The sequence below is a fragment of the Gossypium arboreum genome, chromosome 1 (assembly GCF_025698485.1).
Source record: "Gossypium arboreum isolate Shixiya-1 chromosome 1, ASM2569848v2, whole genome shotgun sequence".
In the NCBI taxonomy this organism is placed as follows: domain Eukaryota; kingdom Viridiplantae; phylum Streptophyta; class Magnoliopsida; order Malvales; family Malvaceae; genus Gossypium; species Gossypium arboreum.
In genome coordinates this window covers 120,625,521-120,746,646 of record NC_069070.1, presented here as the reverse complement: position 1 = coordinate 120,746,646, position 121,126 = coordinate 120,625,521, and the positions used below count along the sequence as shown (strand labels likewise).

At 33.8% G+C, this 121,126-nt stretch overlaps 7 protein-coding genes, 1 long non-coding RNA gene and 1 pseudogene across 12 annotated transcripts; 8 read left to right on the top strand and 1 right to left on the bottom strand.

The window, feature by feature from the left end:
- Window positions 1-8,319: 8,319 nt before the first annotated feature.
- On the bottom strand, window positions 8,320-11,777 carry LOC108483189 (pentatricopeptide repeat-containing protein At1g71490). Its single transcript, XM_017786454.2, has 2 exons — window positions 11,605-11,777; window positions 8,320-11,037 (listed from the first exon to the last, which is right to left on the bottom strand). Exon 2 carries the CDS (start codon window positions 10,861-10,863, stop codon window positions 8,662-8,664), a length of 2,202 nt encoding a protein of 733 aa, XP_017641943.1. The 5' UTR covers window positions 10,864-11,037; window positions 11,605-11,777; the 3' UTR covers window positions 8,320-8,661.
- Window positions 11,778-16,842: 5,065 nt separating this feature from the next.
- On the top strand, window positions 16,843-21,849 carry LOC108481758 (G-type lectin S-receptor-like serine/threonine-protein kinase At1g11330). 4 transcript variants are annotated; one of them, XM_053031390.1, is made up of 7 exons: window positions 16,843-18,193; window positions 18,289-18,396; window positions 18,547-18,728; window positions 18,824-19,034; window positions 20,286-20,523; window positions 20,778-20,903; window positions 21,478-21,654. In XM_053031390.1, exons 1-7 carry the CDS (start codon window positions 16,909-16,911, stop codon window positions 21,515-21,517), a joined length of 2,190 nt encoding a protein of 729 aa, XP_052887350.1. In that variant the 5' UTR covers window positions 16,843-16,908; the 3' UTR covers window positions 21,518-21,654. The 4 variants fall into 4 exon arrangements, with proteins under 4 accessions (XP_052887350.1, XP_052887357.1, XP_052887348.1 ...); XM_053031388.1 differs by having other exon boundaries at window positions 16,845-18,193; window positions 20,454-20,523; window positions 20,778-20,928; window positions 21,478-21,849; XM_017784841.2 differs by having other exon boundaries at window positions 16,845-18,193; window positions 20,778-20,928; window positions 21,478-21,849.
- A 2,040-nt stretch (window positions 21,850-23,889) lies between these two features.
- Window positions 23,890-24,705, top strand: LOC128296262 (uncharacterized). The gene is made up of 2 exons (XR_008286808.1): window positions 23,890-24,121; window positions 24,402-24,705. It is a non-coding gene; the product is annotated as an uncharacterized LOC128296262 (long non-coding RNA).
- Window positions 24,706-29,139: 4,434 nt separating this feature from the next.
- On the top strand, window positions 29,140-33,038 carry LOC108481760 (G-type lectin S-receptor-like serine/threonine-protein kinase At1g11330). Its single transcript, XM_017784843.1, has 7 exons — window positions 29,140-30,421; window positions 30,523-30,630; window positions 30,808-30,971; window positions 31,064-31,274; window positions 31,560-31,797; window positions 32,023-32,173; window positions 32,733-33,038. Exons 1-7 carry the CDS (start codon window positions 29,140-29,142, stop codon window positions 33,036-33,038), a joined length of 2,460 nt encoding a protein of 819 aa, XP_017640332.1.
- A 20,675-nt stretch (window positions 33,039-53,713) lies between these two features.
- On the top strand, window positions 53,714-59,580 carry LOC108481761 (G-type lectin S-receptor-like serine/threonine-protein kinase At1g11330). Of its 2 annotated transcripts, XM_017784844.2 has the most exons (7): window positions 53,714-55,284; window positions 55,381-55,488; window positions 55,628-55,809; window positions 55,902-56,112; window positions 57,932-58,169; window positions 58,465-58,615; window positions 59,078-59,580. In XM_017784844.2, exons 1-7 carry the CDS (start codon window positions 53,994-53,996, stop codon window positions 59,387-59,389), a joined length of 2,493 nt encoding a protein of 830 aa, XP_017640333.1. In that variant the 5' UTR covers window positions 53,714-53,993; the 3' UTR covers window positions 59,390-59,580. The 2 variants fall into 2 exon arrangements, with proteins under 2 accessions (XP_017640333.1, XP_052887338.1); XM_053031378.1 differs by lacking the exon at window positions 58,465-58,615 and having other exon boundaries at window positions 53,717-55,284; window positions 59,078-59,212.
- Window positions 59,581-60,269: 689 nt separating this feature from the next.
- LOC128280931 (G-type lectin S-receptor-like serine/threonine-protein kinase SD1-13) lies at window positions 60,270-63,925 on the top strand. Its single transcript, XM_053019585.1, has 4 exons — window positions 60,270-60,590; window positions 62,865-62,931; window positions 63,399-63,526; window positions 63,785-63,925. The coding sequence occupies exons 1-4, from the start codon at window positions 60,270-60,272 to the stop codon at window positions 63,923-63,925; spliced, it is 657 nt and encodes a 218-aa protein (XP_052875545.1).
- A 13,700-nt stretch (window positions 63,926-77,625) lies between these two features.
- On the top strand, window positions 77,626-87,958 carry LOC108481762 (G-type lectin S-receptor-like serine/threonine-protein kinase At1g11330). The gene is made up of 7 exons (XM_017784845.2): window positions 77,626-79,074; window positions 79,164-79,271; window positions 79,486-79,667; window positions 79,764-79,974; window positions 86,376-86,613; window positions 86,906-87,056; window positions 87,539-87,958. Exons 1-7 carry the CDS (start codon window positions 77,799-77,801, stop codon window positions 87,848-87,850), a joined length of 2,478 nt encoding a protein of 825 aa, XP_017640334.1. The 5' UTR covers window positions 77,626-77,798; the 3' UTR covers window positions 87,851-87,958.
- A 717-nt stretch (window positions 87,959-88,675) lies between these two features.
- On the top strand, window positions 88,676-90,349 carry LOC128296253 (G-type lectin S-receptor-like serine/threonine-protein kinase At1g11330). Its single transcript, XM_053031379.1, has 2 exons — window positions 88,676-90,033; window positions 90,128-90,349. Exon 1 carries the CDS (start codon window positions 88,742-88,744, stop codon window positions 89,927-89,929), a length of 1,188 nt encoding a protein of 395 aa, XP_052887339.1. The 5' UTR covers window positions 88,676-88,741; the 3' UTR covers window positions 89,930-90,033; window positions 90,128-90,349.
- Window positions 90,350-97,901: 7,552 nt separating this feature from the next.
- On the top strand, window positions 97,902-107,303 carry LOC128280925 (G-type lectin S-receptor-like serine/threonine-protein kinase At1g11330; annotated as a pseudogene).
- The last annotated feature ends 13,823 nt before the right edge of the window (window positions 107,304-121,126 follow it).

The following is a 121,126-nucleotide window of genomic DNA, read 5'->3' as shown; positions in this document are numbered from 1 at the left end:
TAATTTCTTAGTTGTGTTATGACATATACATCGAATTTGTTGAGGTAAAGGCGTGTCATCAAATGGTCCAAATCTATTGAGAATTGTTATGGGAGGATTTTTTTCATGCCGGAGCATTGTGGTGATGTTCACGACACTGGGCTCTAGGATGAAAAGGAGTGGTTATTTGAGAATTTACATTTTATGCATCATTGATGTGATAAGTCTTTTAGGCTTTTAGTAGTTATTTATTGGTTGATCAGAGTTTATCATTAAGTTGATCTGATAATGAAGAAATTAGGATGCAATTGTTGGCGGTTGATTAAGGTGATTCACTCTTTGATTTGTTTCTGAACATTTTAGTGATGCGGTTGCTGTCAGTTTGTCTCTCCTCTATTTAGAGGCATCGAGAGAGGGCATGTAGGGCCCTTACCCCCTAAAATTGAAAAATTGTATTTTTATTCTTTAAAATATATAAAAATAAAAATTAATAATAGTAAAATTGTACTTTAACCCCTCAAATGATAAGATTTTAATGTAGTCTTTTAAAAAATTATAAAGATATTAACTAATACAATGGTGAAATTGCATTGTTATCTTTAACTTTTATTAAAATTTGTAACTTATTTCCGCCCCCAAAATATATTTTTCCTAGTTTCGCCCTTGCCTCTATTAGCTTTTTTTTTAATAATGGTATTTGTGCAACAGTTTGTAGTGTTTTATTCGTCTTTTGCACTATGTATCATGTTTATGGGTTACTATTATTGATGGTTCCTATTAATTACAATATTTTTCTTCAAAAATAAATTTGATCTAATTAAATCTTCAAAATAATATTATCTTATCAATCGAGTTCTTTCATTTATTAACATCAATTTATATATTAAATGTCAATTTGAATATGATGTAGAACATATTTAAAATACATAAATGAAATTTTAAATATGTTTATACTTCCTATATAAACAACTTTGGATCTTGACGTGCTAAAAAGGAAAAAAAAGGATGTGTCATTACAAATTAATAGATTATTTATATTTTTCTCATAGGTTAGATTCACATTACACACGCAAGAGATGGAGACACGTTTAAAATTTGATCAATATGTTTAAATATGTTAAACTTTATATCTAAACTAACATTTAGTGTCTAGAAAAATCATTAAAATAATTAGTATATAAATAATTTGAAGACTTAATTAAAATATTTTAAAATTTAATACCGATTTAAAGTTTTAACCACAACAAATTAACCAAGAATAAAAGGTGACATCTTTTATCATTTGTTTGAAGTTTTGGAATTCTTTTACTATTACTTATATATATAAAATCTATTTATATGATATATGCATGGGGTCAAATATATATATATATATTTTTTTTTGGGGGTGGGGAGGTGGGGTTATTTCAAATTCTATAGAAGAAGAAATATCTGAATAAGATCTTGATATATTTTACTTTCATAGTTTGAAAAATATCAAACCTTTTTTTTAGGGAAATATTTTGATAAAAATATAAAAGGCACACCAGATGAATACGTGCAAGTCTTACAGTATGAAGTTAACAGGTGGTGCTCGCGGACTCAACTCGCAGGCAGCCTAGAACAGTATACGTGTTCAGGATTGAGAATCCAGATTTTATATGACACAACATGATTTGCTCTTTTTGAGATAATGCCTAGAACTATCTATAACCACTCTCAACCAATAAATAAGACGATAATGCGCTTCAGCGTACTCGAACCCACGTTCTCCTACATTGATAATAATATACATACCAATTAAGCTAAGATTAAATCCATGATATATAAATTTGTTTATTATTCTAAAAACTTGTGATTGGAATATAAGAAATCATACATATACAAAACTTCTCCGATTAACCTAAATTATCTTTTTTTTAATAAACTAACATATAATAAATGAGAAAAATTGGCCATTGGATTTGAGAAATAGGCAGGTTTATATAGGGCATATAGCATGGAATCATTTTCTTTAGGAGGGTTGTGGCATCCATGGCTATTTTCTATTTAATCCACCCTACTTGCTTGAGCCCTTTGGAGCCATTGCTATATTTTATGTTTTTATATAAAGCAAATGGTGTTTGTTTGAGTTGTAAATTATATTAAATTAATATTATTAAAGTTAATTATTTTATTAAAATATTCGATTATATACAATACATTTTTTTTAAAAGAAACTACTATAGATTAGTCTTTGAATAAATTAGGAACTACCACGTAATACTATCTAATTAGTGAAATATCATGTTTTAATTTATATTTAAGGGTATTAATAATTTAATTCTAGTCTTAAATGAAACATTTTATTTTAACCCTAAAATTTTATAATTTTATCTCGATTCTTTGTACAAAGATCTTGACTTCATCCCCAAAGGTACCATATTGATAAATTTAATAAACCATTATCTCAAAATTTTAGTTCTACTCTAATTAAATGCATAGGTACTTAGAACTTGAAAATCATCTCATCACCTAAGATATTTTTAGGATTCCAAAGCAAAAAGTAGGAAATTAGGGCTTAGATTTCTTAGGCTTTTCAATTTGCAAATAGATATAGGAAAAAAAAGCAAAAGTTGGGGTAAAAAAAGAAGTATGATTAAAATATGAAAACAAATTATGGGGAGAAAAAAAATGATTAAAAGATAAAAATAATTTATTGATAAGTATCGAATGTGGTGATAAAATATGTAACAGTTTAAGGGATAAAATTTAAGTTTAATTTCTAAAAATAATATTATTGAGAGGGACAACTATAAACATCGAAACGATTAACTTTTACGAACTATAAAATGAATATAGAATATATTTTGATAGTAAAAAAGAAAAAGAAAAAACTAAAAAGATGAGTGTTTTAATGGCCTTTAATATTGTTTGGCCTAAACCACAAAAGAGAACTCATCACAAAGGCATAGCAATGGTGTGCATTGTCAAATGTTGGCAAAGGTGAGGAGGTAGTAGTGGTGGGCAAAGCTATAGTTTTAGGTCTAATTTGGTGGGCTATATTCAACTTGGGAATTAATATGTATTTATTTCATATTTATATATATTTATTATAATCCTTTAAATTTTTATTATTATAACCCTATTTTCTTAGTCCTACCTTGATTAGTAAATTAATAATATTATGAATTTGAGTGTACGTAAACGCATTATATCTTCTACTTTAAAATACTTCTTACAGAAATATTTGTAATTGAATCATATTTAAAATGCCAATTTTACATATATGAGTTAATTGGAAATATTTTTTATTATATTTAGTGCACTCTATACACTTATAAACTCACTTTATTAATAAATAAATTATCTATATTTATTTGGGAAAATTTTTAATGATGTAGTATAATTTAAGCTACTAATAATACAATATATTTTATCTAAGTCCCTCTAGTATCCATTATTCAAGTTGAACTAAACTTGATGTTAAAATAAATCGAAACTTTGAACGAACATAAAACACTTCCAACATTGTTGTCTTCGTCCACAAAACTCATACGCAAAATCTTTCTTAAGAACATAAAGCTTTTTATCTAAGCCCACCTTGCGTTTTTGTGACCTCATATGTCAACGCCCTTGATTCAGAAGAATCACTTCACAAGTTAAAGCTATCCGATTTGGGTTGAGCTTGGATAATAATTTTTATATCTCGAGTTGGCCAGACCTGAATTTAAATTAAATAATAAAAAACATTCCTTAAATTTAAATATAAAATATCAATTCAAAATATATTTTTAATATTTTATTAATTATTAAGCAGTAAGATGAGTTTTTTGGGTAAGTTAGGCCGGCCTTAAAATGGGCTTGGACATGAATTTTTTTTTTGAAATCGTGTCTTGGCTCTACCGGACCTGCTCATGGATAGCTCTATCTGAAAGTCAAAAACCTCACATGCCAAAGACCTCGCAACCCCATACCATCAAAATCACACACTTGACTACATGGATAAGGTATTTATAAACTCGTATGCCATGTATATCCATTCCTTTGATATGATAGCACATACCTACATCAACAGTGTATCAATAGATAAGCTAAATACCAGAGTTCAAAACCAATACCATATGGATGATACGTGACGTGTCGAGAAATGATTAGAGACAAATCCTTAATTGCCTATCGACATTAGGATAGAAGGCCAAACATAGTCTCTCCTCTCTTCCATACTCTTTTTCTGTAAGTACCCATATTCCGATCATTCTAATTTTCCTACGACTCTCCACTCTTTCAATGAACCGTCACAAAACACCGCAACCTCATCTTCACATCAACAATAACAAATATAAATACGTTAGACCGTTAGTAGCAAAGTGTAAATATAAAAATAAAAAAGAGGAGCAGTGGGTGGCCTGGCCTGCATGCGAAGGCTGGAAGAGGGGCATCAATGAATGAAACAACGTGCTTTTCTGTGTCTATAGATTCCATAATCCTCCAATCTCTCTCTCTCTACCTGCAACATTTGTCTCTCTCTCTCTTAACATTTTATTTATTTATTTATTTATTTATTTGTTTGTTTGTTTTTCAATTCTACTTTTTAACAGCTTCAAGATGCCTTTTGCTTAAAGTTAATCGTATTTTTTTATTCAGTTTCATCCCTGAGTGCCGACTTTCTTTTTTCACTTTATTACAAGATTGGGTTAAATGGTGGTTTTGGTCCTTGTATTATGCTCACACTTGAAATGTGGTCTTTGTACTTCAACTGATTAATCCACATAGTTAACTATTTTGGGTTAAATTATTAATATAAAATTTTAAAATAAAAAACACTTATTCTAACTCGCCATGTTGATCTAAATTTTTCTTTAAATCTACATTAATATTTTAACTTGAAAAGTTAATAATATTAATTATATAGACTAAGTATTGATATTATAAGAATAGAGGGACTAAATTTTGCCAAGTAGGGTCTGCAGCAAGCCCCTAATAATAAAAATTTTACTTTACTCTCCAAAACAATAAAATTTTAATTTAGTCTTTTAAAATTATAAATATATAAGCTATTAAAATTGTGAAATTACATTTTAGCTCCCATAAAATATTCAACTTAATTCTACCCATAAATTTTTTTTTGGCTTCACCTCGATGCCAAGTACATGAGTTAAATTTCAAATAAATTTGAGTTAAATTATTTTTTAAAAATATAACATAACGAAATTAATTATTGTAATAATGAGTTTAAAAATTAAATTAATTTTATTACTTTTAAATTAAAATAAATCTTATTTGTGATAAAAATATTGAAAGTAATAACTATTTTCATATGTTAATCTCTAAATTCAAATCCATCCTTTTACGTATATGATAGAAGGGAGTAATTTTGAAAACAATTATTTTTAATTTTAAAACAGTAAAATAAATGAATAAATACTAAAATTATACATGAACTTTGATCCGATGTCCGATGTTATATATAAACTTTGATTCATGTAACTTTTGATTTGATTTAATTTTCATAAACCACTAAGAACATTATTGAATTAACACAAGTAAAAAAATTATTGAATTAATATTAATGATATATTGCATACACAAATAATTATATTAATCCAATATGAAAATAAATGTATGTATTTATTTATTTGAATATGTATAATTAAATCAAAATCAAAGTTTCATGTATACATATCAATCGCATAATTCAAGTTTCACATGTATAATTGTATAAAATTCATGTAGAAATTTGATATTTATCCGTAAAATATAATAATATACTTTTTATTTTATAATTTTTTTTAAATTTCGTTGATTAAATTGAAATTCAATATATTTTTTGAAGTGTTGTATATATAAATGAATATACTATTTCTTTCCACATGGAAAGTGACAAAGAAGATATTTAGTCATTTCAAACTTGTGTGCAAATCATATATGTACGGAAAAATTTTTGATAGAAAAAATTGTCTGGGGATATATTATTGTTATTTTTCCCACACATATAAAACTGTGTATGAGTAGCCAATTGAGTTTTAACTTGATTGTTATTAATATTATTGTCAATGCAAAAGATGTGAGTTCGAATATGCTAAAACGTGTTATTCTCTTATTTATGGATTTAATAAGAGTTATAAGTAGTTCTAAGTATTATGTCAAAATAACAAATATGACTAAAACTTATAACGAAATTGTTCAAAAAATAACAAGCTATATAATAAAATTTGACAGTTATTAATTTTAGTTAAAATTTAAAGTTGACCAAAATAAAAATTTTTAATTAACATTAATCTCGAGTTTCATAAAATAATATGTACCTTAATATTCAATAAAAGAAAAAAATGTGGTCCTTGAACATTTATTTATTTTAAATATATAGTTGAATAAATAACTATATCTTTAATAAAGTTTATATAAAAATCAGATGAAATTCAATTGAAATGGTATAAAGATTTAAAATTTATTTTATTTTAAGTTCAAATTTTATCATATGCGACTTTTACTGATTTTATATAAAAATATAAAAGATAAAATATTCTCATAATAATATAATTTATTTTGCATACTGTAAGGGTAATTTACGGTTTCCTAACTAAGTTGATGTATAATTAACTCGTGACACCAGTTCAATCGAGAATTTAAATATATTTATAGTTATAATATTATACATTAAATTTTGTTATGTTAGTAATATTTTTCTATATATTACACTTTTTTTTCATGCTTATTAAACATACCATATTCATTCATATTTTGATATATAATATGTAAAAATTATTAGGTCCACAACATGAAATCACATTGAAAGTAATCTTCTATCTCTAAACAAAGTAATATTATCCAAGAGAGCTACTGTCCCTTGCGTATTATTGTTATACAGTCGCCGAGGAGTCCGCCCACTAGATACACCTTGTCAAGCATCGACACCTCGTCGATCGACAAAACTTTTATTCTGCATGTTTAGAATTATTTCTCTTATTTTGACAATTATAATTATTCATCTCTTGAATATCATGCACATGACTTCTCATATGATCATGTCGTTGACCTAACCAGAAGATTATATGAAGATAACACTCTCCATTATCACTAAAGGCACATTCCCAAAGCCTGCCGTAACTCATCAAGCTTATTGTTTAGGGGGATAATCGGAGGCATTGGGATTCACTTGAAGATTTTATATAAACCTCCACCATTCCTGAATGTAAAAGGAAGGACCTTATTGTTACTTTCTCAATTCGCCTCTCAACTCTTCTTTTTTACCATTATTTATGGCTCTTCACACGGACATTGTATAAATTGTCACTAACCACCGCTCCGATATCTCTGTATCAACAATCACAAGCTTAGAAAGATGTTTACATGAGGGGAAAAAAAGGGGGGGGGGGATGACATTTTAGGTAGCCATGGCCATGGAGAATTTACTTACTTTTAAGGCAGGCCAAACCCTAGTGAGTAGCCTATTAATGAAATGAAAATAAGGTTTGGTAATTTAGAGGGATAGTAACTAATCTAAAAATATAGATTTGACAATTTGAATGGTTGTATTATTTTCGACTATTTTTAGTATTATCGTTTAAGTTATTATATGTATAAATAATTTCTATGTATAAACTCACACATTTATGAATGTATTTTCATAATTGTATTATCTTTTATATCATATTTTAATTATTTTATCGTATAATAATATTGTATTTAGGGTTGAACTAAAAATTTAGTGCTGAGATTGAAATAAAATTTAAGACCAAAATTAAAAACATTGTATTAAAATAATTTAAATTGAATTTTTAGATAAAATTTTCCTTTTAACAAAGAAGCTAAAAGGACTAAAATTATAATATTACCAGAGGCCCTATTGAAATTATCAAAACAACTAGAGACATTCATGGACCAAGTTTAAACTTGATTCCAAAGACTTTCCCAATCTCGAGTTTGACTTGTTTTACTGTTTAAAAATTAATAAAAATAATTTTATTTAAATTTAATTATAGAAATTATAAATCTAAATATTTAAAAAATAATTTTATTTATTTTTTAAACAATAATTTAGGTTAAGCTGGCTCACCTTTAAGTTGAAAATACTAAATCCAAACCCAACTCAAAATAGAATGAGCTGACTGGACCCAGCAGAGTGCTTGGCCCATGAACCTTCTTAAACCATTGAAAAAAATTATAAACTACAACCTATTAATAAGAAAATAATGCTTCATAACGCATTCAAACTTAAATTCTCTTACATTGACAATAATATTCATGTCAATTAAACTAATACCTAATCAATTTTTTTTGAAAAGTAAAAAGTGCAAAGGAAATACAATTACACGACACATACAAATATACGTAAAACCAACTACAGCATGCCCAGCGGCAAAAAAAGAAGAAGCATACTTTTCAGCAAAAACAAAGGTCATTCAGTTCAACTCTGTTAATAACTATTCAAGAATGGCAAAACCTTACACAAACCTACCTTTGATTGCCAAAATCATGTTTAAGGCTTAGAAGAATCAACTTATATTTGCACCATATTTGAGCTATATAACCAAGAATGGGAACATATGGAAATTAGCTTAAAATTGTTCCATTATGCTACTAATTAACCAAGTTTGAAGGACCAACTTTAATGTCTAACTCTATCCATCATGAAATCTCCTATAGGAAAAAAAATGTTTCACTTCGGGACCCTATCAAAACACTATCGGTGAACTAAAACGGATTTTCGTACTCTGGGTTTCATCCGGTTCCTTCGAGAAGTACTTCACCATCTGAAACATAACTGGCATCCTTCATCAGTTCAGTCAGTCCATCCAATGCCTGGTAAATCTCCGGTGCGTAAGGATTCGATGTGTCCCCCACAACAAATGGAGAAAAAACAGATCCCACATCCACCCATGCACAACCGGGAGACTTGGTTACACCCGAATCCCTCATCAGAGTCCTGACTTTTGCTAGTTTGTTCCAACAACCAGCGGCAGCGTACATGTTAGCAATCAACACATAGTAACCTGAATGTTCGGGTCTAAGTTCCAAAAGTTTCTCAGCTGCCCATTCTCCTATATCCGTATTTCCATGGATCCTGCAAGCACCCAAGAGAGTGCCCCACATGGCAGCGGTTGGTTTATAAGGCATCCTTGTGATTATTTCCTTTGCTTTATTCAACAATCCTGCCCTCCCGTAAAGGTCGACCATGCAAGAGAAGTGCTCCAAACGGGGAACTAAACCATAGAAACTTTGCATCTTTTCAAACCAAAATTGGCCTTCAATTACTAGACCGCTATGGCTGCAAGCCGATAGAACAGCCACCATCGTTAAATGATCCGGCTTGATCTGGAGGCTAATCATCTCTTCAAATAGCTTTATAGCAATATGTCCCTCTCCCTGCATCCCATATCCAGCAATCAAAGAAGTATACGTAACTTCATCCCTCTTTTGCATTAAATCAAATACACGCTTAGCGGCAACAAGTTTTCCTGACCTTGCATACATAGAGACAAGAGCATTCCACAGTAACAAACAATCCTCAAAAACTTTGCGCCGTGTAATGTAGCAGTGGAATTCTTTGCCATGTTGCAGATTTGCCACTCTAGCACAAAGAGGCAGGATGCTGGCAATTGTAACATAATTAGGTTCAACCCCAGAAAGCAACATCTCCTGAAATAGGAAAGATGCTTCTTCGGACTTATCCATGTAGGTGTAACCAGAAAGCATCGAGTTCCAAGTAATTATGCTCCTTTCTTTGATTGACTGAAACAAAATATAGGCATGCTCTGGATCTTTGCACCTAGAATACATAGTAATCATTGCGTTTCTGACATTCTCAAACTCATCACAACAGCTCCGAATTGCAGAACCATGAATCTCTTTCCCCAATTTCAAGGCTCCAATATGAGAACATGCCCCCAACCCAATGATCATTGACACTGGATCCAAGTGGAATCCATTACTTTTCATCTGAGAAAGCAACTCCAGTGAACGCTTGAAATTCCGTGTTCGCAAGCACCCTCCAGCTATAGTGTTCCAAGTTATAAAATTTGGCTCGATGCCTTCAGCATGCATGCAATCAAAGAGTTCAAACGCTTCTTGCCACATGCCCTTGGAGGCATAACAACCGATCATTGTATTCCAAGAGACATCATCCCTCTCCAGCATCTTGTTAAATAAATCACGAGCAACATCCACTTTACCAAATTTCCCATACATGGAAACCAAAGCATTATGCACGTACAGGTTCCAGTCATGACAACTAGCAGTAATTGAGCTATGAACCATCCTCCCAAAATTGACATCCAATTCCTCACCACAAGCCTTCAAAACAGATGGATAGGTGAAATTATCCGGTATAATCCCCCTATTCAACATTTTTGTATAGGCAGAGAGTGCCTCCTTAAAATGCTCATTCTTAACAAAGGAAGATATAAGCAAAGTCCAGGGTAATGGGTGCAAAATTTTACAATTCTCTGTAACAACTCGAGCATCATCCAAAAGATTAAATTTAGTGTAGAACGTGACGACCTTAGGAACCAGAAGAGGGTGTTGTTCCAAACCCAGTGAGATGATTTGGGCATGAAGCTGTTTACCCGGCAGAAGCAATTTAAGGTTTGTGCAGGATACGAGAAGAGAAGAGACGGGGTGTAAGATAACATCATAAGCAGTGGAAGAGACATGGAGCTGAATTAAAGAATATGATTTAAATGCTTTCAGTATATGTCCTCGGGTTACAAATTCCTTGAGAGATATAACAAGGTTTTCTAACATAGATGCATCATCAGTAATGATTGTTTTCAACTCATTCCCTCGGTAATCAGATGATTCCGACAGTGGATTGGATTGGATATCTACAGGTTTGACACTTTGTTTCCACTTTTTAGGAATGAACTTCTGGATTCGGGATATAGACAGGCCATGTAACACTACACGAGATGATGCAGATGGCATACACTACATAAGTATGTACTATGCGTCTTACAAGGAAAAACGAGAACTGGCTGCATGACTTTACCAACATCCGCCAAACGTAGCTCGGAAAGACTAGTCAAGAAAGGACAACCTTGGGGACCGAAGAATTTAAATCGAGAGCATGTGCAATCTAATAAAGTCGCTTCATTTCACCTGAAAATGAGAGAAAAATGAATGTAGATGATAAAAGGCCTTATATAGCAAACTCATGTTCCATGACCATATTAGACTATTTCTATAAAAACAGGTAATTGGTAGAACAAGTTCGATTTCTAAAACTTAAAATCCATAGCATGATTCCATAAACACTGTAGCAATCCATAATGATTATCAACTGCTAACATTAATCAAAACCCATAAATTCATTACGTAATAAAATGTGTGAAAGATATTAAAAGGATAACTTTCATAAAAAAAAAAAGCACCATCAATACGACTACAAACTAACAGTAAGATCAAAGGTAACCCATTTTGCTCAAGTACACTTTTTCACAATATAAACCACGTTCAACAAAAAAGAAAAAGAGAAAAAAAAACCAAATTTCAGCATTTCAAGAATTCATCCTTTCGAAAGAACAAAAAGGGGGAAAAAACATTAAGAACTCCCAAGAAGTATACAAACCCAAAGTTTGAAAACTCATTTCCGAAACATGTATACGTTTTATTCAACTCCTAAACCTACGCCGGCGAAGAATAAAAGAAAGAAAAAGGTGGACTAACCTGAAGCGGCGGACGCCGGTTAAGACACAGCGTGAGAGGGAAAGAAGATACTAGTAGGGAAATGGATGCCTGAAAATGTTCAAATGTGGTGGCTTTGCTGAAAGAAATGAAGATACTAGTAGGGAAGTGCAGGGAGAAATGGACTGAGCTATGGGCTTCAGCCCCAAAAATTTGCGTAAGCCCATCTTAAAGACATGGTATTTAAGCAAAAAGAAATGGAGATGATTGATTTACAATGAGATTTAGCCACGACGCGCAGCATACCGGTGGTTTACTTTGGTTTTTTAATAAAAAATTTACAATGAGATTTAATCCCTAACTCGAACCATAGTAGTTAAATTCATTAACTAATATAACATTATTTTTGTGAGTATTATGTGCAAACAACAAGCTAATATGTCATTATACATTTGATAATATATTTTTCAGATAAGATTTTGTTAATACATAATCTACATAATCTAACGGCCATCATTCGAGTCAATACTGTAATTTCAATAATTATCAAATTAAAATACATAAATTAAATCTACAACTTACAAAACTTTAACTATAAGAAAATAGCATAATTAATAATTTACTAGTTTATAAACAAAAATATGATGTCAATATTGTTAAATTTTTATTAAAATATTATGTGGTTCTATATAATTTGAATATATTAAAAGTCTTAGAGACAGACAAGTGACTTCCGTTTCTTTTCAGTTTGTTTTTATTTTATTTTATTTACATTATAAAATAATGGGCCAAATTTCAATTTTGGCTTTTATACTATCTTTGAAACTTGAGATGTAATATATATACTTTAATTTCTTTTTTATAAATTGGTCCTCTACTTTATAGTGTTTTTAGTTTGTTTAAATAGTTAATATTGCTAATTATTTCAATCAAATACTGACGCCAATTTTTCTTAAGAGCACAACAACAAAAAAATATATTTTATTATGACAAGTTCGAATGAGTATTTTTAAGAAAAAAATCCTAACTAGTATTTTCAATATTATTTTTATTGCTACATGACTACCAAGTGAATATATATTTTATTTGCAACAGCCTGTTTTCAGTAAAATAGGAATAGTGGTTTCAGGACCACAAATCTGAGATTGAAATATTTATTTTTTTATTATTTTCATGTCTACAGCATGTTAGTAGTGTCGTATAAAAATTTTGTTAAGAAATTTTATCAATTTCTTACTTAATTTGATAAAAAGGACTAAATCGCAAAAAGTATAAAACTTGAGTTCTATAAGATAAAGGGATCTAATAGCTATGAAATTAAATAGTTAAGGGATTTATGTGATAAATAGACCATTGTTTATTTGAGTGGACAAATATGGACATTAAATAGGTGAATGATAAGTTAATGAATAAGGTTAATTTGGTAAATGAATAAACATCATAAAATAAAATAAGTAAAAGAAAGATATCATCTTTCTTTCTTTCCTCTTCAACCAAATTTAGCACCTAAGGAAGCCATTAAAGACCTTCCAAGGTTCGGCCATAGTCCTTCTAAGCATATAAGTGTATTTTTGATCTGTTTTTAATGATTTCTTTTTTTTTTTAGAGTCGTTGTAGCTTAATCTAGCTAGCCCAAGGACTAATTTGTGAAACTGTTAAAAGTTTAGGGTTTTACCATTGATGAATGTGCATGTGTTTTGAAGTTTAATGGTAGAAAATGGATGGTTGTTGTTAAATAAACAACAATTGTTAAGTGATTTTTGATAAAATCATCAATTAGGGATTAAATTGAGAAATGTAAAAATTATGTGGTAAATGTGTGGGCTGCTATGAGCATAGATGAAATTCGGCTAGCATGAGTGTGGACTCAATTGCATGAATTTGCATTTTTTTGAGCTAGGGACTAAATTATAAATGTGTTAAAATGTAAAAGTGTAAAATTGAAATATATGTATTTTGGGCTGAATTGAATAGAATGAATACTAAATGGATTGAATTTTATTATTTAGATCAAGTTGAGCCTCGTACGGATCTAGATCGAGGGAGAGATAAAGTATTGGACTAGTCAATCTTATTCCGTCGTTTTTGTGATCGAGGTAAGTTCGTATGTTAATAAGCATTAATGTAATTGTGTTTTAAGTGCTTTATTATTACATTATTGATGAATATGACTTCACGAAAACATTCGACTAAGATTGGTGATGTATGAAATCCCAGTTGAACCTTAGGAATAGATAGGATACAAATGACATGTTATTAGAGGTTACCATGTTTGGGTGCTGGTCTGTACGTTCTACCGGTGGTTGAGTTTTTCGGCATGTGTTGTGGGTTCTCGTCAGCTTGTGTGAGCAGCACCGTGTAGTTACGTCTTGACTGTCAGCTTGTGTGAGCAGACCCGGTGATAGCTCGATAGTGAGCATTTATATGAGATATGAGATTGGGATGGTTTCGACCATTTATTGGCACTTAGTGTGCGAGATTCCCAAGTATCCGATATTATTCCGAATGGTTCAATGGGTATATTGATGATATGAAAAGGTAAGAGATTAGTGCAGGTATGTACGTAAATCATATAAGTATTGAATTCATGAAATTTGTAAGTTTCATGATTTACTATGTGGATGAATATGTATTAGCCTTGTGATTAAGTTGAGTTGTAGTACATTATGTTTAGATTACTTAAATTGTGAACGGATGGTAAATTATACTTATTAGCCATACGAGCTTACTAAGCTTAATAGCTTATTTTGTTTACTTTTTTGTGTTTTATAGTGATTTCAAAGCTTGGCTTGTAAATGAAGTATGTTTTGGTTATGTGTATAGCGATGTGATTTGGCTTATTTTGGTATACTTGGTTATGTATATATGTGTAAGTGGCCTTTGATATTTGGTTTATAATTGCTATGTGAATGCCTTGTTGTGAATTGGTATTTTGAGTACAAAATGATGGAATTTGAGAATGTGGTATGCTTGTTGATTTAGGCACAAAGTCTAATTGGTGAGTTTGATCATTTAGGTGATTTTGGATATGAAATTGGTTTGAATTTGAATGGCTATTTGGGATGTTTATGAGTATTTGATTATAAGTGCCTATTTATGCATTGGTTGTTTGTGCATTGTTGAGCTTAGGTTGACAACATTTTGGGTGAGAAATGTGGTGAAATGTAGCTTATTTTTGTCCACATGGGTAGAGACACGGGCGTGTGTCCCCTGGTACTTATTTAGAAACCAAGTTAGTAGCTTCATACGGCCTAGTACACGGGCGTGTGACTTGACCGTGTGACATAAGTCAGTATACCCTCTAGTTTTCACACGGCATAGCACATGGGCGTGTGAGGCCATTTCGAAGGGTACACGGGCTAGTCACACGGGCGTGTGGTTGGCCGTATGACCCAAGTCAGTGAGTTACAGGGGTAAGACATGGGCTTCCCATTTTGAATGTCCACACGGTCGGGCCACATGGGCGTGTGTCCCCTGTATTTTGAAAATTTTCTATGTTTTCCAAAATTTCCTTGAGTTCCCGGTTTAGTCCCGAACCGCTTCTAATGCTTGTTTTAGGCCTCGAGGGCTTGTATTAGGGACTATATGATTGTATTTGAATGATATTTGTTTGGATATGAAAATTGTGTGATTGTTTAATTGATAAGTCCGGTAATGCTCTGAAGCCCTATTCTGGTGACAAATACATGTTAGAGGTGTTACATTATCAGTGAAAGTCTTTCTTTAAAAAAAAGTCAAATTCTATAGAAGGTCATTACACTATATATATTTTGTGAATTTTGTCTTTCTATATAATTTGATATTTTTAATCTCTCCACTTTTCGGACTATGCAAAGAAATATTGAAATTACATGGCAATTGCAAATTAAGTTGATAGAGACAATCATAGAAAATGGTTATACAATTGGAAAAACTTTACTATATCTATGAGATATTACTTAGAGACTAATTCATTATCAATATGCAGTGCAGAATGTGATTTGAGTTCAACTTTTTCACTAAGTTCTAACCTCACTTCCGTACATCAATATATGATGAGTGCAGAATGTGAATTTGTATTAAGAATAGGTTCGCAATGAACAGACAAGTGCTATCTCATAATTGTCTATAATGAAACAAACAAGTCTTCTTTAAATAAGTATTAACAGCTTGCAATTCTTCAATCCATGTGAACGTGTATTCCCTTGAATTGTGCTTGATAAATTTTTAATAAGGAAACAAAATGTTCAAACATCTTTGAGAAATAGACTTCTATAAAAATCAGATCTCTTTATTTAAGATAGCACAATAGCAGAAAATCTTTAAATAGAGTGATTATTTGACTGACATTCAACATGTTGTTGCTTAAAATCCTCAAAGTGATGTAAGAATTAAACCTATATTCAGGGGCGGAGGCAGGGGGGCTGGCATGGGCCCCGACCCCCCTAAAATGTAAAATTATTATTTTGACCCTTAAACTTTTTTAAAAATTTCAAATTAGTAAAGGTAAAATTGCACTTTGGCTTCCCATAAAATTATAAAAATTCAATTTAATCCTCTACAAATTATAAAAAATATAAACTATAAAAAATTAAAATTTCATTCGGCCTCCCTAAAAAATTTTTCTAACTTCGCCCCTGCCTATATTTTTCAATAACAAATATGCCAACATATATATATATATATATATGACAGGTTGCGCAATCTTCCAATTGCAATTGTAGCCGGAGTTTCATCTAGGCAACTAACAATATGTATTTTCAATATTGACAATCAATTTTTTCACACTTGTACTTAATTGTACGACGTACGTAACGCATACATATTAATATATTTTGTGTAGTTAATATAAATTTTTATGTATGTGAAAAAGACAAAAAATATAATAATTATTTAATTATACAAAAATCAACATTTATATTTCACGTCATCACATTTAAAGATGACAAATTAAAGGCAAAGATACACCACTAATTTGTGAACTCAATCCTTTGATATTTTTAGTCTTGGCAATCATCTTTCTTTACTAATTCTCAAGTAATCTGATTAGACTATGTGTTGACCTGATATATATACATATTGACATATTTTGTATAATTAAATGATTTTTTTAAACATTTAAAAAGGAAAAAAGACATAATGTTTATCTAACTATAACAAAAAGTCAAAGTTTACATGACACATCATCACATGTTCAAAGCTAATGAACTTTGATTTAAAAATACGTATTTAGAAAAGCAAAGAAACTATGAAAGGGACCATAACACCATAGGATCATTTGACAAGTGGCCTTATCTGTTATTTGACTTTTATTAATATCATTCATACAATCGTAGGATCAGTTCCATGTTCTGCACTTAAACGGTCATGGGGAAAACTATTAGCTGCTCTGTTTTACTAACTTTAATATCTTGCTTTTCCTTGCAGTTTTGTACTGCTTTAGACACCATAACACCATCAAAACCCATCAAAGACCCTGAATCTATAATCTCCCATAGTGGAGTTTTCCGATTGGGATTCTTCAGCTTTGCTAATTCCAGCAATCGTTATGTAGGGATATTGTACCATCAAATCCCCCTACAAACAGTGGTATGGGTAGCGAACAGAAACAAGCCTCTCAAGGACTCTTCTGGGATTCTCAACATATCAGATGATGGCAAACTTGTTGTTTTGAATGGAAAAGCTGAGATTCTTTGGTCATCAAATGTTACGAATTTGGTTCCTAATGCAACAACTGCCAAGCTTTTAGACTCTGGAAACCTTGTCCTCAATAATGGTGAGGATGGAGGAAGCAGCTTATGGGAGAGTTTTCAAGATCCTTCTAATGCCTTCATTGAAACTATGGAGATCGGCACTTATGTTGAAAAGGGTCGTAAAGTGGAGCTGAAATCATGGAAAAGCATTGATGATCCATCTGATGGTAACTTTTCTTTTGCCATTGAGCCTTTCAACATCCCAGAGGGCATCATTCGGAAGAATAACCAGCTCTATTTTCGTACCGGTCCATGGAATGGGAATATCTTTATTGGCGTAATACTCACCGGTTATCTTGATGGGTTTTATATGGCTGTAGATAATCAACAACAAACGTACTATCTCACTTATAAATTTTCTAATAACTCTATGTTGATGTACTATGAACTGAATTCTCAGGGGAAATTCGTCGAACGACGCTGGGATGCGGGGAAAGGGGACTGGGTAAACAGCTACCCTATTCTTCAAACCGATTGTAATGATTATGGGAAGTGTGGGCCATTTGGGATATGCGATTCAACGAAACGACCCATTTGCAGTTGCTTGAAGGGGTTTAAGCCTAGGAATATAGAGGGATGGAGTAAAGGTAATTGGAGTAGTGGGTGTTTGAGGACTACCCCTTTGCAGTTCCAAAGAGATAGCAACAATGGCAGTGAAACAGGCCAAGGAGATGATGGGTTTTTAAGGCTAAAGATGATGAAAGTGCCGGCATTTCCGGACCGGTCATCATTAATTAACAGGGACTGCAAAGATCAATGCTTGAAGAATTGTTCCTGCGTGGCTTATGCCTATGATGATGGCATTGGTTGCATGTTTTGGGGTGGAGATTTGATTGACGTGCAGAAATTCTCCAGTCACGGAGTCGATCTTTACATTCGTCTGCCATCTTCGGAACTTGGTAAACTTGTCTTCCATGTCGACCATGTGTTTTATGAATTGTGTCAATTAATCTGCTTTTTTAGTGTTTTATAAACCAAGTTTCTGGATTTGCAGATAAAGGGAAAAGCAATAAGGTCATTGTCGTTACTACAGCCATTGCGGGCATAGTCATAATAACAATTTCTGCACTCTTCTTATGGTGTAGGATGGCTAAACAAAGAGGTAATAAATTGTGTAGGCACCTTTAGATGAGATTCAAATTCTAGATAGAATAAAACTGGAATTGGACTGATTTGAAATTGCTGCTTGGAATTCAAGTGAAATTGAATTATAGAAAAATTCAAATCTGTGCTTCTCTGATTTCTATCTCAGGAAGGAATAAAATATGGAAACAGATCAAACTCCAAATTTATAGTGAAAATGTAGAAGAAAAATTAGTTGGAGTTGAACTCCAGCAACTACCACTATTCAATTTCGAAGTACTCGCCACCGCGACGGACAACTTCCATGACACAAAAAAGCTAGGGCAGGGTGGTTTCGGTCCAGTTTACAGGGTAATAAACGATGGTGATTTCCAACAAAGCTAGCGTCACTGAAATGACTTTTTTTTTTTTTCCATAAAGTCTTATGAGCTGAATTTTGTGCGTAGGGAACATTAGACGATGGAAAGGAAATAGCAGTGAAGAGACTGTCGAAAGCTTCGGGGCAAGGATTGGAAGAATTTATGAATGAAGTGGTGGTGATTTCTAAGCTCCAACATCGAAATCTGGTTAGATTATTTGGGTGTTGTGTCGAAGGAGAAGAGAAGATGCTGGTGTATGAGTATATGCCCAACAAAAGTTTGGACGCTTTTCTCTTTGGTTAGTAACTTATACCAATCCTTTTTTACCATTTTCTTTTATCATTCTTCTAATAGTTATATTGGATCTTGATTAAATTTAGAATCTAGCTAAATTAGGCAAAATAAAGGGCAAAGCTTTTTCGAATTTGTTTTTTTCATTCACAAAATTCAAACTTAAAATGTCATTTAAGATGTATCGAATTTCTTATCACTCGATCTAATAAAGATTAGTACAAATTTTTTTGGTAGAACTTAAACTTGTCCATGACTTACCCTCTACCTAATTTGATAAGTCTAACTTGCTTGACTTGGTAGGTCCAATCCATACTAGTTAGATCTTGGATATAGTTTGGACTTCTATATAGCCAAATCCAACTTAACTTTAATTATATAAAAGTTAGTATATTTTTTTAGGGTTAAATATGTCAAAGTCTTTGTATTTTTTTATAAATTTAAAATTTAGTCTCTGTTCTTTTATTTTTAATAATTTTAGTTACTTCTTTTTTAGATTTCAAAATTACAGTTTAACTATTAATATTATTCAAATCATTATGTTAAATTTTTGTTCTGACAATTTCATTTTTAGTCACATGATTATCAAGTAATTTTTTTAAATTTCAAAATGTCACCTCAACAAATTTAACAAAAAAACACTGTTAACAATTGAACTTGAATATTAAAATTTAAAAATAGAGAGACTAAATCTTTAAAAATAAAAATATAGAAACTTACAATATATTTTAACCTAATCATGAATTTTTGAGAACCAAGCTGAGATCCAACCTAATCAATGAATATGCCTAAACAATCAAATAGCTAGACTTGTAAAATGATCGGATTATTCATCTAGTTCGTACAAGTTGGGCCGAGAACTAGAGTTTTATAAGTTCATACTGAAATTATGGCTTAAGGTATTATTAATTTTTTACTTTAAATTTAATTATAAAATATAAAAATAATATTCAAAGTTTTTATTGCTAATAAAGTTGGTCCCCGATTTTATCTGGTGCAAGCCTATGTAAGAAGATATGAAAAATAAGTTATGGCTTGGTCCACGAACATTCCTAATGTTGTTATATTCCGACATTTAAATAGGAACCTTTATTCATTGTTGAATATTTATTTCAATTGATTGACATAACATCAATTTCGTTCATAATCACAATGAATACAATATGGTAAAAAATACAACGATGATTGTAGTTTAGATCCACTATTATAGGAATTAGCAATTAATCTTGTAGTTCTTATTGTTTAATTTTTGTTATAGATCCATCTAAACAAAATGTATTGGATTGGAGAAAACGCTTCAATATTATTGAAGGGATTAGTCGAGGATTGCTTTATCTTCATAGAGATTCAAGATTGAAGATTATACATAGAGATCTAAAAGCAAGTAACATTTTACTTGACGAAGAGTTAAATCCAAAAATTTCAGATTTTGGGATGGCCAGGATTTTTGGAGCAAATGAAAATCAAGCCAACACTAAAAGGATTGTTGGAACTTAGTAAGTTCAAACTTTCTCCTTATCATTTAATCTTATTCATTTTTTGGACAAAATATGATATAAATATGTCTATGGTCGGGTAGACCTCAATCGAGTGTGGCCTACTTGGGTTTTGGACTCATTTTACTAATTTAAAAAATAAAATATTAAAAAATATTTTTTTAATAATTTTATTATTTAATTTAATTGAAATCCGCTCATGAATAAGTTTAAGTTAAGGTTGTAATTAATGTTGTTTTTAATGTTAAATTCAGTGGTTATATGTCTCCTGAGTATGCAATGCAAGGGCAATTTTCAGAGAAATCAGATGTATTCAGCTTTGGAGTTCTATTGCTAGAGATTGTTAGCGGAAAAAAACACACAAGCTTTTACAACAATGAGTATGATCTTAGCCTCTTAGGATATGTAAGTATATAGGATAATTTTTTATACCATTCCTATCGCTATTTATATCTTCCCGAAACCCATAATTTAGAGGAAAATACATGCTTAAGTGCACTTAAACCTATGTTGTCTTGTACTATACCAACTAAGAGAACTAAAATGGGAGTGGGGGGAGGGGTTAAGAAGCCATATTTGGAAGATATTAAGGTTTGGTTCAAGAAACCTTGAATTCAACTCAGTAATTGTTGAATTGAGCTATCATGCAAGCTGAGTTTGAAAATCTTAATACTTATAAAGTAGCTTGCAAACTTAATTGAGCTTTTTTCCTTTAAATTAATATTGAAAAATTTTCAATTCAAACTCGAGCTCGAGTACAAATAATCAAATTTGAAGTTGAACATGAAAATGAAACTTATTTTAAGCTTAGGTAAAACAAACCTAATCAAGAGAGTTCATGTAGTTCATTCTTTACATCAAATTGATCCAATTGAGCTCTTTTGAAGCTTTGAGTTCAGAGTTTTGGGTTTAGTTGGGCTGGATAATTTAGACACAGTTGTTTTTTGTTTTCAGGCATGGAAACTATGGAACGAAGGCAGTATTTGGGATTTAGTAGACAAGGTTATTTCAGAGTTTGAATCAGATTCAAAGAATGAGAAAGAAATAAGGAGATGCATACATGTTGGATTGCTATGCGTTCAAGAAAATGCTAAAGATAGGCCCACAATGTCTACAGTTGTTTCAATACTTAATAGTGAGATTTCAAATCTTGACATTCCAAAACAACCTGCTTTCACTCAAACACCACTAATCACCCATGATGTTCGAAATAAGGTTTCACTTAATGATGTAACTCTTACAAACTTTGATGGTAGATAAAGATACAAATGACTTATTTTTAACTTTTAGAAATGAAATCTAAGTATTGAAGTTTATCTTTATTTATATTATTATAATATGTTTGACTAAGTTGATGTAATTCAATAATCAAGTCCCGACTCAATTGTAAAATTACCAAAAGCTCAATATTATTTTTGAGGTTATTTACATCTTTTATAGTCTTGATAAATATTGAAAATACATACATCTAAAGAGAATCATTGAGATTTTAATTCAAAACATTATAGTCTTTACTATTTTAACTTTTATATCAAATTTTCATAAACTTGTTATATAATTATTTTTTTCAAGTGAGTGTGCCATAATTTAGTATATTTTATTTTGATTGTAATTATCAATTTATTTGTTAGAATCTAGATTAAACTTATTATTGTACTTTAAAGTTGTTACTTTTGTCTCAAATTCTAAAATTTGACTCAACTTAATTTAAACACAAAAAATCAACTCAAATGAATCCAACCGAAACCCAGAAATGAACTAAACCTAAAATAACTGAAAATTAAATTCATTAACTCCCAATGTATATGTCAAAATTGAAGACTTAGTAGACAAGGTGATTTTAGAGTCAAAATTAGATTCAAAATATGAGGAAAAAAATATAGATATGCATGTGTAACGAGGCCATACCATCATGTCTTTTGGGAAGAGGTTAATGGTCTCGTAACAGATAGTATCAAAGCAACACTTAATTGCTTGATTTCATGTTAAACATATCAATTAGTGAGGTAAGCAGAGTGGACCAATTGTGATGGAAAATGTAATACTCCGTTTTTCAGTTGTGTCGGAAACAGTGGTTTCCGGACCACAATTCTGATGAGTAAGTCAGTAAATATTATTTATTTAATAGTTACAAGGTCATTAGTGTCATATTAAAATTTGGTTCAGTAATTTTATTGTTTGCATGGTTAATTAAAGAAAAAGGACTAAATTGTAAAAGTTGCAAAAATAATTGCAATTAAGTTATATGTGTTAAATGGATATAAAGACATGAATTGAGGATGTTAAGTAGTAATTAGACCATAAGTTTTATAGTGGACGGTCATGTTGGGTTATTAAGGAAATTTTAAATAAAATAAAAGGGTAAAATGGTAATTAACAATTTAAAACATAAACTAAAACAAAACTAAAGCTACCATCTTCCTTATTTCTTTTGTGTTCAACCAAAGTCACCATTTTTGGAGACAAAAGAATCGGCCGACCAAACTAGGTTACCTTGCATGTGAGTGATTTATTTGCTTGTTTTTAATGATTTTTATGTTTTTAGCATTGTTATAACTTAATCTAGTTAACTCGAGGACTAGTTTGTAAAAATGTTAAATGTTTAGAATGTTACCATGGATAAATTTGAGATGTTCTTGAATTTTATGATAAATTATTAAGTTTGATAATTATGTAGTACCATTTTGTAAAGTGGATTTTGTTGATTTTTAAGTTTATGGATTTAATTGAAAATAATAAAAATATGACATGTTTTTCTTGTGAAATTTTAGCATGTGAGGATTGATTTGGGATGGTTATGAATTAGGTTCAATGGGTATAGGGTTTAATTGTGAAAATAATTATATTTTGGTCTTAAGGATCAAATTGAATAAAATGTAAAAGTTTGGGACAAATGTGAAAAACTATAAATAGGAAGCCATGTGCTTTAAATTGAATATTACATGAAATTGATGCTACTAAATTGAAATAAACTATTTTATAGATCAAGAACAAGTAGATAATCATGGAAAAGGAAAAGTTGATGACTAGTCCCTAAAACTTTTGCTATCGCTGCAGTTTAGCTCTGGTAAGTTCGTTCAGTTTAGTTTAGTATAATTTGAAATGTTATATTGATTGTGAATTGTGGTTATTGAATATTTTTGGTATATTTGAATTGGTATAAACTATTGTGAGTTGAGAAAGTAACTGTCTTGAACATTGTTAACCTAATGATATGTTTTGAGCACGGATGAATGTAGGATAGGGTATAATTGGCATGCCAATAGGTTTTATTGCACGTTGTAGGGGATTGACTTGTGATGAGATGATGATTCCTGATTTATTGTTATCCATTGAATATATCAGAGTTTAGTATTTGTTGCGGGTTATCGTGTTATATTTATAGTAATTCTGACGTGTTACTAGGGGCGGATGTAAAGTCTTCGGGCTTGACACTTGGTGCCCAGGTGTGTTTCCAGAGGGATGTTAGCCTACGAGCTAGGCACTTAGTGCCAAGGCGTGTTCTCGGTTGGCTTGGCTTGTATGAGTTTTTTGGCGTGTTTCGGGTGGATAGTTGTGCATCCATATCTGTTATATCGTTCATCGGGCAAATTTCTAGGTGGTAGATGACTTGTTATTGAATTATATAAATGTTTTCATGATTTTTTGATATAATCGTGACTTGATATCGAATGGTCTCATGTGATTGAATAGATTATGCAACTTGTACATATATATTAACTCACTTGTTGAATGATTGTGGATGACATGATTATTGTTTATTAATCTTATTAAAGTATAATTGCTATGCTTATAAAGTAAGTTTTATTGTTTCAACCGTTGAACTTATTAAGTTTTATTGAAGCTTACTCGTCTCATTTTTCTTATTTTTTCCATAGATAATGTTTTGTGGAATCTGCCGGTTGGATCAACCTGAAGATCACACTATCCAGATATCTATCGGTAGATTTTGACATGTTTACCTTTGGGTTATATGGCATGTAATAGGTGTCTTGTATATGTTTTGGATACTTATTACTTGTGATGTATCTTATACTTGGATGATGTTGTGTAAACTTGATTTTGGCTCACTTGTATATATGTCTTTGGCTTTTGGCTTGTAAATGTCCATATGTATTTGTTTTAGTCATTTTGGTTTAAGCTACTTGTGAATAAAGAAGTTATGGTATGAGTAGATATGAATGGTATGGATGAATTGTAAATTTGGTAAGTGTTTAAAGCATGCAATTGTGAACTTTGAATGTGAATTGGTTAGAGTATGAAATGTGGTGCCATTAAGGACATATTAATTTAGGCACTTAGGTTGAATATTTTGACATGTTTTAAGCTGGTTTGAAAATGTTTTGAAGGCATGTAAATGTTTGATTTTGATTTGGCTTGGCACCTAGTGTTTTGGCTTGTTTTAGAAGTTATTTTAGGTGCATACAGCCTGGGACACGGGCTATCACACGGTCGTGTGCCATACACGGCCTGCTCATACGACCGTTTGTCATTTTGATTTTAAGTGCAAATTTTTCCACACGACACCAGACTGTTACACGGCTTGATGGCTTGGAGACATGATCGTGTAACCTTATTTTGAATCTCACACGGCCTGTGACACAACTGTGTGACCTTATTTCAATTTGCACATGGGTGGGCACACGGTCTGCAACACGACTGTGTGACCAAAATTTGAAATTGTACAAGATTTGGCCGCACGACCATGTTCCTGGACCATATGGCCGTGTGACCCATGTTTCCAAAATTTTTCATATTTTTCTATTTGTATCATTAGTCCTTGATTGTTTCTAAACTACTTTTAAAATTTGGTAAACTCGATATAATGCCTGTAATTGTATATGTTCTATGTTTAATGTATAGATTGAATATTGATGGTTAAATTAATAATTGAAAGGTTTTATAATATCATTTGTTTCAATGTGTGCCGTAATACTTCGTATCCTTAACCTGACTGAGGTAAACGAATTATAGATGTTACAAAAAAAAAAAAAAAACTTGTAATAAAAGAGCCAAGAGACTAAATGAGAAACAATATTACGACAATCACACTAAAAAAAAGCCGGTAGGGTGCATTCATCCACGAAAAGGAAAGGAAAAGAAATCCTTGAATATATACGAGCAAGGTAATGGTCTCAAGACTAATTCATGTTGAATTGGTGTGCGTTTTTAACACTCCAAAACAACCTCTTTCACACCAACACCAATACTTATGTTTAGTGTTGAAAATTAAACTGATGACTATATATGATATTTATAATTAGAAAATTGTTTAATTAGATGTCGAAATTTAATAATTTACAGGCCACCAAAGTCTATAAGATAGTGTTATATTAGTTTTAGAAATTATGTTTAATAATGATTCAACTAAATTAGCAAGTATTTTATAATTAATGCTATCTGATATCATATTTAATTTGATTATATGGACACCTGTATATGGGTTGGATTATTAGTTCAATTTGACAATATCAGTCCGACTTTGAAAATAAGTTATAAAAAATAAATTTAATAAAAAAATGCTAATATTGAATTATTTACTATTTCATTATTATTAATTAATAAATCGGGTTATGGGAATTTACTAACAAATTAATTTTTTTATAATTAAATAACATTAAAATATATCTTTTAAAATAGTAAAAAATTAACAATAAAATAAGAGTTATATAATATCCAAACAATAATAATAAAATAGTAACAATATAATAGCGAAAAGGCAACAAAATAATGATAAAACAACAACAAATTTTTTTCCCAAATTCAGGTTAAGTCAAAAAAACTTATTCGAGACCCGACCCGTCTAGAAAACAAGCTTAATTTTTTTTTGTCTAAACCTATTTTCGAACTTATAATTTTATTTAAATTTTTTTATTTTTCAGACAAATTTTTAAACTGGATGGAGTGATTCGATCATGACGAAATCTAACAATGATAGATAGAAATAAAGTGGTAATTGCAGGTAATAATAAAAAATCCCAAAAGTCAAAAGGAGATTTCGTATCAAACCATACAATGGATATTGAAATTTTGATGTAAACATTTGCAGCACCTGCGAGGTATATGATCTCCTATTAGACAACAACTAAAATATAATCAAATAACCTGATTTGTCACAGTGATAGTGATTGTGATCACTTTCAATTACATTTCGATAGTTACTTCAAAATATTTATCTTAATAATCTCTCTAAATTAATTTTTTGAACAAAACTAAACAAAGAAACTTATCAAGAGAATGACACTTGTTCCCCTCGACACAATTCCCTTAACCTATCAAACTTATCTTAAAACATAATTAAGTTAGTTAACCATTAATACCTTTGAGCATTTGCATGAATAATCAATATATTAAAATTATATCTCAGTAAGACAAAGACAAGAGTGTGTACACCAAAGATAAACATTTCAAACACCAATAACATTCATATGGTTGATCATTACAAAAAATCCTATCATTAGGAGTACCTCCTACTTTTTAGCTTCCAACCTACTCTCCCTTTTTGTTCAAATGAAATTTCAATATCTATTTGAGGTGAGTGACCAAATCATTGCATTGAACTATCTATCGATCTCGAATCTACTGGATTACCCTTATCCCTGCTCGACCTTTTGCCATGACTTGATTATGAGAGTCAATCGAAGTATAGAGATGAGAACCTTACTGAATTATTTGAAGGCCTGCTGTAGTGGGCACTTTAGAAGCCACTTGGGTAGTCTCAACAATGGGTTCTTCTTCCTTATCAGCATCGGGATGATTTGTAGGGTCATTGATGTGTATCACGTTACTAACTAAATATACGACTAAGGCAAGTGCACCTGCCCATAATAATATAGCTACGGTGAGTCGAGATTTCGTATCCGCAAGGATTAAAAGTATTAGTAATTATTGTTTTCCTTTTATCTAGCTGGCAAATTAAAGTGATTGTTCTTAATCTAAAATTTCTAAATTAATTTAACTAAAGAATGCAATAGAAAATAAATCAAGAAAGCAACCAAATAATAACTAACAAGAGAGATAATACCCAGTAAAGAATCCACCTAGACTTCATCTATTAAGCGATTTATTCACTTGATAATTTGATCCATAGAAATTCCTAAACTATGCTAATATCTCTTTCGAGAGTAAGGGCAACTGACTCTAGGTTGATTAATTAAAATTTCCTTCTAATTAAAACCCTTATTGTCGTATTAACTCGATTTATGGATTCCCCTATTAGATTTGACTCTAATTTGGTAGATTATGTCATCTTGTTTCTAAGATTGCATGCAACTCCACTCAGTTATGCTAGATCTACTCTTAAAAAGGGACTTTTGCTCCACTGATTAAGCATATTAAACATGAATTAATATCCCAAAAATATTAAAATGAGAGATAAGTACACATAATTGAGAACAAGAATCAAGTATTTATCACGTAATAACAGAAATTAAACAATAGAATTCATCATAAGTTTCATCCTCCCTAGGTATCTAGGGAATTAGTTCATAATCGTCAATAGAAAAATCTCAAAGTCAGAATAACCACAAGACATATAGAAACTCATAAAAACTTCGAAATAAATTAAAAGAAGATCTTCAATCTTAATGGAGATTCGTTTCTGAGTTGGCTCATAAGGGTGTTCTTCGAGTGTTTTCTTCAATCTTCTTTGATGGCCCTCTTATCTCTTCTTCTATTTGGTATTTATAGACTTTAGAATGCTCAGAAAGACTAAAAATTATGTTTTTTCGTGTGTTTGGGAAACATGTTGCAAAATTGACACAGGCTGGCACATGGGCGTGTGTCAAGCACGTGTGGTTTCTGAAATATGCTCTTTTTCTCCAATTTTTTCTCCTTTTACTCTCAAATACTCACCTAAGTATAAGAATATGAATTAAAAGGATCAGGATTATCAAATTCACCAATTTGCATAAATAATCATCCAAAAACGCATTAAGAATGATATTAAAATATGTTAGTTTTATCATTTATCAGTCATTGAATGTGTGCTTTCCCTTAAGCCATTTTGGTAAAAATTTGAGCTCAACAATAGATCTATTCGGATGTTCAGTGGATAAAAAAAGTCTTTGATTTTGCTTCAGAAGCACTTGAAAAATCAAAGTACCATAATAGAGTGGTTCATCCAATGACCTTCTCAAATGTGTTACCTTTTTGGGAGAATTCATTCTCCTAATATAATCTTATTTTACTTTATGGTAATACTTACGTCTTCTTTCATAAAAAAAATCAATTACTAACACAATAATCAAATTATTCATCTTTGAACAAATGACCCTTGGATACGATACTTTTCCATCTATCATGTCATGTCGATGAGAAGATATTATTTATCATTTCGGGCTATTAATTTTACTATTGTAAGTGAAACTTTGTCATGCAAAAATAATATACCCAATATAAAAATTAAGGTAAGTCATATAATGAATTTCACAACTGAGTAAATTTATTGTTGAGATAACAATTTTTTTCTTAGTAGACAGTGATATGACCAATTAAGACTAGTTCACGCACTACTCAAAAACTACCTCACTCAATCCTTAAAATCTCCAGTATCATTTCATAAATCATAGCGTCACTTCAAGTTCTGCTCTTAAAAGAAATTCAGAAAACAAAGTCATGGGGAAAACTATTAGCTGCTCTGTTTTACTAGCTTTAATATCTTGTTTTTACTTACCGTTTGGCACTGCTTTAGACACTATAACAGCATCAAAATCCGTCAAAGACCCTGATGTTATAATCTCCCAGAGTGGAGTTTTCAGATTGGGATTCTTCAGCTTTGCTAATTCCAGCAATCGTTATGTAGGGATATTGTACCATCAAATCCCCCTACAAACAGTCGTATGGGTAGCGAACAGAAACAAGCCTCTCAAGGACTCTTCTGGGATTCTCAAGATATCAGACGATGGAAATCTTGTTGTTTTGAATGGAAAGGCTGAGATTCTTTGGTCATCAAATGTGAAGAATTTAGTTCCTAATGCAACAACTGCCCAGCTTTTAGACTCCGGAAACCTTGTCCTCAACAATGGAGTAAACAGTTTATGGGAGAGTTTTGAAGATCCTTCAAATGCCTTCCTTGAAACTATGAAGATCAGCACTGATGTAAAAAAGGGTCGTAAAGTGGGGATAAAATCATGGAAAAGCCCTGATGATCCCTCTGATGGTAACTTTTCTCTTAGCCTTGAACCCTTTAACATCCCAGAGGGTGCTATTTGGAACAATAACCAGCTCTATTATCGGTCCGGCCCATGGAATGGTCAAATCTTCATTGGTGTAATGAATATGAATACCGTTTATCTTGATGGCTTTTACCTTGTTTCTGATGATAAACAACAAACGTACTATTTCACTTACCAATATTCTAATAACTCTTGTTTGTTGTACTATGAACTGGATTCTCAAGGAAAATTGATTGAACGGCAATGGGATGCGGGGAAAGGGGACTGGATAAATTGGTACCCTGTTCTTCAAACAGATTGTGAGGTTTATGGGAAGTGTGGGCCATTTGGCATGTGCGATCCAACGAAACGACCCATTTGCAGTTGCTTGAAGGGGTTTAAGCCTAGGAATAGAGAGGAATGGAGTAGAGGTAATTGGAGTAGTGGGTGTTTTAGGACTACCCTTTTGCAGTGCCAAAGAGATAAAAACAACGGCAGAGGGGCAGGCCAAGGAGATGACGGGTTTTTGAAGCTGAAGATGATGAAAGTGCCGGTATTTCCGGACTGGTCATCGGTTATTTATAGCGAGTGCAAAGATCAATGCTTGAAGAATTGTTCGTGCGTGGCTTATGCGTATGATGATGGCATTGGTTGCATGTCTTGGGGTGGAGATTTGATTGACGTGCAGAAATTCTCCACTCGCGGAGTCGATCTTTACATTCGTCTGCCATATTCGGAACTTGGTAAACTTGTCTTCCATGTCGACCATGTGTTTTATGAGTTGCGTCAATTAATCTGCTTTTTTAGTGTTGAAGTTTTATAAACCAAGTTTCTGGATTTGCAGATAAAGGGAAAGGCAATAAGGTCATTGCCATTACTACAGTCATTGCGGGCATAGTCGTAATAACAATTTCTGCACTCTTCTCATGGTGTAGGATGGCTAAACAAAGAGGTAATAAAATGTCCTTTATTTATTTATTTAATTTGTGTAGTCACCTTTAGAAGAGATTTATTTAATTCTAGATAGAATAAAACTGGAATTGGACTGATCTGAAATTGCTGCCTGGAATTCAAGTGAAATTGACTTATAGAAAAATTCAACTCAGTGCTTCTCTGATTTCTATCTCAGGAAGGAATAAAATATGGATACAGAGTGAAAATGTAGAAGAAAAATTAATTGGAGCTAAACTCCAGCAACTACCACTATTCAATTTCGAAGAACTCGCCACCGCGACGGACAACTTCCATCACACAAAAAAGCTAGGGCAGGGTGGTTTCGGTCCAGTTTACAGGGTAATAAAACGATGGTGATTTCCAACGAACCTAGAGTCAGTGAAATAACTTTTTTTTCCCACCAAGTCTTATGAGCTGAATTTTGTGCATAGGGAACATTAGACGATGGAAAGGAAATAGCAGTGAAGAGACTGTCGAAAGCTTCGGGGCAAGGATTGGAAGAATTTATGAACGAAGTGGTGGTGATTTCTAAGCTCCAACATCGAAATCTAGTTAAGTTATTTGGGTGTTGTGTTGAAGGAGAAGAGAAGATGCTGGTGTACGAGTTTATGCCCAACAAAAGTTTGGACGCTTTTCTCTTTGGTTAGTAACTTGTACCAATCCATTTTTACCATTTTCTTTGAGATTCTTTGATATTGGATCTTGATTAAATTTAGAATCTAGCTGAATTAGACCTGAAATAAGGGACAAAGCTTCTCTGAAATTGTTTTCTTCATCCACAGGATTTGAACCTAAAAGGCCATTTAAGGTGTATTGAGCTTTTTACCACTCGATCGTAAAAAATACAACGATGATTGTAGTTTAGATCCATTATTATAGGAATTAGCTATTAATCTTGTAGTTCTTATTGTTTAATTTTTGTTATAGATCCATCTAAACAAGATGTATTGGATTGGAGAAAACGCTTCAATATTGTTGAAGGGATTAGTCGAGGATTACTTTATCTTCATAGAGATTCAAGATTGAAGATTATACACAGAGATCTAAAAGCAAGTAACATTTTACTCAACGAAGAGTTAAATCCAAAAATTTCAGATTTTGGAATGGCCAGGATTTTCAAAGCCAATGAAAATCAAGCCAACACTAAAAGAGTTGTTGGAACTTAGTAAGTTCAAACCTTCTCCCTATCATATATAGATATGTCTATGGTCGGGTAGATCTTAAACGAGTTTGGCCTAGTTGGTTTGTGAACTCATTTTACTGTTTTAAAAAACAAAATATTAAAAAAATATTATTTTTTATAATTTTATTATTTAATTTAATCGAAACAGCTAATGGATAAGTTTAAGTTAGGGTTGTAATTCATGTTGTTTTTAATGTTAAAATTCAGTGGTTATATGTCTCCTGAGTATGCAATGCAAGGACAATTTTCAGAGAAATCCGATGTATTCAGCTTTGGAGTTCTATTGCTAGAGATTGTTAGTGGAAGAAGAAACACAAGCTTTTACAACAATCAATATGCTCTTAGCCTCTTGGGATATGTAAGTACATAGGATACTTTTTTATACAATTCCTACCACTATTTATAATTCCCGCAAACTCTTAATTTGGAGGAAAATACACACTTAAGCACGATTAAACCCACGTTGTCTTGTATGCTGCAACATCAACTATGCTAATTAAGAGAACTAAAATTTGGGGGGGGGGTTAAGAAGTCATATTAGGAAGATATTTGGGTTTGGTTCAAGAAAACTTGAATTCAACTCAGTAATAGTTGAGTTGAGCTATCATGTAAGCTGAATTTGAGAATCTTAATATTTAAATAGAGTAGCTTGCAAACTTAATTTAGCGTTTCTCTTCTAAATTAATATTGAAAATTTTCAGTTCAAACTCGAGCTCAAGTACAAATAATCAAGTTTGAAGTTGAGCATGAAAATGAAACTCATTTTAGGCTTAGGTAAAAGAAACCTAATCAAGAGAGTTCATGTAGTTTGTTATTTATATCAAATTGATCCAATTGAATTCTTTTGAAGCTTCGAGTTCAAAATTTTGAGTTGAGTTAGGCGGGATAATTTAGGCAAAGTTGTTTTGTGTTTTCAGGCATGGAAACTATGGAACGAAGGCCATATTTGGAGCTTAGTAGACAATGTTATTTTAGAGTTTGAATCAGATTCAAAGAATGAGAAAGAAATAAGGAGATGCATACATGTTGGGTTGCTATGTGTTCAAGAAAATGCTAAAGATAGGCCCACTATGTCTACAGTTGTTTCAATACTTAATAGTGAGATTTCAAATCTTGACACTCCAAAACAACCTGCTTTCACTCAAACACCACAAATCACCCATGATGTTGAAAATAAGGTTTCACTTAATGATGTAACTCTTACAAGCTTTGATGGTAGATAAAGATACAAATGACTTATTTTTAGTTTTAGAAATAAAATTTAGGTATTGAAATTTATCTTTATCTATATTATTATAATATATTAGACTGAGTTAATATTATTCAATAATGAAGTCTTGACTCAATGACAAAATTACCAAAAGCTCAATATTATTTTGATGTTATTTATGCCTTTTTATATTTTGATAAATTTTGAAATATACACACATATAAGGAGAATCATTGAGTTTGGACTCAAGACATCATAGTCTTTACTATTTTAACTTTTATATCAATTTTTCATTAACTTGTTATATAATTATTTTTTCAATTGAGTGTGCCACAATGTAGTATATTTTATTTTGATTGTAATTATCAATTTATTTGTTCGAATCAAGAGTAAACTTATTATTGTACTTTAAATTTGCTACTTTTGTCTCAAATTCTAAAATTTAATCAAACTTGATTTGAACACAAAAAATAAACTCAAATAAATTCAATCCGAATTTAGAAATCACCTAAACCTAATTTTAGAGTCAAAATTAGATTCAAAGTATGAGATATGCATGTGCATCGAGGTCATTACCATCGTATCTTTTGGGCAGAGGTTAATAGTCCTTTAACTGATAGTATCAAAGCAACACTTGATTGCTTGATTTCATGTTGAACATCCCAATGGGTGAGGTAAGCAGAGTGGGCCAATGGCGATGGAAAAAATTGTAATAAAAGAGCCATCAAATTGTACGAAACAAAGATATTATCCATTTTTAATAATTTAATGTCTATCAATAATTTCATCTTGAATTTTAAGGTTATTGATCTCCTGGCGTCACTATTTTATATAATCATTTTCCTATTATGGTAAGCGCAATAAAAGAATAGGTAGGATGCATTGGATAATGGTCTCTGAGACTCATGCATGTTGAATTGGTATGAGTTGTTAACACTCCAAAACAACCTCTTTCACATAAACACCAATAATTATGTTTAGTGTTGAAAATTAAACTGCATAATTAGCAAATTGTTTAATTAGATGTTGAAATTTAATAATTTACCGGCCATCAAAGTCTATCAGATAGAGTTATATTAGTGTTGAAATTATGTTTAGAAATGATTCAACTAAATTAACAAGTATTTTATAATTAATGCTATCTGATATCATATTTAATTTGATTCTATGGGTTGGACTATTAATTTAATTTAACAATATCGATATGGTTTTGGAAATAAATTATATATTTTTAAATTTAATAAAAATAAAATACTAATATTGAATTTTTTAATATTTCATTATTATTAATTAATAAATCAGGTTATGAAAATAGTAAGAAAATTAATAATAAAATAAAAGTTATACAAAATTCAAAACAATAACAATAAAATAGTAGTAATATAATAGCGAAAAAGCAGCAAAGCAGTGACAAAATAACTATTTTTTTTTTTTGCAAATTCGGGTTAGGTAAAATAATCTTACTCAAGACCCAACCCGTCCAGAAAATGAGTCTAATTTTTTTGTCAAAACCTATTTTTTAAATCTATAATTTTACTCAAACCCTCTTACTTCTTGAATGGACCTCCAAACTGAATCAAATAACTTGGCCATCATCACGTGATACGTGAGAGTTGATTTTGTTGGTACACCAATGGAAATAAAATGGCAATTACGCTTCTAATTATTTATGAAAGCATTGGAAATAAAAAAAAATTCTCGAAAATCAAAAGGCGATTTCGTATCAAACCATACAATGAATATTGAAATTTTGATGTGAGCATTTGCAGCTGCCATAGAACTTCATTACAAATTGATGTCCAATCAAACAAAAAAAAATATAAAAATAGAGTCTAAAGTCTGAAATAACCAAGAAAAACTCCTATCATTAGGAGTAACAAAAACAACCACCATCACCATTGCATCACCATTACCTTCATCAATACCTCCTACTCTTTAGCTTCTAGCCTCCTCCCCTTTTTGTTCAAATGATATGTCAATGTATCACTATTTAAGGTGAGTTAGCAAATCATTGCACAAGGCCATTTCTCGATCTCAAATCTACTGGATGACTCTTATCCTTGCTCGATGCTTAGCCATGACTTGATTGCGAGAGTCAATCGAAGTATTGAGATGACGAATCATCCTTTTGTTGAACCCTACTGAATTATTTGAAAGGCCTAATGGGCACTTTAGGAGCCACTTGGGTAGTCTTCAGCATTCGGATGATTTGTAGGGTTATTGAATGTGTGCTTTCCATTGAGTCATTTTGGTGAAAATTTGAGCTCAACAATAGCTCTCTTAATATGTTCAGTGGCTCAAACAAGTCTTTGATTTTGCTTCGCAAGTAATTGAAAAATCAAAGTTCCATACTTTGAACTCTTCCTATTATATACTATTATAAAAGTTATTTATAAAGTGCTAATTCAATGATCATATTATGTTGTAACCTTTATAGAAAATCCTTAATTTCTTAAGGATTTTCAATATTATCCTATTTTATCTCATGTAATCATTATATCATTTTTCTTGAAAAAGTTAATTATTAACAATAGTAATTAAATCATTCGTATATTTAATAAATGACTTTTGAATACGTTACTTTTTTTATCTATCATGTCATGTCAATTAGAGGATATTATTTACCCTTTTAGGCTATTAATTTTGCTATTGTACGAGAAATTGTCATGCAAAAGTTGTATACCTAACATACCGATTTTTGATTTTATTACCAATTGAAATCAAATTTTTTATATATCAAAATATAGAGTCACGCACACATAATTCGTCTCTCACTTAAATTTGAGATAAGTCACATTATAAAAATTACAAATGAATAAATTTATAAACGTATGTAAAAAAGTTTTATTATGACCGGTTAGCACTAATTCAGGCAATACTCAAAAACTGCTTCACACAATCCTTAAAATCTCAAATATCATTCATAAATCATAGCGTCACTTCAAGTTCTGCTCTTAAAAGAAATTCAGAAAACAAAGTCATGGGAAAAACTATTAGCTACTCGGTTTTACTAGCTTTAATATCTTGCTTTTACTTACTATTTGCCACTGCTTTAGACACCATAACACCATCAAAATCCATCAAAGATCCTGAATTTATAATCTCCCAGAATGTTGTTTTCCAATTGGGATTCTTCAGCTTGGCTAACTCCAGCAGTCGTTATGTAGGGATACTCTACAATCAAATCCTCGTACAAACTGTTGTATGTGTAGCAAATAGAAACAGACCTCTCAAAGACTCTTTTGGGATTCTCAACATATCAGATGATGGCAACCTTGTTGTTTCCAATGGAAAAGCTAAGGTTCTTTGGTCATCACATGTTAACAATACAACTCTTAATCCAACAACTGCCCAGCTTTTAGACTCTGGAAACCTTGTCCTTAGTAATGGTGATGATGGAGCAAGCAGCTTATGGGAGAGTTTTGAAGATCCTTCTAATGCCTTCCTTCAAACTATAAAGATCAGCATTGATGTTAAAAAGGGTCGAAAAGTGGAGATCAAATCATGGAAAGCCCTGATGATCCATCTGATGGTAACTTTTCTCTTGGTATTAAACCTTTCAATATCCTAGGTGTAGTTCCAATAGGGTCGGAAGCGTGTAAATTATTGTACTAAAAAATCACACAAAGTTCAATTCCCAAGGAAGAGAGGTGGATCACATGGATCTCTTAAATACCAAGTCTTTCCTTAGTCAGAATATTCCTTCTATAGTAATTTAATAGCACAACTAAATACTGCTATTATACCCTCAAATATTGAAAGAAAAATAGGACAAGAAAAAACACAAGAGTTTTAACGAGGTTCGGTAAATTATACCTACGTCCTCGGGCACTAACACCAGATGATAACTTTATTATCTCCAAAATAATACAAACAAATAGAATTCCTTAAGAATTCTCAAATGGGAGAAGAGAGAAAACTAAGAGAGAAAGATTGGTTGGGATAGTTGAAATGAAAAATGAGAAGGTCTATTTATAGTTGAAATTCAGGGACTAACTTGCAAATGGCCTAAAAAATTAGGGACCAAAATTGCAATTATCTTATTCAACTTTTCAACATTCGGTGCAACTTGCTTCACCTTTTTAACAAGTTGCTTCCTACCTTTGTTGACTTTTCAACAATCTCCACCTTGAAGATTTGATTAGGATAATCACATCTTCACACACTTCCTTCAACTCCCCAAATTCGATAAAGTTATCTTTTGTAGTGCCTCCAAATGCGCTCTCGAGCGCCATACACCTGAAGGTGCTCAAATTTTCAGGATGTTAATCAAGTTCAAACAATGATTAAACTTGATTGTTGTTACCACCTTGGTCATCATATTTGCGAGATTATCTGCGGTCGGAATCTTCTAAAGTAGAATTTTTCCTTTTTCAAAGACTTCCCACACAAAGTGATATCTTACGTCGATATGCTTGGTTCTTGAATGATAGACTTGATTTTTCGCTAAATGAATAGCGCTCTGACTGTCACAATATAGACTAATGTGACTTTGAACAACTTCCAAGTCTTTCAACAATCCATTAAGCCAAATAGCCTCCTTAACAGCTTCTGTAACTGCCATATATTCTGCCTCTGTAGTAGACACAGCTACTATAGACTGTAAGGTAGACTTCCAACTCACTAGGGCTTTCGCAAGAGTAAACAGATACCCCGTAGTTGAACGATGTTTATCTAAATCACCAGCAAAGTCGGAATCAACATATCCAACTACAAACTAACCAAGTGCTTCATCCTGCTCAAAAGTTAAACCAACATCTACGGTTTTTCAAAGATACCGTAGAATCCATTTCACAGCTTGCCAATGTCCTTTTCCAGGATCATGCATATACCTGCTCACAACTCCAACAGCTTGTGAAATGTCAGGCCTTGTACACACCATCGCATACATCAAACTCCCAACTGCATTAGCATATGGGACTTTCGCCATATATTCTCTTTCATCTTGGTCTTGGAGATAATTGAGCATCGAGTTTCAAATGAGAAGCAAGTAGGGTACTTACATGTTTTGTGTTTTCATTTACACCAAAACATTGTAATACCTTTTCAGATATTGCTTCGATTTAAACAAAGCTTGCCTCTCTGTCTATCTCTACTTATCTCCATGCCGACAATCTTCTTGGCCTCACCTAGATCTTTCATCTCGAACTCTTGATTCAACCGAGCCTTCACTTATCTATCTCTTTTGGCTCTTGAGCGATTAACATATCATCAACATACAAGAGTAGATAAATGAAAGATCCGTCATCATGACTTTCGCAAATACACACAATTGTCATATTTGCTTCTTGTGTATCGCCTTCTCATAAAGCTATCAAATCGCTTGTACCACTGCCTCGGGGATTGCTTCAATCCATATAGCAATTTGTTCAGCTTACAAACCTAATTTCTACCACCAGCATCTGTGTATCCTTCGGGTTGAGTCATATAGATCTCCTCTTCTAACTCATCATGCAAGAAAGCCGTCTTAACATCAAGTTGAGCTAGCTCCAAATTCAACTGTGCTACCAAGGCCAACAAAATTCTAATGGAGGAATGTTTCACAACAGGGGAAAATACATCATTGTAGTCAATTCCCTCCTTCTGAGCGTAGCCTTTAGCTACCAATCTTGCCTTGTAGCGAACATCTTTCTTGCTAAGAGATCCATCTTTCTTTTCGAATACCCACTTGCATCCGATTGCCCTTTTACCTTTCGGTAATTGCGCCAACTCCCAAGTATTGTTCTTCCGGAGAGACTGCATTTCTTCATCCATGACGCATTTCCATTTATCACTTTCTAAGCTTTGCATTGCTTCTTAATAAGTGATAGGAATATCATCATCAACAACGGGAAGGGCGTAGGCCACCATATCAGTAAATCGAGCAGGTTTACGAATTTCTCTCCGTGGCCTTGCAACTGCAACTGGTTCTGATGTACTTAACGGTTCTTGGGTCAGAACCTCTTCAACCTCTAATTCCTCCATTGTGGCTGGAGAATTAGACTTATTAACTGGGCAAATCCCCATCTGCTCAAACTCCACCTGTTTTGGAGTACACTCCACCTGCTGTGGAGTATCGCTCATCTGAATATCTTTATCTGCTACCTTTTCAATGTGGCGATTCATCAAAGGTAACATCTCATCACATGATCATTTTCTTTGTGTCTAAGCACCAAAGACGAAATCCCTTCCCTTCAGAAGTGATTCCCATAAAGAGAGCTTTCTTTGCCCTCGGATCTAACTTTGATTCCTTCACATGGTAATATGCAGTGGATCCAAACACATGTAAGGAATCATAATCTATAGCCGATTTTCCAGATCATACCTCCATAGGAGTTTTTCTTTCTAATGCAGATTATGGCAAACGATTAGCAAGATGGCCAGCGTATGTCACAACCTCAGCCCAAAATTGCTTGCCCAACCCAGCATTGGACAACATAAATCGAACTTCTCCAGCAATGTTCGATTCATACGCTCTGCCACTCCATTCTACTGTGGTGTATCTCTAACTGTGAAGTGTCAAACAATACCATACTCTTGGTACACATCGAAGAACGGATCACTTCTATATTCCCCTCCATTGTCCGTCCTAAGCCGCTTGATTTTCTTGCCAGTTTGGTTTTCGATCATAGTTTTCCATTTAAGAAAAACTCCAAGCACTTCATCCTTAGTTTTCATGGTATACACCCAAACTCTTCTGGAAAAGTCATCAACAAAAGTAACAAAGTAGTGTTTTCCTCCCAACGAAGGTGTTTTGGAAGGCCCCCACACATCTAAGTGAACATATTCCAAAATACCTTTTGTATTATGGATAGCAGTGCCGAATTTCACTCTTTTTTGCTTTCCCAGAACATAATGCTCGCAAAATTTTAATTTGCAAGCCTTTGCACCTTTCAACAATCCTTGCTTTGCCAGAATTTGCAAGGATTTTTTGCTGGCATGTCCCAACTTCATATTCCACAACTGCATTGAGTCCAGTTCTTTGTTACCAGAAGCTGCAGCGACTGCTCCAATAACTGTACTACCTTGGTAGTAATACAAGTTATTTTTCCTGATGCCGTTCAATATCATAAGTGCGCCAGATGTCACTTTCAAAATCCCATCTCTCATAGTAACAACTGAACCATTGGATTCTAAGGCTCCCAATGAGATGAGATTTTTCTTCAAACTGGGCACGTACCAAACATCAGTCAGAACTCTGGTTGATCCATCTTGATTCTTTAATTGGATTGAACCTATCCCAACAGCTTTCTGAGCATTGTCATTGCCCATATAAACAACTCCTCCATTTAGTTATACTAAATCAGAGAACCACTCTCGGTTAGGGGACATATGATAGGTACAACCCGAATCCAATATCCACTCATCTGAATGGAACGACGATGATGATGCAACCAGTGATAGTTCAGAGTCACGGTATCATGCTTTGCAACACAAGCATCTACATGCACTTTTCCTTATTCTTCACTTTGGACAATTTTTCTTCCAAAGTGGCCTTTCTCATGACAAAAGGCACATTCTTCTTTCTCGAGTCTGGACTTTGACTTTGATCTCCCTTTCTGAGTTTTCTTCCGAGTGTATGAACGACCTCGGATTACTAAAGCTTCAGATCTCGATTAAGTTTTTCATTTGTCCTTCTTTCTCTGCTCATAATCAGATAAGGCCACACAGACTTCGCTCGAGATATATCACTCTGTCATGAAGTAGAGTAGTTTCTAGGAACTCAAACTCCTCGTGAAGTGACCCCAACAAAGATCAAAGCCAAATCTTCATTTTGAATGTCTCATCCATATTTAGCAAATCGGTGATTAACGATTAAATTTGGTGATGTGATCATTCATTGTGGTACTTGGGACGTAAGTGAAGCGAAACAGTCTTTTCTTCAAGTGGAGCTTATTTTGACTGTTTTTCTTCAAAAATTTTTCTTCAAGTGCTACCCACAACTTATTTGCAGAAGTTTCCTTTGAAAAAGCATACCTCTGCTCTCGAGAAAGGCATGATCGAATTGTGCCACATGCCAACCAATTGATCGTCTTCCAATCTTTCTCTTGTACAGCATCTGGTTTCTCTTCATCAATGGCAATGTCTAGACTCTGCTGAAAAAAGGCACCTAGAACCTCACTTTGCCACATACTAAAATGGCCCGTACCATCAAAGATCTCCACGGCCAATCTTGCATTTGCAATTGTCGGTCTTGTCCACATGGACGATGTTGAAGCTCCTACACTGACCGTTTTCTCCATAATCTTTCAATATACCTAAGAAAATCTTTTATGATATGGAAGATCAGTTTAAACTGCAACCACAGAGTATACTACGATTAACCTTTGGCTCTGATACCACTTGTAGTTCCAATAGGGTCGGAAGCGTGTAAATTATTGTACTAAAAAATCACACAAAGTTCAATTCCCAGGGAAGAGAGGTGGATCACATGGATCTCTTAAATACCAAGTCTTTCCTTAGTCAGAATATTCCTTCTATAGTAATTTAATAGCACAATTAAATACTGCTATTATACCCTCAAATATTGAAAGAAAAATAGGACAAGAAAAAACACAAGAGTTTTAACGAGGTTCGGTAAATTATACCTACGTCCTCGGGCACTAACACCAGATAATAACTTTATTATCTCCAAAATAATACAAACAAATAGAATTCCTTAAGAATTCTCAAATGGGAGAAGAGAGAAAACTAAGAGAGAAAGATTGGTTGGGATAGTTGAAATGAAAAATGAGAAGGTCTATTTATAGTTGAAATTCAGGGACTAACTTGCAAATGGCCTAAAAAATTAGGGACCAAAATTGCAATTATCTTATTCAACTTTTCAACATTCGGTGCAACTTGCTTCACCTTTTTAACAAGTTGCTTCCTACCTTTGTTGACTTTTCAACACTAGGGGTTGTCATTTGGAACAATAACCAGCTCTATTTTCGGAGTGGACCATGGAATGGGAATATGTTTCTTGGCTTAATGCTTCCGACCACTGTTGATATTGATGGGTTTTCTATTGTTGCAGATAATCAACGAAAGAATACTGAAGAATCAAGGTATTCTTTAGAAACAAAATTGTAGAAGGAAGCAAAATAATATTCTCAAAGTAATGAACTTAACTCAGCCCTTTCACTGGCTAGAATACATGTTTATATAGGAAATAGAAGCCTAAACTGCTGTTAATAGAATAGCCTTGTAACACCCCGTACCCGAGACCGTTGCCGGAGTCGAACACGAGGTGTTAACGGACTTAATTCATTAATTAAACAGCTCATACAATTCATTTTAAAATTTCCAGACAAGCTGGCTAACTGCATCACAGTCGTTTTAAAAATCATATCTCGAGTTACGAAACTCGAAATCCAATTCCGTAAATTTTTCCTGAAACTAGACTCATATATATATCTACTAATTTTTTCTAGAATTTTGGTTGGGCCAATTAGTACAGTTTATTAGTTAAAGTCTCCCTGTTTCAGGGTTCAACTACTCTGACCTCAGTGTATTACGAATCAGATATCTCCTGTACAGAGCTTCAATGACTATGCCGTTTATCTCTAATAAAACTAGACTCAATAAGGAATCTGTACATATAAAGCATGACTTCTAATTATCTTTGTAAAATTTATGGTGAATTTCCAAACTCAGAATAGGGGATCCAGAAATCGCTCTGGCCCTGTTTCACAAAAATTTAAACATCTCATAAAATATAGCTCATATACCTGTTTCTCTTATTCCATATGAAAATAGACTCATCAAGCTTCGATTCCATAATTTATTCATTATTTAATTCCATTTATACTATTTTTAGTGATTTTTCAAACTCACGTCACTGCTGCTGTCTGAATCTATTTTATGGTAAATTTTACCTATTTCATGGTTTCCATGGATTAGCTAGCAATTTGACATACATAATACCAAATATGATCATGATTAGCCATTCCAATGGCTAATCATTACCAAGCATTTCTATCTCCATACCACTCAATAACCATATCATAAGACCATATATACAAAATGATTATAATGCTATACATGCCATACTCAAAATATACAAGCCATTATGTCAAGATGGTATACGGATAGTGTGAGCGTGCCTCCGACCGCTTCCGATTTCGAGCTGGCTTGTCAACACTACAAGGAATGAAAAGGAGGAGTAAGCATAAATGCTTAGTAAGCTCACATGCAAATAGCAAGTAACATAACCATATAAGCAAACATAAAACATCATTTGCATAATCATCACCAAGACATTCATATCACCTTTTCATTTATCATCTTACCATATTGTTGTTATATCGAGTTTTCAACCCAAGGGTTAAGTACATACCTGTTCAAATTATCCATTTCACAACACTTACCAATACGTCCCTTTCATCTTGAGTATTCCTCCATTTGAGTAGAACTTTACCCGTTGAACACATCGGAATATAATTCGGATACATGGATAACTTGCACATAAGTGCCACATATTCAATCAAGCAATCATGTAACCCGCCCATAAGCAAACTCGGACTCAACTCAACGAGCTCGGGCGTTCGCATCCATAAGTGAACTCGGACTCAACTCAACGAGTTCGGATGCCTAGTTACATCTCACGAACTCGGACTCAACTCAACGAGTTCGGACATTCGCATCCATAAGTGAACTCGGACTCAACTCAACGAGTTCGGATGCTCAACCATCCTAGTGACATGTCACTTGTATCCTAATCTATTCCTAAGGTTCAAAAGGGCTTTTTCCTCGAACACTTATCCTTGCCGTCTTCCGTAGAATGCCGAAATCAATACTCGGTAACAATTATATTTAACAAGTAGTTCACATAATTTACATATTATTTGAAATTAACCACAAAGCATACATTTCATAATAAAATTCAGCATAACACATAATTAATATCAATAACTTAAAAATAACAATTATGCTACATTATTTACACATGAACTTACCTCGTATGCTGAAAATGGCTATTTTACCATTTCGTCCACAACTTGGTATTTTCCCCATTTTAGCCCAATTTCAGTTTTCCTTGCTCTATCATTTAAAATATAGTCTAATTAGGACTCACATTATTCAAATTGACCCAAAATCATATTTTGAAAAATTACAATTTTGCCCCTAAACTTTTGCATATTTACACTTTTGCCCCAAAGCTCGTAAATTAAAATTCGGCCTATTTTCTTATGTTTTATGACATGCTGATCATTTTTCCTTCTATGGCAACATCAAATTCTCACTCTAACATGTACTTATGACTATTAGGTATTTTTACCGATTAAGCCCTTTTGCTCGTTTTCACTTAAAACCGAGTAGCACAAGTTGTCTAACATAATTTAAAACCTCATATTCTATCATAAAACACCAAAATACACAAATTTCACCTATGGGTATTTTTCCAAATATAAACCCTAGGTTAAATTATTGCTAGCATAAGCTAAATCGAGCTAGGGACTCCAAAAACGTAAAAATCATTAAAAACGAGGCTAGAACGAACTTACAATCGAGCTTGGAAGCTTGAAAACCCTAGCCATGGTTTCTTCTTGCTATATTCGGCCATGGGGTTGAAGATGAGCAAAATTGGCTTTTAATTTTGTATTTTAATTCATTTTACCCCTAAATGACCAAAATGCCCTTACTACTAAACTTTCCAAAATTCCATCCATGTCCAATTTTGTCCATAGACTTAGAAATTGGTAAAATTACTCTTTAAGGACCTCTAATTAATAATCTAATTCAATTTTATGCAAAATACTTCTAGAACACAAGTTTTGCAATTTATTCAATTTAGTCCCAAATTTCAAATTAAGCACTTCATGCATAAATTCACGAAATTTTCACACAATCATGCAATCATATCATAGACCTTAAAATAATCATAAAATAATTATTTATATCTCAGATTTTGTGGTCACGAAACCACTATTCCGACTAGGCCCAAAATCGGATATTACAACTCTCCCCTTCGGGATTTTCGTCCCCAAAATCTTACCGAAAAGTGGTCTTCACTTTTAATCTCATATTTGGTGTCAAGAACTTGCACTTAGACTGTACCTCCAATACATCTCTTCAATTTCTCATATGATCTAAAAGCTTACAGTCTCAACTCTCAATTGTTCTTAAATTTTCAACCCTTTTCAATTTCCCATGATATCATGACATAAAACCTGGATCTCAACTTGATTTAATGGAGACCGGAATTCCAAGAAATCCGACAATTAAAGAGACCTGAAATTCCATGAATCTGATGAGTAGGAATTCATTCAATACAGATGTGATTTATAGATCTCGCCAAACATTTAACAATAGGATACATCACATTTTCCTCTTTCCGCCATAGAAATAATTCTGATATGGCCTCAAGAATAATCCTTCTCATTTCCATCCCAATATCAACATTGACAAGGATAATTTTGATAGATCCCAATGCTCGGCTTTAACCCCTTTAGCAACTCCGATTTTATGTAACATCGGATGCTCTAAACTATCACATTACCTCACTGTCTTGAAACACATCACAATTCATACAACAATACATTACTGAAAGTCAGGAAGTCATTGCTCAATGTAGACTAGTCTAGTTCAGACGCTTCGGTTACCAATATTCTCATCTATCCGAACTCTGTCAACATGTAATAAACTTTTCAGCTTTCACAAGATGGAAACCTTATCATTCGTAGTGACTTAAACTAATATTCAACTCTTTCTATTAAATATAGACTTCTCGTTCAAACTATTTACTCTTTGATCTGTACAAAATGAAATTCTATTATCAAACTTGGGAAAATAATCCCGACATAATTGTCACATGAAATCTTTCAAATAAATAATTTACCATACCGACTAAAACTCGCGCTTTTATCACCTATGCCTTTCTCGATGTCAAATCCTTTACGAAATTAGAAAAATCCCAATACTAAAATCACCACATTACCAAGATCAAATTAGAAGTATAGTCATATTTGACATGATTATCACGAGTGAAGAACGATTGAACATGAGTCATAATTGACAAATTATGGAACAAAGATAACAAGAAAACCGAATAAAGAAATCCAAGATAGAAACCGGAATAAAGAAATCCGAATAAAGAGATCCAGGATAAAGAAACCCAAGATACGATACTATGCCGGAGAATTGAAAACCAAACTCATAGAGAAAATACGGAATACCCCGATAATTCTTCAAAGAAAGAAAGTCCAGAAGAAAACATCATTTAATCCCACTGAAATCAAATATAACAAGATCAATATATCTTCCCAAACATATATATCAGATGAAGCATCAAGTAGAAGAAACAGAATCATAATATCATACGTATTCTCTCATCAATTCTTATCAGACAAAATGAAATAGAATACCCGATGAAATAGAGCAATATAAATTATAGACCAGTCAGACTACCAATGCTTTCATCCAACACCAGAATTAGAAGACATTCCCATATAACAAGAATTTCTTCAGAAGATCAATAGCCATAGAAATATTTCTGAGAACGGGTGAACACATAGAACATCTCAAAAGAGACTGCTAAATCTGTCCGGTCATAACTGTCACACTCAGATAATTCACATTTGAAATATCATTTCCCTAACTAGTTCTGCCGTCACAAATTTTATATTAAACCATTCACTAAAAAGGCCAATTTGAATAAATTTCGATTTACACTTTTCTCGACCTTGCACTTGAGTAATTCGATTTACCAAGGAGAATTCCTTTTCTAACTAGGACGAGGCATAACTCCAATAATTTTACGTCAATCCGATACTTTTTCGGCTCGACTTTACTTATCAGCTCATTTTCAATCTCGGATCATACTTATAATTATTCTATCGCTGAACTCTTTGGGTTCTCAACCGAAAACTTATTCAATACAAATCTCATGAAATTCCATTATAAGTACCACTTTGGTAAGGGGAGGTTGTAGGACCTCGACTCGACTTTCTTATACATACACATATGACACAACTTCCATCATCATAGTAACATCATCAAAATCATGTCATTCATTCATGTTGGCTTACACCAATTTTCCTATTGTCCCATTTAGACAATATACTTATGCATACATTCTATGTTTTCTAGACAGCTTTACTTATCCATTCAATTAATTAAATTAATTCATGCTCATGACATTATATAAGGCCAAACAAACATAGATATTTGCATCACAATCACAACTTTCATTTCGTGCATCATCATGTACATATCATTACAATCATATAATTCAGTCCAACAATTTAACATAGATAAGTTCATTTCATTATAATCCTTTACCTCATAAAAATTATATACCATTAACATTCATCAACATTCGACATCCAATCAAGACAAGGACATTTTCATTCAGTATCATAATATTATGACCTTTATTCATACCTCTACTACTTTCTATTTATTCCGTTCATCTTATCAAGTAAGCCACATACACTACATCATATGAGCATTAAGCAAATATGAATATTTATCACAACATGAACTTTCATCTCACATATTATCACATATGTATCATAAACCTTTATTCATACTTTTCTGAACCGAGACTTATCATAATCATAATTTTACTCAAATACCTTTACTTAACATTGAACATGGTTGGCGCAGCTCGGTTGGAGAGTACCTGCCTAAATAAGACGGTACTTATACGCGTCGGAAGACATCACACTATCACGGATCGCTGGCATGTATAGCTAAACTTTTACACATGCTAGGTTAGTCCGAGAACCGACTAAACCTGCTCTGATACCACTAAATGTAACACCCGCACCGAGACCGTTGCGGAGTCAAACACGAGGTGTTAACGGACTTAATTCATTAATTAAACAGCTCATACAATTCATTTTAAAATTTCCAGACAAGCTGGCTAACTGCATCACAGTCGTTTTAAAAATCATATCTCGAGTTACGAAACTCGAAATCCAATTCCGTAAATTTTTCCTGAAACTAGACTCATATATATATCTACTAATTTTTTTCTAGAATTTTTAGTTGGGCCAATTAGTACAGTTTATTAGTTAAAGTCTCCCCTGTTTCAGGGTTCAACTACTCTGACCTCAGTGTATTACGAATCAGATATCTCCCTGTACAGAGCTTCAATGACTATGCCGTTTATCTCTAATAAAACTAGACTCAATAAGGAATCTGTACATATAAAGCATGACTTCTAATTATCTTTGTAAAATTTATGGTGAATTTCCAAACTCAGAACAGGGGATCCAGAAATCTCTCTGGCCCTGTTTCACAAAAATTTAAACATCTCATAAAATATAGCTCATATACCTGTTTCTCTTATTCCATATGAAAATAGACTCATCAAGCTTCGATTCCATAATTTATTCATTATTTAATTCCATTTATACTATTTTTAGTGATTTTTCAAACTCACGTCACTGCTGCTGTCTGAATCTATTTTATGGTAAATTTTACCTATTTCATGGTTTCCATGGATTAGCTAGCAATTTGACATACATAATACCAAATATGATCATGATTAGCCATTCCAATGGCTAATCATTACCAAGCATTTCTATCTCCATACCACTCAATAACCATATCATAAGACCATATATACAAAATGATTATAATGCTATACATGCCATACTCAAAATATACAAGTCATTATGTCAAGATGGTATACGGATAGTGTGAGCGTGCCTCCGACCGCTTCCGATTTCGAGCTGGCTTGTCAACACTACAAGGAATGAAAAGGAGGAGTAAGCATAAATGCTTAGTAAGCTCACATGCAAATAGCAAGTAACATAACCATATAAGCAAACATAAAACATCATTTGCATAATCATCACCAAGACATTCATATCACCTTTTCATTTATCATCTTACCATATTGTTGTTATATCGAGTTTTCAACCCAAGGGTTAAGTACATACCTGTTCAAATTATCCATTTCACAACACTTACCAATACGTCCCTTTCATCTTGAGTATTCCTCCATTTGAGTAGAACTTTACCCGTTGAACACATCGAATATAATTCGGATACATGGATAACTTGCACATAAGTGCCACATATTCAATCAAGCAATCATGTAACCCGCCCATAAGCAAACTCGGACTCAACTCAACGAGCTCGGCGTTCGCATCCATAAGTGAACTCGGACTCAACTCAACGAGTTCGGATGCCTAGTTACATCTCACGAACTCGGACTCAACTCAACGAGTTCGGACATTCGCATCCATAAGTGAACTCGGACTCAACTCAACGAGTTCGGATGCTCAACCATCCTAGTGACATGTCACTTGTATCCTAATCTATTCCTAAGGTTCAAAAGGGCTTTTCCTCGAACACTTATCCTTGCCGTCCGTAGAATGCCAAATCAATACTCGGTAACAATTATATTTAACAAGTAGTTCACATAATTTACATATTATTTGAAATTAACCACAAAGCATACATTTCATAATAAAATTCAGCATAACACATAATTAATATCAATAACTTAAAAATAACAATTATGCTACATTATTTACACATGAACTTACCTCGTATGCTAAAATGGCTATTTTACCATTTCGTCCACAACTTGGTATTTTCCCCATTTTAGCCCGAATTTCAGTTTCCTTGCTCTATCATTTAAAATATAGTCTAATTAGGACTCACATTATTCAAATTGACCCAAAATCATATTTTTGAAAAATTACAATTTTGCCCCTAAACTTTTGCATATTTACACTTTTGCCCCAAAGCTCGTAAATTAAAATTCGCCTATTTTCTTATGTTTTATGACATACTGATCATTTTTCCTTCTATGGCAACATCAAATTCTCACTCTAACATGTACTTATGACTATTAGGTATTTTTACCGATTAAGCCCTTTTGCTCGTTTTCACTTAAAACCGAGTAGCACAAGTTGTCTAACATAATTTAAAACCTCATATTCTATCATAAAACACCAAAATACACAAATTTCACCTATGGGTATTTTTCCAAATATAAACCCTAGGTTAAATTATTGCTAGCATAAGCTAAATCGAGCTACCGGGACTCCAAAAACGTAAAAATCATTAAAAACGAGGCTAGAACGAACTTACAATCGAGCTTGGAAGCTTGAAAAACCCTAGCCATGGTTTCTCCTTGCTATATTCGGCCATGGGGTTGAAGATGAGCAAAATTGGCTTTTAATTTTGTATTTTAATTCATTTTACCCCTAAATGACCAAAATGCCCTTACTACTAAACTTTCCAAAAATTCCATCCATGTCCAATTTTTGTCCATAGACTTAGAAATTGGTAAAATTACTCTTTAAGGACCTCTAATTAATAATCTAATTCAATTTTATGCAAAATACTTCTAGAACACAAGTTTTGCAATTTATTCAATTTAGTCCCAAATTTCAAATTAAGCACTTTATGCATAAATTCACGAAATTTTCACACAATCATGCAATCATATCATAGACCTTAAAATAATCATAAAATAATTATTTATATCTCGGATTTTGTGGTCACGAAACCACTATTCCGACTAGGCCCAAAATCAGGATATTACAAGCCTAGCAAATTCTAACTGAGTAACCACTTATCTAATTACACATTAAACATATGTGTATTGTGAATACTATAACAATCAACAACAAATGTTTTACATGGCTTATGAATTTTTGTTGGAACTAAGAATGAGAGATGAATGAAGTTAGCAGTTTCTTGAGCTAGAAGACTCGATACTTGCTAAGCAAACAAAATAGAATTGGGCTTGAAGGACAAAAGAAAGCAAAGAAAAAGCGAACTGAATGAAGAATTCTGATGATTTTTCATTAACAATGAAAGAAAGTTTGATGCCAATACATGTACATAACTTGTACATTTTGCAAAGCTGATTTAACAGCTCAAGGTTAACCTAATTACATCAAATATGTCACCTACTTAGTTCAAATATAACTAAGTTACAAAACAACAATTAAAGTAACAAAACAAAATAAAATACAACAGCAGCAATGTGCTTCAGTTGCTGCATGCATGGCCCAGGTGGTTTGTTCTGCTTCATGTGCTGCATGCAGGCCAACTTCAACACTTCTTGGCTTGCATGCTGTATACTTCCATTTTGACTCTCAAATGCATGAACCTTGACACACTAAGGGGTTTTGTCAAGATATCAGCAAGCTGATCCTCAGAACTGCAATGAATCAGTTTCACCTCTTGAGTTTGTTCCATCTCCCTAACAAAATGAAACTTAATCTTGAAGTGCTTTGTTCTCCCATAGAACACTGGATTCTTTGAAATTGCAACAGCAGACTGGTTGTCACATTTGATCTCTGTTGCTTCCCTTTGGTGAAGATTCAAGTTTGTCATGATCTTCCTTAACCAAATGGCTTGGTTAATAGCACTAGCAGCTGGTACATACTCAGCTTTAGCAGTTGATTGAGCAACAACATTTTGCTTCTTCGAACTCCAACAAAAATAGGCTGATCCAAGGGTAAACAGATACCCTGAGGTGCTCTTCATATCATCTATCGATCCAGCCCAATCACTATCAGCATAACCAAGTAGCTTCATGCTATCAACCTTGGTGAACATCATTCCAAAGCTCAGTGTACCTTTGATGTACCTGAGAACTCTTTTGGCAGCTTGTAGATGCTTTAAATTGCTGCAATGCATGAATCTATATAGCAGACTTACAGCAAACATGATGTCTGGTCTTGTAGCTGTCAAATAGAGCAAACATCCAACAAAATTCCTATAGGTTGTTTCAAAAACTTTCTCGAAATCACCTTGGCTTGACAGCTTCTCTCCAACAGTAACTGGTGTACTTGTTTCCTTACAGTTCAGCAAGGAAATTTGTTCAGAATCTTCAAGGCAAATGCCTTCTGACTTACTTACTGAGTTTGAGACACTTCCATGCCAAAGAAGTAGGACATTTGTCCCAAGTCTGGCATCTCGAACATATTCTTCGTTTTTCCTTTGAAATCAACCAACATGGTATTGTTGCTTCCTGTCACTAGTAGATCATCCACATACAAGGAGACTATGAGCTGTGTTTCATCACATTCCTTCTTCATATACAAGGTAGGCTCAGTGATGCTTCTTTCAAATCCCAAACTAGGTAGGTAGCTGTCAATTCTATCATACTAGGCTCTTGGTGCTTGTTTCAAGCCATACAAGGCCTTCTTCAACTTGTGCATTTTATCCTCTTTACCAACAACTTTGAATCCTTTAGGCTGCTCAACATATATCTCCTCATCAAGAAAACCATTGATGAATGTTGATTTTACATCTAGTTGATGTATTTGCCATTGCTTTTGTGCAGCCAAAGCAACTAGTAGCCTAATTATGTCAAGCCTGGCCACTGGTGCAAATGTTTCAAGGTAGTCAATGCCATACCTCTGACTGAATCCTTTTACTACCAGCCTTGCTTTTAGCTTGTTCAAAGTTCCATCAGCATTATGCTTGGCTCGAAACACCTATTTCACTCCTATGGCCTTCCTGTTGGCTGGCCTTGCAACTAGCTCCCAAGTCTGATTCTTTTTAGTCATGCTAATTTCATCGAGCATGGCTTGTTTCCATCCTTGTTGAGCTTCAGCTTGTTCAAAGCAGCTTGGTTCAACAACAGCCACTTTAGCTCTCTCATATATTTCAACCAATGGTCTGATTCCTCTAGCTGGCACATCATCAATGTCCATTTTAGGTTCATCTTGATCACCTTCAATCTGATCTGTCACCAAGTCTTTAGTAACACATTCTGGCTCATTTTTATCCTAGTTCCAGCTTGACTTCTCATTAAATACTACGTCTCTGCTCACAAAGACCCTGTTAAATGAAGGATCCAAGATCCTGTAGCCTTTCTTCACACTGCTATAACGCACCAGGATACTAGGTTGAGCTTTCTTGGCTAACTTGTCCCTCTTGACAGTAGGAACATGTGCATATCAGATGCAACCAAAGACCTTCAGGTGAGCAAGTGATGGTTTGAACCCAAACCATGCCTCAAATAGAGTTTTCTGAACCAATGCATTGGTTGGTAGCCTATTTTGAAGGTAAACTGTAGTGGTAACTGCCTCTGCCAAAAATGTCTTAGGCAAATTCCTTTCAAACATTAAGCACCTGACCATATCCATCAAAGTTCGATTCTTCCTCTCACTAACACCATTTTGCTGAGGTGTGTAGGTGTTCCAAAATATTAAAATAATTTATTAAAATTTAAAATATTTCAAACATAAAATAAAATATTAAAATTTAGAAGGAGATTAAATTAATTAAATTAATTAATTTCAACATTATAATAATAAATGAGTTGACCATTTCAAAATTTTTATAATTTATTTAATTGATTTTGATGTTTTGATGTTTTGAAATTTAAAATTTTAATATTGAAAAAATTAGAACTCCAAACAAGGGAGTAAACAAGTACAATTTGATAATTTTAAAACATTATTTTAGTTTTTACTATTTTTTATTTTAATCCTTTTGTTTTTACCCCGATCAATATTTTTGAGGTAACCAAAATAAAAATAACCTAAAAGTTGAGTGACTAAAATTAAAGTGTGAACATGATGTAGCTTGTATAATCAACTGCCATTAATTAAAGATTTAATGGTTGGTTGACTAAAATCAAAACGCCCTAAAAGTTGAGTGATTGAAATTATAAAAATTTCATTTTGGGTAAACAAAATAAAAGCAAAAGTTGATTGACTAATGAGGTAATTTTTTTAAATTTAATTTTGATTTTAATCTTTTCCTACAATATTTTATCATTAACTCATCATGCAAAGCAAAAATTGGAATGAACAGGATGGCATGTTGTAGTTGATTTTTTTGGTACTGCAATCCCATCAAGGAAAAGTCGACAGAAACGCAAAGAAAATAAAGAGGCGACTAGCTCTTGAAGAAACTTCAAATTTTGATATAAACATTTGCAGCTGCCAGGAAACATCATTACATCCTATCATCTTCTTTTTTTAAAAAAAAAAAACTAGAAAGAAATTTGATTTGAGTTCATTTAATGTAAATCCTTAAAGATCCCCCAACTAATTCCAAGTTCTGGGAAGCGATTATGGGAAAAACTATTAGCTGCTCTGTTTTATTAGGTTTAGTATCTTGTTTTTGCTTGCAGTTTGGTACTGCTTTAGATACCGTAACACCATCAAAATCCATCAAAGACCCTGAATTTATAATCTCCCAGAATGGTATTTTCCGATTGGGATTCTTCAGCTTGGCTAACTCCAGCAATCGTTATGTAGGGATATTGTACCATCAAATCCCCGTACAAACTGTTGTGTGGGTGGCAAATAGAAACAGGCCTCTCAAAGACTCTTCAGGGATTCTCAACATATCAGATGATGGCAACCTTGTTGTTTTGAATGGCAAAACTGAGATTCTCTGGTCATCAAATGTTACCAATACAGCTCCTAATGCAACAACTGCCCAGCTTTCGGACTTAGGAAACCTCGTTCTCAGTAATGGTGACGATGCAGGAAGCAGCTTATGGGAGAGTTTTCAACACCCTTGTAATGTATTCCTTCAAACAATGAAGATCGGCGTTGAAATAAAAACGGGTCGTAAAGTGGAGCTGAAATCATGGAAAAGCATTGATGATCCATCTGATGGTAACTTTTCTCTTGGTTTTGAACATTTCAACATCCCAGAGCTTGTCATTCGGAAGGATAACCAGCTCTATTTTCGGACCGGTCCATGGAATGGGAATATCTTTATTGGCATAGTATATATGTACACCGTTAATTTTGATGGGTTTGATGTTGTTGCAGATAATCCACAACAACCGTACTATATCACTTATGAATATTCTAATGACTTTAGGTTGATATACTATGAATTAGATTCTCAGGGAAAATTCATTGAACGGAGATGGGATGCGGATAAAGGGAACTGGATAAACAGGTATCCTAGTCATGAATCAGATTGTGATGTTTATGGAATCTGTGGGGCATTTGGCATATGCGATTCATCGAAACGACCCATTTGCAGTTGCTTAAAGGGGTTTAAGCCTAGGAATGCAGAGGAATGGAGTAGAGGTAATTGGAGTAGTGGGTGTTTTAGGAATACCCCTTTGCAGTGCCAAAGAGATAACAACAATGGCAGTGGAGCAGGCCAAGGTGATGATGAGTTTTTGGAGATGCAGATGATGAAAGTGCCGACCTTTCTGTACCGGTCATTAATAGTTAACGGTGACTGCAAAGATGAATGCATGAAGAATTGTTCGTGCGTGGCTTATGCGTATGATGATGGCATTGGTTGCATGTTGTGGAGTGGAGATTTGGTTGATGTCAAGAAACTCTCCAGTCTCGGAGTCGATCTTTACATTCGTCTGCCTTCTTCGGAACTGGGTAAATTTTCTGAGTGTCGACCATGTGTTTGATAAATTGCGTCAAATATCTGCCTTTTTGGTGTTGAAGTTATTAACCAAGTTTCCCTATTTGCAGATAAAGGGAAAAGTAGAAAGGTCACTGTTATTACAACAGCAATTGCGGGCATAGTAGTTATTACAATTTCTGCACTCTTCTTATGGTGTAGGATGGCTAAAAATAAAGGTAATATATATGAAAAATATTTAAATGTATTTATAATTTATTAAGAAATTAAAACTTAGGCTATGAATATATACACGAATATTAAGATAAAAGGGGTACATTCACCAATATGGTACTAACTACATCCATCTTATCTCAGGCGGGAATAAAAAACAAAAAGAGGTCAAACACCAAATTTGTAGTGAAAATATAGGAGAAAATTCAATTGGAGTAAAACTCCAGCAGCTGCCCATATTCAATTTCGAAGAACTTGCCACCGCGACAAACAACTTCAATCACGCAGAAAAGCTAGGGCAGGGTGGTTTCGGTCCAGTTTACAAGGTAATAAATAATGGCGATTTGCAAATTCAGTGTCAATGAAATGACATTTTCCTTTTTTCTATCAAGTCTTGTGAGTTGAATTTTGTGTGTAGGGAACATTAGATGATGGGAAGGAAATAGCAGTAAAAAGATTGTCGAAAGCTTCGGTGCAAGGGTTGGAAGAATTTATGAATGAAATGGCGGTGATCTCTAAGCTTCAACATCGAAATCTGGTTAGATTGTTTGGCTGTTGTGTTGAAGGAGAAGAGAAGATGCTTGTCTACGAATATATGCCCAACAAAAGTTTGGATGCTTTCCTCTTTGGTTAGTAACTTATTCTAATATATTTTTTAAAATATTATGAGACCATGCATTTGGGGCTTTCAAATCTTTACAAACATAAGAGTAGTAGTTCTAACTATCTTCCATGAGGGTAACTTTTCTACGAAAATATCCAATTTGTAAATAGATCGAACACCAATTTTATAGTGAAAATATAGAAGAAAATTCAATCGAAGTTAAACTCTAGCAGTTGCCACTATCTAGTTTCATAGAACTTGTCACTACGATAAACAACTTCCATCATGCAAAAAAGCTAAGGCAAAGTGGCTTCTGTCTAGTTTACAGGGTAATAAACAATGGTGATTTTCGGAAAATACATGATCGATGAAATGACATTTTCCTTCTATCAAGTCTTATGAACTGGATTATGTGTGCTGGGAACATTAGATGATGGAAAGGAAAGAGCATTTAAGAGATTGTCAAAAGGTTCGGGGTAAGGGTTGGAAGGATTTATGAATGAAGTGGTGGTGATTTCAAAACTCCAACATCCAAATCTGGTTAGATTATTTGGGTGTTGTGTTGATGGAGAAGAGAAGATGCTGATCTACAAGTACATGCCTAACAAAAGTTTGTACGCGTTTCTATTTGGTTAGTAACCTATTCTAATCTTTTTTAATTTTTATTAGTGATTTTTTGATACCCAATAGTTATATTAGACCTCAATTAAATTTAGAGCTCAATTACGTGGAACTCTAAAGGAGAGGCAAAGTTCTTCGAAAACTATTAGATCTTTGAATTAATTTTTAAAAAATGTTAGGCAAGGAAAAGCATAAACTTATGCCATAAAGTATATTATAATTGGTAAGAGACCTTTTTTTTTTCCTTAACAAGACTCGGTCGTTGTTAAAAGAATAATCCAGAAAATAATTTTGAAAAAGAATATCATGTGCTTCATTAGTCAAAGTTATTCAAATGAGAGAGTAAATTCATCGGTTTGACAACAGCTACCTGTATTAGTCAAAGTTATTTAAATGACGTCAAAGTTCTGGGTAGAGATTATGGGAAAAACTATTATCTGCTATGTTTTACCATCTTTAATATCTTGCTTTTACTTGCTATTTGCCACTGCTTTAGATACCATAACACCATCAAAATCCATCAAAGACCCTGAATTGTAATCTCCCAGAATGGTATTTTCCGATTGGGATTCTTCAGCTTGGCTAACTCCAGCAATCGTTCTGTAGGGATATTGTACCATCAAATCCCCGAACAAACTGTTGTATGGGTGGCAAATAGTGACCCTTTTTTCTATTAAACAATCGTTATGTAAGGATATTCTGCCATCAAATAACTATTAATGATTTAACACAAGGGTGACCAAAATATTAAATTTCTGTAACATTAAATAGAAACACTTTAATTGAATGATTATCTTTATAGCTTACCCTTAAAAATTTAATATTTAAAAATTAATTAAATATCAAAATCACACATATGTCACATTAGAAGCTAGTAATTATAAAATATAGAAGTCTGATTCTAACTTTTTTTAAGCAATAAAATTGGTCGCCTAGTTGATTTTGTGCAAACTTGTGGAAGAGGATATGAAAAATAGGTTATGGCTTGGTCATGGACATGTCTATAATGTAATTATATTCTGAGATTTGAATGGCAGCAACGAAATATTTTGACTCTCTTCACTGTTCAATATTTATTTCAATTGATTGACATAACATCAATTCTTTCCACAATCACAATTAATACAATATGGTAGAAAATACAAGGATGATTGTATTTTAGATCCACTATTATAGAAATTAACTATAAATTTTGAGGTCTTATTGTTTAAGTTTTGTCATAGATCCAGCTAAAAAAGATGTTTTGGGTTGGAGAAAACGATTCAACATTATTGAAGGGATTAGTCGAGGATTGCTTTATCTTCATAGAGATTCAAGGCTAAAGATTATACACAGAGATCTAAAAGCAAGTAACATTTTACTTGATGAAGAATTAAACCCAAAAATTTCGGATTTTGGGATGGCTAGGATTTTCGGAGGCAATGAAAATCAAGCTAACACTAAAAGGGTTGTTGGAACTTAGTAAGTTGGAACTTTCTCCCTATCATTTAATTTTATTATTCTTTTTTTTTTGATAAAATATGGTATAGATATATCTATTGATGGATCAAGTCCGATGGTTAAAAAAATTATATGCCTAGACCTAAATTTAGTTTGGCTTAGTTTGATCTATGGACTCATTTTACCATTGTTAAAAATTAAAATAGTAAAGAATATATTATTTTATACTTTTATTATTTAATTTTAATTTGGACCTACTCATGAACAAGTTTAGGTCAGAATTGTAATTGGTGTTGTTTTTAATGTTAAAATACAGTGGTTATATGTCTCCTGAGTATGTAATGCGAGGGCAATTTTCAGAGAAATCAGATGTATTCAGTTTTGGAGTTCTATTGCTAGAGGTTGTTAGTGGAAGAAGAAGCACAAGCTTTTACAACGATCAGTATGGATTTAGCCTCTTGGGATATGTAAGTTTATAAGATAATTAGAGATGTTGGTGGATAGAATTAAGGTGTAAGAAGTCGTTTTTGCAAGCTATGCAGGTTCGAATCAAGTAACTATTGAGTTGAGAGATCATGAGCTAATCTTGAGAATCTTAATGCTTGAATTGAGTAGCTTGCAAGGTGACATCGAGAGTCCTAATACTTGAATTGAGTATAGGCTCACTTTTTTGCTTTAAATATATATTGAACATTTTCAATTGAAATTCGAGCTTGACTACAATATCGAGTTTAAGTTGAGCCTAAGAATGAAGCTCAATTTAGACATAGGTAAATAAGCTTAAGCAAGAAATTTTGAACAGTTGGATCTTTATATATGTTGAATTGAGCTGATCAAAATCTATTTAGACTTTGTGTTTATAATTTTGAGTTGATTTAGGCTGAAAAGTTTAAGTATTAATTTAGACAAATTTTCTTTTCTATTCTCAGGCATGGAAATTGTGGAGGGAAGGCGATATTTGTGGCATAGTAGATGAAGTGATTTTAGAGTCAGAAACATATTCAAAGAATGAAAACGAAAAAGAAATATGGAGATGCATACATGTTGGTTTGCTATGTGTTCAAGAATTTGCCAAAGATAGGCCCACTATGCCTACAATTGTTTCAATGCTTAATAGTGAGATTTCAGATCTTAACACTCCAAAACAACCTGCTTTCACTGAAGCACCACTATTGAGTCATGATGATGAAGATAGGGCTTCATTTAATGATGTAACTCTTACAAACCTTGATGGCCGATAGAGATACAAATTAATTATTTGTAGCGTTTAGAAATACAGTTTTAAGTATTGAAATTTATCTTTTATATTCAACCTATTTTTATCATTTCATTTCTATGATAATTGTAATTTTATTTGTTCCTTTCGAGTGAATTTACTATTATATTTGAACATGTTAGTTTAATGCTAAAATCGAAAACTCATTTGATGAAATTCAAATTCAAACTCGATCCAATTTGATTTGAACATAAAAAAATCAACAATTCGAAACTGTTCAATCTAAACTTAAAAATGATTTAAAATTAAAATGATTCAAACCCAAATTTACCTAACCCAAAAGTCTTCCATTGTTTTTGGTGGATTCATTGTTTTGGGTCAAAGCATCGTTCCAATCTTGCAGCCATAATCTTCCATGATATAGTTAGTGTTTTAAGTTTTCCACTAACTAGTAAAGTTCCTCTTAAGTTCGGGATGTATCTTTCACAGATCTTTCCTGGCAACTCCCCGTATGTCCTCGCGTTTCCGTAAAGAGACTTTTTTTGATGTCTTAAATCAACAATGTAATTTTTAAGAATAAAACAGTGGAAAGCAAATTAAACTTTCATTTTGGGTGGAAGATAAATGAGTCTGCAAGTCAACCAAATTAAACGTGCATGACAAGCTAGAAGTATTAATTTTCACGATCAGGGTGACATGCTAGTTGAATACAATATTCTAATACAAAATAGGTAGTGATTAGTGCTTGAAGAAAATTCCAATCTCGATGTAAACATTTGCAGCTGCCTTGAAATATCATTACATCATATCAAAATCAGACTTTTTTTTTAACTGAAAAAAAAATTGAGTTGAGTTAAATATCATTCATAAATCATAGCGTCTCTTCCAAGTTCTGGGAAGAGCTTATGGGGAAAACTATTAGCTGCTCTGTTTTACTAGCTTTAATATCTTGCTTTTACTTACTATTTGCCACTACTTTAGACACAATAACACCATCAAAATCCATCATAGACCCTGATGTTTTAATCTCCCAGAATGGTGTTTTCCGATTGGGATTCTTCAGCTTGGCTAACTCCAGCAATTGTTATATAGGGATTCTCTACAATCAAGTCCCCGTACAAATTGTTGTATGGGTAGCAAATAGAAACAGCCATCTCAAAGACTCTTTTGGGATTCTCAACATATCAGATGATGGCAACCTTGTTGTTTCCAATGGAAAAGCTGAGGTTATTTGTGTAACACCCCGAATTTTGGGCTTAGAAGTATTAGGTCTTGAGCATAGGAACAGTTGGAGGCTGCACATAAATGTTTATATGTGCAAGAAAGTGCCATAAATTTTGTATTTGGTTTAGTGGTTAAGTGTCCTGGGAAGTGTCTGAGAAGTCTTGAGTTTAAGCCTGGGCAGGTGCAAAAAGTTTTGTTTTTAAAGGAATAAGCACTGTCTCTAGGCAGTAGGCTTTTAATTAAATGTGGGTAAAACATGACAAAAAGGGCTTGCTGGTCTAGGGTATAAGTGGTGTGATATCTATGCTTAAGGATTGAGGTTCGAATCTTGGTGGGGGTAGTGGAGTGTTTTATTTTGCTGCTGTGCCATGGGAAAGTTGTGGGTTGATCGAAACACTGAAAAGTTTAAATTTCAAATTAAGTGGTTGAGTTGTTGAGGGATCGGTTTGAGGATGTTGTGGAGAGATTTTAGGAGAAAATCAAGGGGATGTGAAGTTGAGGGAGTGTTGGTGCCGAATGGGGACTCTAGGTACTCAAAGGAATTCGGCTTGGAGAGTAATAGGTTTTTTTTTTCTCTATTTTAGTTGCTATCAAGTGCTTTTCTTTTGCTTATTTGCACTTTCAATTTTGGAGGCCAATTTTTTTGGGGTCTTTTAGGTACCTTTTCTTTTCTGCTTTTTATGCAACTTTAATCTTCCTTTCGGTCAATTGCCTTATTAGCTGACTCCCCTTACATTTTTTTCTTCTTTTCTCTCTCGCAATTCTTTTCTCTTTACACTTTATGGTTGGGTCGATTTTCTTCTATTCTCCCCCTCTCCGAGCTTTGGGCGATTACTTCATCATTCCCTCTCATTCAATCATTTTTCCTTTGGCCGAATATTGGTTGGTAGGCCTCTGTCTTATTTCTTTCTCCCTTCGGTTTTCACTTCTCTGAGTACCATCTTCTTTCTTCTCCTCGTTTTGATCATTATCCCATGTTTACTGTTTCAAATCAATCCTCCTTCTCGGTTCTTTGTGCACTGCATCACTTATCTACAATCTGCTCTGTCATTATTGGTAAGTGAATTGAGGTTTATTGTATGGGAACATAGGTTATTATTCGAAAGGCAGTATTGAACGATATGCATAGATTGTATTATACTCCAAATACGGGTTTATTAAAGGTGGTGACATTCGTGTAGGTAGTGATCGAAATTGATTGGCACATCTCCTAGGAACTAGAGGTACGCTTACGATTGTTTTCAGGTAAGGAGACTATGGTCAATTTGGGAACTCTATTAGGCTCCATTTGAAACATGAGTTATGTAACTGATTAGATGCCACTTCAGGTATAAAAGGATTCGGAGTGCGGTTAACGTCAAATCACATCAGGTGTGTAACCATACTGTTATAATCATAAGTCGGCAAAAATCAAAATAGGTGACCGTCGACATTTCACGAGGGTGCACTTGCTTGTGTGGTAACCCGAATGCATAAACGTGGGTGTAAGATCGTAAAGGCCGGCCATGAGTGATTTCATGGTCTGAGGTTGATTTGGGCCTTGATGGGCTGAAATGGGTCATATGGGCCCCACACGGGTGAACCACATGAACGTGTGGAGTTTATTGAGCCAGGCACACGGCCAAGGCCATTCTTGGGCTTAGTGGGCCACATTATGGGCCTTGGGCCTATTTTTATTGTTTGACTGTTAGGGTTTCACGGGTCGCCTAAGACCATTGTAGACTTACTGTTGGGTCGGTAAGTATACCCAGACCCTAATTTGATGAAATGACTGTTATACCCCTATGGGGTAAAATGACTAATATGCCCCTATGATATGTATGGTTGTAATCGAGCATGACGTTGTTGCATACACATAAGATTTTATGACATAACATATTGCATGGGGATGGGTTTACTATATTTAGAGGAAGTGTACTGTACTGGTAGCTCTGCTGTAAATATTGTTTAGTGCCGCAACCGGTGTTATTTTTGGTATGTAGGGATAGGTGGGTTAATTTTATCCCCACATGGTGTGTAGGTTGGACGGAGTGGTGTGTAGAGGCTGGTTGGGTAGAATTTCTGATTGCATATCTGTACCTTGACTGCTACTAAATTGGGCTAAGGCCCACTCTGATACTGTTACTATATTAGGCTAAGGCCCTAACTGAAACTGAACTGTTACTGATATAGGCTTAGGCCCAGACTATTTTTGCTCACTGTATGTTTTACTATTTACTTATTAAGGGATTACACACTGAGTTTTCGTAAACTCATTCTTCTGCTTATCTGCGCAGGTAATCTTTAGCCGGATCGGTGCTGCGAGGGACTCGAAGGTGGCCACACAACAGCTTACACTTCCATGTTATCTTTTAACTTATAAGTAGTATAATTTGGGTATTTTTATGTAATAAGGCCTCTTTAAGTTTTTATTATAATTTGGGATTTATTTACTTGATTCATATTTGTTAGTAGTAGGCCGCGGATTTTCAAAAGATAAATGTTTTTTAAACACCTCGCTTACACAACAAATTTTAAAAGCTTTCGCAACAAACATTGTTTTAAAGTGTAATGACAATCTAATATGGTTAACATTTTGCCAAAACGATTTGAGTTTTAATAAAGAACATGATATCTTGAACTTTTGTTAAGATCACAAAGAGGTTTTAATAAGAGAACAAATTTCTCAACGAAATTATGTTTTTTCGAAAAACACTTCAATATGACATCGCAGATTCGGCCATAACGTCTAGGCTGGGTTTAGGGTGTTACACTTTGGTCATCACATGTTAACAATACAACTCCTAATGAAACAACTGCCCAACTTTTAGACTCTGGAAACCTTGTCCTTAGTAACGGTGAGGATGGAGCAAGCAACTTATGGGAGAGTTTCGAAGATCCTTCTAATGCCTTCACTGAAACTATGAAGATCAGCACTGATGTTAAAAAGGGTCGTAAAGTAGAGCTGAAATCATGGAAAAGCATTTGATGACCCACTTGATGGTAACTTAATCTTAACCTTGAACCGTTCAATAGCTCAGAGGGCATCATTAGAAAGAATAACAAGCTCTATTATCAGACCGGTCCATAGAATGGGAATACCTTTATTAGCTTAATAGATAAGTACACTGCTTATCTTGAAGGGTTTGATGTTGTTGTAGATAATCCACAACAACCGTACTATATGACTTACGAATTTTCTAATGACTTTATATAGATATACGGTGAATTAGATTCTCAAGGAAAATTCACTGAATGGAAATGGGATGCGGGGAAAGGGAGCTGGATAAACAAGTATTCTAGTTATCAAACAAACTGTGATGTTTATGGATACTGTGGGGGCATTTGGAATATGTGATTCATCGAAACGACCCATTTGCAGTTGCTAAAAGGGGTTTAGGCCTAGGAATATAGAAGAATGGAGTAGAGGTAATTAGAGTAGTGGATGTTTTAGGACTACCCCTTTGCAGTTCTAAAAAGATTACAACAATGGGAGCGAGCAGGCCAAGGTGATGATGGGTTTTTGGAGATGAAGAGGATGAAAGTGCCAACATTTTAGCACCCGTCATCAATAAGTAATGGCCAGTGCAAAGACCAATGCATGAACATGAAGAATTGTTCGTGTGTGGCTTATGAGTATGGTGATGGCATTGGTTGCATGTTGTGGAGTGGAGATTTGATTAAAGTCCAGAATTCCTCCGCTAGCGGCGTTGATCTTCACATTCGTCTGCCATCTTTGGAACTGGGTAAATTTTATTAGTGTTGACGATGTGTTTGATAAATTGAGTCAATATCTGCATTTTTGGGTTGAAGTTATTAACCAAGTTTTTCTATTTCCATATAAAGGGAAAAGTATTAAGGTCGTTGTTATTACAACAGTAATTGCAGGCATAGTCATTATTACAATTTCTACACTCTTCTTATTGTGTAGAATAACTAAATATAAAGGTAATACATATGAAAAATATTTATATGTATAAATAATTTATTAAAAAATTACAAATTAAACTTGAAATATATAAGTAGAAAATACTGATAAATCTGAAATGATATATTGAAACATGATGGTATTGGTACATATTGATCAATGTCAAGACAACAATAATATGTCTATCAATGCGGTACTAACTACTTTGATCCTATCTTAGGAAGAAATGAAAAACGAAAGCAGATCAAACATAAGCTTTCTAGTGAAAAATATAGGAGAAAATTCAATTGGAGTTGAACTCCAGCAGCTGCCACTATTCAATTTTGAAGAATTCGCCGTCGCAACAGACAATTTCCATCACATAAAAAAGCTAGGGCAGGGTGGTTTCGGTCCAGTTTACAAGGTAATAAATAATGGCAATTTTCAGCAAATCCAATATCAATGAAAGGGCATTGATGGGCGTCAAAACCACCAAAAATAATTTCTCCAAAAAAAACTCTAAATTGTAGTAAAGAGTGGTAGTAGGGTCGAGTCCACAGGGATTGGAAGTTGTAATCAATTTCCGTGTTCACTTATGAATAGAATATTTGTCGTGTCAAAGGTCGTGGCAAGAGTCGTGTCCACGACTCCAAACTTACCTACAACAAAAATAACAATTAAATGGGGGGTTTGAGAATGTTTAAGAAAGTAAATAATCTAATCAACTTAAATAAAAAATTGATTAATATTGAAAATAAATATAAACTGGAAATAAATTTAGACTTTTGTAAACAGATAAAATAAGCCTTAGCCTTAGACTCAGTAAATTTCATACCAAAAATAGATCTTCAAAAATTAATCTTCTTGTCCAAACGATAAGCTGGTTATAGCAATTAAGAAAGTCCTAACCATCAATTCCTCTAGTAGCTGGTTTTGATACGACCTGCAAACCAACCCTTACCGATATCTAACCGAGATACACGTGTTCCCAATTCAAGATTCCAGCAGCCTTTCGTTCTGACGAACCCAACTTGAATTAACGGCCTCAACCGCGTAGGTCGTTTAAACCCGATCACTTCTTCCTCAATTTGTTCTCGGAGATCCGAATACAGCACGACCGACTCATTTCTCCAACTGTCAGTAAACATGACTCCAACCCAACGTGCACTTTGACTTGAAATCGAGTTTAACTTTAAGGGATGATTGGTCTATCTTGATACTTAGGAAAAAAATGAATACCGATTGGACGAATTTTTAGCACGAATTCGTATCTCACGATTCTCAACCGGAAAGAACATCGGCCTAAGGTGAAGATGAAATTTAGTGAAATATGAAAATGTTCATGCTTTGTAAACTTTGGAAGGTAGGTTGATGATTATTGTAAAGAAAGGAAAAGAAAAGTACTTGGAGAGCAATTGAACCAATTTTGGAAAAGAAACAAGAATTGGAAACCATGCTACATAATGTTAATGCCAATTTGAAAGGGAAAAAAAAAGTAATTCAATTCCAAATTGAAGTAGGAATGTAGAATTAAGTGATGATTTTCCAAAGGACATTAAGGCCCTATTTATATACATAGAATTTGCTATTTTTGGCCTTAACAAATCTAACATAAAATCAAAATAAAAAATAAAATAAGATTTTTTCTATTTTTTGCTTTTTCAAAGTCAAAAATTCTGATGAGTCATTGGCTTTTCTCCATATTTTTTATTCTGCCTCATTTTTATTGATTATTTTTCAATTTGATCCTTTTCTGCTCGTTTTGTCTCTTAGCATCCCAATTGCATCCCTGACAAGATTAAAACATAAAAGTACTAATTTAGTAGGGATCAATTCAGAAATAAACCGAATTAAACACAAAATAACATGCAAATTAATATGTTATCAGGCATTCTCCTTTTTTCTATCAAGTCTTGTGAGTTGAATTTTGTGTGCCGGGAACATTAGATGATGGAAAGGAAATAGTAGTGAAAAGATTGTCGAAAGCTTCGGAACAAGGATTAGAAGCAATTACAAGTAATTTGTCAAAGTACTCCTTCACCATCTCGGAGTCCTTAATGTTCTGAAATTCAAATTCTCTAATCAGGTTCAACATTTTCATGCTTTTATTCTTTTCATCTCCTTCATACTCCTTCAAGAAATTCCAAACTTCAAATGTTTATTGTTGAAACTATTTTTTTGAAAAACGAGGATCGACTTGGATTTTGAAAATGAAAACAAAAAAAGGGAGTCGCCGCCAATCCCTTTTGATGAGGTGTGATCGGGTCACCTCGAAAAGTGGTTGTTTTTAATAATCTGTTTGATTTATCAAAACAACGATTTTGGTCTACGAAAATTGAAAAGACGGGTTCGGGATTCGGTTACGTACGAGGAAGGATTAGCAACCTCGAAATGCCCAAAATTGGTACCTAGTCGATTAATTAGTGTCTTAGTGTTGAAAAATTTGAAAACTTAAAAAACTTTGAAATACGATCCATCTTTTTGTAAAAAAGAAACTCAAACGTTAAAGACCTTCTCGTCTCGAAGCAGCAAAACGTCATATCCAGTGAGTTATGACATGACATCTCGAACTTTTGAGAATGAGCTTGCCTTTTACTTAAAAATCCGTGTATTTAACTCCCTTCTTAAAAGGATATTCGGTTAGTTAAGGTGAATGAGGAGAATTGAAACCCAGTAAGTTAAGGCACGTTTCCTCGAGTTTCCAGACACCGAATATTGCCTTTACTTGCGAAAAATCTTATTTCAAGGTAACAAAATGTCATACTCGGTAAGTTAGGGCACAACACCTCGTATTTCCGAGAATAAGCATTTTTTTAAGACTCGTATTGTGATTTAAAAGAATATTCCGTTATTTAGGTTAATTGAGAAAAATCGAAACCCAGTAAGTTAGGGCACGATTTTCTCGAAATCCTAAATATGAAGTATCGCTTTTTATGAAAAAGTTATTTTCGTCGGGTAATGGTTAACATAAATTTGTAATAGTAAGATGAAGAATGCATAAACGGATATAAATCTCGGCATTGACAAGCATAACAGAATGAACATAAACGCAAACGTGGATGATAACAATGAAAGAACAAATAAAATAAATAAATAAAACCGATGAGCTAAAATAAAATAGAAATGATAAATAAACTAATAGTATTTGAAAAAAAAAAACTAGTTGTAAATAAATATTACATAAAATTATTTTAAAAAAATTGATAGTAATAGCGGTGACAATAATAATATGAGAAATATAACAATAGCGAAATGATAATATAGTTATAATGCTTAAAATACAATAACAACGAAAATATAAATAGATAGAAATATAAATAAGTAAGTAACAAGAAAATCTATGTAGATGAAAATATAATAGTAATAATAATACGATAGTAATAATGATAATAAAAATTTAGTAACAATAATATGTTAAATAAAAAATATGATAGTGACAATAATTAAAGAATGTTAATAGTAATAAAATAAGGTGGTAATAATAAGACTAATAATAATAATGATAATAGTAATAATAATAATAGTAATAATAGTAATGGTAATAGCATAATAGTTATAAGAAATAATACTAGTAGTAATAATAATAATAATATAAATAACAATATATTCATGAGAAATAACAATAATAATAATAATAGTAACAATAATATTGATAATGGATATTAATAATAAAAAGGAGTAATAATATTAGTAGTAAATAAAAATAGTGATAACAATAATGAAAATAGTAATAATAATAATAATAATAGTAAATAGTAAGGAATGGTGATAATAATGATAATAAACAATAGTAAATAATAATAATGATAGTAACAAAAACGGCAATGATAATATTAATATTGATAATAAATAATAATAATATAAACATTGATAATAATAGAAAATAATAATGTTAAAACATAATAGCAATGGTGAAAATAATAATAATATTAAAATAATAATAATATACTAATGAGGATAATAATAATAATAATAATAATGATGATGATGATGATGATGATGATGATGATGATGATGATGATGATGATGATGATGATGATGATGATGATGATGATATGAATAATAGTAACATCTTAAATTAATTAATTTAGTTAAAATATCAAAAATAGCAAAAGGGACTAAATTGAACTTAAAGTGAAGTTTTGGGACAGATTTGGAATAAAAACTAAAGAATAGGACCTATTTGGGTGCGCAGATAACGAAAGAGGACTAAAATGGGAAATATCTCATCCTCCCAAAATTCACAGCACCAAGAGGGATCGAAATAAAACAAAAACAAAATTTCTGGGCAAAATTAAAAATACGAAAAATTTTAATTATAAAACTATAAAAAAGCAGAAGGACTAAATGCGCAAATAGCCTCTTTTCAAAAACACGTGGATCTTGTCATTGGAGCGGGTCAGGTCGGGTCGATCTCCTCAAAACGACGTCATTTTGACGTCTGAGGAGACCAACCAAAACGGCGCTGTTTTGGTCCTTTATAAAAGCTTAAAATTTTTTTAAAAAATCATTCTTCCCCAAGTTTAAAAAAAAAAAAAAAAAAGCTTCTCTTTTCTCTGGTCGGCCAGATCTTGGCCGACCTCATAGTCCGCCACCAAACCCACTTGCACACAGTGGTAGGAAATCAAAGAGGTGAGATTTTTTTACCCTTTTTTATGCCCCTTTTTTATACTTTGTAATATGTATATATATATATATATAACCAAAAAAATCAAAATAAAAATGAAATCTTTGTATGTATAACAGTTTAAAAAAGGAAAATGAAATATAGGTGTGTATGTGTAGTTTCAAAGTAAATGAGAAAAAATGCTAATAAAAGAGGAAATACCCTTAAATGTTTGCTTTGTTTTCTTTTTTTTTCTTCAAACCCTTGCCGTAATTTTGTGTTTTTTTTTTGGGATTACTCTAAAAAATCAATTGCTTGTATTCCTTCCAAAGAAAATCCAACCTCTTTTACAATCTGATATCTTAGGCTTTTATATAGCCGATTTTACAACATTATCTCTGTTTTCTTCACTGTTTTCGCATTTAATCCTGTCTTTTCTTTGCAGGAGCAGTTGGCGGTGGAGCAGGTGGCTGCCAGCGACGGTGGCAGGGGTCTCTGACAGTGGCTAGGGCGCCACTTGGGCTAGGGGGCTAGGGTTTATTATTATTTTTTCTGTGTGTTAAGGTTTTGGGCTGGTTTAGTGAGCTTAGGGTTTTAGTGTGTCAGGGCCGAGAAAATTGAGCTTGTAACATTTATTTCATTGTCATGATTCTGAGAAAGATATCAGATGAGGCTGCAACAAATAATGTAGCTTTTGCCTCTGATTTTCTTGATTCTCTCATTGTGATTCTTGATTTGCGCTTTAGTCGGATTGACAGGTAATGAAAGAACTTCATAGTTCTTCTCCACGGCTTCCCAGAAATCATTTTCCTCTAGATGAGCCTCCATCCTTACTGCCTAAACACGGTAACCTTTACCATTAAAAACGGGTGGTGCAAGTGCAGTGAAAGAGATTTCTGAATCCATAGAAGAAGAAAGAGACAAAATATTTTTTTTAATTATAAGTCCCTCAAGAAGATAGCTTTGATACCTATTTATTGAAGTTTTTGATAAAAAATTTATTGTAAAAAAAAACAACAAAAGCAAGAGGAAAATATAAATAATTTTTATAGAAAGTGTTTTCATTTATTAAACTGAAAACTAGTGTTTATATAGAAAAACAACTACTATTGACTAAAACTAGACTACTAAAATATTCATAATCTCTAAAAATCAGCAACAAATAAAAAATTGTTAAAATTAATTAGATTATTTTGTTATAGTAGGTGAAGTAAATCTTCAACATGATTATTGAAACTGGTGCTTCATTTGCTCATTTTATGAGTGGGGTATGAATTTTAGAGGGCATGCAAAAAGAAAAGGAAGAAGAAAGAAAGCAAATTACAAAAAAAAAAAAAAAAGAAGAAAAAAGGAAAGGTTATGAGACCATGCATTTGGGGCTTTCAAATCTTTACAAACATAAGAGTAGTAGTTCTAACTATCTTTCATGAGAGTAACTTTTCTACGAAAATATCCAGGCATGAGGTGATAAATGACCTTTCACCGTCTCATCACTTTAAGAAATTATCATTTGTTGTCTTATTTTGAGCTTCACCGAATTTTCTTACGAATAAACTCAGTCCATAGTTAGATCAACTTGTAAATAGATTGAACACCAATTTTATAGTGAAAATATAGGAGAAATTCAATCGAAGTTAAACTCCAATAGTTGCCACTATCTAGTTTCATAGAACTCGCTACTACGATAAACAACTTCCATCACGCAAAAAAGCTAAGGCAAGGTGGCTTTTGTCCAGTTTACAGGTTAATAAACAATGGTGATTTCCGGAAAATACATGATCGATGAAATGACATTTTCTTTCTACCAAGTCTTATGAACCGAACTTTGTGTGCTAGGAACATTAGATGATGAAAAGGAAAGAGCATTTAAGAGATTGTTAAAAGGTTCGGGGTAAGGATTGGAATGATTTATGAATGAAGTGGTGGTGATTTCAAAGCTCCAACATCCAAATTTGGTTAGATTATTTGGGTGTTGTGTTGACGGAAAAGAGAAGATGCTGATCTACGAGTACATGCCTAACAAAAGTTTGGACGTGTTTCTCTTTGGTTAGTAACTTATTCTAATCCTTTTTAGTTTTTATTAGTGATTTTTTGGCACTCGATAGTGTTGGGAAGAAATCGAAACAACCGAAACAAAGCAAAAGCACAACTGGTGTTCTTTCTCTCCCTATAACTCCTGTAAAAAATTATGGCAAGCACAATAGCACAAAATATGTTCTCTAGGAACCTTAATCAACCACTAATCAACTAATGCAACCACAACAAAAATAAATAGAAACACCGATATTTTTACATGGAAAACCCCTCTAAATCAAGGGTAAAAACCACGGGACTTTAGAGTCCGATAAAGAGCTCCACTATCATCAAATGTTCGACTACAAGATCACAATATCAAGCCTACAACAAGCATTCAACTCCGACAAGGCTAACAATATGTAATCTTCAGCAAAAGAGAGAAAAATGAGAGAACATCACCAAAAATGTAGCTGTTGAAAAACGGGTATTTCTGATGCTACAAGACTCGGATGAAAAATCCGATCGTACAAAGTCAAGAACACCTTATCACCTAGCTGCTGTCCAAAAATCAGCTCAATCGAACCACGGATGGACCTTCGATCGAAGAGTTGATCACTGCTGCACTAAACTTAAAAAACTGAAATTTTCTTCTCTCTTTCTCTCTGTTTTTAATTTGAGAATTTGGCTCTCTCTCATTCTTCCCACAACACCCGTAAAGCCAAAATGAATGGCTTTTTTTTTTTGACAAATCCATGAAAAGAAGGCAAAACATTATGCCAGAAAATATGGGTTTCCCACATAGTGGGACCCACACCTAACAAATCTCCCCCTCCAACTATGTGGGGAATGCCTCCATGCCGGAGGTCAAACAACATGCTTCAAACTTTCCTCTTGGTAAGGCCTTCGTCAACATATCAGCACCATTATCATTAGTGTGTATCTTTTCAAGCTCTAATAGCTTAGCTTCAAGAACATCTCGTATCCAATGGTACCTCACATCAATATGCTTAGATCTAGCATGAAAAGTTGAGTTCTTACCAAGATGAATAGCACTCTGGCTATCACAGTACAGGACATACTTCTCCTGAGTAAAACCAAGCTCATGCACAAACTTCTTCATCCAAAGCATCTCCTTACACGCTTCGGTTGCTGCAATGAACTCTGAATCGGTGGTGGACAATGCAACACACTTTTGCAGTCTCGATTGCCATGCCACAGCTCCTCCTGCATAAATGATTAAGTAACCTGAAGTAGATCTCCTCGAGTCAATGTCTCCGGCCATGTCTGAATCTGTATACCCAACAAGAACAGGTTTCTCATTGCCGAAACAAAGTTTCATGTTGGAAGTGCCACGAAGATATCTCATAATCCACTTCACTGCATTCCAATACTCTCTGCCTGGATTAGAAAGAAACCAACTAACTGTACCAACGGCATAAGCCAAGTCTGGTCTCGTGCAAACCATTGCGTACATCAAACTACCCACGGCTGAAGAGTAAGGAATTTTCTGCATCTCTTCCTTCTCCTTTTCTGTGGAATGACTATGCTTAACACTCAATCTAAAGTGCATAGCAAAAGGAGTATTCACCGCTTTAGCTTTGTCCATACTAAACCTTTGAAGTACTTTCTCAATGTACCTCTCTTGTGATAACCATAATTTCTTGGCCTTTCTATCACGTGTCAGTCTTATGCCAAGAATTTGCTTTGTTGGCCCCAAATCCTTCATTGCAAAGGATTTACTGAACTCTTGTTTCAACTTCTCAATTCTAGAAGCATTCTGACCAACAATAAGCATATCATCAACATAGAGCAAAAGAATAATAAAATCATCACCAGAGAATTTCTTAACAAACACACAATGATCAGAAGTAGTCTTCTTGTAGCCTTGCTCACCCATAACAGACTCAAACTTCTTGTACCATTGCCTTGGAGCTTGCTTCAAACCATACAAGCTCTTCTTCAATCTGCACACATAGTCCTCTTTCCCTTGTGCAACAAAACCCTCTGGCTGCTCCATGTAAAGCTCTTCTTCCAAGTCACCATGAAGAAAAGCAGTTTTTACATCCATTTGTTCAACCTCTAAGTCATAACAAGCTGCCAAACTCAATATAGTTCTGATAGAGGACATCTTCACAACCGGAGAAAATATTTCTTCAAAATCAACCCCCTTTTTCTGAGTATAACCCTTGACGACCAATCTAGCTTTGTATCGTGGAGATGAAGACTTCTTTTCTTGCTTCAACTTGTAAACCCACCAATTCTTCAAAGCTCTTTTGCCCTTAGGCAGTTTCACCAATTCAAAGGTATGGTTCTCATGCAAGGATTGAAGTTCGTCTTTCATCGCTTCAACCCACTGATCTTTGTATTCACTCTCCATAGCCTCTTCATAACATTCAGGTTCTCCCCCGTCAGTTAAAAGAACATATTCATCAGGAGAATACCTGACAGAAGATCGTCGATCTCTGAAAGACCTTCGAAGTGGAACTGCTGGTGGAGTTATAGGTGCTTGTTGTTGATCATTCACAACATCATCTATGGGAGTATCAAAGTCACCTATATTTTGATGGTCATCACTAACATCACCATGCACATTATCTGGATAGGATCGGTGAAGAGTCTAGGGAACCGGATTCACATCGATCAAGTTACCACTACCTTGTGAATCCACTTTCTCCGTCTTATTAATGTCATCAATGGTGCGATCCTCAATGAAGACAACATCTCTACTTCTTACGAGTTTCTTACGAGGCGGATCATAGAGTCTATAACCAAACTCACCATCCGGACCATAACCAATAAAATGCATTGTCGAGCCTTGGCATCCAACTTGGATCTTTCATCCTTTGGAACATGAACAAATGCTTTACAACCGAACACACGTAGGTGATCATATGACACGTCTTTACCAAACCAAACTCTATCGGCACATCACCTTTCAAAGGAACACTAGAGCAGATTTATCACATGTGTCACTTGTATTCAAAGCTTCACCCAAAATGATCTTGGTAACTTTGCATCGACAACAAACATCGACTCTCTCAATCAATGTTCGGTTCATTCTTTCAGCTAACCCATTTAAGCGTGGAGTCTTTGGTGGTGTTCTCGATGTACGATTCCTCGTCGTAGACAATACTCATGAAACGACCACATGTACTCGCCACCATTATCGATCGAATGCACTTCAACTTCTTCCGTTTCCCTTTCAAGCGATGCTTGAAGCTGTTTAAACACCTCAAAGACTTGATTTTTAGACTTCAAAGTGTAAACCCATAGCTTTCTTGAACAATCATCAATGAAAGTCACAAAGTAAAGTGCACCACTATGTGATCTTACTTTTATCGGACCATAAACATCTGAATGGACCAACTCTAGCAACTCTGATTTCCTATGAGGAGGATGGCTTCTAAATGAAACTCTTTTCTGCTTTCCTGCTAGACAATGAGCACAATTCTTAAGTGTAGCATTCTTTAAACCCGAAAGTTGATTCTTCTTCGCTAAACAGCTAAGCCCCTTATCACTCATGTGACTGAGTCGTTTATGCCACAACTCAGTTGATTTGTCATTCAGTGTCACATTTACCGTCTCTCGAGAAGTCAAAGCTTGCATCAAGTACAAATTTGAGCTCTTCTTTCCTCGAGACACAACCAAGGAGCCTTTAGTCAGCTTCCACTGCCCTTCACTGAAGGTGTTACAGAATCCCTCATCATCAAGCTTTCCTGCAGAAATCAAATTCAAACGGACATCCGGTGCATGTCTGACATCCTTGAGAGTTAACTTTGTTCCATTGTTACTCATCAAGCTAACATCTCCCATACCAATAACCGAAACCAAACCATCATTACCCATCTTCAATACCCCAAAATCACCAGGAGTATAAGATGTGAAGAATTCCTTCCTCGACGTGACATGAAGTGATGCACCAGTATCAATCACCCAACTAGTCTCGTCGCATGCTAGGTTGACCAAATTCTCATCACAAATAACTAACAGATCTTCACGAGTAACAGTAGCAACACGCTCGGATTTTTCATCGTTATTCCGATCGTGTTTATCACTACCACCTTTGTTCTCTTTCTTCCACTTGAAGCAATATTTCTTGATATGACCTTTCTTACCACAATGATGAAACTCAAGATTCTTGTATCTCGATCTTGACTTGCTTCGGCTTTTATCTCTACCCTTTCCATCTTTGTCTCTGTTTCTCCCCCTGTTCTCAATAACCAGCACCTCGGACTGTAATGTAGAACCCTGAGATCTTCTTCTAACCTCTTCATTCAACACACCACTCTTAGCCAAATCCAAAGTAATAATACCACGTAAGCGAGAATTAATGAGTGAGACTCGAAAGGTCTCCCAAGAGTGCAGTAGAGTAGCAAGCAACCAAAGTCCTAAAATCTAGTCATCAAATTTGACACCCATACCAAGCAAGCGATTCATCACACTCTGAAATTCACTAACATGGTCAGCTATAGACATTCCTTCTTTATATTTCAGCGCCATCATTTTCTTGACAAAAACAACTTGTTATTGCCCGACCTCAAGCATACAAGCTTTCAAGCTTCTCCCACAATGTTTGAGCATGTGTCTCCGATCAATGTGGTTGTAAACATTTTCTTCAACAAATTGCGAATAAAGCCACACACTTGTTGATGCTCAAATTCCCATTCTTCATCACTTTTGAATCGGGTTTTGAGTAGTAAAGTAGGAAGATGCAAAGCCTTCACAAACAACAAATCCTTCATTTTATTCCGTCAAAGTTGATAATTTGTGCCATTCAATATAATCATCTTGCTCGTATTAATTTTCATAATTATCTGACACAATAACCAAGCTCTGGTACCAGTTTGTTGGGAAGAAATCGAAACAACCGAAACAAAGCGAAAGCACAATCGGTGTTCTTTCTCTCCCTATAACTCCTGTCAAAAATTATGGCAAGCACAATAGCACAAAATATGTTCTCTAGGAACCTTAATCAACCACTAATCAACTAATGCAACCACAACAAAAATAAATAGAAACACCGATATTTTTATGTGGAAAACCCCTCTAAATCAAGGGTAAAAACCACGGGACTTTAGAGTCCGATAAAGAGCTCCACTATCATCAAATGTTCGACTACAAGATCACAATATCAAGCCTACAACAAGCATTCAACTCCGACAAGGCTAACAATATGTAATCTTTAGCAAAAGAGAGAAAAATGAGAGAACATCACCAAAAATATAGCTGCTCAAAAAGGGGTATTTCTGACGCTACAAGACTCAGATGAAAAATCCGACCGTACAAAGTCAAGAACACCTTATCGCCTAACTGCTGTCCAAAAATCAACTCAATCGAACCACGGATGGACCTTCGATCGAAGAGTTGATCACTGCTGCACTAAACTTAAAAAACTAAAATTTTCTTCTCTCTTTCTCTCTGTTTTTAATTTGAGAATTTGGCTCTCTCTCATTCTTCCCTCAACACCCGTAAAAGCCAAAATGAATGGCTTTTTTTTTTTTGACAAATCCAAGAAAAGAAGGCAAAACATTATACTAGAAAATATGGGTTTCCCACATAGTGGGACTTACACCTAACAGATAGTTATGTTGGACCTCAATGAAATTTAGAGTACGAGGGATAAAGTTCTTCGAGAACTATTTTCTTTATCCACAATACTTGAATTTATGTTGTTGTTTAAGGAAAATTGAGCTTATAATCACTCGATCCAATAAGTATTAATATTGTTTTCCTTCTCTTTACAACTTAAACTTGTCCCTGACTATCTTATCTGCCTAATCCGATAAGTTGGACATATTTAACTTAGTAGGTGCAATTCATACATATTAGATCTTGAATATAATTTTTAAAAAAATGTTAGGCAAGGAAAAGCACTAACTAATGCCATTAAGTACATTGTAATTGGTAAGAGACTTTTTTTTCCTTAACAAGACTCAGTCATTGTTAAAAGAATAATCCAGAAAATAATTTTTTAAAAAAAAGTCATGTGCTTCATTAGTCAAAGTTATCAAAATGAAATAGTCTAAATTCATCGGTTTGACAACAGCTACGTATATTAGTCAAAGTTATTTAAATGACGTCTTGGTCTGTAACTTCTGGAAGCTCAAACCTCAATAAATTTTATGAATGTTTTTAATTACCAAATTAATTACTAGAGTTCAAAATTATCTGGTGATTCAATTTTTAGAGTGTTTTATTTTAGTCATCAAATTATTAAATATTTAACCATTGTTAATTGTACATGTTATATCATATTCACACTTTTATTTTGGTCACTTAAATTTTAAATCGTTTTCATTTTGATCACCTAAAAACATATTTTTGAAGTATTGATCGGGATAAAAATTATTAAGGATTATAGTGAAAAAGTAGTAAAAGCTAAAATACTTTAAAAGTTTAAATAACTTATTCAATTAATTTTAATATTCTGAAATTTAAAATTTTAATATTGAAAAAATACAACTTTCAATAAGAGGTAAATTAATACAATTTGATAATTTTTAAAGTATTACTTTTTCACTTTAATGTTTAATGTGATGCAATGAAAAAAAAAAAAAAGAGATGCTTAGTGCTCCAAGAAAATTCAAATCTTGATGTAAACATTTGAAGAAAATTGAGTTGAGTTCATCTCGTGTAAATCCTGAAAGATTCCAAATATCATTCATAAATCATAGCGTCACTTCCAAGTTCTGGGTAGAGATTATGGGAAAAACTATTAGCTGCTCTGTTTTACTATCTTGCTTTTACTTGCTATTTGCAACTGCTTTAGACACCATAACACCATCAAAATCCATCAAAGACCCTGAATTTATAATCTCCCGGAATGGTACTTTCCGATTGGGATTCTTCAGCTTGGCTAACTCCAGCAATCGTTATGTAGGGATATTGTACCATCAATTCCCCGTACAAACTGTTGTATGGGTGGCAAATAGAAACAGGCCTCTCAATGACTCTTCTGGGATTCTCAACATATCAGATGATGGCAACCTTGTTGTTTTGAATGGCAAAACTGAGATTCTCTGGTCATCAAATGTTACCAATACAGCTCCTAATGCAACAACTGCCCAGCTTTCAGACTTAGGAAACCTCGTCCTCAGTAATGGTGACGACGCAGGAAGCAGCTTATGGGAGAGTTTTCAACACCCTTCTAATGCCTTCATTGAAACCATGGAGATCAGCACTGATGTTAAAAAGGGTCGAAAAGTGGAGATCAAATCATGGAGAAGCCATGATGATCCATCTGATGGTAACTTTTCTTTTGGTATTGAACCGTTCAATATCCCAGAGTTTGTCATTTGGAACAATAACCAGCTCTATTTTCGTAGTGGTCCATGGAATGGAAATATGTTTATTGGCTTAATACTTCCGACCGTCGCTTTCTCTTGGTTTTCTGTTGTTTCAGATAATCAACAACAAACGTTTTATATAGGTTATGAAGATTCTAATCACAATATGTTGACATACTGTGAATTAGATTCTCAAGGAAAATTCAATGAACGGAGATGGGATGCGGGGAAAGGGAACTGGATAAAGAGTTACTCTATTTATCATACAGATTGTGATGTTTATGGGAAGTGTGGGGAATTTGGGATATGCAATTCAACGAAAAGACCCATTTGCAGTTGCTTAAAGGGGTTTAAGCCGAGGAATGCAGAGGAATGGAGTAGAGGTAATTGGAGTAGGGGGTGTCTTAGGACTACCCCTTTGCAGTGCCAAAGGGATAACAACAATGGGAGTGGAGCAGACCAAGTTGATGATGGGTTTTTGGAGATGAAGATGATAAAAGTGCCCGCATTTCCAGACCGGTCATCAACAGTTAACGGCGAATGCAAAGATCAATGCTTGAAGAATTGTTCGTGCGTGGCTTATGCGTATGATTCCGGCATTGGTTGCATGATGTGGAGTGGAGATTTGATTGATGTCCAGGAATCCAGTCGCGGAGTCGATCTTTACATTCGTCTGCCAGCTTCGGAACTGGGTAAATTTTCTTAGTGCCGACCGTGTTTGATAAATTGCGTTAATCTGCTTTTTGAGTTGAAGTTATTAACCGAGTTTTTCTGTTTGCAGATAAAGGGAAAAGTAGTAAGGTCATTGTCATTACAACAGTAATTGGGGGCATAGTAGTTATCACAATTTCTGCACTCTTCTTACGGTGTAGGATGCTTAAACATAAAGGTAATATATGAAAAATATTTAAACGTATATATAATTTATTAAAATAAAAATTAGAATATAAAATTATATGTGAAAAATATTTAAAATATCAATAAATTTGAAATGTATGTTGAAACATGCGGTATTAGTACATACTAATATCGTTATATACTATTGTCAAGATAACAACAATATGTCCACCAATATAGTATTAACTATTTTGATTCTATCTCAGGAAGAAATAATAAGCAAAAACACATCAAACACCAATTTTGTAGTGAAAATATAGGAGAAAATTCAATTGGAGTTAAACTCCAGCAGCTGCCAGTATTCAATTTTGAAGAACTTGGCACCGCGACAAACAACTTCAATCCTGCGAAAAAGCTAGGGCAGGGTGGTTTCGGTACAGTTTACAGGGTAATAAATAATAGCAATTTTCAGCAAATCCAGTGTCAATGAAATGAAATTGTCCTTTTTTAATATCAAGTCTTGTGAGTTGAATTTTGTGTGCAGGGAACACTAGATGATGGAAAGGAAATAGCAGTAAAGAGGCTGTCGAAAGATTCGGGGCAAGGATTGGAAGAATTTATGAATGAAGTGGTGGTGATCTCTAAGCTTCAACATCGAAATTTGGTAAGATTGCTTGGCTGTTGTGTTGAAGGAGAAGAGAAGATGCTCGTCTATGAATATATGCCCAACAAAAGTTTGGACGCTTTTCTCTTTGGTTAGTAACTTATTCCATTCCTTTTTTACTTTTTATTTTTTTTGGGATTTTTCATTATTCAATAGTTATATTAGACCCTAAACAAGGGGCAAAGCTTTCCTAGAACTATTTTATTCATTCACAAGACTTGAGCTTGTGTTGTTACTTAAGGGGAATTGAGATCCTTATCAGTCGATTCAATAAGCATTAATATCGTTTTCCTTCTCATTACAACTTAAACTTGGCCTTGACTATCCTATCTACATGTTGTGCGGAAGCGTGTGAAAGAGTAAAATTATTGTACTAAAAATCACACTAAGTTCAATTCTCAGGAAAGAGAGGTGGATCACGAGGATCACTTAAGTACCAAGTCTTTCCTAGCCAGAATATCCCTTTATCGTAATTTAATAGCACAATAAATCACTACAATCACACTCACAAATATGAAAAATAAATAGTAAAGAACACCAGAATTTTAACGAGATTCGGCAAATCTTGCCTACGTCCTCGGGCACTACCAAATATATTTCACTCCAAAATACAAGTGAAACTTTACAAATAGGGAGAGAGAACAATGCCTTAAGTAGAGAATGGCAAATGTGGGATTTTTAGTACAATAATTTTACTCTTTCACACGCTTCCGCACAATAATTGGTATCAGAGCCAGATTCGTACTTAGGGAATACGACCATTTACGGCATTATTCACGTATACGACACTATTTATGTATACAGTGCTGTTCAAGTATATAGTAGTTGGGATTGAGGAGAAAAATGGCAGCAGCATCGTCATCAGCAAGGACTACTGTAACAAATGCAAAATTTGAAGTAGAGAAATTTGACGGTACCAATAATTTTGGTATGTGGCAATGTGAGATCCTGGATGTCTTATGTCAGCAAGAGCTAGATAAAACCCTTGAAGAAAAACCTGACAAGATGGATGACAAGGAGTGGGCCAAGATCAATAGACAAGCGTGTGGTACAATCCGCCTATGTTTGGCCAAAGAGCAGAAGTACTCTGTCATGAGGGAGACATCAGCTAAGAAGTTATGGGATACACTGGAAGAAAAGTTTCTAATGAAAAGTCTTGAAAATAGGCTTTATATGAAAAAGAAACTTTATCGATTCACGTATGCACCCGATATGTCGATGAATGACCATGTGAACTCATTCAATAAAATTTTAGCAGACTTGCTAAATTTGGATGAGAAATTTGAAGATGAAGACAAGGCATTATTGTTGTTGAATTCCTTCACGATGAATATGATCATCTTACCACCACATTGCTTCATGGGAAGGACACGATCACATTTGATGCGATCAGTAGTGCGTTGTATAGATCGAGACTCGAAAGAAAGATAAAGAGATCACAGAGATACAAGCTGCGAAGTCTTAACGATGAAGAGGTCGTTCACACATGACAAATCGGTAGAAGGGAAAGTCAAAGGAGACCCGCCAAAGATGAATGTGCTTTTTGCCGTGAAAAGGGCATTGGAAAAAGAATTGTCCTAAGCTACAAAAGGGCAAGGCTATTTCTAATGCATGTGTAGTGAGCATGATGAGGAGTCGGACTTTAGCTTGGTTGGCATGGCAATGGCATGTCAAACGGATGAGTGGATTTTGGATTCAGGATGTACTTACCATATGTGTCCTAATAAGGACTGGTTTTCTAGTCTTAAAGAGTTAGAAGGTGGAATTGTTCTTATGGGCAATGATGGTGCTTTTAAGACAATGGGAGTGGGTACAGTCCAATTGAAGAATCACGACGGCTCAATCCAAGTCTTGACAGAGGTTCGCTACGTACCTAGCCTGAAGAAAAATCTCATCTCATTAGGGGCCCTAGAATCTAAAGGGCTCACAATCACTTTGAGAGATGGATTACTAAAAGTAGTAGCTGGGCAATTGACGGTGATGAAAGGCACAAGAAGAAATAACTTGTACTTTTTAAATGGAAGTACAGTTATTGGATCAACATCAACAGTTTCTACAAAAGATGTAGATTCAAAGGCTACCAGATTATGGCATATGCGATTGAGACATGCTGGTGAAAAATCTTTGCAGACATTGGCGAAGCAAGGCTTGTTGAAAGGTGCAAATTCTTGCAAAATGGAATTCTGTGAGCATTGTGTTTTGGGCAAGCAGAAGAGGGTAAAATTTGGTCCAACAATTTCTGTCTGAAAGGAATTACGGACTACGTTCACGATGATGTGGGGACCTACTAAAGTGGCTTCTTTGGGAGGTATGCACTATTTTGTTACTTTTGTTGATGATTATTCAAGAAAAGTATGGGTGTATCTAATGAAAAGAAAAAGTGAAGTTTTGGATGTATTTCTGAAATAGAAGAAGATGGTGGAGACTCAGACTGGTCGAAAGGTCAAACGACTTCGATCAGATAATAGTACTGAGTACAAAAATGATCTATTTCTACAAGTATGTCAAGATGAGGGCATTGTGCAACATTTCACTGTTCGGGATACACCACAACAGAATGGGGTGACAGAATGCATGAATCGGACTATACTGGAGAAAGTTCGATGTATGTTGTCCAATGCTGGATTGGGCAATGAATTTTGGGCTGAGGCAGTCACATATGCGTGCCATCTAATTAACCGTTTGCCATCAGTTGCAATAAATGGAAAAACTCCTATGGAGATGTGGATTGGTAAATCTGCTACTGATTATGATTCTTTACATGTATTTGGTTCCACTGCATACTATCATGTAAAAGAATCTAAGTTAGACCCAAGAGCAAAGAAAGCATTATTCTTGGGTATAACTGATGGAGTAAAAGGATACCGTCTCTGGTGTCCTGATACAAGGAAGATTGTTTTCAGTAGAGATGTGACTTTTGATGAATCAACCATGTTAAAGTACAAGGATTCACAAAAGGATGACAAAACCAGTAGTACTTTGCAGCAGGTGGAGCTTGAAAAGGTTAATGATGATCCAGCTAATATTAGAGGGACAAATGATGAAGAGGTTCCTACCCAAGAACCTATATAGCAACAAGATTTAATTGCATATAAGAGGCCAAGAAGAGAGATTCGTAAGCCTGCTCGCTTTGATGATATAGTGGCCTATGCACTTCCAATTGTAGATGATGATGTTCCTTCTACTTACACAGAAGCAATAAGTAACCCTGATGGTGTAAAGTGGAAGCAAGCAATGAATGAAGAAATGCGTCTCTTCATAAAAATAGGACACAGGAGTTGGTGACCCGCCCAAGGAAAGAAGGCAATTGGATGCAAATGGGTATATACAAAGAAGGAAGAATTTCCTGGTAAAAATGAAATTCGATACAAGGCTAGATTGGTAGCAAAGGGTTACGCTCAGAAAGAAGGAATAGACTACAATGAAGTGTTTTCTCCAGTTGTGAAGCATTCATCTATTCAGATTTTGCTAGCCTTGGTTGTGCAATATGATCTTGAACTAGTTCAGCTTGATGTGAAGACCGCGTTTTTACATGGTGATTTGGAAGAGGAAATCTATATGACTCAGCCAGATGGATTCAAGATTGCTGGTAAAGAAAATTGGGTTTGCAAACTGACAAAGTCGCTTTATGGATTGAAGCAATCTCAGAAGCGATGGTACAAGCGATTTGATCAGTTCATGAAAGGGCAAAGGTACACAAGAAGTAAATTTGATCATTGCGTGTATTTTCAGAAGCTACAAGAAGGAACTTTCATATACTTGCTCTTATATGTTGATGATATGCTAATAGCATCTAAGAGCAAAGTTGAGATTGAAAGATTAAAGACTCAACTCAATCTCGAGTTTGAGATGAAAGATCTAGGAGAAGCTAAAAAGATTCTCGGCATGGAAATATGGAGAGATAGAGCTCATGATAGAGTTAGCTTGTCTCAGAAGCAGTATTTGAAGAAGGTATTACAGCAGTTTGGCATCAACGAGCAGACAAAACCTGTAAGTACCCCGTTGGCTTCTCATTTCAAGCTTTCTGCACAACTATCTCCTTCGACGAATACGGAACGAGAATACATGTTGCAAGTTCCGTATTCTAATGCAGTGGGTAGCTTGATGTATGCAATGGTGTGTACAAGACCCAACATTTCACAGACAGTTAGTATAGTGAGCAGGTATATGTATAATCCTGGAAAAGGACATTGGCAAGCTGTGAAATGGATTCTACGGTATATTTAGAAGACCGTGGATATTGGATTACTGTTCAAGTAGGATAATACACTTGGTAAATGTGTTATTGGGTACGTTGATTCTGACTATGCCGGTGATTTGGACAAGCGAAGATCAACCACCGGTTATGTGTTTACACTTGCTAGAGGACCAATAAGTTGGAAGTCTACATTACGATCTGATTCGTTGTCAACCACGAAGCCGAGTACATGGCATGTAATGAGAGGTCAGTAAAGGAGGCTATTTGGTTACAAGGTATGGCTAAAACTTTGGGGTTGGTTCAAGAGCATATTAACGTGTATTGTGATAGTCAAAGTGCTATTCATTTAGCAAAGAATCAAGTCTATCATGCACGTACAAAGCATATCGACGTACGATTCCATTTTGTGCGGGAAATTATTGAAGAGGGGAAATTTGTCTTCAGAAGATCAAGACTGCAGATAATCCCGTAGATATGATGACTAAGGTAGTAACAGCAACCAAGTTCGAACATTGTTTGAACTTGATCAATATCCTGCAAGTTTAACAGTTGAAGAAGGCACTATCAAGTATTGTTGTCAAAGGCAGAAATAATTGTGTGAAGATAAGATTATCCTAATCAAATCTTCAAGGTGGAGATTATTAGAATATACCCATTCCTTGCCCATACCTTGCCCATACCTTTCCCATACCTACCCATACCTTGGAAAGGTCAAAGTTATGGGCACCAAATATTTATTTAGTGTTGGGCATGGAATAATAGTAATTTTTGGTCCCTAATTGTATAGGGACTTTGCAAGGTGGCCCTTGAACCTCAACTATAAATAGGCCTAACCATTGCTCATTCTAATCATCCCACATTTGCCATTCTCTACTTAAGGCATTATTCTCTCTCCCTATTTGTAAAATTTCACTTGTATTTTGGAGTGAAATATATTTGGTAGTGCCAGGGGCGTAGGCAAGATTTCTTGAACCTCGTTAAAATTCGGTGTTCTTTACTATTTATTTTCATATTTTGTGAGTGTGATAGTAGTGATTTATTGTGCTATTAAATTACGATAAAGGGATATTCTGGCTAGGAAAGACTTGGTACTTAAGTGATCCTCGTGATCCACCTCTCTTTCCTAGGAATTGAACTTAGTGTGATTTTTAGTACAATAATTTTACTCTTTCACACGCTTCTGCACAACAGATGCTCGTCTATGAATATATGCCCAACAAAAGTTTGGACGCTTTTCTCTTTGGTTAGTAACTTATTCCATTCCTTTTTTATTTATTTATTTTTTTTGTGATGGGGCAAAGCTTTCCTAGAACTATTTTCTTCGTTCATAAGACTTGAGCTTGTGTTGTACTTAAGAGGAATTAAGTTTCTTACCACTCGATCCAATAAGCACTAATATTGTTTTCCTTTTCATTACAACTCAAACTTGGCCTTGACTACCCCATCTACCTAATCCGATAAGTTTGACCCATTCGATTTGGGAGGTGCAATCCATATAGGTTAGATCTTGGATATAATTTTCGAAAAGTTTTCAAAATGAATAAACATAATTTCCCATTGAAAAGTATTATGTAAGGAAAATCTTATGTATTTTTATCAAAAATAAACTTCTAATTTTTAAAAATTTTAAAGTTTTTAACTTTTAAGAATCAAGACTAAATTAATAAAATGTGTAAAGTTAAGGGTTAAATGTGTTTAATTTTTAAATTTAGGACTAAATTGATAGATTCTATAAATATTGAAGGATTAAAATTATTATTATGCTAATAGAAAAAAGGTCACTATTAGTGATTTAACACAAGAGTGACCAAAATATTAAATTTTGATAACATTAAAGAGAAACACACACTAATTGAATGACTATCTTTATAGCTTACCCTTAAAAATTCAATATTTAAAATTAATTAAATATTAAAATCACACATATTTCACATTAGACACTAGTAATTATAAAATATAGAAATATGATTCTAAGTTTTTTTTTAAGCAATAAAAGTTGTCGCATAGTTTATTTTGTGCAAATTTGTGTAAGAGGATTTGAAAAATAGGTTATGGCTTGGTCCATGGACATGTCTGATGTAACTATATTCTAAGATTTGAATGGCAGCAATGTAATATTTTGACTTTCTTCATTGTTCAAATATTTATTTCAATTGATTGACATAACATCAATTCTGTCTACAATCACAATTAATACAATATGGTAGAAAATACAACAATGATTGTGGTTTAGATCCACTATCATAGAAATTAACTATAAATCTTAAGGTCTTATTGTTTAAGTTTTGTCATAGATCCAGCTAAAAAAGATGTTTTGGATTGGAGAAAACGATTCAACATTATTGAAGGGATTAGTCGAGGATTGCTTTATCTTCATAGAGATTCAAGGCTAAAGATTATACACAGAGATCTAAAAGCAAGTAACATTTTACTTGATGAAGAATTAAACCCAAAAATTTCAGATTTTGGGATGGCTAGGATTTTCGAAGGCAATGAAAATCAAGCTAACACTAAAAGGGTTGTTGGAACTTAGTAAGTTGGAACTTTCTCCCTATCATTTAATTTTATTCTTTTTTTTATTATAAAATATGGTATAGATATATCTATTGATGGATCAGGTCCAATGCTTAAAAAGGTTACATGCCTAGACCTAAATTTTGTTTGGCTTAGTTTGATCTATGGACTCATTTTACCATTTTTAAAAATTAAAATAATAAAGAATATATTATTTTATACGTTTATCATTTAATTTTAATTTGGACCGACTCATGAACAAGTTTAGGTTAAGGTTGTAATTGATGCTGTTTTTAATGTTAAAATACAGTGGTTATATGTCTCCTGAGTATGTAATGCGAGGTCAATTTTCAGAGAAATCAGATGTATTCAGTTTTGGAGTTCTATTGCTAGAGGTTGTTAGCGGAAGAAGAAACACAAGCTTTTACAACAATCAGTATGCACTTAGCCTTTTGGGATATGTAAGTCTATAAGATAATTAGAGATGTTGGTGGATCGAATTAGGGTGTAAGAAGACATTTTTGCAAGCTATTCAGGTTCGAATCAAGAAAACTTGAATTCTACTAAGTAACTATTGAGTTGAGTGATCACGAGCTAATCTTGAGAATCTTAATGCTTGAATTGAGTAGCTTGCAAGGTGTCATCAAGAGTCCTAATACTTGAATTGATTATAGGCTCTCTTTTTTGCTTTAAATATATATTGAACATTTTCAATTGAAATTTGAGCTTGACTACAATATCGAGTTTAAGTTGAGCCTAAGAATGAAGCTCAATTTAGACATAGGTAAACAAGCTTAAAGCAAGAGATTTTGAGCAGTTGGATCTTTATATATGTTGAATTGAGCTAATCAAAATCTATTTAGACTTTGTGTTTATAATTTTGAGTTGATTTAGGCGGACAGTTTAGGTATTAATTTAGACAAATTTTCTTTTCTATTCTCAGGCATGGAAATTATGGTGGGAAGGCGATATTTGTGGCATAGTAGACAAAGTGGTTTTAGAGTCGGAAACATATTCAAAGAATGAAAATGAAAAAGAAATATGGAGATGCATACATGTTGGTTTGCTATGTGTTCAAGAATTTGCTAAAGATAGGCCCACTATGCCTACTGTTGTTTCAATGCTTAATAGTGAGATTTCAGATCTTAACACTCCAAAACAACCTGCTTTCACTCAAGCACCACTAATGAGTCATGATGTTGAAGATAGGGCATCACTTAATGATGTCACTCTTACAAACCTTGATGGCCGATAGAGATACAAATTAATTATTTGTAGCATTTTGAAATACAGTTTTATGTATTGAAATTTATCTTTTATATTCAACCTATTTCTATCATTTTATTTCTATGATAATTGTAATTTTATTTGATCCATTCTAGTGAATTTACCATTATATTTTAACATGACAGTTTAATGCCAAAATCGAAAACTCATTTAATGAAATATAAATTTAAACTCGATCCAATTTGATTTGAACATAACAAAATCAACAATTTAAACATGTTGAATCCAAACTTGAAAATAATTTAAAACTCAAAATGATTTAAAATTAAAATGATCCAAACCCAAATTTACGTAACCCAAAAGTTTTCCATTGTTTTTGGTGGATTCATTGATTTCCGTCAAAGCTCGTTCCAATCTTGCGGCCATAATCTTCCATGATATAGTCAGTGTTCTAAGTCTTCCACGAACTAGTAAAGTTCCGCTTAAGTTCGGGATGTATCTGTCACAGATCTTTCTCGGCAACTCCCCCGTATGTCCTCGCGTTTCCGTAAAGAGGCTTTTTTTGATGTCTTAAATCAACAATGTAATCTTTAAGAAGAAAACAGTGGAAAGCAAATTAAACTTGCATTTTGGGTGGAAGATAAATGAGTCTTCAAGTCAACCAAATTAAACGTGCATGACAAGCTAGAAGTATTAATTTCCATGAACAGGGTGACATGCTAGTTGAATACAATATTCTAATACAAAATAGGTAGTGATTAGTGCTTGAAGAAAATTCAAATCTTGATGTAAACATTTGCAGCTACCTTGAAATATCATTACATCATATCAAAATCACTCTTTTTTTAAGTGAAAAAAAAATTTAAGTTAAATATCATTCATACATCATAGCGTCTCTTCCAAGTTCTGGGAAGAGATTATGGGAAAAACTATTAGCTGCTCTGTTTTACTAGCTTTAATATCTTGTTTTTACTTACTATTTGCCACTGCTTTAGACACAATAACACCATCAAAATCCATCAAAGACCCTGATGTTATAATCTCTCAGAATGGTGTTTTCCGATTGGGATTCTTCAGCTTGGCTAACTCCAGCAATCGTTATGTAGGGATTCTCTACAATCAAATCCCCGTACAAACTGTTGTGTGGGTAGCAAATAGAAACAGGCTTCTCGAAGACTCTTCTGGGATTCTCAACATATTAGATGATTGCAGCCTTGTTGTTTCCAATGGAAAAGCTGAGGTTCTTTGGTCATCACATGTTAACAATACAGCTCCTAATGCAACAACTGCCCAGCTTTTAGACTCTGGAAACCTTGTCCTTAGTAATGGTGAGGATGGAGCAAGCAGCTTATGTGAGAGTTTCGAAGATCCTTCTAATGCATTCATTGAAACTATGAAGATCAGTACTGATGTTAAAAAGGGTCGTAAAGTAGAGCTGAAATCATGGAAAAGCATTGATGAACCATCTGATGGTAACTTTTCTCTTAGCCTTGAACCTTTCAACAGCCCAGAGGGCATCATTAGAAAGAATAACGAGCTCTATTATCGGACCGGTCCATGGAATGGGAATACCTTTATTGGCTTAATAGATAAGTACACTGCTTATCTTGAAGGGTTTGATGTTGTTGCAGATAATCCACAACAACCGTACTATATGACTTACGAAATTTCTAATGACTCTATGTTGATATACGGTGAATTAGATTCTCAAGGAAAATTCACTGAATGGAAATGGGATGCGGGGAAAGGGAACTGGATATTCAAGTACTCTAGTTATCAAACAAATTGTGATGTTTATGGATACTGTGGGGCATTTGGAATATGCGATTCATCGAGACGACCCATTTGCAGTTGCTTAAAGGGGTTTAAGCCTAGGAATATAGAGGAATGGAGTAGAGGTAATTGGAGTAGTGGATGTTTTAGGACTACCCCTTTGCAGTGCCAAAGAGATAACAACAATGGCAGTGGAGCAGGCCAAGGTGATGATGGGTTTTTGGAGATGAAGAGGATGAAAGTGCCAGCATTTCCACATCCGTCATCAATAAGTAACGGTCAGTGCAAAGACCAATGCATGAACATGAAGTTCGTGCGTGGCTTATGCGTATGATGATGGCATTGGTTGCATGTTGTGGAGTGGAGATTTGATTGATGTCCAGAAATTCTCCGCTAGCGGCGTCGATCTTTACATTCGTCTGCCATTTTCGGAACTGGGTAAATTTTCTTAGTGTCGATCATGTGTTTGATAAATTGCGTCAATATCTGCCTTTTTGGGTTGAAGTTATTAACCAAGTTTTTCTATTTGCAGATAAAGTGAAAAGTAGTAAGATCATTGTTATTACAACAGTAATTGCGGGCATACTCATTATTACAATTTCTACGCTCTTCTTATGGTGTAGGATAGCTAAATATAAAGGTAGTACATATGAAAAATATTTATATGTATAAATAATTTATTAAGAAATTACAAATTAAACTAGAAATATATATGTAGAAAATACTGATAAATCTGAAACGATATATTGAAACATGCTGGTATTGGTACATATTGATATCGTTACATATCAATGTCAAGACAACAATAATATATCTATCAATGCGGTACTAACTACTTTGATCCTATCTCAAGAAGAAATGAAAAACGAAAGCAGATCAAACATCAGCTTTCTAGTGAAAATATAGGAGAAAATTCAATTGGAGTTAAACTCCAGCAGATGCCACTATTCAATTTCAAAGAACTCGCCGCCGCGATGGACAATTTCCGTCACACAAAAAAGCTAGGGCAGGGTGGTTTCGGTCCAGTTTACAAGGTAATAAATAATGGTGATTTTCAGCAAATCCAGTGTCAATGAAATGGCATTTTCCTTTTTTTTATCAAGTCTTGTGAGTTGTATTTTGTGTATAGAGAACATTAGATGATGGAAAGGAAATAGCAGTGAAGAGATTGTCGAAAGCTTCGGGGTAAGGATTGGAAGCAATTACAAGCAATTTGTCAAAGTACTCTTTCACCATCTCGGAGTTCTTCATGTTTTGGAGTTCTATTTCTCTAATCAGGTTTAGCATTTTCATGCCTTTATTCTTTTCATCTCCTTCATACTCCTTCAAGAAATTCCATACTTCAAAGGTTGATTTCTTTGTCATGATTCTGAGAAAGATATCAGATGAGGCTGTGTTATGGAATATAATAAGCATTAATTGTAAAAGTTAGTTAAGATAGTTTGTTGGGTTCAGTTGTTAAATGGTTAGTCAATTAGCAGTTAGTTAATGACTTTTTGTATTAAATACTCGGATTATTCTTCTTTTGTAAGTGAAATGAAGTCAGTTTACTTCTCAACTAAGTACGTTAACATGGTATCAAGAGCCATGGATTCTTTGGTATAATTGTTTTCCTGGTTCCTCGTGTTCATGGCAACAGGCACCGTCCCAATAGTTAACACGCCTTGGCATTCACCAATATTGGTGAAGCAGCCATCAGCATGGTCCTGACAGCCTTTATCTGATGTCCATTACTTTTCCAAACATGAAACTATTAAACTCAGTAAGCATAATTTTCTTTTATGGAAGCACCAGCTGCTGTTGATTCTCGAAGGTTATGGTCTTGAAGGGTTTGTCTTAGGCACTGCTCTTCCTCCTTCCCCTTTCCTACCTTGGACTGATGGTCAGCATGTTGATAATCCTACGTTCATTGTGCATAAAAAGCAGGATAAGTTCTTAGCCTATTGGCTCTTGTCCACAGTCACAGATGAAATCTTAGTGCATCTAACAGCGGCCAAGACCAGCTTTGACATTTGGACAACCATTGACAAAAAGTTTGGTGCCAAGTCCAATATCAAGATCTCGAGTATGTGCCATGCACTATACTCGATCAAGAAAACAAATCTTACTATCAAAGATTACCTGTCCAAGGTCAAGAGTCTAAGTGACAGTCTGACTGCAGTTGGTAGCCTAGTTACTGAACAAGAACAGGTCAGCATTATCTTGGCAGGTCTCTCCATCGAATTTGAGTCCATTCGAGTCTTTCCTTCTACCACTCCCATGAGTCTTGAACTGGTCACTGAAATGCTTCTTGATTGTGAAGCACGACAATTGACCCTATTGATAAAAGTGCCTTTGCAAGTTAACTTGGTGTCTTGGTCACAGCAAGGTAATCTCGACAACATGATATTTGGTTTAGATTCCAATCGTGGTTCTCATTAAAGACACAGGGGTCAAGGTCGTTGGTGGTCTCGTGGTTGAGCTTGTGGTTCAGGTCGTGGGTAGTCTCGTTTTAAACTACAGTGTCAGCTATGTGGTAAAATAGAACATATAGTGCAAACGCGTTATCACAGATTTGATGAGAATTTTTCTGGTCTTGGTTCGAGTCCCTCAATGTCAATCAATTATCATCAGCTTAATGAGTCTCTTACATCCCATTGCTCATCGACTCACTGTTGTGGCTCGTTTTCACAGCCTTCCTTTGTAGCTCCTCACTCGTCCTCTCGAGCTCCATCTTCCTCATTTCCTACTCAAACCTGGTACCCTGATTCTGGTGCAACTAACCATATCACCCCAACCATGGCTAGTCTTACCAATGCTTCTCCTTACACAAGTACAAGTCAAGTTTTCATGGGTAATGGTGAGCCTGTTTCTCTAGCTAATATAGACTCATATGGCTGGTTCTCGGTTGTTACACCTCAAAAATATACTATATGTTCCTACAGTTTATAAAAAATTGATATCTGTAGGGCAGTTTGCAAGAGATAATTCAGTCTATTTTGAGTTTCATCCCTTTTTGTGTTTTGTGAAGGACATTCGGATAGGGAGGACTCTACTGGAGGGCCACATGCATAATGGCTCGTATAGGTTTGACTTCTCTCGAGCTGCTTCACATAAGCCTGGTCCTACTTAAAGCTCAGGGTCTACTCTTTTGTGCAACATACAGGCTCCTTCCTCTTTTGAGTTGTGGCATAACAGACTTGGACATCCCTGCCATAATACACTTGCTCGTGTTCTACGTTTTTGTAATGTGTCTTTCAAGCATAGCATCTTGCATTTTATGTGTACACCTTGTAAATTGGGCAAATCTCACAAGTTACCTTTCAGTGCTTCACAAACAGTATACTCATTTCTTTTTGAATTGGTAGCATCTGATTTTTGGAGACCAGCACATGTGCCATCAAGTGGTTTCTCTTATTATGTTTCCTTTGTTGATATGTATAGCAGACATACTTGGCTATATTTTCTTAAAAACAAGTCTGAGGTTTTTCGTTGTTTCTTTTATTTTCACAAAAATGGTTCAAGTGTAATTTGGAAAGCCTATCAAAATGCTACAGATAGACTGGGGGGCGAGTGTCGTTCTTTGTCCACTAAGCTCTCTCAACTTGGTATTCAACATTGAATAACTTGTATTTATACCTCAGAACGAAAGGGGGTTGCTTAAAGGAGACATCGACATATCGTTGACATGGGGCTCACATTACTAGCTCGGGCATCCATGCCTTTGGAGTACTGGTCAACTGCCTTTTCTCATGCAGCTCATCTGATCAACAAGGTTACCAACGCCTGTTTTGCAAAATCAAACTCCTTATGAGAGGCTATATAAAGCTCAACCCGACTATTCTCAACTAAAAATGTTTGGGAGTGCGTGTTTTCCTTACCTAAGGCCCTTTCAGCACCATAAGCTACAATTTCGATCTTAGAAGTGTGTTTTTCTCGGGTTTGGTTCTAACCAGAAATGTTAAAAATGCCTTACTGAAGATGGTCATATGTTTTTCTCTCGTCATGTCCTGTTTGATGAGACACATTTTCCGTTTCAGGCTGGCTTTCCTTTACCAACAAGCTTGGCTTCTGTTAGGTTCCTTCATCAAAGTTCTTACGTTCCTATGGTGGCATCGACTAGTCCTCTTTCTCCTGGTTCCTTACATTCACTTGAAGCTCTCCCTACCCCAGCTTCAACCCAACCTCCTTCTATCATACGATCTCCTAGTTTATTACCTTCACATAGGGATTCTTCTACGATGGCTAGTTCACCTACATCTGGTGCTCCAGATGTCATTCCTGCAAGGTCATCTTCTCCTATCAACTGCCATCCTATGCGCACTCGATTGAAGAATGGCATTTTTAAACCAAAACTTTTCTCCTCTACCTTGGAAGAAAATGAGCCATCTAACATTGCTGAGGCCTTTAAAAGTCTTGCCTGGACTGCAGCTACACAAGCAGGATATGATGCCTTAATGACCAATAACATATGAGACCTTATACCTCTACCTGCAGGCCATTGAGGTGTTGGTTGCAAATGGATTTTCAAGGTTAAAAGACATGTAGATGGATCAGTAGCTCGATACAAAGGACGGTTGATTGTTAAGGGATATCTAGAAGAGGCAAGTATCGATTTTTCAGAGACCTTCAGCCCTGTGGTCAAGCCAACAACGAACTGGGTAGTGCTGGTCCTTGTTGTTTCTCTAGGGTAGTCCCTCAGACAAGTAGACATCAACAACGTGTTTTTGAATAGGACTTGCATGAGGAGATTTATATGACACAGCCACCAAGATTTGAGCAACAACGAAATGATGGTCAACAGCTTGTCTGCAGACTACAAAAGGCTCTTTATGGCCTTAAACAGGCACCTCGAGCATGGTTTTACAAACTTCGAAAGTTTTTGTTGGCTACTAAGTTTGTAGCCTCTAAAGCTGACAATTCTCTCTTCATTCGACGAGCAGCGTAACACCCCTTACCCGTATTCATCGCCGGAATAGGGTAGGAGGCATTACCGGAGTTTACCGAATTAATTTTCTATTAATACGAGTTAAATATTATTCATTTACTAAAACATGTCATGGCGTCATTTAAATGGGCCTCCAGAGCCCAAAACATACTTCGAGACCAAACCAGAATTAAATCGAAACCATAAGGAATTTTTTGCAAAATCCCAAAGTTTTTTTTTTTGCTCAATATAACCCCTTTATAAATATCTAACCTTCCCTGCAAATTTTAAAACCGAGACCAATCCAACCAACCAATTCATTTCAATCAATTTGATACCAAATTATACTACTATTATAATTATACTATTTAACATATTCATCATTCTTTACTTTAATGTATATTTCTTAAACAAGCCTTAGTATTTATATAATCATCAAACCTTATACATGCCATATAAATCAAAAAGAAATTTACAAAAGCTACCGGAGATAATCTGGATAGTGTGATCCTCTGTGTTGATCCGATCCTCCGTATACTTCCACGTCAATCTACAAGAGACATTGATTACACTCATGTAAGCTTATAGAAGCTTAGTAAGTTCATAGGTATAAAGCATAAATCTTACCAAATATTTATACACTTATACAATATACACAATTATTAAGTTCACCTGTCAACCACAGCCATTGGTGAATTCCCTTGTATAAACTTACTACCACTTATCCATTTCCTTTAATTCTTTTGGGCCCATTTGTCACATATCATTCTTTAACCAAATTAGGGAATGGTTACGGAAAATTGAGTACTTCACTTTCACTTTGCCATAGTATAACTATGGTCTTCCGTATGATCACTTATCACCTTTTGAAGTCATAGTCCAGCCACGGTCTTACACTGATCACATTTATCACTTGTCACTGATGAGATAATTGTAGCTAAAACTACCACTTATCACTTATCACTTGTCACTGATCAGATAAGTGTAGCTAAAGCTACCACTTATCACTTGTCGCTTGTCGCTTGTCACTTATCACTGATCAGATAAGTGTAGCTGAGACTACCACTTATCACTTGTCACTGATCAGAAGTACTCAAATTCGACATTCCGCTCAATTTAATCATTTATTCAATTTTCGTATTGTTATTTTATTCTCTATTTATCAATAAATATATTTCATCATACATATTACATTATATAATTCATAAAATTAACTTATAATTATTAAACTTCAACCATATGAACTTACCGGGGTCGATTTGCCAAATTTGTGAAAGTTCATGGACTAATCAGCTACTTTTTCTTTTCCTCGACTTGCTTTGGGTTCTCGATCTATCATTGTAAAATCATTCACTTATCAGTATTGACTTCATCTTCAACCCGCTTATAAGTAATATTATCTATAATTTCATTATTTACTTATGTATATTCCAATGCTGTCCATCAGTGCCATAGTCACTAAATTATTATCTTTAGCTACAGAACTCCAAATTAGGATCCACTAATTTTCCCTAAAACTAGACTCATATATCTTCTTATCATAAAATTTTTAGAATTTTTGGTTTAGCCAATAAGTACAGTTTATTCTTTAAAGTCACCCCTATTCTGCTGTCTGACAATTCCGACCCTTCTTCACTAAAAATTAATTATCTCTTCGTACAGAATTTAGATGATGTCCATGTTTGTTTCTATTGAAAATAGACTCATTAAGGATTTTAAAAATATAAATTTAAACCCCTAATTATTTTTGTCCAATTTTTTATGATTTTCCAAAGTCAGAATAGGGGAACCCGAAATCATTCTGACATTGTCTCACAAAATCTATTATATCTCATGATCTACAATTCCGTTGCTTACACCGTTTCTTTTATGAGAAACTAGACTCAATAAGCTTTAATTTCATATTTCTTTAATCTTCTAATTCGATTTTTACAATTTATGGTGATTTTTCAAAGTTAGACTACTGCTGCTATCCAAAACTGTTTTAGTGCAAATGTTGATTTCAATTTTTGCCCCAAATTTCACAGTTCATACAATTTAGTCCTTGCTCAATTAATCCCTCAACGAAGCTAATTTTTATCAATTAATGCTTTACCTAGACATTATAAGTTATTTTACAATTATTTAAATTCATAATTTCCACATAAAAACCTAACTTCAAACTCTTTCACCATTAGGTCCCAAAACATTCACTTTCTATTCAATTCTTTCAATAAAATCAGCATATAAACAATTTAAACTCTAATTACATGCTAAATCATCATATAATTCCAACACATATTCATAAAAACTTCCAATTTCTTTCATAGAATCAAAAACTAATGAATTCAACAAGTGGACCTAGTTGTAAAATTCATAAAAACACAAAAATTTCAAGAAATAATCAAGAATTGAACTTACTTGCAGTAAAAATATGAAAAATCAGCTTAATAAAACCCTTCTATGGTGTTTTTGCTGATGAGAATGCAGAAAAATAATGAGAATTCTAGATAATTCCACTTTAGTCCTAGTTTATTAAGTAAATTTTGCAATATTCCAATTTTGCCCTTAATTCATCAATTTTCCTGCTGATTTCATGCACCTTACCGTCCAGCCCAAATAGACCTTGGGTCTATTTGCCTTTTAAACCCTCTTCTTTTATCATTTAAGCTATTTAATCATTTCCTATAATTTTACATTTGTTACAATTTAATCCTTTTTATTCAATTAACTATCGAAACTTTAAAATTTCTTAACGAAACTTTAATACTAACTTATTAACACTCCATAAATATTTATAAAAATATTTATGGCTCGTTTTACATTTTCAAACTCTCGATATCTCATTTCCGATTCTAATTTTTAAAATTTTTATTTCTAGTACACTATTCGCTATTTCAAAAATTTTCCTAACTTCACATTTAACTTATATTCACTAAATTATTAATATTTTCTACTCATTTGTCGGATTTAGTGATCCCGAATCACTGTTCCGACACCACTAAAAATTTAGGCTATTACAAGCAGGATCCCAACTACTCTATGTTTTAGTATATGTTGATGACATAATAATCACTGGCATTGACTCTTTTGGCATTGATCAGTTTGTCAAACACCTTGATGTTCACTTTTCTTTGAAAGACTTGGGCCAGTTGAGCTATTTTCTTGGAATTGAAGTAACTCATACTCGAATGGTGTTTTCTTGAGTCAGAAGAAGTACATCTTGGACTTACTTCAACGAGCTCCCATGGATAGGTCGAAAGCTTCTCCTACCCCAATAATGACCACTTGTCAATTGCAGCTCACGAAGGAAGCCCTGATTGAGGATGAACGCTAATTCAGAAGTATTGTGGGTGCCTTACAATATGTGGTAATAACAAGGCCAGACATTGCCTTTTCTGTGAACAAGGCTTGTCAGTTTATGCACAAACCCTTGGATACACATTTCAAAGCTATCAAACGGATTCTAAGGTACTTGCAAGGGACACTAGATTATGGGTTACAGTTCACCCGAACCTCAAAGTTCCTTTTTGAAGGCTATTTCGATGTAAGTTGGGGATCGGACACTAATGATCGCCGGTCAAGCTCAGGGTTTTGTGTCTTTCTTGGAGGAAATCCAATTTCATGGAGCTCCAGGAAGCAACAAGTAGTGTCGAGATCTACCGCAGAGGAAGAATATAGAAGTCTGGCCCATGTCACTGCAAAAATAGTTTGGATTCAATCATTGTTGTCTGAACTCGGTGTTTCAGCTCAAAACGAAGCACTGGTTTGGTGTGATAGCTCAGCCGTGGTTGCTGTAACAAGCAACCCTGTCATGCACTCCAAATTCAAACACGTTGAATTAGACTTATTATTTGTCAGAGAAAAGGTTACAAATGGGTCTTTTTAAGTAGGTCATGTATTTGGACAAGATTAGATTGCTGATATCTTGACCAAGCCCTTATCAATAGGGTTGTTCAACAAATTTAGAAGAAGGCTTAGAGTTGTTTCCATAGGAGGTGATGACATGAAGAAACAGGAGAAGTCGATAAGCATGGGACATGTTATGGAATATAATAAGCATTAATTGTAAAAGTTAGTTAAGATAGTTAGTTAGGTTCAGTTGTTAAATGGTTAGTCAGTTAGCTGTTAGTTAATGACTTTCTGTATTAAATACTCAGATTATTCTTCTTTTGTAAGTGAAATGAAGTCTGTTTACTTCTCAACTGAGTACGTTAACAGGCTGCAACAAATAATGTAGCTCTTTGCCTCTGATTTTCTTGATTCTCTCGTTGTGATTCTTGATTTGTGCTATAGCCGGATTGACAGGTAATGAAGGAACTTTGTAGTCCTTCTCCACGACTTTCCAGAAATCATTTTCCTCTAGATGAGTCTCCATCCTTACTGCCCAAACATGGTAACCTTTACCATTGAAAACATGTGGTGCAAGTGCAGTGAAAGAGATTTCTAAATCTATAGAAGAAGAAAGAGACAAAACATTTCCCTTAATTACAGGTCCCTCAAGAAAAAAGCTATGATACCTATTTATTAGAGTTTTTGATGAAAAATTTATTGTAAAAAGAAAACAACAAAATCAAAAGGAAAATATAAATAATTTTTATGGAAAGTGTTTTCATTTATTAAACTGAAAACCAGTGTTTATATAGAAAAACAACAACTATTGACTAAAACTAGACTATTAAAATATTCATAATCTCTAAAAATCAGCAACAAATAAAAAATTGTTAAAATTAATTAGATTATTTTGTTATAGTAAGTGAAGTAAATCTTCAACATCATTATTGGTGCTTCATTTGCTCATTTTATGAGTGGGGTATGAATTGCAGAGGGCATGCAAAAAGAAAAGGAAGAAGAAAGAAAGAAAATTACAAAAAAAAAAAGAAGAAAAAGGAAAGGTTATGACACCATGCATTTGGGGCTTTCAAATCTTTACAAACATAAGAGTAGTAATTCTAATTATCTTTCATGAGGGTAACTTTTTTACGAAAATATCCAGGCATGAGGTGATAAATGACTTTCTTTCACTGTCCCATCACTTTAAGAAATTATCATTAGTTATCTTATTTTGAGCTTCATCGAATTTTCTTACGAAAAAACTCAGTCCATAGTTAGATCAACTTGTAAATAGATCGAACACCAATTTTATAGTGAAAATATAGGAGAAAATTCAATCGAAGTTAAACTCCAACAGTTGCCACTATCTAGTTTCATAGAACTCGCCACCATGATAAACAACTTCCATCACGCAAAAAGCTAAGGCAAGGTGGCTTTTGTCCAGTTTACAGGGTAATAAACAATGGTGGTGATTTCCAGAAAATACATGATCGATGAAATGACATTTTCTTTCTACCAAGTCTTATGAACCAAATTTTGTGTGCTGGGAACATTAGATGATGAAAAGGAAAGAGCATTTAAGCGATTGTCAAAAGGTTTGGGGTAAGGGTTGGAAGGATTTATGAATAAAGTGGTGATTTCAAAGCTCCAACATCCAAATCTGGCTAGATTATTTGGGTGTTGTGTTGACGGAGAAGAGAAGATGCTGATCTATAAGTACATGCCTAACAAAAGTTTGGACGCGTTTCTCTTTGGTTAGTAACTTATTCTAATCTTTTTTATTAGTGATTTTTTGGTACTCGATCGTTATATTGGACCTCAATTAAATTTAGAGTTCAATTAAGTTAAACTCTAAACGAGAGGTAAAGTTCTTCGAGAATTATTTTTTTCATCCACAATACTTGAATTTATGTTGTTGTTTAAGGAGAATTAAGCTTATAGGTTCATACAGACAACAGACCGAGTTCGATTCAGGGGAATACATTTCCCTACGGCTATACGGAGATGAAAACCTCACGAAGACGCAGGTACGGATGTATCCCGAAAGCGATCCACTATCCTATACGGAGGTGAAGACCTCACGAAGGAGTAGTTTCTTACTTCCACTTAAGAGGGTGAAGTTGACCGGTAATGCAATACGATATGCAAAGATACATCAAATATTTAAACTACTTAAAGCAGCATATTATGAAGAAAGCCACGAACGTAACAGACAATAGGTAATGCAAAAAACCGATTTTTAATTTTTGACGAAAGACAATAAATAATCAATTTAAGGCTCGACTCTCGATTTCCCCAGTGGAGTCGCCAAGCTGTCGAAACCATTTTTTTGAAAACAGGAATCGACTTGGTTTGAAAGCGAAAATTAAAACGGGAGTCGCCACCGATCTTTATTAGGTGTGATCGGATCACCTTTGTTTTAATAAAATAATTTTTAGTTTACTAAAACAGTATTTTTAATCTACGAAACTCGAGAGAATGAGTTCGGGAGTCGGTTACGTGCGAGGAAGGATTAGCACCCCCGACACGCCTAAAAATTGGTACCGAATTGATTAGTTAGTGTCTTAATGTCGAAAATTGAAAATCGGGAATAGGTTTGAAATACGATCTTTTCTATTAATAAATGATTTTAAAATTCTCGAATTAGCTTAAATCGATTGTTTAAAGATTTCCTTATCTCGAGATATCGGAGTATCACATCCCATAAGTTAGGACACAATACCATGAATTCTCGAGCACAAGGTCGTCTTTCAATTTAAATGAGAATTTCATGTGTTTTGAAACTCGAAAAGGATATTTAGCTATTTAGAACCAACGAGAGAATTGAAACCCCGTAAGTTAGGGCACAATTCTTCGATGTTCCAAAATGCGAAACATTGCCTTATTTTGAAATTTTTATATATATTTTTTAATAGTAGCGAATTTGATATTTAAATGACGTGTTATTCGTTCGGATTCACATAAAACAATTTATTGGATGAATATAACGAGGCTTGATTTATGGGGTGATGATAAGAAATGAAGGTGTAATGCGACATAGAATGATGATAAAAATATTACGCAAGTGAATGACAATAATATGACAATACAAATAAACGAATCATGCAATGGCAGTAATCGCACTAACATTAATAATCAAAGATAAATGAATTAAATAATCAAAAAAGATAATAAATAGCATAAAGTTAATTAAAATGGATAAGACGTAAAAAGAAACGAAACTAAAAGGATGATAAATGAGTTTTAAATAAATAAATAAATAATATGCAAAAAGAATTTTTAAAGAAAGATCAACCATATACAAAATAATTTTAAAAGATTATAATAAGGTTAAAATAGACAATGTATGTGTATACGAAAGTGTGAAACAAATAATGTAAAGAATCTTGAAGTAAATAATAATAAAACATTCCAAAATAAATAAATAGGGTTTTAAAATAAAGTATATATATAACGACTTAAAACAAGTAATGAAAACAATAATTCATAAAAGCAAGTTAAAAATAGTTTATAAAGCAAATTTAGAGTGAATAATATAAAATAACTTAAGATAGTTGATATATGATTCCAATTTAAAATAGAATAAAATAATATATATATATTGACCTTAAGTAAATAGTTTTTTTAAAAAAATTAAAACAACATATGAAAACTTAAATTGACCTTAAGTAAATAGTTTTTTAAAAAAAATTAAAACAACATATGAAAACTTAAAATAAATGATATGTGGATAAAGAGCTTTAAAATAAATAATCTATAAATCCGATCTTAACAAAAGTAATAGAAAAAGAGTTTGAATAAATAAAATATATGGAGAATAAGGATAAATGATGCTTAAGTAGTTTAAAATAAATAGTGTATAAGAATGATTCAAACGAATAAATAAATAAGAATATAAATAATATAGACAAACTTGAAGTAAATAATAATAAAACAGTTTGAAATAAACTATATGTGAAAGCTTTGAACATATAAAATAATTTTAACTACATAATATATATAAATTTAAAATATATGATATGTAAAACTTTAAAATAACTGGTATATACATAAAATCATAAAATAAATAATATATAAGATAATTTGAAGTAATATATAATAAAGCCGTTTAAAGTAGCTAATTAAGAAAATATACTCATAACCTAAAATAATATACAATAACAATTTGAAAAGAATACCATAAATCAGTTTTAAATAAATGGTTCATAAAATGATTTTAAGAGAACTAATATATATATATATATAAAAGATCTAAAATAAAATATATAATTGTTTGATGAGAATACATGTTTTTCTAAAGAATAAGCAAGCAAAATATGCCAAATAGTTTGACATTAGAAGGTTTATGACCAAATTAAAAACAAAATTAAATTAAAGGGACAAATTTAAAAGAGAAAGGACCCGAATGGAATGCATGCAAAGAAAGAGGGACTTATAAGGAGAATATCCCCACCCTTATACGCTTTATATCATGCAGGACCAAAATGCGACTAGTGTAAAATCCATGGGGCCAAATTAAAGCGCAAAATTAAGAGCCAAAGGGGGTGTTGAAAGCGGGCAGTAAAACTGAAGGACCCATAGTGCAAATGCCCCACTTTTGCCTTGAAAACAACTCTGCCGTTTCATGTTTTTTATTAAGGCCAATTTTCATCTTTTTTTTTATTTTTGCATTCTTTTTCTTTTAGAAAGAAACAGAGAATTCTTTTAACTCTCTTCCTCTCCCTTTTCCTTTGGCCAAAGGGCCACGACCGTCCGTCGCACCACCGCACCACCATCAAATCCGGTGACCGGTGATGCGCAAGAAGGGACCTTTAGCCCCCTTTCGAACAGATCCGAGGATGAACCCCTCCATGCTCGCGAAAATCGAAAGAAAAAGGCCCACTTTCACTCCTTTCATGCCCGATTCCGACCGTGGAAAGAAACTTCCGAGACGGGCCACGAGGTAACTCAGGTGAGCCTTTCCCTTTTCTTTTATTCTTTATGCCCACTTTTGTTTAATAGATTTGTAAGTACAGATAAAAAAGAAATTGAAAAGGAATTCAAACGAAATGAAAAAACCAGAGAAGATAAACTCGAATATCAACCTTTTGTATATATTTTTTGATTGCTGGTGTTCGTTCTTTTTTTCCCTTTTTCTTTTTACAAAATTTCTCCCTTCGGTTTTATAACCGATTATAATAACAATAAAAAAAATGCTCCCATTCCTCTATTGCGGTTGCTGTTTTTGTTGTTTGTGTTTGCAGTGTATGAGTGTGTCAGACGCATGGAGGGAGCATATGCTTGGTGGTGGTCTGAGTGGCCACCTTTGGTTGGCCGAGTGTCTTCTTGAGGCTTGAGGGTCTTCTTTGTTTTCTCTTCTCTCAGGGGGCTAGGATTTGGGCTTTAGGGTTTGTATTTAGTTGGGTTTGGTCTTTTAGTTTGGGCGGGCATAATTGGGCTTGTACACAATTCATATATATTAGGTCTTTAATATAATTTTTAAAAATGTTAGGCAAGGAAAAGCACTAACTTATGTCATATAAGTAGAGTGATCATGGGTGGCGGCCCACTGGCCAAGGCCCTCCCAAAAATGGGAGGGTTTGGGTAAAATATAGGCCGAAAAATGGGCTTAGGCAAAAAACGAGGCTGTTTAGAAAGCGGGCAGACCTCAGTAAGGGTTTTTGGCCGGGCCCGCCCGGCTCGGCCGAATTATATATTAATATATATTTTTTATTTTATTTTTAATTATTTTAAATTTTTAATATAACCATTTTATTATATTATTAATTTGTGTATTGTTTTAAGAATTGTCTTAGTATTATTTTTATTTGTTTTAATATTTGTTTTTATGTTTTAAATATATTTGATTTATTATATTTTTAAACTTTTTTATTTAATGAAATAAAAAAATTAATATGAGCCAGACTCGGGCTTAGTAATTTTATTTCGGGCGGGCTTGGACAAAATATGTTGGTATTTGTACATATTAATATCGTTATATACTAATGTCAAGACAAAAACAATATTTTTACTAATTCGGGACTAACTACTTTGATCCTATCTCAGGAAGAAATAAAAAACGAAAACAAATCAAACACCAGTTTTCTAGTGAAAACATAGGAGAAAATTCAATTGGAGTTAAAATCCAGCAGCTGCCACTATTCAATTTGGAAGAACTCGCCGCCGCGACCGACAATTTCCATCACACAAAGAAGCTAGGGCAGGGTGGTTTCGGTCCAGTTTACAAGGTAACAAATAATGGCGATTTTCAGCAAATCCAGTGTCAATGAAATGCCATTTTCCTATTTTCTATCAAGTCTTATGAGTTGAAATTTGTGTGCAGGGAACATTAGATGATGGAAAGGAAATAGCAGTGAAGAGATTGTCGAAAGCTTCAGGACAAGGATTGGAAGAATTTATGAATGAAGTGGTGGTGATCTCTAAGCTTCAACATCGAAATCTGGTTAAATTGCTTGGCTGTTTTGTTGAAGGAGAAGAGAAGATGCTCGTCTACGAGTATATGCCCAACAAAAGTTTGGACACTTTTCTTTTTGGTTAGTAATTTATTTTAATGCTTTTTCATTTTTCTCTAATTTTTCGCTGTTCAATAATTACATTGGACCTCCACTACTAAATCTAGAGTCAAACTCTTTTAGAACTATTTTCTTCATCCACAAGACTTGAATTGGTGTCGTGGTTTAAAGGGAATTGAGCTTCTTATCACTCGATCTAGTAAGTATTAGTATCGATTTCCTTATCTTTATAACTTAAACTTGTCCTTGACTACTTCATCTGTCTAATCCGATAAGTCCGACTCATTTGACTTAGTAAGTGCAATCCATATAGGTTAGATCTTCAATATAATTTTCTTAAAAAGTTATCAAAAATGAAGAAACAAAGTAAAAACATTACTTGTGCCGTAAAGTATATATCAAGTGACCCAATTCTTATATGCACCACAAGGTATCAAACATTTTTCGGAACTGAGCTGAGATGCAACCTCATCGATGGATATGTCTAAACAATTAAATAGCCAGACTAATTCAAAAGTTAGATTATTCATTTAGTTCGTACGAATTGGGCCTTGAACTATTTCTTTTTATGTTTGTACTGAAATTATGACCCAAAGTATTATTATTATTACTACTTAAAATTTAATTATTAAATATAAAAATACGATTCAAAGTTTTTTCTTAAGCAATAAAACTGGTCTAGTGTAAGCTTGTGTAAGAGTATACAAGAAATAGGTCATGGCTTGGTCCACCAATATATATCATATAGCTATATTATGAGATTTAAATAGTAGCAATGTAATATTTTAACTCTTTTCATTGTTGAATATTTACTTCAATTGATTAACGTAAATTTAATTTCATCTATAATCACAAAGAATACAATATGGTACAAAATATAAGGATGGTTGTAGTTTACATCCACTGTTATAGGCATTAATTATTGATCTTGGAGTTCATACTGTTTATTTTTTGTTATAGATCCAGCTAAACAAGATGTCTTAGATTGGAGAAAGCGCTTCACCATTATTGAAGGGATTAGTTGAGGATTGCTTTATCTTCATAGAGATTCAAGATTGAAGATTATACACAAAGATCTAAAAGCAAGTAACGTTTTACTCGACAAAGAATTAAACCCAAAAATTTCAGATTTTGGAATAGCTAGGATTTTCGGAGGCAATGAAAATCAAGCCAACACTAAAAGGGTTGTTGAAACTTAGTAAGCTGGAACTTTGTCCCTATCATTTAACTTTTTTCATTTTTTTAATAAAATATGGTGTATATATATGTTTATTGTTGGGTCAGGTTCGATGCTTAAAAAGAGTACCTGTCTAGACTTAAATCGAGTTTGGCTTAGTTTGGCTTGTGGACTCATTTTATTGTTTTAAAAAGTTAAATAAAATATATATTTTATAGTTTTATTACTTAATTTTAATTTGGGTTTTCTGGTGGAAAAGTTTTAAGTTAAGGTTGTAATTGATGTTGTTTTTAATGTTAAAATACAGCGGTTATATGTCTCCTGAGTATGCAATGCAAGGGCAATTTTCAGAAAAATCAGATGTATTCAGCTTTGGAGTTCTATTGCTTGAGATTGTTAGCGGAAGAAAAAACACAAGCTTTTACAACTATCAATATGATCTTAGCCTCTTGAGATACGTAAGTTTATAAGATAATTTTTTTTATATAATTTCTACTACTATTCGTAATTCCTCTAAACTTTTAATTTGGATGATAATACACATTTAAATACACTTAAACTTACGTTTTTGTGTAAGTTGCAACAACAACTATGCCAATTGAGAGAATTAAAAACTGGGGTGTAAGAAGCTGTACTTGCAAGATGGGTTTGGTTCGAGAAAACTTGATTTCAGCTCAATAATTGTTGAGTCCAACTATCATGTGAGCTAAATTTAAGAATATTAATACTTGACTTATTTTTCTTGCAAGCTGAATTTGAGAAACCTTAATACTTTAATTGAGTAGCTTGCAAATTTAACTTGGGCTTGAATACAAATTATAATTAAGCTTGAAGTTGAGCCTAATCAAGAGAATTTATGTAATTTTTATTTATATCGAATTGAGGCAATTGAACTTTTTAGAAGCTTTGAGTTAAAAATTTTGGGTCAAGTTAGGTTGGTTAATTTAAGCAAAGTTGTTTTTTTGTTTACAGGCGTGGAGACTATGGAACGAAGGCAATATTTGGAGCTTATTAGACAAGATTATTTCAAATTCAAAATTAAACTCAAAGAATGAGAAAGAAATATGGAAATGCATACATGTTGGATTGCTATGCGTCCAAGAATATGCTAAAGATAGGCCTACTATGTCTACTATTGTTTCAATGCTTAACAATGAGATTTCAGATCTTCACCCTCCAAAACAACCTGCTTTCACTCAAGCACCACTAATTAACCATGTTGTTGAGGAAAGGGTTTCATTTAATGATGTAACTCTTACAGACTTCGATGGTAGATAAAGATATAAATTATTTATTTTAATTAGTTTTTAGAAATAAATTCTAAGTATTGATATTTATCTAGCTATTAAATTTTTTTCCCGTGCGATGCACAAGTTGATCGTCTGTATTTATTAACAAATATATGTTTTTAATTTATTGTATAAAATTTTGATAAGATTGAAAAATGTATTATTAAAAAGGTGAAAAATAATTGTCAATGTAAACCAAAAGTCATTAAAATAAACAGTTCAAAAAACATAAAACACAAAACAAACCCTCTCCATGGGAAAAACTTTGATCGGCGGTTTCTCACATCTCACAAGCTAGATACTTCGATAATCAACCCAGTGAGCAACAGAACCAAACAGTGGGGAATAGATTATAAAAAACCCCCCTACAAAAGCCATTTATTCGGGTAGGACTTATGGCGGATCCAGTAGTCGACGATCCTCTGTAGCCGTGGCAGCAACGACAGTCGGGGATTCCTCCCCCCAAAATCAATCTTCATCGCGCAATAACCCATCTTTAGCCATTGCATACGCTGTTCTATTCCCCGATCGTTCGATAAATTTGAAACGACAAAACTGGAAAAGCTTTGACAACTCCTTTGCGTCCCAAGTAAGAGCACTTATCTCTGATAAATCCTCCTTGTCACCACTAATTTTTTCGATGACTAATCGAGAATCCCATTCTAATATCACTGACAGGAAACCCAGTTCATAGGCAAAACGAAGGTCATGGATCATCGCAATCGCTTTGGCCACAAACACCGAAAATGTTGAGTTTATGTGTCATTTGTGGGGTTTACAAACCTTATTTTTAGGGATTGTATTGTTAGTGATATTAGTTAGTTTCATTTTTAAATATTTGTGCTTCTATTTTTAGCACATTGTTGTTTTTTCTTTGCGTATTTAAAGCTTTGGTCAATGAATAATATGGTGTAGTAGTTTACAACATCATTGATTTCTCTATTCTTCCATCACTATTGATAATTTCTTTTCATTATAATAGTTGTATCAGAGCCAAGTCATAATCATATGATGGTAGTAGAAAACTTCGTCCAGCCTGCTATTCCTCGTTTTGATGGTCTCTATGACCATTGGAGCATGCTAATGGAGAATTTCTTGAGATCTAAAGAGTATTAGCATGTTGTTGAATCTAGAGTGACAGAACCAAAATAAGGTGTTGCAATGACAGATACACAGAAAGCAGAATTGGAAGCATTGAAGTTGAAGGATCTCAAAATCATGAGCTATCTCTTCCAAGCCTGTAATACCCCAAAAATTTTTACAGTAAGATATTATCCTTAATATAGTAAAATAAGAAAATAAAGTGACAAAAAGGAAAATTTTGAGTTGTGTCAACCTTGGGAAATAAATTATGATATATTAATTCAAGAAAGGATTAAAGTGTAAAGATGAGAAAAGTCTTGTTGCACAAGAGTAAATACTCAAAATTTGAGGGGTTAAAGTGTAAATATGAAAAAGTTGAAGGACCAATAGTTCAAATATTTTAAGGGTATAATGATCTAGAAACTATGGAAAATGGATGAATTATGACCAAATTGAATAGGTGAAAAATTATGAGGGACTAAATGACAATTTTACCAAATTAAGGGATGACTTAAGGATGAAATTCTAAAAGATCATGAAGGGCAAAATGGTCAATTAGTAAGAGAGAGAATTCTAGAATGTAATGATTATGTTGATGATATTTTAAATTAATTAATTAGATAAATATTATTTTATTAATATTTTAATGAGATTTTTATTATTTTTTACTTATTTAGTATATAAGGAAGGAAAGATGAAGAATTTTCATCATCTTTCCATGCATGCAAACTGTAGAAGCCCAAATTGCCCGGGCCCAATTACAATTAAACCCACAAACCCCAAATACATTACAATACCCGGAGCCCAATAATCTAAACCCAATTACCCATTTACCCCTTTTACAACCCAAACCCGGATGACCCATTTAATAACCCCTGAACCCTTACAAACCCAAAACCCAATACATAGAAGCCCAAACCCCTTACAAACCCAAAACCCAGAAGCCCAAAACCCCAAAACCCTAATCAGTCGAACCACTTGCCCACTTGCCCCTGACTATCGGCCAACTACCCTCTGCACCCCATGCTGTTTGCCACCGGTCACTTCCACTGACTGATCTGCAAAACCAAGCCATCACGCAAACAATAGGATTAATGCATGTAAAGGCTATAAAAAGCCATGAAAACCAATGTAAAAGGATTCAGGGAAAATCTTAATAAAAAACCAGATTTCAACAACAAATATAGAAAAGCAAAAACATCATAAGTAGCATAGATTAAACATCACAAAAGGGAGATTTAAACACCCTAAAATCGGAAACGTTACTAGCAAAAGGGGAAGAAGAAGAGAACAACGGCAAAGAAAAATCAAGGTTTCTAATATTTTCTCATTTTTCTTTATTTTCAGATTTATATTCACCTATATATACATATATATTAAATACAAAAAATAAAAATAATAAAAAAATTACCTAAGGGCAATTTTTGGCCACCGTGTAAGGTGGCCGGCGCGGTGGTGCCATTGCGGTGCGATGGCCGGACTAGGATCGGCGCTGGAGCCCTAGCAGAGAAAAAATGAGCCCCATTCTTTTTTTTTCCTCAACATGTAGAAATGAGGTATTTTTCAAATTTTTTTAACTTTTATAGGGGTCTGGAACGGCGTCGTTTTAGGCCCTGCACTTAAGCATTGAAACGGCGTCGTTTTGCCATAGCCCGACCCGATCCGACCCGCTCCGGCCTAGGATCCGCGTGTTTTCTAACGGAAGGGCTATTTGCTCGTTTAGCCCTTCCGCATTTTTATTATTTTACAATCTAGTTTGTTGCTTTTTTTAATTTAGCCCAACAATTTACTGCAGTTTTCAATTTGGTCCTCAATGCTACTTCGCATTTTGGTTGGAGGGTTTATTTCGTTTTTAGTCCCTCCACTTTTGGTGCTCGTTAAAATTGGTCCTTCTCTTCTTTATTTATTTTTAAATTACCCCCGAAACTTCCATTTTGGTTTCGATTTAGTCCTTGTTCACTTCAATTTGTCTAATACTATTATTTTTATTTTTATTTTTATATTATTATTATTATTATTATTGTTAGTATATGTTTTATTATATATGTATGTATCTTTAATATATATATACGTATATATTTATGTAGTATTATTAACAATTGTTTTGTAACATTATTATTATTTCTAATATGTATATTGTATGTAAATATTCTAATACTATATTATATATATACATTTTTCATGTATGTTATGTATATGTGTTTTTAATATCATGTTTTTATATAATATTATGTATATATTTTAATGTTATCATGTATATATTTCTTATACTATTCCATGTACGTATTTTTATCATCTTATGTACATATTCTTAAACACTATGTTTTATTTATATATATATATATAATACCATATCTTATATGTATTATTATTATATCTATTTTTATCCCTATCGTATTTATTATTAATATTAGTACATACATTTTATTACATGTATATATATATTTTATTTGTACTATTTTAGTATATCATATTATTCATTATTATACATATATATATATATATAAATATTTTTAGTACTTATTATAATATTTTCTTATTATATTATTAGCATATTATTTTTATTCATTTCTTCATTATTTTATTTATATTTTCAATACTCCTATATTCTTATATTATGTATATTATTATTTTTTATTACACGTATTTATATATGTTCTTTTAAAATATCATAGTATTCATGTATTTTATTATATATGTATATGTTCATTTTAAATATATTATGTATATATATATATATATATATATTAGTACTTATATTTAGTATTATTATGTAAACATCTTTCATCCCTATGTACATACATCTTTCATATGTATATAATTTAACATTAATAGTTATGTATATTTTTATCACTTCATGTATATTTCAAATATTATATGTAGTATATTTCCAACATTATTACTAATTATACATATATATGCATAAGTATATATTATGTACATACTCTTAATGTCATTTTTTACATATGTATATTCATTGTGTTCTAATTGTGTTCTCGTATTTGATACTATTGTTACATTTAATATCGCGTGCATTGTCATTGTTTTTAATATTATTGTCGTATGTATTATGTGCCTTGATGTATTTCCAACTATTATCTTTCGTTTCCCGCCCATTTTTATATATTACCTCGTTGTTCATTATTTTAAAATATTTATTCGTGTTTTTAATAAGCAAGGCGACGTACCGATTTAAACACTATGTCATTGATTTCATCGCTATGTTGGGTGAATATCAATTGACTCGTGTTAAAACGGTATATCCTTCTCAAAAGAAAATGAAACTTGAAATTTCTCGTGTTTTGATCGGATCACGATTCAATGTTACTTTGAACTTGCAATTTTGAAAATTAAAACAACACTTGTTTAATAAGATACCAATTTTGGGCGTCACGAGGGTGCTAATACCTTCCCCGTGCGTAACCGACTGCCGGACCCCCATTTTCTCTGAATTTTGACGTAGACCTAAACCCGGCCTTCATTTTTGTTCAAGAATCAATTTTCTTTTCAAAAAAGACGATTTATTAGGTGTCCGATCACACTTAAGAAAAAAGGTCGGTGGCGACTCCCCTTATTAATAAAATCGCAAGTCGTTTTTCAAATTTTCAATAAATCGCCACAATTAGCGACCGAGCTAAAAATTTTACGTCGCTACAGTTGGCGACTCCACTAGGGACCCCTTTTTGAGAGTCGTGTTTGGAATTAAACTCGCGTTGTCAAAATTTTCAAAGTTCCTTGTTCAAATTAACATTTAGTCATGATCCTCAAATTTTTGTTTTCAAAAAATTATGCATTTGCATCGTGTTGTATATATTCTAACTTGTTTATCTATTTGTTTTTCAGCTTTAAATTTTTATGGTTTTAGTTTTGGTTTAGTTTTTAAATAAAACGTAAAGGTTTGTGAGTTTCTCCCCACACACTGTCACTTGCATTTTCGCATAACATGAGCTCTCTACCCGGGCTTCGTCCGTTTAAGTGAAAGGAAATGCTACGCCTTCGTGAGTTAACTCGTCCCTCCGCACAGGCTAGTGAATACTTTCGGGTTACATATGACTTATGCTTTCGTGAGTTAACTCGTCCCTCCGCATAGGCATAAGTAAATGTAATTCCTCGAATTGAACTTGTTAGCCTATGATGGGCTACGACCGAGGCTTCGTACTAGTCTTAGTAGATGATAGTACGAACAATTCGAGTACTTATCTAGAACCAAAACCGCATATAGTAAACCATACGAGCCACCTAACTAGAGCCATGCCGAGCCTCTGTCCGTTTAGTAGTCACCAAAATAAGTGCACGGGAGAAACGCCTCTCACCTTTTATTTTTTTGACATTTACATTTTTTATTTGGATTTTCCGTAATTCATATTTGTTGTACTAACCAAGGTATTTGTCTTTGTTTTTATTTTGCATCATGCATCATAGGCATCATATTAGGAAGGTGTTGATTAGAGATTGGTTGCCAAAACGGGTTTCTGATGGAAGAGTCAATTACACGAATGATCGAAACGTTGTGTAATAGACTCTTTTGATTAAGGAAATGCCTAAATAGGAGCTATCTTGAAATTAACACCAATTTCTTGCATTTCTTTCATGACTAACATTCATTTGACATTTATGCATTCATTCATTCATTCATTCATTCATTGCATATCCCATAATCGTTCGCTGAGGATAAAACATACAATTCACAGTTGTGCATACCACGTCGAGAACTAGGGGCATTCTACAGAAAACTGTCTTGCTTTTAAAAAGAGAGTTCAAGGTCTTATTGATGCGGGTATTCTACGATTTGATGGTGCTAGCAACACGGTTGAAAATTCGCTCCCTAACCATACTGAAGAGAACGTGAGCGCGGTTATAAATGTCATTGACAAAGGAGCTAACGCAAGTAAAAACGTATTAAGGATACGCCCTTGTTCCCCAGGTTTCATGTTGAACAATTGGACTGCCGAGGACCTTCCTGTAGTTTATATGTCTTCAGAGTAATGCTCAAATGTTAACATTCTATTGTGTCCTTAGATATAATAGAATTCTTTTGTAAGAGCTTGCATTCGCTCTTTATCATTCAAATGAATATCAATGAAAATCCATTTTGTCACAATCTTTTGCATTATCACTAATTTCATAATCATTTATCATTTCATAGCCTATCCTTACATTTGCCTCATGCTATGCCATAACATTTTGTTTGTTGGTTTTAATACTTGGATGCCTCTCTATAGTTTCCTTTCCCATTCAACTTTCAGGTGCTCAGATGTCAACAACATGAACAAACCTGTTACGAGTCCTGATATTGATTTTGAGAAGGTTGTTTGTTTAGGAGAATTCGAAGCCGAAGAAAATGCTGAAGACTATGTCTCGTCTCCTAGCTTGCTAAGAATAGTAGAACAGGAGGATAAATAGATTTTGCCTCATCAAGAATCTGTTGAAACAATAAACTTGGGAACTGAAGAAATGAAGCAAGAAGTGAAGATTGGAACCTCTATTTCAGTGGGCACCAGGCATAATTTGATTGCTTTGCTCTGCGAGTACAAAGATGTATTCGCATGGTCATATCAGGACATGCCAGGATTGGATGAAGATGTAGTGGTCCATAAGCTCCCATTAAAGCCAGAATGCAAACCCATTCAACAAAAGCTGACGGATGAGACCTGAGATGTTGTTGAAAATAAAAGAGGAAATCAAGAAGCAATTTGATGCTGGCTTCCTACAAGCCTCCAAATATCCAGAATGGGTGGCTAACATAGTCCCGGTGCCAGAGAAAGACGGCAAAGTACGAATATGCATGGATTATCGTGACCTGAATCGAGCAAGTCCTAAAGATAATTTTCCCTTACCACACATTGATACGTTGGTGGATAACACAGCAAAACATTCATTGTTTTCTTTCATGGATGGATTCTTGGGGTATAATCAGATCAAGATGGCCCCTAAGGATATGGACAAAACTACCTTCGTAATAATGTGGGGAACGTTCTGCTACAAGGTGATGCCATTTGGGTTAAAGAATACTGGGGCAACATATCAGAGGGCTATGGTGACGTTATTCCATGACATGATGCATAAAGAAATAGAGGTCTACGTCGACGATATGATCGCTAAATCTCGAGGGAAAGAGAGTATGTAGTGAACCTGAAGAAGTTGTTCGACAGACTGAGAAAGTTCCAACTAAAGCTCAATCCGGCCAAATGTACGTTTGGGGCTACCTCGGGAAAATTGCTGGGTTTCATTGTCAGTGAAAGAGGTATCGAGGTCGATCCAAATAAAATAAAAGCCATTCAAGAGTTACCACCTCCGCACAAGCAAAAGGAAGTCAGAGGATTTTTAGGGAGGTTAAACTACATCGTCCGATTCATCGCTCAACTTACCAACCAATGCGACCCAATCTTTCGGCTTCTTCAGAAGCATAACCCGGGAGAATGGAATGAGGAATGCCAGATGGCCTTTGATAAGATAAAACAATATTTGTCTAGTCCTCCAGTGCTAGTACCGCCAACTCCAGGAAGACCATTGATATTGTATTTGATTGTGTTTGAAAATTCAATGGGTTGCGTACTAGGGCAACACGACGAGTCAGGAAAGAAAGAAAAGGCGATCTACTACCTCAGCAAAAAGTTCACTAACTATGAGGCAAAGTATTCATCCATTGAAAAATACTGTTGCGCTCTGGTTTGGGTAGCTCGGAGACTCAGGCAACACATGTTGTATCATACGACATGGTTAATTTCAAAGCTGGACCCAATAAACTACATGATGGAATCACCTGCACTCTCAAGAAGAATGGCACGGTGGCAGATCTTACTATCAGAATACGACATTGCCTATGTAAGTCAGAAGTCGATAAAAGGGAGCGCAATAGCTGATTTCTTAGCGGCTCGAACGACAAAGGAATATGAGACCTTGAGGTTCGATTTCCCAGACGAAGACTTAATGTGCATCATAGAAAAGGAACCCGAGTCATCAAAAGAGAAGCCACGGATGATGAGTTTTGATGGTGCATTGAATGCATCGGGGCATCGGATTGGAGCAGTCTTAGTATCGCCAGAAGGGAACCATTACCCACTCACTGCTAGGCTGAACTTCTTCTGTACCAACAACATAGCGGAATACGAGGCCTGTATCATAGGACTTCGTGCAGCTATTGAACGGAATGTCAAAACTTTAGAGGTATACGAAGACTCAGCGTTGGTGATATACCAAATCCGTGGAGATTGGGAAGTGAGAGATTCGAAACTGATTAAATACAGTGATCTAGTGGTAGAGTTGATTAAAGAAATTCGAAGAAATAACTTTTAATTACTTCCCACGAGAAGAAAACCAATTGGCTGATGCCTTGGCCACTTTGGCTTCAATGTTCAAAGCAAATAGAGAAACAGAAACAATGCCTCTTCAAATGAGCATATATGAAGTCCCTGCACATTGTTTCAGCATTGAAAAAGAGCCAGATGGACGGCCATGGTTCCATGATGTCTTAGAATATATCAAGAATCAAAAGTATCCCAAACAAGCAAATGAGAACGACAAAAGAACAATCAGAAGAATGGCAGCGGGATTCGTTCTTGATGAGGACATCCTGTACAAAAGAGAAAAAGATCAGGTGCTCTTGAGATGTGTGGATGCTGTTGAAGCGAGAAAAATACTTGAAGATGTCCATGAGGGAATTTGTGAGACACATGCAAATGGTTTCACTATGGCCAGGAAGATTATGAGACTCGGTTACTACTGGCTGACGATGGAAAGTGATTGCATTAATTTTGCAAGAAAATGCCACAAATGCCAAATTTATGGGGATAAAATTCATGTAGCCCCTTCGCCCCTTCACGTCATGACTTCTCCGTGGCATTTTTCTATGTGGGGCATGGATGTTATAGGGCCAATTTCCTCAAAAGCTTCTAATGGACACCGATTCATTTTTGCGGTCATTGATTACTTCACAAAATGGATAGAAGCCACTTCATTTGCCAATGTGACAAAGAATGCAGTTTACAGGTTTTTGAAAAAGGAAATCATTTGTCGATATGGTTCGCCTAAAAGAATCATTTTAGATAACGCCTTGAATCTGAACAACAAGATGATGAAGGAAGTTTGTGAGCAATTTCAAATAAAGCACCATAACTCATCACCCTATCGCCCAAAAATGAACGGAGCTGTTGAAGCGGCCAACAATTAAGAAGATTATTGGGAATATGACTGAGACATATAAAGACTGGCACAAGAAGCTACCATTTTCTTTGTATGCATATCGCACATCTGTACGGACATCTACGGGGGCAACTCCTTTCTCTCTGGTCTATGGAATGGAAGTTGTGCTACCTATCGAAGTTGAGATCCCCTCTCTATGAGTCTTAATGAAGTCTAAATTAGAGGAAGCAGAGTGGGTTCAAGCTCGATATGACCAGTTAAATCTCATCGAAGAAAAACGTCTAAAGGCAATTTGTCATGGACAGATGTACCAGAAGAGAATGATTGCGGCCCATGACAAGAAAGTACGGCCAAGAGAATTCCACGAAGGAGAACTCGTGCTGAGAAAGATTCTCCCAATACAAAAAGACTTACGAGGAAAATGGGCACCAAATTGGGAAAGACCATACGTCGTAAAGAAGGCATTCTCGGGTGGAGCTTTAATTCTCACTAAGATAGATGGGAAGGAGTTATCGAATCCAATGAATTCAGATGCTGTGAAGAAATATTATGCTTAAAAAAGGAAAATCAAGATGAAAACTCGAAAAAGGGCATTTTAAAAAAAAAAGAGGGATAAAGGTGAAAACCCGAAAATGGCATCTTGATTAACACAAAAGATTAGGATGAAAACCCGAAAGGGCATTCTAATGAAGCAAGAACTGGCTTAAAAAGCAAGGCGTTTTGAACGATGGGTCAAATAAAGAGACTACAGTATTTGAAGCATTTCTGAAAGCTCGAAATCTTCTACGCAAGGAGCCATACTCAAAAATATTCTTGATTGAGGAACGTGGAAGAGTTCATACGTTGAATATCTAGAGCATTTGTATTTGTTGAAATGCGATCCCCTTTCTCTTTATGACATTTTTTTACTATCATTGATTAACTTTCTTTGTTTGCCACATTTGAAATGAATAAATGTGAGGTATCCTTTTATCCCTACCTGACCATTTTCATGCATCTCATTATGTGGTTCATTTACATAGTGAAATGACATACTCTAAACAAAAGAAATGTTAAGCATTACCCGGATAAGAATTTGATAAGTACAAGAGCCTCAACGCAAGGACAAAGTTCAACCAGGGGCAAAAAAGTGATATCTGAGAAACGTGGATTACTCGTGAAGCTTGAGGACGGGTACAGGGCTTGAAGAGAAAGTCAAGAGTCAAAGCAATGAACGCAGATCATCAAAAAAATCATGACGGAAGGGACATACGACAAACATGCCTGAGGCGCATAGTAAAATCATGTAGGCATAAAGGCATTTAAGACCAACATATGCATATCATGATAACATCATGCATGACATATACAGGTATTCCAGTAGAGCAAGAGGATGTGGTGATAGTTGTACTGAATCAAAGGAAGAGACACCTGAGTTCCACCAGATGACATCTTTTGGTATTTTGATGTTTTTATTTTTGTTTTCAAAAAAATCAACTCATATTGCGAGAGGTGAGTTGAGCCTCGGGGCACGCTGAGGTATTTTCAATTGATGCTTTTCAAAAATCAACTCATATTGTGAGAGGTGAGTTGAGCCTCAGGGCACGCTGAGGTATTTTCAATTTCTGTTTTTCAATTTCTGCTTTTCAACTTATATTTTTCAAAAAATCAACTCATATTGCGAGAGGTGAGTTGAGCCTCGGGGCAGGCTGGGGTATTTTCAATTTCTGCTTTTCAATTTCTGTTTCTCAATTTCTGTTTGTCAAAAATCAACTCATATTGCGAGAGGTGAGTTGAGCCTCGGCTCACATGCTGAGGTATTTTCAATTTATGTTTTTTCAATTTATGCTTTTCAAAAATCAACTCATATTGCGAGAGATGAGTTGAGCCTCAGGGCACGCTGAGGTATTTTTAATTTCTACTTTACAAATTCTGCTTTTCAAATCAACTCATATTGCGAGAGGTGAGTTGAGCCTTTTAATTTCTGTTTTTCAAAAAACCAACTCATATTGCGAGAGGTGAGTTGAGCCTTTTAATTTCTGTTTTTCAAAAATCAACTCATATTGCGAGAGGTGAGTTGAGCCTTTTAATTTCTGTTTTTAAAAAAACCAACTCATATTGCGAGAGGTGAGTTGAGCCTCAGGGCACGCTAAGGTATTTTCAATTTCTTCTTTTCAAAAAAATCAACTCATATTGCGAGAGGTGAGTTGAGCCTCAGGACACGCTGAGGTATTTTCAAGTTCCGTTTTTTCAATTTATGCTTTTCAAAAAAAAATCAACTCATATTGCGAGAGGTGAGTTAAGCCTCAAGTCACATGCAGAGGTATTTTTAATTTCTGTTTTTCAAAGAAATCAACTCATATTGCAAGAGGTGAGTTGAGCCTTTTAATTTCTGATGTGAGTTAAGCCTTTTAATTTCCGGCCTAGGATCCGCGTGTTTTCTAACAGAAGGGCTATTTGAGCGTTTAGCCCTTCTGCATTTTTATTATTTTACAATCTAGTTTGTTGCTATTTTTTTTTAATTTGGCCCAACAATTTACTGCGGTTTTCAATTTGGTCCTCAATGCTACTGCGCATTGTGGTTGGAGGTTTATTTCGTTTTTAGTCCCTCTACTTTTGGTGCGCGTTAAAATTGGTCATTCTCTTCTTTATTTATTTTTAAATTACCCCCCAAAACCTCCATTTTGGTTTCGATTTAGTCCTTGTGCACCTCAATTTGTCTAATACTATTATTTTTATTTTTATTTTTATATTATTATTATTATTATTATTATTGTTAGTATATGTTTTATTATATATGTATGTATCTTTAATATATATATACGTATATATTTATGTAGTATTATTAACAATTGTTTTGTAACATTATTATTATTTCTAATATGTATATTGTATGTAAATATTCTAATACTATATTATATATATACATTTTTCATGTATGTTATGTATATGTGTTTTTAATATCATGTTTTTTATATAATATTATGTATATATTTTAATATTGTTAGTTATATATCTTTTATACTATTGTATGTATATTTCTAATACTATATTGTATATTTCCAACATCATTATTATATATATATACGTATTTATGTAGCATAGGAATAGTTTTCTTTTATACTATTACCATTTCTAATATAGGTATATATTGTACATATTTTATATATTATGTATATATTTTTAATGTTATCATGTATATATTTCTTATACTATTCCATTTACGTATTTTTATCATCTTATGTACATATTCTTAAACACTATGTTATATATATATATATATATATATATATAATACCATATTTTATACGTATTATTATTATATCTTTTTTATCCCTATCATATTTATTATTAATAATAGTACATACATTTTATTACATGTATATATATATATTTTTATTAGTACTATTTTCAGATATCATATTATTCATTATTATACATATATATATGTAAATATTTTAGTACTTATTATAATATTTTCTTATTATATTATTGTGCATATTATTTTTATTCATTTCTTCATTATTTTATTTATATTTTCAATACTCCTATATTCTTATATTGTGTATATTATTATTTTTTATCACACGTATTTATATATGTTCTTTTAAAATATCATAGTATTCATGTATTTTATTATATATGTATATGTTCATTTTAAATATATTATGTATGTATATATATATTAGTACTTATATTTAGTATTATTATGTAAACATCTTTCATCCCTATGTACATACATCTTTCATATGTATATACTTTAATGATAATAGTTATGTATATTTTTATCACTTCATGTATATTTCAAATATTATATGTAGTATATTTCCAACATTATTACTAATTATACATATATATGCATAAGTATATATTATGTACATACTCTTAATGTCATTTTTTACATATGTGTATTCATTGTGTTCTCATTGTGTTCTCGTATTTGATACTATTGTTACATTTAATATCACGTGCATTGTCATTGTTTTTAATATTATTGTCGTATGTATTATGTGCCTTGATGTATTTCCAACTATTATCTTTCGTTTCCCGCCCATTTTTATATATTACCTCGTTGCTCATTATTTTAAAATATTTATTCGTGTTTTTAATAAGCAAGGCGATGTACCAATTTAAACACTATGTCATCGATTTCATCGCTATGTTGGGTGAATATCAATTGACTTGTGTTAAGACGGTATATCCTTCTCAATAGAAAATGAAACTTGAAATTTCTCGTGTTTTGATCGGATCACGATTCAATGTTACTTTGAACTTGCAATTTTGAAAATTAAGACAACACTTGTTTAATAAGATACCAATTTTGGGCGTCACGAGGGTGCTAATACCTTCCTCGTGCATAACCGACTCCCGGACCCTCATTTTCTCTGAATTTTGACGTAAACCTAAACCCGGCCTTCATTTTTGTTCAAGAATCAATTTTCTTTTCAAAAAAGATGATTTATTAGGTGTCCGATCACACCTAAGAAAAAAGATCAGTGGCGACTCCCCTTTTTAATAAAATCGCAAGTCGGTTTTCAAATTTTCAATAAATCGCCACAATTAGCGACTGAGCTAAACATTTTACGTCACTACACAAACGTTAGAAGAGAAGAAAAGAAACGAAGTTTTC

Coding starts and splice junctions, on each gene's coding strand:
- LOC108483189 (XM_017786454.2), bottom strand. CDS start 10,863: ATGCCATCTGCATCATCTCGTGTAGTGTTACATGGCCTGTCTATATCC.
- LOC108481758 (XM_017784841.2), top strand. CDS start 16,909: ATGGGGAAAACTATTAGCTGCTCTGTTTTACTAACTTTAATATCTTGC. Junction 18,397..18,546: donor TAGGATGGCTAAACAAAGAG/GTAATAAATTGT, acceptor TTTCTATCTCAG/GAAGGAATAAAATATGGAAA. Junction 19,035..20,285: donor TTTGGACGCTTTTCTCTTTG/GTTAGTAACTTA, acceptor TTTTTGTTATAG/ATCCATCTAAACAAAATGTA.
- LOC108481760 (XM_017784843.1), top strand. CDS start 29,140: ATGGGGAAAACTATTAGCTGCTCTGTTTTACTAGCTTTAATATCTTGT. Junction 30,422..30,522: donor TCTGCCATATTCGGAACTTG/GTAAACTTGTCT, acceptor CTGGATTTGCAG/ATAAAGGGAAAGGCAATAAG. Junction 31,798..32,022: donor AAAAGAGTTGTTGGAACTTA/GTAAGTTCAAAC, acceptor GTTAAAATTCAG/TGGTTATATGTCTCCTGAGT.
- LOC108481761 (XM_017784844.2), top strand. CDS start 53,994: ATGGGAAAAACTATTAGCTGCTCTGTTTTATTAGGTTTAGTATCTTGT. Junction 55,285..55,380: donor TCTGCCTTCTTCGGAACTGG/GTAAATTTTCTG, acceptor CCCTATTTGCAG/ATAAAGGGAAAAGTAGAAAG. Junction 56,113..57,931: donor TTTGGATGCTTTCCTCTTTG/GTTAGTAACTTA, acceptor GTTTTGTCATAG/ATCCAGCTAAAAAAGATGTT.
- LOC128280931 (XM_053019585.1), top strand. CDS start 60,270: ATGGGGAAAACTATTAGCTGCTCTGTTTTACTAGCTTTAATATCTTGC. Junction 60,591..62,864: donor TTTCCAATGGAAAAGCTGAG/GTTATTTGTGTA, acceptor TTATCTGCGCAG/GTAATCTTTAGCCGGATCGG. Junction 63,527..63,784: donor ATGTTAAAAAGGGTCGTAAA/GTAGAGCTGAAA, acceptor GACTTTATATAG/ATATACGGTGAATTAGATTC.
- LOC108481762 (XM_017784845.2), top strand. CDS start 77,799: ATGGGAAAAACTATTAGCTGCTCTGTTTTACTATCTTGCTTTTACTTG. Junction 79,975..86,375: donor TTTGGACGCTTTTCTCTTTG/GTTAGTAACTTA, acceptor GTTTTGTCATAG/ATCCAGCTAAAAAAGATGTT. Junction 86,614..86,905: donor AAAAGGGTTGTTGGAACTTA/GTAAGTTGGAAC, acceptor GTTAAAATACAG/TGGTTATATGTCTCCTGAGT.
- LOC128296253 (XM_053031379.1), top strand. CDS start 88,742: ATGGGAAAAACTATTAGCTGCTCTGTTTTACTAGCTTTAATATCTTGT.